Here is a 144179-nt window from a genome sequence, read left to right on the forward strand (position 1 = left end):
ACAAAATGGCGTCTTAAATGGCCCCCTTGACCAATTTTAAAAATCCGGCCAAAAGGTGCCCTGCGTATTGGAACTCGGCATGTCACTGCAAATTTTCAAGGAAAAAAATGGACGTTTAAGGGGCGAAAAGCAGTCTGAAAAAATGACGTCATAGCCGAAACGTGTTAGGTTCGGGCGGAAACTCGGCGGAATTCGTGTAGTGATCTTTGTTCAAATGCGATTTACTCACAATTTTCTGTGTGAACATATATAATACTTGGTATCATCCGAAAGGGCACTTCATTGCGGTCAGTTTGACACTATTGTTAACTGCGCGCAATGTATTGCGCGCATTGAACGCGCTATTACGTAATCCATAGTAAATTCATCATTTTTGGCGATAACTTTGCGCTGACATATTCGAATTTTACCAAACTTGGTAAACAGTTGTCACGTATATGAATACATATGTCTGCAAAGTTTCATTGATGTAGGTATAACGATCGCCATTTTAGAGCAAGTTGAAGTTATTTCTCAATTTTCTTGAAAATGGCGAATTTGGAGGGCAATTTTCTCAAATTTGGTCAGTGATAGGGTATATAATTTTGTATATGGCTGGAAAGGGCATATCTTCAAGTATCTAAATCCAAAAAAGGGTACGGGTTTGCCAAGCCATTATGGAGATACGGCCACAGACAGAAAGCCAATTCCCAGAACTTTAGAGGGCGCTATTTATGTTGTGCAAAGCCATTGGAGCGTGAAATTTGGCATGGCCATGTGCAATTATGAGATAAAGATACTGTGAGATTTAAATACAAAACGGAATTTATATGAGAAAGTTATGGCAGTTTTAGATTATTTAGGGGTCCATTTTTCAAGAACTTGAGAGATTTTTGACGGAGTCGGTTTTAGATTTGAATTTCGAGTATGAAGATGGCATTTTGAAGGTCAAGTCATGCGTCGCAGATGAAAGAACATCTCTCAGACTATCTAGAGGAATTTGTTAGAAGTTTGTAGGATCTAGGATATTTGAGATAGGAAGGAAGATATAAAGGCCTTAAAATGGACCAGAAACGGACAAAATGGCGCCTGGACGGTCATGCATGAGTGATTTCGAAAATCGAAAAAGTAGGTGACCTTGATGAGATGCTAGAGATGATGCCTACGAAATTTGAAAGGAAATGGATATGATGAAGGCACCTAACTGGGAATAACAAGCACTACGTGCAAAACGAATGTGATTTCCGGACGATAAGGAATATACTAAGGAGAATATTAATGGGGCAGAATGTGAACGAAAACAAGGCAATGACGAAGGTTCGTCATTGCAATGACGAACCTTCGTCATTGCCTTGTTTTCGTTCACATTCTGCCCCATTAATATTTTCCTCCTTATATTCCTCGTCAGAAAATCGCATTCGTTTTGCACATGATGCTTGTTATTCCTAGTTAGGTGCTTTCCTCATGTCCTTTCCCTTTCAAATTTCGTAGGCATCATCTCTAGCATCTCATCAAGGTCACCTACTTTTTCGATTTTCGAAATCACTCATGCATGACCGTCCAGGCGCAATTTTATCCGTTTCTGGTCCATTTTAAGGCCTTTCTTTCTTCCTTCCTATCTCCACTATCACAGATCCTACAAACTTCTAACAAATTCCTCTAGATAGTCTGAGAGATGTTCTTTCATCTGCGACACATGACTTGACCTTCAAAATGCCATCTTCATACTCGAAATTCAAATCTAAAACCGACTCCGTCAAAAATCTCTCAAGTTCTTGAAAAATGGACCCCTAAATAATCTAAAACTGCCATAACTTTCTCATATAAATTCCGTTTTGTATTTAAATCTCACAGTATCTTTATCTCATAATTGCACATAGCCATGCCAAATTTCACGCTCCAATGGCTTTGCACAACATAAATAGCGCCCTCTAAAGTTCTGGGAATTGGCTTTCTGTCTGTGGCCGTATCTCCATAATGGCTTGGCAAACCCGTACCCTTTTTTTGATTTAGATACTTGAAGATATGCCCTTTCCAGCCATATACAAAATTATATACCCTATCACTGACCAAATTTGAGAAAATTGCCCTCCAAATTCGCCATTTTCAAGAAAATTGAGAAATAACTTCAACTTGCTCTAAAATGGCGATCGTTATACCTACATCAATGAAACTTTGCAGACATATGTATCCATATACGTGACAACTGTTTACCAAGTTTGGTAAAATTCGAATATGTCAGCGCAAAGTTGTCGCCAAAAATGATGAATTTACTATGGATTACGTAATAGCGCGTTCAATGCGCGCAATACATTGCGCGCAGTTAACAATGGTGTCAAACTGACCGCAATGAAGAGTCCTTTCGGATGATACCAAGTATTATATATGTTCACACAGAAAATTGTGAGTAAATCGCATTTGAACAAAGATCACTACACGAATTCCGCCGAGTTTCCGCCCGAACCTAACACGTTTCGGCTATGACGTCATTTTTTCAGACTGCTTTTCGCCCCTTAAACGTCCCTTTTTTTCCTTGAAAATTTGCAGTGACATGCCGAGTTCCAATACGCAGGGCACCTCTTGGCCGGATTTTTGAAATTGGTCAAGGGGGCCATTTAAGACGCCATTTTGTCCTATACATCTATTTTACATCACGTGTTTCGATAGGATTATCATAGAAAAAAAGAGAGTAGTTTACAATAACAACCATGAAATTCTCTTTCTAATGATACCAAATACGGCCCATAAAGAGACGTAAAGAGAGAGAGAAAAAACAATTTAACTCCGACCATAATACAGATCCTGCACGTTTTCCGCCCATTCATTACACGCATTGTCTATGGGGCATATCGGGTTCACGCTTTTGGCCCCCACAACGAACTTGATTGCAATGTCAAACATGCACCAAATCCCATTGGTTTGTGCACGCAGTGCTTGCGAGCCCTTTCTAGGTTCTTTCCCCTATCCCAATTTCTTTCAAACTTCGTAGGCATAGTACCATCCCATCAAGGTCACTGTTGATGCCTTTCTTTCGCCCTACCTATCTCCAATATCACAGAAGCTACAGACTTCGTGCAAATTGCTCTGGATAGTCCGAGAGAAGCTCTTTCGTTTGACACGTAGAAACACGGCGTCATTGCACGCACATCGTTCTGACACGATTGCATTTCTAGTTACATTTTTTACTCTTAGTGGTTTCCCCCATCTTGTTTCTGTCAATCTGCATTTATACAGATACCTATAGCAAGTATCGATTCCCTATGTTTACCGGTGATTATGCCCCCTCATACACACACACACGTACTCACAGACACACATGCGCGGATCTACAATGGAGGCCGACGGGCCCGGTTCCCCCCCCCCCCCCCAGCCCCTAAAACAGGTAAACAATTTAAATGGAAATTTGAATTTAATCTTAAACAAAAAAAACTAAAGCGCCCCCCCCCCCCCTGGCAAAAATAATTATTACAAAAAAATGTATATATTTTTTACATTTGATTTTTTTTCTCGCCAATTTGTTTGTTTTGTGCACTCTCACCTCCCCCCCCCCCCCCCCCCCCGCATATTTGCTTGCTGGCTGAGTCGCCGGTAAATTTTTCCTCACATAATGCAAAAAAGTGCTCTTACCCCCCCCCCCCCCCCCTTATTCACCGGGAGGCCGATTCGCCGCTTAATATTTCCCACGAAGTGCCCCCCCCCCCCCCCTTGCCGCCGGCTGGATCCCGCATGACACACACGTACACGCTCACAAGCACGGACACATTTTCTTGTAATGGTTACCTACGCCTGCTGAATGCCAGACGGGCATTTACTCTATATTGAATGGAATAGTTTACCAATTTGTCAATCCCCGTCAGTCCCCATCCGTAAAGTAGTTAAAGGGAAGTTTGAAGTATTTTTGTTTAATAGTTTATAGGGCAGTTTTGTTTAAAGTAAGTTGCCAATTATATGTAATTGTTATTTTTAGAATTATGTACTATTATTGCTGTGTGCATACTTTGTGTTGTACCTTGTTTTTGTTCAGCGCTTAGAAACGCTGCATTAAGCGTTTTATAAATGTAATTCATTATCATTATCATTATTGATTGACTTAATTTATTCTCACCATCGTCAACTTTGTCATCTTCATCGATTCCCAGAGCGAAATTTTTCATTGCCTCCATCTCCTTGGCGAGCTTGGGTGAGCCATTCCTGTTTAGGGCCTTGATGAACGCTTCAAAACAGTCCTCTGTCTTATGATCCAGTCTTAGGAGAAGTGCTGAGGCGCCAGCAGAATTTCCCTCACGGTCAACCTGCTCATGATATATTATATGACAGAAAACGTTTTCTTGATAATATTACGTGCATGGAATTAAATCTGATGGGAAACATTTATGACAGCGAAAAGTAGCAAATCAAATCATGAATCCTATGCTTCAGACTTTAAATCTATCAAATATCTTACATTCAAAACGAACTCAGTGTTTGATTCCCATTGAATCAATTTAAATCACTATTAACCCATTGCCTACTGGAACCGTGTGGTCCATGTATTATACCTATGGGAAAGAGAGAATTCAGTAGCAAATAGGTTAATAAAGGCCTACCCCTTTAGTGAATTTGAGAAAAAACACTTGTAAATCTGCTATAAGTAAACATTGTGTAACAACAAAGTGAAGAGTGGGAAAGTAATGTTCTGTGGGTAGAAAGACATTGTAGAACAAAAGGAATAAATAAGGCTCAGTTTTTAGGAAGAGAAAGTATAGTATTAAAGCAAATTGAAACGATTTTCCCGTACCCTTTTCCGTATCATCTCTCGGTCTCGTGTAGAAAGATATTTTGATAAAGAGGGAAGAAGGCTTAGAGGCTCCATATCCTCCAATCGCTCGGCGTAGACCTTAAGAAACGAGCAATAATGTTCCCTTTTCTTGGTGTCGAATTTAGAGGTTCCTTCCAGATGTTCAGCTATTGCACCGTTATCTGTACGACGGGAGAAAAACGAAAGAGAAAAAAAATAAAGAACGTTCATCAGCAGGGCCAGACGTAACGTGCGACCAGCCCACTATATCATAAGATCATGCGTTCCTTTCTTCCTTTCTCTCTCTCTCTTTCCCTTTCTTAAAAAAATATCAACCAGCCATATCCATAATCGATTATATCCCTTTGCCAGTCCGCCTCGGTTTACCAGTTATGTATTTATATGACATCAAGAAAAAGGCAATGATCTAGAAATCTAGGATGAATAGGAATAGTAAAAAAGAAAAGAAGAAGAAAACGAAAGAAGGAGAAGGAGACGGTTGGAAGAAGAATAGGAAGATACACAAATACATGCGGGTGTGGGTTTTCATATAGGGGCTATCGGGATAGAAATAACGGAGATTGGAGGCCTGAAGGTGACGTAGAGAAAACGTTTTCATATTAGCAGTTCAAATTATATCCCGATCTTGGCAAGCGCTATTAAAATCTCTCTCTCTCTCTCTCTCTCTCTGTCACTCTCTGTCACTCTCTCTCTCTCTCTCTCTCTCTGTCTATCTCCCTTGCTTTCTTTCTTTCAATACTCATCTCGTCTGACCTTTGATTGTTTCTTACCTGATCGATACAAAGCATCGATTACAGCACGATAGAGACCCCTTTTGTCTTCCTTTAAGTCCAGTGCCTCCATAAATGTTTCTGCTATTTTCGTTCTGGTGGCACCTGTTTCAATCAACTCTAGCACTTCATTGAATTTCACTGAGCATAACTTCACTGAAAAAAATTAGGAAAAATGTAAATCGTCACAAAAAATAAAGTTGTTCAGCAAAATCATCACGGAATCTGAAATTCCAACCTTCTTAGAAAACTACTAGAAAAGAAATAAGACTAGTGAAAGTTAGGACAAAATGGAACAAAAAACAAGAAAGTTACGATTTTTTTGCGGCACCCCGGCTGCAACAAAAACGCTGTACTGGACCTGGGTGGGGGGGGGGGGGGTACTCACATATTACTCCCTGAATCTTTTCCCGTTTGTCTTCTATCATTTAATCCTATCTCAATTTTTCTACATCAAGGACGCAGATAATTATGATCACCATAATGTATTTTTGAATAGGTATTACTAGGGAGATGTGCGTTTCTCAGGAATTTCAGCTAACATCTACCTCTTACATCTATACTGATATATACCTTGTTAACAGCAGGCGCGGATCCAGGAATTTCTTGCCGGGGGGGGGGGGGCACACTGGGGGGGGGGGGCACCGTGTGTGAAAGAGAACATATATATATATATATTTCTTTTAATCTAAAAAAAATCGCAACGACTCAGCCAGCCGCTGAATAAGGGGGGGGGGGGTAAGGTCACCTTTTGGGGTCAGCCATTGGCATTTTCTTTTTTTTTTCTTTTTTTTTATAAAAAAAAAAAAAAATTATAATTATATTTTTGGCCGGGGGGGGGGGGGGCACGTCCCTGATTTTCAGTACATTTTGGGCGAATTTAGGGCTGATTTTAACATATTTTTTTTGGCCGGGGGGGGGGGGGGCACGTGCCCCCTGTGCCCCCCTGGATCCGCCACTGAACAGTTTATGTTAGGAGCAATTGGATAAACCCTATATTGTGCCTTGACTAAACTTAAGGAACTATTACATAAAACATGTCCTCATTGAAAAAGCTGGATTTTCACTTTATGTCAACTACATAATAATACCCTTTTGTTTGAAACTTTTTACACAAATGCCTATCCAGGAGTTGGGTCGAATAGAGCTCGACACCATTTCGTACATTATTGATTTAGAATGTGTCATACACTGTGAGAAAAAAAGTCTGTGAATTCAGCCTTGAAACGTTTGCTATCAACGCAATACCCCCCAACGCTTTTTTTCTCAGCTTCGAATCTACAGGCAAACCAAAAACGCAAAATCGGCAGAAATATTTGCTTAACAACCCACATTTTCGCCCCAGCTAAAAACCTACAGGAACTATGCCTATTTTTTGGTGCTGAATTTAAACATGAATGTTGCCAAGCATAAATTTAAACATTTAGACACACCACACACGCTCACATACTCAGACACAGGCGCGTACGCAGGATTTTTTCAAGGGGGGGGGGGGGGTTTAACATTTATAAATCGGGCCGAAAATTTCTCAACGACTCAGCCAGCCGCTGAATAAGCGGGGGGGGGGGGGGGGGGTAAGAGGTCACTTTTTTTTTTTTTTTGGTCCCCAAAAAATCGCAACGACTCAGCCGACAGCTGAATAAGCGGGGGGGGGGGGGGGGGGGTAAGAGGACACATTTTTTTTTTTTTTTTTGTCTCGAAATTTGAAAATTTGACATTTTGCTCCGTTGGGGGGGGGGGGGGGGGGTAAGGTCAGCTTTTTTAGGTCAACCATGGGAATTTTTTTTTTTTTTTTTTTTTTTTAAATTAAAAAAACAAAACAAAACAAAACAAATCCCAAAGGGGGGGGGGGGTTTAGAGGAATTTAGGGGGGGGGGGGGTTTACACACAAAAAAATTACCAAAGGGGGGGGGTTTAACCCCCCAAACACCCCCCCTGTGTACGCGCCTGCTCAGACACACATACAAACTGACATATCCCCCTCCCCCCTTCATTCCAAAGCTCAACAAATCCCCCCTCCCTTCCCGAGCATTCACATCTACATATTTGTTGGAAATCCTGTCTCTTCCTTTTCCTTAAGACCAAATTATATATTTTAAAAATTTTTTAAAAAATGTCTCAGTCTGAGAAAGAAGTATTTGCCTCGCCGTCCTTAACTATGGAAGTTGTCCCATTTTTTGAATTGAAGTGTTAAAGTGCCTCTCTCCCCGCTAATTCCTTTTCTTCTTGCTTATTTTCTATAATTCTTTTTTTAATTTCTTGAGGAATTGGGGGTCTATTTTTAGTTGAACTATATTTAAAAATCATATGTTTTGTTAAAAGAATAATGTGATTTAACAGTTGTTCTTCTCCCGCATTAGATCTTTTTATCCCGATATGAATTTCTTGCCAATGTAATGACCGGTCATTGGCGATCATGTTTTGCGATCGTAACCATTGAAATTTATCGGTTTACTTTTACTCGCGAAAATGGCTGCCGCGGAATTTAAAACGGCTGTGTTTGAAATGCTTTTGACTGAAGAAATGCAAGAGCTATTGGATGGGACTGATTCTGCTGCAAGAAGAGCATAGAGTTTGGCTTTGCGAAATTTGAAGCATTTTTTAGCCTGAAACAAATTGAATTAGGTGAAATCACAACCGACAGGCTTCGACGTAATGGATGACGTTTTGTGCATTTCTATTCAAGTCTCCGTCGAGAAGATGGATCCTGGTATAGCAAGAAATCCATGCATGTGATCAGGTATGGTGTACAGAGACACTTTTTGGACTTGCATAACTTTGACATCCGTGACAGGGCAACATTCTCACAAAGTGTGAGAATGTTTATAGCCCGCCCCCCCCCCCCAACTCAGTGTTATTTAGGGTACGCGTACATGCTTGTTCCCTCTTTTTGAAAGCACCCCCTATCTGAGGACTGCCAACATTTCCGAACACCCCTTTCGCGGGCTTTTCGCGGGCTTTTCCTGCCTTGGAGACCCCCCTAAATTCGGAAAAATGCTCAATGTACCCCCCTAAATTCGGAATAATTTCTCAGGAGTCCAAAGAGATGAGAGAAAAGAAAGAAAAAACACCCCTTTTTAAAGAAATCTCCGGTGAAAAGGCAAATACACCCCCTTTTTTTTACAATTCTCGGGCCGGACTTTGTCGCACGAAAAGTACACTGTAAAAAATAATTTGTTCATTGGTAATTTTTACGTATTTTTTCCATGTAGAATTTACTTGTAAACATTAGTTTTGCCACTTACGCACTAAATTTAAGTCTTGCTAACTCAAACTTTCAATTTAGTAGAACATACGTGGAATATTTAAGTAAAATCAAATACATAAGAACTTTAAGTAATTTCAGCTTGTATTAATTTAGTAATTTTAACTCAAAATCAGAAATTATACGTAATACTCAAACAATTTATGTTGATTATTCTTATCTTTTTAAAGTAAGGACCGATGCAGTGCGTAATAGAAATATTTACATAATTTATGAATATTCATTAAGACCAAATTAAACTCTTTTTTAAATAAAACAATTCTTTTTTGTGGTTGAATGAAAATTTAAGGACTTTAAAACATTTACTAATTCATTTAACATGGCTAAGCAAAGACAAGACAATTTTTAATTGTTACCCAGTTCAAAACAAATAAAAACTTGATATTTCAGGAAATTGTCAACCAATTTTCCTTTTAAGATGCTACGATCAAGTATATATAAAATTTGGAGCCTTTCAATATGTGTCGAATTGAAGCGTATGTAATAGTTTGTGATGGTGGTAGATACATATATACGGTTAAATCTTAAATAGAAGTAGTGTTAGTGATCAGTGATTAATCTTAAATAGAAGTAGTGAATGATTAGTGGATGTTACTTGTTAGATTAGATGGGTACCAAATCGTGCAATATGTAATCCTATCATAGCTTTTTTTTAATTATCTAAAATGATTACAATACTTAAATTATTTACGTTAATGTAACTTGATTTAACTGAGTAAAAATTTATTCAGCAAAATAAGTAAATTCTACTTAAGATGCCGTAGGTAATATTTACTTAATAAAAATAAGGCAATTCTTTTCCTCAATTTTATTGAGTTATTTCGACTATTATTTTTTTACAGTGTACCCCTTTACCGGACATTTTGGTAACACGCATGCGGTCATTCCGACCCCGGAGTGGGGGGGGGGGGGGGGGGGGGGGGGGTTAAAGCCGTCTTAGTGAAGCTCAAGAAGGATGGCAAAGGCTCCATCAAGCACAAACCGTACCCGCGATCTCAGCTAGCGCTAGTGACATGCAAATCATTCAAAACTCGTCGCAGCTCGATTGCGACACGCGCGCCAGCTGGATTTCAGAACAAAGCGTTCGTCGATTTCATGACTTACTTCTGTAACCGCGGACGCTAAAATCTTTGAGAACTTAAACAAGACGATTTTCGACTTAAGACAGATGAAGACGGGCTTCGGGAAATCAGTAAAAGACTGACAAAGAATAATCGTGAGGATGATGATGAGGTGTCGAACAGCGGAGTCATGATCTACGAAATACCTGGAAGTTCAAAGTGTCCAGTTGAGAGTTTCTTGCGGTACCTATCAAAATTTGAACAAAGATCGCCCTTTTCTAGGGCAGAAACCAAAAGCAAAGAAACCAGAAGATGGTGACAACTGGTACTGCAATGTTCCAGTTGGCAAAAACACTATGGGAAATAAGATGAAACGAATTTCCCAGAAAGCTGGATGCTCAAAGTTGTATACAAACCACTGATTATGAGCAACATACATCACGACTATGGATAGAGCCGGTTTCGAATCTCGAAACATTCATTCAGTGAGTGGTCACCACAGTAAGCAGTCACTCAAGAATGACTGTAACACTAGCCACGAGCGGAAGAAACAAATGTCCTCACATCTTGGAAGTCATCTCTAAGAGAAAAGAAACATCACTTTGCCTAGTGCAACTCAATCGGTTCCAGATCCTGGTCCTGGACCAGGTCCAAGCAGGCCTAATCGCGCCTATTCCATGCACACGACCAGACAGCCGCTTGAAATAGTAGTTCCGGATCGTGACTCAGATAATGTAGATGTTCCTGTGAATTCCCATCAACAACTTTCTTTGTCGCTTTCGCAGGAAAAGGTACACCACGACCTCAACGACTTCAATACTTTTCAAATCCACGATTGTGTTATGTGTGGTGAACATTAATAGACCCTAGTCCTAATGTTCAGGACAAGACTTTGTGTAGGCCTAGATCTACATGTTTGGCTTTGAGTTTGACTAGACTGTTTGGAAGTTGCACTTTGTTGGTTAGGACTGGTTCGGGTTCCTAGTACTTCAAGTTCTACGTAGACTAGATGTTCATTGTTCAAGTTGGAGTTTCAATTTCAAGTTTTTCTATGACCTGTTGGCGTGTTGCATAGCCATTGATTTACAAGTTTATGATGGATGATCCTGTTGTCATGATTAAAGGTAAGACTAAGAAAGTAAGATCAACACATTTATTAAAAAAAACTAGAAATAAATTAGATCTAATTTGCTCCGTTGGGGGGGGGGGGGGGGGGTAAGGTCAGCTTTTTTAGGTCAACCATGGGAATTTTTTTTTTTTTTTTTTTTTTTTAAATTAAAAAAACAAAACAAAACAAAACAAATCCCAAAGGGGGGGGGGGGGGGGTTTAGAGGAATTTAGGGGGGGGGGGTTTACACACAAAAAAATTACCAAAGGGGGGGGGGGTTTAACCCCCCAAACACCCCCCCTGTGTACGCGCCTGCTCAGACACACATACAAACTGACATATCCCCCTCCCCCCTTCATTCCAAAGCTCAACAAATCCCCCCTCCCTTCCCGAGCATTCACATCTACATATTTGTTGGAAATCCTGTCTCTTCCTTTTCCTTAAGACCAAATTATATATTTTAAAATTTTTTAAAAAAATGTCTCAGTCTGAGAAAGAAGTATTTGCCTCGCCGTCCTTAACTATGGAAGTTGTCCCATTTTTTGAATTGAAGTGTTAAAGTGCCTCTCTCCCCCGCTAATTCCTTTTCTTCTTGCTTATTTTCTATAATTCTTTTTTTAATTTCTTGAGGAATTGGGGGTCTATTTTTAGTTGAACTATATTTAAAAATCATATGTTTTGTTAAAAGAATAATGTGATTTAACAGTTGTTCTTCTCCCGCATTAGATCTTTTTATCCCGATATGAATTTCTTGCCAATGTAATGACCGGTCATTGGCGATCATGTTTTGCGATCGTAACCATTGAAATTTATCGGTTTACTTTTACTCGCGAAAATGGCTGCCGCGGAATTTAAAACGGCTGTGTTTGAAATGCTTTTGACTGAAGAAATGCAAGAGCTATTGGATGGGACTGATTCTGCTGCAAGAAGAGCATAGAGTTTGGCTTTGCGAAATTTGAAGCATTTTTTAGCCTGAAACAAATTGAATTAGGTGAAATCACAACCGACAGGCTTCGACGTAATGGATGACGTTTTGTGCATTTCTATTCAAGTCTCCGTCGAGAAGATGGATCCTGGTATAGCAAGAAATCCATGCATGTGATCAGGTATGGTGTACAGAGACACTTTTTGGACTTGCATAACTTTGACATCCGTGACAGGGCAACATTCTCACAAAGTGTGAGAATGTTTATAGCCCGCCCCCCCCCCCAACTCAGTGTTATTTAGGGTACGCGTACATGCTTGTTCCCTCTTTTTGAAAGCACCCCCTATCTGAGGACTGCCAACATTTCCGAACACCCCTTTCGCGGGCTTTTCGCGGGCTTTTCCTGCCTTGGAGACCCCCCTAAATTCGGAAAAAATGCTCAATGTACCCCCCTAAATTCGGAATAATTTCTCAGGAGTCCAAAGAGATGAGAGAAAAGAAAGAAAAAACACCCCCTTTTTAAAGAAATCTCCGGTGAAAAGGCAAATACACCCCCTTTTTTTTACAATTCTCGGGCCGGACTTTGTCGCACGAAAAGTACACTGTAAAAAATAATTTGTTCATTGGTAATTTTTACGTATTTTTTCCATGTAGAATTTACTTGTAAACATTAGTTTTGCCACTTACGCACTAAATTTAAGTCTTGCTAACTCAAACTTTCAATTTAGTAGAACATACGTGGAATATTTAAGTAAAATCAAATACATAAGAACTTTAAGTAATTTCAGCTTGTATTAATTTAGTAATTTTAACTCAAAATCAGAAATTATACGTAATACTCAAACAATTTATGTTGATTATTCTTATCTTTTTAAAGTAAGGACCGATGCAGTGCGTAATAGAAATATTTACATAATTTATGAATATTCATTAAGACCAAATTAAACTCTTTTTTAAATAAAACAATTCTTTTTTGTGGTTGAATGAAAATTTAAGGACTTTAAAACATTTACTAATTCATTTAACATGGCTAAGCAAAGACAAGACAATTTTTAATTGTTACCCAGTTCAAAACAAATAAAAACTTGATATTTCAGGAAATTGTCAACCAATTTTCCTTTTAAGATGCTACGATCAAGTATATATAAAATTTGGAGCCTTTCAATATGTGTCGAATTGAAGCGTATGTAATAGTTTGTGATGGTGGTAGATACATATATACGGTTAAATCTTAAATAGAAGTAGTGTTAGTGATCAGTGATTAATCTTAAATAGAAGTAGTGAATGATTAGTGGATGTTACTTGTTAGATTAGATGGGTACCAAATCGTGCAATATGTAATCCTATCATAGCTTTTTTTTAATTATCTAAAATGATTACAATACTTAAATTATTTACGTTAATGTAACTTGATTTAACTGAGTAAAAATTTATTCAGCAAAATAAGTAAATTCTACTTAAGATGCCGTAGGTAATATTTACTTAATAAAAATAAGGCAATTCTTTTCCTCAATTTTATTGAGTTATTTCGACTATTATTTTTTTACAGTGTACCCCTTTACCGGACATTTTGGTAACACGCATGCGGTCATTCCGACCCCGGAGTGGGGGGGGGGGGGGGGAGGGGGGGGGGGGGTTTAAAGCCGTCTTAGTGAAGCTCAAGAAGGATGGCAAAGGCTCCATCAAGCACAAACCGTACCCGCGATCTCAGCTAGCGCTAGTGACATGCAAATCATTCAAAACTCGTCGCAGCTCGATTGCGACACGCGCGCCAGCTGGATTTCAGAACAAAGCGTTCGTCGATTTCATGACTTACTTCTGTAACCGCGGACGCTAAAATCTTTGAGAACTTAAACAAGACGATTTTCGACTTAAGACAGATGAAGACGGGCTTCGGGAAATCAGTAAAAGACTGACAAAGAATAATCGTGAGGATGATGATGAGGTGTCGAACAGCGGAGTCATGATCTACGAAATACCTGGAAGTTCAAAGTGTCCAGTTGAGAGTTTCTTGCGGTACCTATCAAAATTTGAACAAAGATCGCCCTTTTCTAGGGCAGAAACCAAAAGCAAAGAAACCAGAAGATGGTGACAACTGGTACTGCAATGTTCCAGTTGGCAAAAAACACTATGGGAAATAAGATGAAACGAATTTCCCAGAAAGCTGGATGCTCAAAGTTGTATACAAACCACTGATTATGAGCAACATACATCACGACTATGGATAGAGCCGGTTTCGAATCTCGAAACATTCATTCAGTGAGTGGTCACCACAGTAAGCAGTCACTCAAGAATGACTGTAACACTAGCCACGAGCGGAAGAAACAAATGTCCTCACATCTTGGAAGTCATCTCTAAGAGAAAAGAAACATCACTTTGCCTAGTGCAACTCAATCGGTTCCAGATCCTGGTCCTGGACCAGGTCCAAGCAGGCCTAATCGCGCCTATTCCATGCACACGACCAGACAGCCGCTTGAAATAGTAGTTCCGGATCGTGACTCAGATAATGTAGATGTTCCTGTGAATTCCCATCAACAACTTTCTTTGTCGCTTTCGCAGGAAAAGGTACACCACGACCTCAACGACTTCAATACTTTTCAAATCCACGATTGTGTTATGTGTGGTGAACATTAATAGACCCTAGTCCTAATGTTCAGGACAAGACTTTGTGTAGGCCTAGATCTACATGTTTGGCTTTGAGTTTGACTAGACTGTTTGGAAGTTGCACTTTGTTGGTTAGGACTGGTTCGGGTTCCTAGTACTTCAAGTTCTACGTAGACTAGATGTTCATTGTTCAAGTTGGAGTTTCAATTTCAAGTTTTTCTATGACCTGTTGGCGTGTTGCATAGCCATTGATTTACAAGTTTATGATGGATGATCCTGTTGTCATGATTAAAGGTAAGACTAAGAAAGTAAGATCAACACATTTATTAAAAAAAAACTAGAAATAAATTAGATCTAGATCTAAATCAATCATAGATGTAGAGATATCTACATATGATCCTTGAGACAATGTGGTAATTTCATGGTTCTTTGTTTATTAACACTCAACTGAACTCCAATCATTTCCATACACCGGAATGTACAAAGTAGCAATAGTAGTAGTAGTTTAGTAGGTAAAACAAAGTTTTCCTTCCTTGAATCCGTGCCCACATCATATCATATCTGTAGTTTCCATGTGACAAGCCTAGCTACGTTTGTACAACAATTCCAGTCAATCTACGGTATCCTCAAAACAAAAACTAAATTTGGCTTCTTATAACTTGATCCTTACATTCCTCCCCCCAGTTGCAGCTAGAGGGTGCAACGATTAACATTAATTTAACCAAAACTTAATTGTCCATCACTGATGTAAATTAACAAAATACCAACTGTTATCTACATGTATTATCAAATGTTTACAACCATTTTCTGTATATTGTCTCATAACCTAGTTTCTACATTAAATTCAAACACTTTCTATTTATATATAATACCTAATTGTTTCCAAAACAGATCATAATCACAATGAGATGTAACACTTATATCTCTATACTCTGCCAATTTCTACTATCTGAATGCACAGAATACACTAAATTCTGCAAAATCGAGCTTTATCCCTGGATTACTATAAACATTCCTGTATCAACTCAACAAAAGCATCCAATACGAAATAATCATGAATCAATGATAACTTTAAATCAAAATATTTTCAATGTTTACTCATAGCTCTCAAACTTTTGTCAAAATGTAATACCTATGGTAATTAAATTATCAAAAACACCGTTTTCGTTATAATTGCCTTTCAAAATATAACTCTGGAAATAAACCAGTAATATGAAATCCAAACACAAGAATTGTTCTTCCAAAACAAGAATAATTAGTGGCTGTATTTACTACCTTTAACATTTTTCCTTTTGTTTTTACTTAAACATAAAACAATTTCTGAACACCTTCAATTGAACTGAACTGATGTACATGTACATCAACATAAAAGGAACATTGAAATAACGTAGATGCACATGTACTTTCAAACAATAGAGAAAAGGAAATATTTAGCATTGTGCATAATACCATCTTCATACATGTAATACTTGTACTTTCGCTTGAACATTAACCTTGTTCTTTCTATTTGCATATATCAATCTGTCCGAAGTTTACCTGCATGACTGAAGTCACATTGTGGATTGACTACTAAGCACATGCAAATATCCTTGCCATTTGCACATAAAACTAAATAACATTCCTTACTTCACTTAAACATGTTAATCCTCAATTTAAATATAACACAATCTGAACTTCCTTATAATGCTCTACACTGCAGAGTGCAGACACATATATTTAAATCTTTTCATTCATGTTAATGTTCTGAACATCTAATAAAATGAAATTTCTAACTTTCTATGTCAACAAATACACTGTTTTCAAAACACTTTCTCCCTTTAACCCTATTTGAGTTCTCTCTTTCTGGTATGTTTTATATTAACAAAATGTATCTGATTTTAACTCTGAGGCTAATTCAATCATTACCTTGAACAAATTTTTAACAAAATATTCTCTTTTAATTATTTGTGTACATGTATGTTCAATCATCCTCAATTTAAACATCCCAATTGTGACAACACAAAGAAATATTGAAACTCAACAAACTTACATATATACATGTACATGTATGAGTATAAAACATCAAATTTCAAAACAAACATTTCAGTCATGAATAGCACTTCACAGAGTTCAACTTAAACAGTTTGAAAGTTCACTAGTTCGTTCCAGTTCATGTTCATATCCTTTATCGTTCTTGCAAAGCATAAACAATATTCGGTGCTGACTTATCATAATTAAATGTCTTAAATTGACATCCTTTCATTGGAGCGTCCTCTCTTGAAATCGCGTAAAACTTTGCTCTCTTGCAATTCGCGTGTTGACAAAATCATCCTGTGTAAATTCGCGACTTGACATGTGTTGATCCAATCCAAATTCGCGATAAAACATGTGTTGATCCAATGCAAATTCGCGATTAAAGATGTGTTGATCAGATCCAAATTCGCTATTAAACATGATTTGATCCTGTATTGGCTCATTATCACAAATGATTACCAATTACTAGCCAAAGGGCTATTAATATTTTACTTCTCACTTTAACACAAACACAAAATTTCACTGGCGCTCTGAATTCCACTTGTTCGCTTGATCCAAACACAAATTGCTTCATTTGCTTGATATCCTCCTCCAATAATGATTCAAAGCACATCCACTTAAAGGCACTTTCACATATTATACATATAGATCCTTTCATAAATTTGAGACAAACTCCATTCAAATTTCCTGCTCCAGTAGAATACACAACTTGGTTACTGGTCTTACTAGCGATGTTGTTGCAGTTTTCACTTTCGCTCTGCGGACGAACCCCTTGTTGTCTGGCATAACCTCTTGCACTCGGGCCATGGACCAGGAACATCTGTGCGCTGTTTCGTCTATGACGAGTACAATGTCCCCCACCTGAAGGTTACGACTTGGCTGCAGCCACTTTTGTCGGCGTTGTAGAGAAGGCAGGTACTCTCGCACCCACCTCTTCCAGAATAGGTCTGCCAAGTACTGCATCTGTTTCCACCGCTTCTTTGCGTAGATGTCCTTGTCGTCGAAGATCCCTGGAGGTAGCGTCGTTGAACCCTTCATAGTCAGCAAGCTGTTTGGTGAGATTACATCCAGATCATTTGGGTTGTCTGAACATCGGGTAAGAGGCCTACTATTTATGACGGCCTCCACTTCACACATAAATGTATGGAGCTGCTCCTCGTTCTGGTAGGACTTTAGATACTGCTCTCTCATGACTGCACACAATATCTTTCTGACTGTTCTAATTTGGCGTTCCCATACTCCCCCCTGATGGGAAGCAGCAGGAGGATTGAAATGCCATTTCATGCCATGGTTTGCATGAAAGTTGATCAGCTGGTCTTGATTCAGCTCCTTTAATGCCTGCTTCAGTTCCCTTTCAGCTCCTACTAAATTTGTACCATTATCCGAGAACATCTCTTTCATAGGTCCTCGGCGGCTGATGAAGCGACGAATAGCCTCAATACAGGAGCTTGTGTCTAGACTCGATGCAACTTCAATGTGCACCCCTCTGCAGGACAGGCATGTGAAGATTACGCCATATCTTTTCCTTATGCTTCTTCCACACTTTATTTCAAAAGGACCAAAATAGTCCATGCCAACTCTGGTGAACGCCGGCTCGTCACTCTTAACTCGACTTCTTGGAAGTTCTGCCATTTTCTGATGACCAGCCTTTCCTTGGTTCTTTCTACAAATGATGCATTTCCTTGCTATGTTTCGTGCTAAAACTCCTGCTCCTACCACCCAGAATTTCTGTCGTAATTCAGCTACCATGTGATTTTGTCCCTGATGACCAACTCTCCTATGGATGTATTGCATTAAAAGAGTGGTTACATGATGCTTCTTTGGTAGGATGTATTGATGTTTAGCACTGCTTGGAATCTGGGCATTCTGCAACCTTCCACCTACTTGAAGTAACCCATTGCTCAATTCTGGATCAAGGTTACTAAGGGTAGAGCGTTTTGGTACTCCTTTCTCTTCTCCGTGACCAGCCAGTCGTTTCATTTCCTCTGGGAATGATTCAAGTTGCAATTGTTTAACAATTGCGACTTCGGCATCTTCAATGTCCTTATTTGTCAGGTTGAACATTTCACTGGAATTGCCATCTATTCCTTTCCCCTTTCCTTGTAGCATTTTCTTGAACTTCAATATCCAGGCAACTCCTCGTTTCAGCTTATCCCAATCAGAATAGTGCGACAGGAGTGCACTTATTGGATCCTCCTTGTTTATCATTGTGGCATGAATGTGAGTCTCATCCAAATCTCCTGACATAGTATCATCAGCTTTCTCCATTCTTGCTGGAGCTTTCACACCCTCAGATGGCCATATTTCTTCAGACCGCTTTAGGAATTCTGGGCCTTCAAACCATTCCTTCTTCTTGGTTAGTTCACTGGCATCCAATCCCCTGGATGCATGATCTGCCGGGTTTAACTTGGTAGGAATGTACTTCCACTGATTTGTCTCTGATCCATCTCGGATGATACTCAGTCTGTTTGTCACAAATACTGGATATCTGGCAGTTTCGTTGGCAATGTATTTCAGAACTGTTTGACTGTCCGTCCAAAATACTGTCTCATCCAACTCCATATTCATTTCCCTCTTGATCATACTGTCTTGCTTTACTGCGAGTGTTGCAGCAGTTAACTCCATCTTAACAATAGTGTGAGGCTTCAGTGGGGCAACCCTGGCTTTGGCTGTCAAAAATGCCACATGAACGTCTTCATTCTCATCTGTCTGTCTCAAGTAGGTCACAACACCATAGCCATCCATGCTAGCATCGGCAAAGTGGTGCAGCTGTCTGTTTGTTACTATACCAAAGTTCTTTGGTTTTAGACATCTTTCAGTCTTCACCTGGTCAAGATTTTGTAGCTCATTCATCCAATGTTCCCATTCCATTTTCTGCTTTTCAGGGATCGACTGGTCCCAGTCCAATTTAGCTTGGCACAATTCTTGCAGAATTATCTTAGCCTTCAGAACGAATGGTGCTGCTAGCCCGAAGGGATCATAGACTGAGCTCATTACTGATAGGATGTTTCGGCGAGTAGCCTTTCTTGACATTTCTTTCAATTTGAAGCCTAACTGGTCATTTTCTGGATCCCATCTCACACCAAGAGCTCGTTCAGTTGGAAGAACTTCCCTTTGTAAGTCCAAATCCTTCAATTCAACGGCATGTTCCTCCTTTGGAATGGAATCCAAGACCTCTCGTCTGTTGCTTGACCATTTGGTTAACTTGAAGCCTCCCTTGGACAACACTTGTCTTAATGATTCAGCTAGATCAATGCCTTCTTGGGGTGTTGATACTGACTTCAGAAAATCATCAACGTAAAAGTCTTTCTGTATGGCATCTAGGACTTCTTCCTTTGCACAACCTTCATTGTCCTTTGCTGTTCTTTTCAGGGCATAATTCGAACAACTGGGAGAAGATGTAGCCCCAAAAGGATGGACTAGCATTCTGTAGGCTACTGGCTCTTTGGTGATATCCCCCTCAGGCCACCACAAGTAACGCAGCATGTCGCATTGGTCTGGTGTAACTTTCACCTGATAGAACATAGACTGTATATCTGCCATTATAGCCACTTTCTCTTTCCTCCATCTGAGGAGAACACCAAGCAATCTGTTGGTTAGATCTGGTCCTTGTAGGAGTTCCTGATTAAGAGACTTTCCTTTGTAGCTGATAGGACAATTGAAGACTACTCTAATCTTTCCTGGCTTTTGGGGATGATGCACCCCATGGTGAGGGATATACCATACCTTCCCATCATGTCTGTCCAAGTCTGCTTCTGGAACCTTCTCTGCATAGCCTTGCTTTTCCAGATCATTCATGAATGTGGTGTACTGTTCATGGATTTCCTTGTTCTTTGATAACTTCTGTCCTTGTCTTTCAAGAAATCTTTCAGCTTGGTCCTTGTTGTTAGGCATAGCCACATCTCTCTGCTTTAAGGGCAGATCCATCTGATAATGATTGTCTTTCTTAGTGATAGATTTCTCCATTATGTCCAAGAAATTCTTGTCGTCAACTGACAGGCCCTCTCTGTGATCACTTAGTCTCTCTGTAAATTCCATATTGCAGAAGTCTTTGAATTTCCGTTCTAATTCCTCTTGTCTAGGAATGATGGAAACTTCTTCCTGTTTACAAAAACAGACTTTGTGAATATCTGCTTGCTCTTGAGCTTGTATACCATACACGAGCCAACCTAGCCTTGAGCGGATAGCATATGGTTCTTCGATGTCACCAGCTTTAATTTCTAGAGGCATCGATGCTGACGGAACGTTGGCTCCAATCATGAGAGTTACCCTTGAAATAGAGTTGCGGTTACTTATTTCGGGCAATTCTATGTCCTTCAGATGTTTCCATCGTTTCAGATCCTTTTGAGTTGGAGCATCTGAAACTGTCACTGGTATACCATCTTTGACATAGATGGGCGGAAGATTGATGAATTCCTTCTCCTTTACTCCTGCGATCTGCAGCTCATCTACAGTGACTTCTGTATCTATCACTTCTTCAAGATTCAATGTCTTGACTATTAGCTTGGTTTTCCTGGTTCTTGCATGCAGCCTTTGGGTAAGTTCTGTGTCACAGAAGACTGTTCCACATCCATTATCTATGAATGCATAAGTTGATATGCATCTGTCATTTCCTTTGTGCTTCACGATGACTGGAACTATCGTCATGCACGTCGATGTCTGGGGTTTTCCTCCAACACTTTTCTTCACATTGGTAGACCCTGAAGAGATCCTTCCAGCTTCACTTTGCACATCGGTAGATGTTGAAGCATCATTGGTGGTTTTCCTTGTATTTCCTTCTCCGTCTTTCATCCACCTGGGATCATGCATTAAAGTGTTGTGCATCCTGTCGCAGACATCACACTTGATCTTACTCTTGCATTCCTTTTTCAGATGTTTTGGTTTCAGGCATCGGAAGCAGAGGCCTTTCCTTTTACATTGCTCTGATCTTTCTTCAACTGTCAAGGCTTCAAATTTTCGGCACTCGTCAATAACATGCCTTGAGTTGGTGCCACAGAAAGTACAACTTGGATCCCTCTTGTCCTTCTGCTCCCTATCCTGTTGTGTAGCTGTACCAAATGCCTTTGTGCTTCTTGATTTTTGTAGTTTTTCTTTCTCATCTTTATTGTAGGAAGCATTTTTCTCAGTCCTCTGATATCCCAATCCCTGTACCATGGGATCGTTAATGTTTCTTTCAGTCTGTATGACGAACTGTGCAAGGTCGTCCAGGGTGGGATTCCTATTGGCAATATCACGAGTCAGGCCTACTCGTGAGATCCACTTCTGTTGGAGATACAAGGGTAGTTTGCTTGCCAGAACTCTCAGAAAACTTGCACTATCCATGCCTCCTAAGTCCCCTGCTGCTCTAACATGTGAGCAATTATTGAGGTATATTGCGAATTTTCGCAATCCTTGCCTATCTCCTGATCGTATCTGCTCCCAGGCAATTGCCCTTTCCTTGTATGCATTTATTATGTTACTCTGCTTTCCATAGTCTCTGTGTAGCATGGACTTGGCTGTCTCATATGCCCTCTTACTTGGTTGTATGTGGGGGCATTCTCGAATAAGCTCATGCGCTTCTCCTCGTGTGTATTTTAGTAGAAGCTCTAGTTTTCTGAAAGGTTCATCAGTTCTTTTTTCAACCACATATTCAAAATTCCTTATAAAGGTAAGGTAATCAAGTGGATCCCCATTGAACGGCTCGAGATCTGGCGATGGTAGACTGTTTTCTGCAGTGAATCTAATCATCTCCCTAAGCATCTGTTTGGTGGCTCCTTCTTCATTGCTCACAGGTTCCTTACGAAAGGCTTGTTGTTGTTCTTGTCCACGATCACGGAAAGAGTCACCTCTAACTTGATCTTGTTCTTGTCCACGATCACGGAAAGAATCACCTATTACTTGTTTTCGTTCTTGTCCACGATCACGGAAAGAGTCACCTCTAACTTGATCTCGTTCTTGTCCACGATCACAGAAAGAGTCACCTCTTACTTGTTCTCGTTCTTGTCTACGATCATGGAAAGAGTCTCCTCTAACTTGATCTCGTTCTTGTCCATGATCACCGACAAAATCACCTCTAACTCGTTCTCGTTCTTGTCCACAATCACGGAAAGAATCACCTTCCACTTTCCATTTCTGTAGCTCTTCCTCTGAGTCTTGTTGTAGAAGCTTCAATTCTGCTTGCAAGAGAATAGCAGTCTTTTGTCTTTCAATCTCCGCTTCTTCATCCTTCAAAAGCTGACTCTTTCTCAAATTCTCAGCCTTTTCTTTTGCAATTCGTATTTCTTGTTCGGCTTGTTCCATTTCATGTTGTTTTTGAAGTGTTCTCAGTTTCTTCTCAAGTTCACTCGTTTGATGTAAGGCTATCAACTTTGCTTTAAGTTGTCTTTCCTTCTTTCTCTCTCTTTCTCTCCTCTTTGCAGTACTGGCAGAAGAGGCCGATGATCCACATAATGACAATGTGGATTCTGAGTCATCTTGATCTTCTTTCCCATTCTCTAGATCTCTTTCTCTAGTAAAGCTCCTTGTTGCACCACTCTCCTTATCATCAACATGATCAATATCATTGCCACTGGCATTGCTCAGTTCCTTATCTTTCCCACCTGGGGATTTGGGAGTAGTATTCCCATCCAGCATAATTGCAATTTACTTGATAAACATTCCTTTCAAATCAGCAGTAACGTGTAGAGCTATAGAGTCTAGCCGATTTCACTTCAAAGTTTCATTTCATTCAATTACTCACTGTGTCACGTCACGTCAGACTTTAGTACTTGTGCGGTGTTCGCGAGTATCACGCCCGGGTGCTTTGCCGTGTCGAATTCCGTCATCCATGCAGTATCCGTTGAAGAATCGACTTTGTTTTACTAATGTAGAGATATCTACATATGATCCTTGAGACAATGTGGTAATTTCATGGTTCTTTGTTTATTAACACTCAACTGAACTCCAATCATTTCCATACACCGGAATGTACAAAGTAGCAATAGTAGTAGTAGTTTAGTAGGTAAAACAAAGTTTTCCTTCCTTGAATCCGTGCCCACATCATATCATATCTGTAGTTTCCATGTGACAAGCCTAGCTACGTTTGTACAACAATTCCAGTCAATCTACGGTATCCTCAAAACAAAAACTAAATTTGGCTTCTTATAACTTGATCCTTACAATAGATGTTGACCTAGAATTAGTAATAGTAATGGTAATGTATTGACTTTGAAATGAGGGTGATTTATCAAATAAGGATCCACGTCATAATTATAAAAAAAACAAATAATACACAGCATTTTGTTCGGGCATTAGTAAGCAAATAATCACCTTTTGGTTTCAGGCGATGGCTAACTATCACTTCCGAGGCGATCTGGATGTAGCTATCTTTCCGAAGCGAAGCTGAGGAAAGATAGCGTATACATTCTGATCGACGAGGAAGTGATAGTTAGCCATCGCCTGAAACCAAAAGGTGATTATTTGCTTTATATTCCACATCTAAAAACAATATAACTACAACAAGAAAAGGACGTGTATGCATCTACATGAAAGACACCAGGCCCAAATTCAAAGGTTAAAAGTTTAACCCAACCCATGAGGGTACGGTGCGCGCATGTGTTTGCTTTAATTGCGCTCATTGGTAATGCGCGCTTAATTACGCCTATTTTAGTGCGCTTTTGGATAATCTTCAGTGAAAGTGCGTTGCCCTTTGTAGATAGTACCTCTATCTTCAGTAAAAGTGCGTTGCCCTTTGTAGATAGTAGTACTATCTACAAAGGGCAACGAACTTTTTGCTTCTCCCATCAATGATGGGCGAACTATCTTTGATCACGTGATTTACTTATGACCAATCGTAGAGCAAGATTCTTAGTATGTGGAATATAATAAGAATTACCCACACTCGGTAGTACCTTTGAAACAGTCCAAACACCCTCGGCTATCGCATCAGGCGTGTTAGACTGTTCCAAGGTACCTTGTGTGGGTAATTCTTACTAATGCCCTCACTGAAGTGCATTATTGGTACAAAAAAACCCTTTCTAAATTTCTCAGAAATCCAAATACAGAAAGAGAAAAAACACCTCCCTTTTAAAAGATTTTTAAAAAACAATTCTCGGGCCGGACGTTGTCGCGCAAAAATTACTCCTTTACTGGAGATGTTAGGCCCACGAATGCGGTCCCTCCGACCCCGGGGGGGGGGGGGGGGGGGAGCGAAATTTGTATTCCCAAACAGGTTTGCCATTTCTTATATTTGGCTGATATGTTCTACGTCATTAGCAGCTTGGAAAGAGGTCACAAACAACTAGACTTTGATTTTTGTATTGCTGTGCCTCACTATTTATAAAGGCAAATAAACTGAATAAACTGAGACTTGAACTCACACCTCTGAGATTGTATTACGGTGACCTTACAGATTGAGCCAACGATGGGTTAATGAAAAGTGATTCTGCATGATTTCTATAACCCTATCACTCACCCTAACGGTTACGTCATTGCTAATGACGTAACACATCAGCCAATCAGATGACCGGAAATATTAGCATTGGCAAACCTGTTTGGGAAAAAAAAATTAGCCCCCGACGGGGGGGGGGGGGGGGGTATCAATCATGCCACTTTTGATGTGCAAACATACCGTGAACAAGGATGGTAGAGCATCAGACCTTGTACATAACACACACAGAACATACACCACACAGAGTCTCATAGCCAAACATAGCACATAGCACATAACACACATGTTGAGCGATTTTTTTTTTTTTTTTTTTTTTTAAATGTATTTATTATTATTATATTTTTTTAAATATATTATTATTATTATTGTTATTATTATTATTATTTTTTTTTTTTTTGGGGGGGGGGGGGAGGAGGCCAGACTCCTGCTAGTGCTTCCAAATAATCGTTTTAGAGGTTACGTACACACGTTGAAAATGGCAACGTGTGACATTCATGTTTTTGAATTTGTATTTACATTTACACGCTGTTAGTGGGCGAAGCGAAATTGCGGACGACGAAAAGTAGGAATTTCAGTGGTCATCCCATGGGCTACGTAACATAGGACTCTAGTATTTGCAAGCTAGCCCAAATTTGACTGTCAAATTATAGGCCTATGCTAATATTATTAACCCTAACCCTAAACCTAACCCTACGGGGGGGGGGGGGGGGTTGTGAGCACTAATTTTTTATTTTTTATTTTGGCCGGGGGGGGGGGGGGGCACGTGCCCCTGTGCATCCCCCCCCCCCCCTAGATCCGCCACTGGCTGTAGACAGGCTGCACTTCTAGACAGGTTCTATAACGCACGATGGAGACAAACTACATGATCATTACAGACCAGGGGCGTAGACAACGGGGGGGATGAGGGGGATGCATCCCCCACCTCACAAGGTGGGGGGGGGGGGATGGCATGTACAATCATCCCCCCCCCCAGGTTTTGGGGAATGATATTTGCTTACCTAATAAGTCATAATGATGATAATAATAGTAATAATAATAATGATAACAATTATAATATTAATAATAATAATAATTATGATGATGATAATAATAATCCTCATCATTATTGTAATTGTGTTTATTGTTATTAGCCGCATTCACACGGTGAAAGCCAATTCAGACGGTAAAAAAAAGAAAATCTTACAAGTATTTTGTGGTTATCTTTTGGTTTGGAAACCACAAGATAACCACAAGATTAAACAGGCGCGGATCTACGGGGGGGGGGGGTTTAGGGGGTTTAAACCCCCCCCCCCTTGGGCGGCCCAAAAAACAAAAAACAAAAAAAGGAAAAAAGAAAAAAAAAAAAAAAAAAAAGAAAGAAAAAAGAACGCACGCTGGAGAGAAACCCTTTCAAGTGCAAATATTGTGAGAAGATATTCAACTCATCTGGTAATTAACTTAACCAAACACATGATAACTCTGGATATAACTGTGTATTTAACTGTTACTTGATTTAAAAAGACGTTATCATGCACTGCTTTTTATGGTCTCCATTGTGTTAATAGATGCCAGGAAAACATCACTTACGGGGTTCAAATAAACACCCCCCAAAAAATCGGCTCGCCGCTTCGCGGCTCGTGGACGATGCTCTGCATCGTCATTATTTTGGTCAACCCCCCCCCCTTAGCAAAAAGCTAGATCCGCCCCTGAGTCATCCCCCCAGGTGTACGAACCTGTCTACGCCACTGTTACAGACAGACGAACTTTATAGAGAGATGGCCAGAAGACTTGTCTGACGGTATTTTGCATTACCTTTATTACAGGTGTGGCATATACTGTACGGGGTACATTTGCGTTAAATTTTTGGCTTACTTTTATTAAGTGCACACATAACAAGTTTTGCAAGCAAATTTAGACAATACATACGCCTCTCCCGTCTGTGTGTATTTGGTTTTTACAGACGTGTATTAATCAGATATGATTATTTACGTCTGGGGACCGACCTTTAAACGTCACCATCCGAAAGTAGTGAATCAGTTTCGAACCTGCGTCCTCACTGTTAGTTTGATTACAGGCGCACGCCACAACCCCTTTATCCAACATCCATGTATACTTAATAATAGGTAAATTGGAAAGCTATAAAAACAAAATCTTACCATCATCCCTGTCAAACTGTATTTTGAGACCTTCTGCAATATCTCTGACATCCAGGACCTCTATGAGAAGAGATCGATAGACCTCCGTGATGACCTTAATCTTATTCTCCTCCGCCTCCTCTAACATCGGGGCATCCACCGAGGCCGCGGCCATCACTTCTTGATCATACAGTTTCAATTTTCAAACAGAAGAAGAAAAAAATATATCACGACAGACTACTACTGGCTATTGTCTTTCTAGTTGCAATGCAGTGTGCTAAATTGTATCTCGTTGCTCTAAACTGGAGAACGTGACAGGTAAGTTTAGTCAGTCTTCTCAATATTGTTTTTATCTCAAGACTGAGATTTTGATAGACGAGTACTCCACATATATATAGCAGATCAAGAGTAGGTATAGGGCCTCCTGAAAAGCAAAGTCCTTCTAACATGCAAGTAACACATTGGCTCCAGTTCAGCTCTAAAGGCAATCTATAAACTCTATAAACTCTTGTTTGTGATTAGACAATATCAGTAATCCACCCCAATACGGACCAATAGACAAGCGTGATACATGGTTTAGTAATTCAGTTCATGGGAATCCCCACGATGTTGTGATATAGGCTTTATTTTTCTGACTCTATTAAAATATCAAGATCATGTTGATGGACATTTAAGGATCAAAGTTGTTTTAAATCACTTAGAGTTGTTTGTATTGTAAGGAAAATTGATTTTATGTGCATCTTTGACTTACATTAATTGCAGACGTCGTATTTATTAGACAAAAAAAAAGAAGATTTCTGTTAGAGTAGAGTATGAAAACAAAGACTAAAAGATATTTTGCAGTTGACGGCTGGGGAATCCCAGGTTTTTAAACACGGGAATCCCAATGGCGGGGAATATATGTGTTGAAGTTCAGCGCCACGTACCCCCTTTCTTGTTGCAGATTCATAACTGGTGAAAAAATTACCCCCCCCCCCCACCGCCCCACCCCAGCACTGCCTGTGTGTATTCATCAATTGTAGCAGGCGTATCGTGAGGCACATTGCTCAATCTCTTATTCTAGTTGAAAACTATCTACAAGAATTATACTATGTAAGCTGTCCTTCTTTTAATTAATTCTATCAATATCACTCTAGATTTTTCGTCTAAAAGTGTCATTTTTTCAAAAATTGTGTCGGTATAGGTGTAAGACCTAAACTAGTAGTAGTGACATTTAGTGTGTGTGTTCTTTTTTAAAAGTTCAAAGCCATAGTAGAATGTAATGATTTCATATAGGAAATGGTAACCTCTCCGTGAAATAGGTCTTTCGTGCTAAAGAAAAAAAGAAAAAAGAAGATTTTATCATCGAATTTATATTTAAAAAAGAACAAAGGATGATTAATAAATGAAACAGATTCAGAGGACATTGGTCTAATTTTAGATCGTAATCCGGAATTGTATTCAAGTAGTCACAACTCCGCTATGTCGAAAGAGAAGCTATATGAAAACTGTCAAGTGGATATGTTGCAAGAGAGCAACCCTGGGGTAGTAGCAAGATAGGTGAATTGCGCAAGGTACATAGGACGGTGTGGGTGCAGCGATGTGATTTCGCAATACTGTGCACGCGAAACTCACTCGGCCTCAGTCGAGAGTCGACTTGTGTGTCGAACAATTGTTTGTATTACGCACAAGAATGTACATGTCCCGATAATGTATAAAGTAGGGCCTGAGCAATTTAAAAAAAACACATTATCGTTAATAATTTTGTTTGGTTTAAAAAAACTTTCAATACGCAATTCTCCCGCTATCAAATTATCGTGCACAAAAATTTGTCTTGGTATATAGTACGCTAAATAAGGTTGTTAAATTTTGTTTAAATGTACGTTTATCTTTGATTTTGTAAGGCTTTCTCGCTACAATACTGTAGCCTGTAGCAGGCGCAGATCCAGGGGGGGTCCCCGGAGGGCCGCCCCCCCCCCCCCTGGAAAAAAAAGAAGGAAAAAAAAAAGGAGAAAAAAAAAGAGAGTTAGAGAGAGAAGGAAAAGAAGGGAAAGAGGAGAGAAAGGGAAAGAAAGAAGAGGAAGAAGAAAAGTAAGAGAGAAGGAAGGAAATAGAAAGAAGGGGGTATCAGTTGCAATTTTCCGCCAACAAGTTGTGGATCGGCGTAGGGGTGGGGCAAAATGCCCTTGCATCCCCCCGCCCCGCTTAAAAAAAGAGAGAAAGAAAAAAAAAAGAAGAAAAGGTGAAAAGAAGGGGAAATAGATCATTTGCAGTTAATCCCGCCAACAACGTGTGGAGAAGGGTGGGGGCCGAAATGACCTTGCCTCCCCCTCCCCCTCCCCCATCAAACCTAAAAGAGAGAGAAGGAAGGGAAGGGAAAGGAAAAGAGGAGAGAAAGGGAAAGAAAAAAAGAAGAAGAAAGGTAGGGGAGATCAGTTGCGATTTTTCCGCCAACAAAGTGTAGATCGGGGGGGGGGGGCTCGGGGGAAATAACATTTAAACGTGGTTTATTTCTTATTCCATAACGGTGGTTTACACATTATGCTGAAATGACATAATTTTTCGAGATTTTTCCTCATTCTTTAGTAAATTATACTTTTTTTAGACGTTTGTAAATTAACAGCCAGGCAAGAAATATGCTTCTTGAAGATGCCTACATGTCAGGGCCCGCGGAACGGCGGGGATCGGGAGCCTCCAGCTCCCCCCCCCCCCCCCAATTTTTTTTGGAAAAGCATTTTAAAGAGAAATAGAAAGAAAGAGAGCAAGAAAGAAAGCATAGTTAACTACCAGTGTCACAACAAAATAAGGTATCAAAACTTGCTCATCTGACCGTAATTAAACGCCTAAAACCCCTGAGCTTCCGGGGGATCTGCCCCCGGGTCCCAACCAAGGGCCCTTGGGCAGGCCCCTTGATACTCATCTGACCGCAATTTAGTGTCTAAAACCCTTAATATTCTGGGGGTTCCGCCCGCTGGACCTCACGCCAATCAGTGTCCTGCCAGTGTCACAAATAAAGTATAAAAATATGTTCATCTGACCGTAATCAAATGCCTTAACACCTGAGCTTCCGGGGGCTCTGCCCCCTAGACCCCACTGGATGCTAATCTGACGGTAATATAATGCTTAAAACCCCTGGGCTTCTGGGTGCTCCGCCCGCTGGACCTCACGACAATCAGTGTCCTGCCAGTGTCACAATTAAGGTATAAAAATATGTTCATCTGACCGTAATCAAATGCCTGAAACCCCTGAGATTCAGGGGTTTCCGCACCCTCGACTCCACCAGGAGCCATGAGGCGGGCCCCTGAAAGCTTATCTGACCGTAATTTGCCTTCAACCCATGAGTTTCCGGGGGCGGACAAGGTATCAAAAGATGTTCATCTGACCGCAGGCGCGTAGCCAGGGGGCAGTGGGGGCGCCCCCCAAAAAAAACCAAAAAAAACGCCGGCCCAAAAAAGAGAGGAGAGAAAAAAAAAAGGACGTATGAAGAAAAAGGAGCAGACAAAAAACATTTTTGAAATTCAGACAAGGATTAAGAGTCGAAAACGGTACAACGAATCGTCTTATTTCTCTAATGATTTAATGAAACGTAAAAGCTGTTCGGGGGTTGAACCCCCCCCCCCCCTTCGGTTTTTTTATGTGTGTATTTTGGAGCAAACCCCCCCCCCCCCTTTTTGTGATTTTTATTTTTTTTTAAAAAAAAAAAAAAAAAAAAAAAAAATTATGACAATGGCTGACCTAAAAAAGGTGACCTAACCCCCCCCCCCCAACGGAACAAAATTACAAATTTTCAAATTTCGAGACCATGAAACAAAAAAAAATGTCCTCGAACCCCCCCCCCCCCCCCCCCCCCCTTAATTTAGCGGCTAGCTGAGTCGTTGCGATTTTTTTTTGGGACCCCCCCGCTAAGAAATCCTGGATCCGCGCCTGGCTTGTAGATTTGATAATGGTTTAATTGCCTGGATGAGGATCCTTTGCCATTATACATGTTGTGTGATCAGATGTCATCAGACGATCGAGTTGTATCGTGCATGTGTGTGTGTAAGAATGTATGTGCGCGCGCGCCGTATCAGGACAATCCCCCTGGAAAATTGTCTTCGGGGGTTATTTTCCTGGGGGTAAGTGTCCCGCAGGTAATTGGCAGGGGGATGATTTCCCAGGGGGTTATTGTCCTAGAACCGTCACGCATATGTGAGTATGTGTGTTTGTTTGTCGTTTGTGTTGATTTTAATGGACGCTGAAATAGAATGTGCTGCATCCGATCTATATAAGATCATGCCGTTCAATTTGTCCCCTTAAATAATTGTCCCGCTGGTAATTGGCTGCCGATTGGTTTGTTGGAAGGCTCAAGCAAGCACAGGTAGATTATGGTTTCGATTCGTTCAAATTCGATGCAGGTGAGACACAGTACCTTAGCAGCTACCACACCAAGGAGCCGATGATCAATCCCTGTGACTATACAACAAAATGGGTCCAACTAGCTGGACAACTAGGAAACTTGATAGAAGTTAGATCTTCGTTTCAGATATAAACATTTTTTTTACAGCTGGTCACACCAGCAGTCCCTATAAGGAGAGTCCCAACTAGGCCAACCGAATTGATTCGTTGCACTTAAAGATAAACTTGAGTTCTGGTAATGCGATAGCATTGTGAAAGAAAAGGTGTGGAATGGATCAGAAAAGTTGATCATATAGCATGTAAGTAATGGTGTGTAATGCAAGGTTCTGGAGTCATCAAAATCATCAACTCTTTCTTCCACTCGGTATTCACCAACCAACAGGTTTGTCATGCTCGTATGGAAGGTTCCTCACACTTTCCTGATATCGGCCATCTACACATTCATCGTCCTGGTGTGGCAAAGCAGCTGTCAAATCTCAACCCATCCAAAGCTTGTGGGCCAGACGAACTTCCACCTAAACTCCTCAAGCTTGTAGCTGACGAGATTGCTCCTGCCTTAGGATCCCTTTTTCAGCAGAGCTACAACTCTGGCACTGTTCCAGCTGAATGGCAGCATGCATTGGTAACACCCATCCACAAGTCCGGTGATAAGTGTGATCCAGGAAATTACAGACCTATTTCCTTGACCTGCATCTGCAGCAAGCTAATGGAACACATAGTGCTCAGCCATATCTCGAAACATGTAGCTGCCAACAACATCCTGGTAGATGACCAACATGGATTTTGGCAGAAACTTTCCACCACCACACAACTCATCTCTGCTACCCAGGATTGGGCACACACCTTACAATGCAAACAGATGTCATTTTCCTGGACTTCCAGAAAGCTTTCGACCGAGTACCTCATCGCCACTTGCAGACCAAGCTCGAGCATTATGGCATAAGAGGAGACACATTACATTGGACTATGTCGCTACTTTCCAACAGGCAGCAAGCAGTTGTTGTCAAGGGCTCCCGGTCATCTTGGATGCCTGTTACCTCTGGGGTACCTCAAGGTTCAGTGATCGGACCAGCCCTCTTTTTGCTGTACATCAACGACATCACTGCAAATATCCAGTCCAAGATGCGCCTTTTTGCTGACGATAGTGTGATCTACAGAGAAATTCACACTAAGAATGACACCTCCATCCTTCAGCAAGACCTTCAAACCTTGTCTGACTGGTCAGCGAAATGGTTCATGGCTTTCAATGTCAAGAAGTGCGCCTCCCTTACCATCACGAGGAAAAGAACACCAATACAGCATGACTACCGGATTTCCAACGAGATAATACCCAGGATAGACAAGTACAAGTATCTCGGGGTAACTGTAACCAAGGACCTTCGATGGAATACACACTGCCAACTCCTACTGAACAAGGCCAACAAAACCCTTGGGTTGCTGCGGAGAACCCTGTCACCATGCACCAAGGATGTGAAGTCAAGAGCATACACAGCCCTGGTTCGACCGCAGCTAGAGTATGGCGCTGAAGCCTGGAACCCCCACACTTCTGGTGCTGCCGAAGGTCTGGAAAGGGTACAGAAAACAGCTGCTCGTTTTGTCTTCCGCGACTACCGAAGATCCACGTCAGCTACAGGGCTTGTTTCCCAGCTGGGATGGGATAAACTGCACACACGTCGTCCTCTAGCACAAAGCACCATGCTCTTTAAAATACACCACCAGCTAGTCAACATTTGTCTTCCCCATCTCATAACCAAAGCTACATACATCAGCAGAAGAGACCACACACTCAAGCTCTCTGTTCCTGAGGCAACAATAGACTCCTACAAGTACTCATTTTACCCCCGCACCATTCGCATCAACTGGAATCAACTACCATTCACTGCAGTTACTGCCCCAACAGTTGCTGCTTTCCAGATGACCGTCCTCCCTGTCATCAGAGGGTTGGAACCTCCTGTAGATTCCAGAATGCTGTAAACCATATAGCAGCATGATTTTTTTTACTTGCACGTCACTGTTTTACTGTATAAAGCAATTATACACCCTTTTGTTGTCTGCACCTTCACCTGCTGTCACAACACATCCCATCCCAGTATAGCTTGGAAAAGCTGCTTCAGGGATTACCTCATCAAGTATCAAGTATCATAAATTTGGCAGAGTCTTGGTAAAGTAGCAATCACTTACACAGAAAGATGTATATGGGACAACACACATGGTGTCGGGGCTAGTACTACCCTGATTTCCTTATCTTTCTATGCTCATTACTCAGCCAGTATACATTTTCTTCCAAAATTGTCGGCACATGACATTTATTTGTAATCTTGAACATTCAGTGTAAGTTTCGTTAGATTCTGTGAGAATTCATTTTCTTTTTTAACCAGAACTCAAGTTTATCTTTAATGGTAAGCTGACTTCTGCAGGGGTAATATTATTATACATCCACATTATTATCGTCAATAATAAAAATAAAATCGTTGTCACGTTTCATTTAGATGCCATTGGTTTAATTTGAGCTGTTTCTTCTCGCAAAGGGTATGGTGTAAACCTGGTGTTTTGAGTGCCTGTATACACAACTGGTAATTCGTGATAGACTGCATAAACCTTTGAAGATAAACAGAAGACGACGAATAATATTACGGACCTCTAGGTCACCTCCGGAACAGGGGTTAATTATGATGGTCCTCTTGAGTAGTTCTCCAGGGGTATATCATTAAGGGAATAGTTCCTTCTTTTCACTTAGCTACGGGTGTGCAACCTTATGTCTTTCCATTTTATTGGACCTCGCAACCCCCATCATGCCCATCAGTATGCCTAACATTTAGAACTTTCTCCCTCCAAGTTAGGCAGCAGCTTTCAATAGCACGTAGTTGTCGCGTAGCCAACAAGTACAAGTGTAGTTTCAATAAAAACGGAGTACATAGAGCTAAGTTTAAAAAGGGAATATACATATATATATATATATATGAAATAATAATACTCATGAAAATGAAATAAATTAATGATAACAATAATTAACATATCAATCGGTTTTAGTGGACGAGCTGTATAGGTTTATTTTATCCTCAAGTATAGTCTCTTCGTTCTTCTTTATGATAATGAAAGGAACATAGAAACAACACAATTTCTTTAGAACAACAACCACTAAAAAACAACTACGAAATGCATACCTGGAAACTAATGTATTTTATGATTATAATATTGTTTGCGATGGTTGCTTTAGAACCAGCCTAAAGCTGGTCATTATGTATCAAGCTACCTGAACAATAATGTCATTGGATTTCATATATTCATAGTTTCATTATATTTTCTTTATCTTTGGAAAAAGAAAAGCTTACATGTACAACTGTTTTTTCTATAAACCACATTACACTTAGCTATTTACACACTTGTATAATCAAGAACTACATATGTAAGGCATTATCATTTTTCTATTACACAAAGACGTGAATATTTCAAAGTTTACTAATCTTCATTCTTCGTTATATATAGAATGAATTTGTTAATTGTTTAATTTAGAAGCCGTGATAGAAAGGCCAAGCGGCCAAGCTTATATTAACGTCTATCGTCATAAGTATCATTACTTCATCATCAAACTAATAATAGCATTAGTAATAAAACACAGCTACAAAATTATCTGTCTATGAGACTTATAGCCCATTGTTAGTAACATATTCTGCTTTCGGCAAAGACATGTGACATGAGATTAACAACAAAATTGTCGTAGACATCATTTCTAGACAAATATGTCTGTTCGTAGGGAATGGGTGCTAAAAAGGTGTATCAATAAATTATATCATTATTCCTTTCAATGCTTGTAAGATTGAAAAGAGATTGCTATGGCAAAAATAATTGACAGACATGAAAATCACAGATTAATCTATTAAGAGGTGCATGCAATGTCTCAAAATCAAAATCTGCATCATAAGGTAGTGCAACATTACTCCGTTCACATCATTAGAAATGCCTACTCAAGTTTCCACAACATTTTATGTAACATGATTGACAGCAAATAGATTTTATTGAGTTGGATCCATTGTTGCGTGTAAATCGTGAACAATTGATAATATTTTGGGTACTTAGTGTTAAGTAGATCTAGACTCGGTGACTTTCTACAAAGACGAAACATTACCCATTCGTCCGTTTTACTGTACACGTAGAAGTAGAACCCATTGTGCAGATATTAGGGTAATATCAAGAGAATAATTGTTTGTATATACCGTGCATGACCAATTCTCATGGATTTAATGGCTATGTTTTCTACTAAATCGGGAACGAATCATAACCAATATTTGTTTAATGCTAGACATATCTGATCAGGGCTGTTCAATAAGCCCGGAAACATTGATATTTATTTTTGATGTTATGGCTAAACAGTTAATAATAATGCTAATAATATTCCTGGAATTCTACCTCAGTCACACCCATAAGACAGACACCATTTGAATAATAGCCAAACCGACACCAGACCGACAAGTTCCAGAACAAAAATATCTAATTGACAAAAATCGGTTTGTCTGGCATTTCTTGGAGTCAGTTTGATTTGGTCTGGCGATGTGACTAAAGGTATTTTCTTTCACATATCTGATGTCTCTTTACATAAATAAGTTTTAGATATTGAATAATATTGATATCAAACAATACAGGTAATTGAAATAAATTTCCTTTAGAACTCTAAATGAGTTTTATTTCATTTGTGTTTATTATTATTTGTACATTGATATGACGGTGGATTATCCAAATTGTAATATTTGCTTTATAAATAGATATGTTCAAAGGTTCATAGATTCTAGATAATAACAGAGAAGATCTGTATGGTATCACTAGTTACTAACTGTGATGCGTCCATCCATTATGATGGTGTATGATGAATATATCACAACGCAGATATTGTGTATTGAAACTAATTTAATGTACATTTAAAATTAAATGGTTTCATTAAATCACATCGTCTGTACTGTATATATTTGACACTATTGTGTCTAGCATGATTATCAGTTGCAAATCCGTGCGGTGTCACAATTATTGATTATCATTTTGGTTGCACCTGTCAGATATTTGTAAAAAAACAATTTCTTATTTATACCATTGTCATGCCAGTAAAACTTAATAACCTTTGTTTTCTTGAGAGGCTAAGAGTGGACACCTGCATGTGCAGTCCCTAAGTAAGATAGTTCTTGATGTTCAATGTCATAAACAAATTGTATATAATTGTCTACCATGCGAACTTCATATTGTGGCCTCTCTTTGAGTCACCCTTCACATCATCTATTCTTCAATCTGCATGATGTTTGGATACTCGATGAGGCCGTCGTCTTCCTCGATTTCTCCCTTCTCCTGCTGACTCCCTTCTGGATTCTCAGCTTCAGAGAAGTTGTTCTGCTTCCCCAGATCATCCATGTCAATCGAACTTATCACGAAAGGGACGTCCTTCCAGGCTTTGGGAAACCACTTCTTACCCTTGTCATCCTTGAGTGTAAAGTTCTTGATAGCAATCAACGGAAGCTCCTGCTGTTGATATACCACCATGGTGCCCCATTTATGTTGGCAATTGCCACAATGGATCTTCTGCTGGTGCGTGAATCCGTCGATTATTGGCTGCTTCTTGAGATCAATGAGCTTCATCTTGTCAAGGAAGAGGTCACTGGTGACGACGTGGTGCTGGTTTCTGATGGACCTGATATCATCTAGACAGCAGGATTCTTTGAAGCACTTAATGCAATGGAGGACTACGCCCGATTTCTCTACTTTGTTTGCTTTGGTGATTCGCGCACGATCTTTTTCCCGCTGTCGTTCTTTCTGATCGTTCTTCTGTTCCATCAGAATCTAAAGAAAGGGATTAAAATGCATAAAAGAGAAATATCAAATCACACATGTACTTTCGTTAAAGAATTAACCATTGCAAAAATTTTAATGTCGAGTCTTTCTTCATACATCGACCAAAAACAAATAAAAGCTACAATAAAATAAAACGTTTTGCTTGCTGACTTTTTACAATTTTCTTAATGTTCCTTGTACCCGATATATTTGCGGATTTATATGAATTATTTGGCAAAGAGGGAATATTTGGTAGTATTTCGTATTCTTGCATTCACTGTATTCAAACTATTAAGGCAGTGTACTTTTTAGTATGTGCCATACGTTTGAAAGTGTTCCTGTAGGCCAATAATGAATACATTTTTTGGAAATGGGATTATACACGAAACTGACAAATTTTTTCGCATTAATCTTGCAATGTTATTATTATGTCTTACCCGATCATCAAATGCTTTTTGATTGACTAGAGTGGAATCAGCAATGCTTTTAACAACCTTGTTCATCATCTCCACCCGTATGATGTTCTTGAGCTCACGGTCTTGAAGCTGGAGATCGGAATTCACGATGACGAAGATTTTCCCGTTAAATTTGGCCCGGCTACGACCTACAACACAAAATGAAGATGTGTAAAAGAACATGAATGGCTATATTCCATTGGCCAATCCAGAGTTTTATTGGTGGGGGGGGGGGGGTAGTGAGCCCACTCTATTTGGCCAACTCCAAGATCATGCAATACAGCAGTTTTGAGATGCCACCTCGATTTAAAAATGAGATATATTTATATATTTTGCCGGTTTTGCCCATTCCTAGAGCATGCTAGCGGACACCCATATCAAAATTGAGAGCTACGACTGTCAATGTCATTCTTCTTCCTTTTGAGTACAGACCTCTGTATAGAGTATTATCGTTTTATCAAGCCTATATACCTTTAGTTTGGACATGACCAATGTCGCTGGTCACGTAGTTGTATCTGAAGACCATGTTGCATTCCCTAATGTCCAGACCTTCTTCTGCGACCGATGTGGTAACTAAGATCCTGCACTTCTTATCCTTGAACAACTGTAGATTTCTATTTTGTTCTGTTGACGTCATACCTAGGATGCGTATTAAAGATAAAAATGTGTAAAATCTGCATAATTATTATTATTATTAGGTATTTAGCTAGGCTATTCATACTTAACTTTATCACAGCGCTTACAACAATATGCAAAGAACGATATAAAAACAAATCATAACATTGAACAAACAAATAATAGCGAACCAAGTAGGAAAAGGGTACGTTTTTTTCTAATGTTATATCTTTCCAATACTATGAACTTCGTACGGAATTGGGATTAATAATTATATCTTAAGAAGTTGTCCTAATATACAAGATAAATAGAATCACAACTCTACCTTGATTACCACTTCCTATCAACATGTCAGCTTTGATGCCATTCAGATCAGGGTCTTCATTGAGCCACTTCACCAGAGCCTTGGCAGACGCTCTGGTCTTTGTAAAGATGATGCTAAGGGACTCCTCATTCTCTGCATATGCCTTCTTCAGTTGCTTGCCAAGCTCATTCAAGACGGGGTTGATACTCATATGCAGATTAGCGATTCGGTTCAAAGTCTGAAGTTTATCTGGACATTCACGATTAAACAAATGCCTTAACAACTGACTAAGATGGACACCCTTACAAAAATGTACCATGGTAACTATGGTACTTTTGTCCAAATCACCATTCCCCATGGTAACCATGGTTATCATGGTACCAAAACAATGAAATAAATTGTTTAATGACCCAATGTATTTCATTGTTTTGGTACCATGATAACCATGGTTACCATGGTGGATGGGAATTTGGACAAAAGTACCATGGTTACCATGGTACATTTTTGTAAGGGCAAATTACGGACTTATCGAGAATATGAAGTATTAACATCTGAGTGGAAAATATAAATATAGATATTATTAACCAGCAAATAATTAACAACACTATGACCCAATATTTCAGTTTAATGTAGATCGGTTTGGAATCCATTGACCTACTAGTGACATGGTTTTACTGCCAAGTACAATTTGATATTTGCTATTTAGATCTGTACATAGAAATGCTATTTGGTCAATCACAACATAACTTTTAAATTCAAGTTTCATAAGTCTAGTACAGAGGCTGAAAACAGTGAAATTGCATTAAATTCCTGATTTTTGCGGGATGTTTGTTAGCCGTTTGATCTCATTGTCCTCAGATTGTAATTAATATATTTTTCCCTGTATGAATATATGCATTTTATCTTTAAGGATACCGTACACATGGCAAGCTATAATAAGATCTAAAGTCTAAAATCTTAATTACCAGTACGTACCGGTACGAGGTTGAGTTTCGACAACAGAGTAGTAAGTTGTACTTAAGTGAGTAAATAGTCGGACAACACATACATTTCTTTCAAGTATAATGTAAGTAAGAGAGACACAGTACCAGTGAAACTCGCAATCCGCAATACAACTTTATTCTCATGTGTTAAGTTTTATGTACATGTATCTATTTTTGCAAGGCCCTAAGGATTACAATGTAAAAATCACTGGCTATGCCACCCTGTATTTAAACAAAAAATACATTAAATAAATAAAAAAAAATGTAAATAAATTGACCCTGTGTATTTCAAGTAATTCAGTAAGTTCTAAAAATAGACTCTAAAATACAAACAATCCTAATCGATACATTGATCACCAACCTCTGAACATTTTCTTAAGGATCATATCAGCAGGGCCTGAAGGACTACTCCTCTCCTCTTCATTGATGTAGTCCTCCATGTAGGAGATGGCATCTGACGTACGTGCATCACGATTTATGAATAAACTGTTGTTGTATTCCTAAACAGAGAACAATTGCGATGGCTCCATAATAATGTTTTCTTGTAAATGTTACAATCGAGTGTAAAGCAAACTCATATGGCGAGGGACACACTAAGAATTTATTTTTTAAATGGCTTATCATTTTATATGCACGTTATCAGTTTGATACTGGATAAGTGCTTATAATAAGTTATGAATATCTGTGAATAGTGTATCCAACATGTTTGTAAAACTGCTACGATATCTACTTGTTATACTAATCAAATTGTTTAAGTGATATGTATTTATATGTTAAGATTATGTCTGTTTATATTAACATAAATGTCTGTATACATCACTTTGTATATTGCAATATTGTTGAAATACATTCTCCCATTTGCATGAAAAATAAATCAGACAAAAAAACATCTTCACGTTAGCTTACCCTCAGGTAGCTCACACATGCCATTAGTTCTCTCCTGTCGTCTTCATTTTCTATCGTTTCTTGAATCTTCTTCTTCAAATTGACCACACCCTGTTCATAGCTTTGCGCGCCACGACGAGATACCATTTTAGTGAATTCGTCATTCCCCTCCACAAGCGCTCTTCCGGCTGTGTAAAAATAAAAAGCACTCATATTGTATCTTTTGTACTCGTAATCAATTATCAACTGTAATTACCCTATTCGTTTAGGGGATTTAGCTACATCACTTTTTAACACTATTTTTGAGTATATTCCCCGTTACCTTTGTTAATTTTATAAACGTTTAAAACATTAAACTACAATTTATTTATTCACATTGTTAAAGCATCTAGATAAAGAATATACATTATTCATAATCAAATCACTTTCATCTTCACTTGAAAGATTTTTTTTTAAAGTATGTTACTGTTAGTACCTATAGTTGCTCCCTGAAAATTGGTTAAGTATTCTGTAAATTGTGATTGGGTGAAGAAAAAAAATGGCATCTGGTTTAAATCTAAGTGAGAGAGAGAGGTACCTTCTACGAGTTTGATTTTATCTTCGATGCGTTCCATGATGACACTGATCTCACGGAAGTAAGGATCTTCAAGAGGTCTTCCTTTCACTATTATCTGAGCTGTACGATAAAAAGAAACACAATGTATCAGTCTCTCTGTTCCTCTTAAAAAGAAATAAAATGTTTTGACTGTCAACTTGTAACACCTCTTTTGAGCAACTTTGTGTAGGCAACTGACTGGTCGACGATAAATGAAAACATTATACATTTATTATTGACAGAGTTTTTATAAAGTTATCAGTTCCTGTAAACTATTTTCACGAGGTAACATTGTACATAAATACATGTAAGTATAATTCCTCTAACATAATAAACTCTAACTTAATTACTCTCATTTTGCAGCATCTATAGAAAGAATATACATCATTAAACTGCATAAAATAACCACTTTTATCTTCACTTGAAAAGTTTTGTTTACATAATATATTAACTCTCGTATGTTATATATTAATATTTTATTATATCAACTCCCTAAAAGTCACACACACATATTTACTTATATAATTGCACAAAAGGAAAATTACTCAAGTAGAGTTCAGTGTCCTTATCATTTCATGAAAATATGCCTTTCCTTCTTTTTCCCTGATTCGAGTGATAAATATTTCTCGAATATCTTGACTTTTCACAGATTCGACAAAGTAAGAATTTCCTAATACATAGGATAGTTTGGGACCATGAGGGGTAAAGCGTTGAAACAGATGAGGATTTCTATAGGAAAAGTGATAACATCAACTTACTTTCCTTGGGTGAGTTACTCTTCGCTTTGAGTTTGTCAGCATAGATCTTAGGTCGTGAAATTATGCAGTCTAGGTTAGCACAGAGTTTTGTGATGTAGCATTCAGCCTGCACCATGTTCTTCGAATCCCCAACACCAGGTGATGCTGTCATTCCAAGTATCTTATTCATGTCAAATAGGAAAGAAGCGCGTTTCAAATATCAAGGATACATCTACATTATACGTACTGTCACCTAAATACTAGGACTGATAGCAATGTTTAGAGTAGATGTGTATGATGTATATATCATGCATTTTATTCAAACACTAATTTACTATAAACAAACAAAAAATTACAAAATGTAGAAAAAACCTACTGGATAGTTTTTAACCTACTAAGGAAACTACCAAATACGGGGGAATGATTTTTCTTTAAGTCACCTATAAACTCTTAAGTTCGAGGAATATCTACATAATTTATTATTATGTTGCTAATTTTGTAAAGGCTCAAATTTCAACGCACGAATCATTCTCAGGAAAAATAGATAAAGTCTAGGGGCCTGTAATCACGTTTGTAGAGTAGTTCTTTACCATCACTATCAATGTGTACATGATAAAGAATATGCCCCTGATATGTGTACCAAATTATGTACCATAAATGTATAAGAAATTATGCTTCCATGTCTATAATACGTAGACTGGCTTTCTTCAGAAAAATAGGATACATTTCATTTCATTTATTTCAACACGGAGTAACAACATGTACTTGCTTCGGCCAATGGCTATTCTTCTTCAAATTCGTGCATAAATAAAACACATACATAGTATATAAGAAAAAACAACATGTACATATTAAAAATAATGACTATACATGCAAATAATGATATCATTATTTGTATTTAAAAATATATGTATATATATATGCATAAAATAAAATGGATGCAGATAGTTATATTTTTTTATATTTTGTATTTATTAACATTTATTTCCTTCTCAACAGTACAATATGAAACACAGTATAACAATGATTTCAACAGAGTATACATTAAGTAACGACTACATAAAGTACATTAGGGTTTTCATTTTACAACCCATATGAAAATCGTAGTTATTCATTACCTGTGGTCTTGGAAGTTTCGGAGAGTTCAGCTTTAGGTCCCTGTACATCGCCATCAGAACATTGTATGGATTAGATTTCTGTTGTTTGAAAAGACATAAAGAGAGACATGATTGAAGTACAAGTCGTTTATAAGCCCCTTCTGACTTGCGAATTAATTTGTATCAAAAAAGGAGTAGAAGTGTTTATTAATACCAATTGCAACAATTAAGCTTATGCAGTCTTCAACGTTTTGCAATCAACATCAAAACATAATGACAGATATTAATCGTCCTGGCCATGTAAAAAAAATACTTTACAAATGCCGTTAATGTGAGGCAATCATTATTAAAACGAGCGTAACACCAAACACTTAATTTTGCTAATCAATTATAAAGACCTCTACTAAACAATGATGACAAAAAATAATGCTATAAAATATGTCAATTTTTCTTATGAACAATTCGTATCACATTGTTGAACAAACAATACTGGTTTAATCAAATGCACATGAATATTACAAAGCTACATAGGTCGTTTGGATACGTCGATACCTTCATCGATCTTAGTCTTATGGCAAGGCAAGAGGTGTAGACGTCCGAACTGTGCAGGTAAAAACATTTGGCATATGTCATAGAACTAGATCCTATTGACCACCCTGATGAATTTAATTAAAACAAGTGGGGGTCCATATTCGAATGAATTGGCAAATGCAACATCCAAGTAGATGACATTACCTGGCAGTGATGACATTCGTCTAGGACAAGGAGTGCGATGTCGGAGAGTTCAAGCTTAATGTTCTCATCTTTGAGGGCATTGACAAGCACCTGTGCCGTCAAGACGGTGATGTCGTTGGCATCGATGACAATGTCCAATGGCACATGGTTCAACTCTTCACCGCTAGCTCCAGCGACCTCACACATTCCCTTCAAGTATTTCAGACACCTGTCCTTCTGTTGTTTCACTAGGGGAACCTGTAGTAGAACGATGGATCTTTATATGATGATGGTTTGTTTTTCCGTGATTGCCATGAAAGCACGACATGCTCGTAATTGGTAAACGACCAGTGGAACGAAGCGACGGCTTAAATTCCTCTCCGAGAGACTTGGAAATGAAGATTAATGCCTTACTAAAAAGCACTAAAACATTGTCTTCGCTTCCAACCAAGACTGATCGAGCTTTCACACATCTCTACGATCTAGCCTTCTATTTGTTATTACAAGAGATGGAGCAAAGGACCTTTTCATCAATGTTAGTAGTTTGGACAAAGTGCGGAATATAAAGGATATTTTTCCACGTTATTTAGATGTTTTTCAGGAATGCATCGAGGAAGACATTTCCGTAATATCCAGTTGGTTCTCGAAGAGGATTTTGTAAGAGTACTAGTATTTTGTTCGCTACAAATACCCTTCTCTACCATACATGTAGATGACTGGCGGTTCATATCGGTTTTACCCTTAGAACATTCTTCGTGTTATCGAGACAGGGATGAAACATTTTAAGAGTTTTAAGATGTTCACTGCATTATATAATTACCCTTTTCAGGGGCTCTTTAAATATACACCCTCTGTTTTTATATAGACAAGTATGAAGGATTTCTCAATTTTGTAAAGGGATCTGTACATATGACAATAATTAAGGATATTTCTTGATTTACTAGAGATCCTTGCAAAAAAAGGAATTAAGATCGTTCTTGCGCACCTCTACAATTGATTCTTAAACAAAAGAGGAATTTTTGCCCAGTCAAATAAAGACTTGCGATGGATCAAAATTAATCGCAAGTCCTCTAATCAATCGCAAATTTGCAGTCTCTTATCTTTTATGTACATAGTTGCGATTGATAACAATTGCAAATAAGTTACGATTAATATAAACTCTTTATAAGATGGGGCCCTGGGGTCCTTACAAGATTGAAATGTGAATCAATGATCTTACCTTGTTCACTACGAACACACTCTTCTGCCTTCGATGATTAGAGGCTCCTACAGGGTTGCGGGCCAGGAACCGGCGACTTATAAGAGCGATGGCGACTTCTGTCTTTCCTGTCCCTGTTGGCAAGACCACCATAGCGTTCTGCCCCTTCAATGCTGGAGTTAGGACCTCCTCTTGGTAATCCCGTAGTTCTAATTCCTCTGCCTTATCGCTTGATGGACACACGTTGCCGACAATTGGAATGTCCTCGCCGTTACCTTTATAATAATTACCATGGATACCAGAAGCAAGACGTAATTCCACTTTACTAGTGAGGTTGCTCTGTCGATAGGCGTATTTAAAACGTTACTCTTAATGGTTTTCCCAATCTTGTTTCTTTTAATCTGCATTCATACAGCTACCTAGCAATTATCAATTCCCTATGTTTACCGGTGATTACCCCCCCCCCCCCCCCCCCCTCAAACACACGCATACGCACAGGCTGAAACTCACACACACATTTGTTTTTAATGGTTACCTTCGCCAGCCGGACATTTACTCTGTGTTAAATGACAGGAGAAAACCGCCTTTCTGATTCTCATGAATAAGTGTCTAGTGATTCACTATTTCAAAGATGATAGTCAATCAGATGGAGTGAAACGTAACATTATATAAGTGTTTCGCAAACAACACGAACTTTGATTTCATGTTTATTTGTCCAATGTACGTTTGATATGGTATTTTGTTTTGCTAGAATAACAAAGGTTCAGACAGTATAGAATACAAATGTTGAATACATTCTGTAATGACACAATAAATAATATACATGATATAATAGATGGATGACTAATTGTAAAACAAAAATTAAATCCAATCTCATTCTCACCATCGTCAACTTCGTCATCTGCACCGATTCCCAGAGCGAAATTTTTCATTTCCTCCATCTCCTTGGCGAGTTTGTGTGAGCCATTCCTGTCTAGGGCCTTGATGAACTCTCCAAAGCAGTCCTCTGACTTACGATCCAGTCTTAGGAGAAGTTCTGAGGCACCGGCACAATTTCCCTCACGTTCAACCTGCTCATAACGTTATTATATTTCAGATTACGTTTTCTTGACAACATTACGTGCATGAAGCCAAATCTGGTTGGAAATATTTATGAAAGCAAGAAATAGCGAATCAAATCATGAATTCCATGTTTAAGATTTGTAATCCATTTAATATCTTTAATTCCAGTTGTATTTTCCTTGAACGACCAGGTTGATTCCCATTGAATTCATTTTAAATCACTATTATTAAAAAGGCCTACCCCTTTAGTGAATTTGAGAAAATCACTTTTAAAAATACTAAAAATAAACATTGTAAAACAATAGAGTTAAGAGTTGGATAGTAACGTATTGGAGGGTCCGAAAGACATATAACGATGGGAATTAAAACAGCTTAGTATTTAGACAGGGAAAGATAGAATAAGCAAATATAAACCATTTTCCCGTACCGTTTTTCGTATTTTCTCGACGTCTCGTTTAGTAAGATGTTCTTCTAATGAGGTAAGAAGGCTTAGAGGCTCAATATCCTCCAATCGATTAGCGTAGACCCAAAGAAAGGAGCGATAATGTTCCCTTTTCTTGGTGTTGAATTCAGACGTTCCTTCCAGATGTTCAGCTATTGCGTCGTTCTCTGTAAGACGGGAGACAAACGAAAGAGAAGAACATAAAGAACTTGAATCAACAGGGGCAGAAGTGCAGCGCGACCAGCCCACTATATTTCAAGATTATGCGTTTCTTTCTTCCTTTCTCCCTTTGTCAATCTCTCTCTCTTTGAAACAAATATTTAAATATCAACCAGCCATATACAAATATATCCCTATGCCAGTCCGTCTCAGTTTACCAGTTATGTATTTATATGACATCAAGGATAAAGGCAATGATCTAGGATAAATAGGAAAAGAAAAACAAAAGGAGAAAGAGGAGAAGAAGAAAAAGTAGAGGAAAAACATTCGGGTGTTCATTTTTATGGGGGCTGTGAGGATGGGAATAACGGAGATTCGATGCCCGTTGGCCCATTGGCGTTGTAAAACGTTTCCATATTAGCAGTTCAAAATATATCTCGATTTTGGCAAGCATTATTAATCCCTCTCTCTATCTCTCTCTATCTCCCTTTCTTTCTCTCTCTCTCAATATCCATCTCGTCTGATCTTTGATTGTTTCTTACCTGAAGCAATCAAAGCATCGATCACAGCACGATAGAGACCCCTTTTGTCTTCTTTAACCTTAAGTGCCTCCATAAATCGTTCTGCTACAATTTTTCTTCTTTCGCCTGTTTCAATCAACTCTAGCACTTCGTTGAATTTCGCTAAGAATAACATAAGAATTAGAAAATGGAAATTGTCACAGTAATATGAAGTTGTTCAGCAAGATCAATACGGAATATGAAGGTATAAAAAAAACTAGTCAAAAGAAAGTAGCAAAATCAGAGAAGCAGCTTGGTAAAATTTGAACAAAATCGGACAAAATGTGAGAAAGTCGTGAATTTTAAAGGTTGTTAAAGGTTATATGTTCAGGTGTATGGGAACTTCACCTTGGATGAATCGTTAATGTAGCTGTGACGTCGTGCCGGACAACTTTCCACAGTTCCACCTAAAGTAAAATTTCTTTTTTTTTCCCCCAAAAAAATACACGATTCACAGGGATCTTTTCTTTTTAGACGACCTCTAATAATATTTTTTGAGCAGTGCCTCAAGGGAAAAAAAAGAAGAAATTAATGATATTTGAAACCGGGGGGGGGGGGGGGGGGGGGTGTCATATCACGATCTGAAAATAGTACGTATTTTCAGTTCAGTGGTCACAATCCACTGACCAAATTGTTAATTTAAGATTCGGATAGTTCTAGTGATCTCCAATTTCAAACATTTATAAATATCTTATTATTAATTACATTCATTAAAAACTTCGTCATTCTGCTTTTCTTTTTATTTGTGTCCTTTCATACAAATAAACATATTACAAAGGATTTTTTTGCCTTTTAAAGTAGCTGTGCGAAGATTTTAAAAACTAACTTTACTTTCATTATTACAAAGGTGAAACTTTAATTGGACAATTTTAGCAAAATTCAATGCTAGGAAACATTCGAAGTAATGGTTATTATCAGTTACAAAACGCTTAAATACAGCCCCGGCATAGCACCTGAAGAGCTCTCCGAACACTGTTGAGATGTGTGACATCACAGGTTGGGCATAATTTGTTTTAAAGGGATGGGTACCGGGTTGGAATGAATTTCGGCAGCGTGGTTATTTAGTTCATAACATGCTCTGATTCTGGAGCAAGTCGGGCATGCAATCATTGCCGGCTAAAAGAAAATTCCATCTTGACCTGTGTGTACAAGCGTCTTAAGTTAAGATGACCAGGTTTCCTGCGGTTTCCGGACGTGTCGGTGGTTGGTGACCACCAGTAGGCTTTTGACTTTGTGGTTTTTCATACATGTAAACTTAAATAAAGACTTAAGTAAAGATCTGGTGTCCCTGAGCTTTCATTGAGTTCCCTCTACTCCCTAACACGCTCCACCCCGGGTATCTCATCCCAAACCATCCCACGACATTACCACTTTTACTAGTACTACTATCATATTAACATCATCACTATCATTTTTGCTTAAACTTTCAAGTGAGAGCGTATTAAGCAAAGAGTTTGAAAATACTTTTATTTCTCAACTCTTGTTTGTTTAAAAAAAAAAATCCCTAAACAAAGGACCCGATATTTGTAACGGAGTGGTCTTTTACTACTTAAGTGAAAATATTAATTTCAATCATACAATAATCAATAACATTATAACAAGAGGAGTAAGGAAACTTAAGCGCTTTTCATCTTTTTGCCTATTATACTGGTCCTTATTAAGAATAATCTCGTTACCAAAGCTCCTTAGTGACATGCACACACCGCAAACTAAGGTCGCAAAACGCAATGCGTGTGTGTGTGTAGGTTTTGCCTCTTCTGAGGCTCCTGCTATACAAAGGAAACAAACTACATGCTCATTATAGACAAATGAACTTTATAGAGAGATGGCCAGTAAAACATGTTTGACTGTATTTTGCATTACCTTTATTAGGGGAGCGGTACATGAGATACTTTTCGGGAATTTTGTCTTACTTTCATTAAATACATGCATGACACGACGATATGTCCCCCCCCCCCCTTATCGAACATCCAGGATACGATACACAATGATGTCAAATATATTTGTCTTTTGTGTGAGTCTATAAACCTACAACCTGTACATCTACATTATGTAGGCCCTATTGTAATTTGTAAGAAACTGCACGGGCCTGCTGTTTGTTCAACACTATTTTTTAACATCTGTCATAAATGCAAGGCTGACCTATGACATCAACAAAGAAAATATGACGCAAAAAGAGAATCGGTGTAAAACTAGGTCACCGACCGAATGCCTGTCGGGAAGTGAATAGAGGTGTGCGGAGTTGCGCGAGTTATTACAGAATGTATACTGAACTGAAATACATTTTCTACAGATGTGAAATTGTGATTATGTACTTTGTAATTATTGAACCGGCTGAGGCTAAGTATGGAACTATATATCAATAGCTTTGTAGCAACAAGGAGTTTTAAGAGCTGGAGACCCAACTGGCAACAAATTATTCAAAGCAGCTGCCGTTTTCGATGGTTGCACAATAATCTACTGGTGTGCTGTTACCTTTGATGTCCGAGGTTCGAAGCCGCCAATATCATTTGTAAGCTTGAGTAGGCCCTAGTGATTTTGTTTAAACAAAGAAATATCCTTATAATATTTCACTTTTTATTTGTAATAACAAGGGGAAAATCGAACAGATGATAAAATATGAATACAAAAACCTTAATGTGTCAAGAAATTTGCTTAGATTGTATGAGAGCAGCTTTAATTTGTGAAAAATAGTACATGTTACAGTCCTAAAACCTGCAATTTGACACTTTTCCGATTACTTCCGGCTCACGAAAATAAATAAATAAAAAGTGAATTTGTTCATGTACAGTTCTTTATGATGTTATATGTCAGATTAGTGCCCAGCACACATGCCCAGTCGAGTAATTTTGATTAATATTTCAGGAAATTTTGCTCCATTTCCTTTCGCTTGCCTCCTGTAAAGGTAAGCACTGTGTACTGTTCGTATTATCAGACGTGTGGTAGCGAAAATTAATTATCATTACAAAAGCATATTTCCCTTTGAAAGTGACCCGTCAGTTTGCAGCTAGGCAGGAATCTTTTGTCTACGTATCTGCAAGGAACATCCAGCACATGCCTGACATATTTTCTTCTGGCGGCATCGAAGATGGTACAAAGGGAATGAGCTAGATAGGACTCTTATCTCTTTAAAATTCTTGGTAGCAATGATCGCTCAATGAACAATCTGACAATAGGTATTCCTGAATGATTGATTTTTCATTTTAAAAAAATAGGGTATGCCTATCTTGCAATGTTATCATTTTAGAGATCAATATTTTCATTACCACATGTTGATGCATGCGATGTGATGACCAATCTCACAATAGACGTACTTTTATGCACAGGAGCAGAACATACGTTTTCTAGGAGTCATATTAGGCAATTTTTTTTGGAGTTGAATACTTGAATTCATACCTAAAAAATCACTCCAAAGTTGTGGAAGATTTTTTTTGTTTAGAGTGGATCCCACCATTTTTGGCTTTGAAATGAACTCCCGCCCCCCCCCCCAAACAAACAAAAGAGATTCCCAATATGACTCCCAAATAAGTGATTTTCCACTGCTGTATAATTATGTACAGAGAACTGACTATGCTGAAAGTTCTCCGACTGATCATACACCGCACTTTTGATGGCTTCTTTAAAGGTACTATGTCCCATTTGCAGGCCAAAAAATGAAAAGGTTAAATTCCAATGGCATTTGAAAGATAATACTAATTTAGAACTTCCCTTAAAAAGGTGGGGCTTGAAAATGTCTTCAAGTGGGGGAAATAACGACTATTAGTTGTGAAAGCGACTTAGGAGCTATAGAGCCAATAAGAAATACATCTAGTCTTGAAATTTCAGACCATTGTACCGAATGGTCATACGTTTTATGCTGCGCAAAGATTCAATCAGTTTAATTTTGGCCATCACAAGAAGTGGGTTATTAATGTAGACAAATGCGCATGTACCCTTTACAGCTCATTTTATGTATGTTATTACCAAAGAAGGAAAAAAGCCAGTCAGTCACTCAATAGTGTCTGACAGTGAAGTCTAGCAAGTTAATGGGTTTCCTTGCAAAATTTGAATATTAGGACACTGCCTAACGTTTAAATTTCACAGATAGGACATACATGACATATTCATAATTCCTGCAAAGATCTACAGAATTCGAGGTTGGCTGCAAAAGGGACATAGTACCTTTAACTTGTTAATTCAAACGTATTTCAGAAAATATGCCAAAATGCTTAAGAATTGGTACATTGGAAAGATATAAAACATAATCTTACCATCACCCCCGCCAAACTGTATCTTGAGAGCTTCTACAATATCCTTGACATCCAGGACCTCTATGAGTAGAGGTCGATAGACCTCCGTGATGACCTTAAACTTATTCTCCTCCGCCTCCTCCAACGCTGGGGCATCCACCGAGGCCGCGGCCATCACTTCTTGATCCTAAAGTCTCAACTTCCTACCAAAAGCAGCAAAAATATATCACGACAGACTTCTGCTTGCTATAGCGTTCTAGTTGCAATGCAGTACCGAGTTGTTTCTCTTTGCTCTGAACGGGAGAGAGTGACATGTAAGTTTAGTCTGTCTACTGGTTAACAGCTCAAATGTATCAGTGCGCCTTTTCCTGTCTAGTTTCTAACTGTCTGTCCAACAACGAGTACTCCACACATAGATAAGAACGGCTAGATAAGATAAGTCCTGCTAACATTTCAGTTCAGTTCAGAATACAATATATGATGCTCTATAAACTCTTGTTTGTGATTAGACAATATCCATGGTCCACTCGAATACAAACCAATAGGCAAGCGTGATACAAGTGTGAAGAAACGTCATAGAGGGGAGTTTTGAGGTCTAGTAATTCAGTACGTGGGAATCCCCACACTGTGGTGGTATAGGCTATATTTTTCTGACTCTGTTAAGAGATCAAGATCATGTTGATGGACATTTAAGCAGCGATGTTGTTTAAATCATTACACATTATTTTTGTTATAAAGACAATTGATTTTGTGCACAAATTTGGCTTACATAAAATCTCAGACATCCTATTCAATAGACAAACAACGATTCCGGTTAGAATTGAGTATGCAAACAAAGACTACGAGATGTTTTGCAGTTGACGGCTGGGGAATCCCAGGTTTCTAAACACGGGAATTTCCAATGGCGGGGAATTTGTGTGTTGACATTCAGCCAGCTTCCCCCAGAACGTGCCCAGGTTGCAGATTCATAACAGGTGAACAGATTATACACTGCCTGTGTGTATTCGACAATAATTGTGGCAGACATATCGTGAGGCGCGTTGCTCAATCTCCGACTCGAGCTTGTACTAAAAATCGACGATATAATACTACACATTATTTAGACTATTTAAGATTAAGATTATGTAAGCTTTCCTTCTTGAACTAATTTGATCATTATCACCCTAGAATTTTCATCTAAAAAGTGACACTTCAGAAATATGACGGTATATGCAATAAAGTATGAGAACATAAATAGCATAATATGCGCTAGTTGGATCAGTATTATCTTGACCCCCCCCCCCCCCCCCCCCATTATACTTCTGCTTTCTCATATCGTTTTTTCCATAGAGTCCTCCTGGCTCAAAGCAGACGATATTTGAATATATATTGGTTATTATGTCCGTGCTCTGTAATTCTTCGTGTATTACAGTAGTAATGAAATTTAGTGTGTGTGTGGTTTTTTATACCTCAAAACCATGGTAGAATTGTATGACTTATGCTTTCATATTGTGAATGGCAATCTTCTCCTTGAAATTTATTTTCCGTGCTCAGTTAAATCTATTATAGAATTTTACAAAAATAAACTAAAAGAAGAATGATGACAAAATGATGACTAGTAAATGAAACAGATCAAAGGACATTGATCTAATTTAAGATAATCTGGAGTTATATTCAAGTAATCACAACTCCGCTATGTCGAAATAGAAGCTATATTAAAACTGTCAAGTCGATTTGTTGCAAGAAAATAACCTTAGGGTAGTAGCAAGGTACAAATGAGCGGTGTGGGTGCGACGATGTGATTTCGCAATACCATGCGCACGAAGGGGATTCCCCGAACTGACTCAGCATCAGTCGAAAAAGTCTTAGCATCAGTCATCAGCAATAGTCTTATACATGTATTAGCATGTGCGTGTCGAACCATTGTTTGTACGCACTTATCGTGTTATAGGCATATACGTAGGCCTATGTCCGTATAATGTATAAAGTAGGGTCATAACCATTATCCAGCCACTATTATATAGCTGATCCTGCCACTGCTTAAAACTAAAAGCAACGTTTTTTTTAAAATTTTTTTTTTTACTAAAATCGACCGATTTGCTTTCCCCGGCCGTTTGGAAATTGTATGTCAGAACTGCATATTACGAGATTTTTATGGTCGATCCTACCATTGTTTGGCCGTAGGCCTATTTGAAATTCTTCGAGAGCACCGATAAATTTGGTATTTTGTTTTCTCAATATCCTTAGCGTTGAGAGCCCAGTTTGTACAAAAAATCTTATTTCAACACTAGGTTTCACAATGGTAATGAGAATTTTAAATTTCATAATCAAATCCTGTTGAAATATAACCAAAACTTTGTATTACCTTTAAGCTTGACTCAAGAGGCAAATCAGTGTTAGATTAGAATCTGTGATTGCCACGTCATTCGAACAGAAGAGCGAGCAATACTCGATTCAAATGTAATTTAAATTGAATTTTGTCTTCATATTTAAGTGATAAATGTAACCATAATGACAGGAATAGCATTATTTGTGTTTGCTGAATTGTATCCTCTAGTCTGAATCGCTTTAGATTTCATTCACAGTATGTTAATTACCCTTTCAAACTCCCGTTAAAACTGTAATTTTGAATTTAGGAAAACAGCACAGAACTTATTACATACTCGTAAAAAGCGGTGATCTGTCCCTTGTATCCTCTTCCAGCAGTGATACCAGAGGCACATGCCTCACTACCGTATGTACGCGTACGCAGGGACGGGGGGGGGGGGGGGGGTCGAACGAACCCCCCTCAAATTTGTGTATGTGTGTGTTTTGGAGGAAACCCCCCTCAATTTTTTTTTAATACAAAAAAAATTGTGCTAAAGGGTGACCAAAACAAGGTGACCTTACCCCCTCCCCCTCCCCCACTCCCCCACCCCCGCTATCCTGCGTACGCCCCTGTGTACAAATATCACATTGTTTTTAAAAAGTGCGAAGGTGATAAGTACCCCGTTCACTTGGTATTGAAAAAATATATATCATTTATGTTAAGTACATTAAACATAAAGGCCCGAATTCACAAAGGAGGTTTGTCGATAAACCTTGGTTTTCGTACGTCATATGACGCGTTTTACGTGTTTTTTTACAAACCTGGTTTGTAAAGAACAAAAGGAGGTTCGAGCTCAAACCTTGGTCTGAGCTCAAACCTTGCTTTGTGAATTCGGGCCATTATGTATTTTATATCAGAGGATTAATGATTAACTGACAACATCCTATTATGTGGAGTAATCGTTTACATTTGCACTAAAACAAGCTAACACAAGCTTCAGTTCTTCTTTTAAAAAATATAGATGTGGTAAATGGTGGCATAGCTATTTTCAACCAACCAATGGATTTCAAAATAGCTTTTTTTTTATAGAATGGGGATTACACACTTGAGCTTTCTCATGAAAATGCCATAATTATGTTAACATGTTGCACAACAATAATCATTGTTAACTACGAATTAGCTACCCCTTGAGAACGACAGCCCTGAGGAATTAACATTTCCAATATTTTCTTATTTATTCCTTTGTTTTGTCGGCCTCGTGTGCTACGGTAAGAAGGAGGAGCCAGGGGAGGAGGAGAAGGACGAGGAGGAGAAGGAGGATTTTTTTTTAATGGAAAGAGATCAGCTTGAGAAGAAGAAGTAAAAACAGGATATAAGAAAGGCTCTTCAAATTATTCTGTTTATCAATTTGATGTCACAGTCGAAATTAGGCCAAGTACAATTGAATTCTAGTTGGAGGAGGGGGTTCTATGTTTTCTAATATTTGCTACTTAGTTCAGGGGTTTGTTTCAAAAAGCTGTTCGTAAAGTTACGCATGACTTAACGAACGACTTATATATGAAGTACCATATAGGATGCCCACAGTTTTTAGTTGATGAAACACCCCCTCCCCCCAGATGTTTTAACAAAGTATGACTATATTTCCAATAACCTCAATTAAATGATGGCAACAAATGGTTGTTTTAATAAGAATGTTAATCTACATCTGCACAGTTCAACTTTAGTTGATGCAGTTACTAATGATTGGCATTCCCATTTGGCTATTCATATTTAAGTCATTCGGAAAAACGTGCGTAACTTTACGAACAGCTTTGTGAAATACCCACATATAAATGATTGTTATTGGGTCAATTTCAACAGAAAATGTTTAAATTCAAATTTCATAAGTCTAGTACAGCTGCTGAAAACATAATGAAATTGCATTACATTCCTGATTTTTGAGGGGATGTTTGTTAACCCTTTTGTCTAATTGCCCTCATATTGTTATAAATATTTGTTTTCCCTGTATGAAATTAAGCTTTTCAAGGATTCCGTACACATGGTACGCTAAAACCTCTGCTTCGTACTCCCTTATATTTTTCTCTTCTACTTTTCATAATTGCATATGTCATATATGTGATCTCGTTTTTATTTACCTTATTAAATTCCGGCCCCTGCGTTGTACAAGTATTTACCCCTATCTCTCTCTGTCTGTCTGTCTCTCTCTCTCTCTCAATCCCAAATACTTCCCTTTATGCACTTCAAATGTTCATTTTTTTACAACCTCATACACATTGATGGACGTATTTCAGTAACACATCATTTGTATTAATATGCAAAAATATAATCAATATAAAATCGTATAAGAAACCATTACATCAACATCATGAACGCAAAGACTTATGAAAAAGAAAAAACTACGCAACTAATATAGCAAACTTGGTATAAATAGTCGGATGACTATGTCAGCACATTTCAATTCATTACTAATTTATGGGCTTATCTCCGTTCTTAAAGATAAAGTTGAGTTCTGGTCATGCGATTGCATTGTGAAAGAAATGGTGTGGAATCGACCAGAAAAGGTTGATCATCTAGCATGTAAGAATTTGTGTGTATTGCAAGGTTCTGGAATCATCAAAATAATAAGAAATTTGGCCAAGTCTTGGTAAAGTTGCAAACACTATACACAGAAAGATGTATATGGGACTACACGAACACATGGGGTTAAAATCCTACCCGGATTTTTAAGATGTTACATGACATATTTAGAATATGAAGGCATTTGAAGAGCCATGCTTTTCAGGGAACATGTCTTATCTGATGTTCTTCCACACTTGCATAATAAGAATGATAACGCTCCCAAATTATTTTTCACCTCTTCCCAGAACTCAACCTTCTCTTTAACAATTACATATGACATCAAATGAAGCATTTTTAATTTGACATTCATCATTAAATTGTGCAGAGCTATGCATGGCAATACCATAATTACATCGAATGCAAGTGAATTTACGAGGAGAAAAAAAATCAAGAGATCATTGACGACTCATGAACTGATATGTAATTCAAACAGTTGGATATGATACGGAGCATATATCACCTACGGTCAAGTTATTATTGTTATTATTATTATTACGGTGAAGGTAGGATGTACTCCGCATTGAACACACTGGCTCTTTAAAAGTTTGCATGCAGATGTCTACAAAATTACAAATACCATTTCTAGAGTTTTTACAGTTTTACTATAAGTAATGAAGTGTAGGCCCTGAATGAACTTCAATGAAATGGAATGTTTTACACTGTTGTTAAAAAGACTCTGAAATCAACAATTTGTTATGCTTCATGAATGCAATACACCCCCTTTACAGAAGCTTACTCATTGTGTCATTTTCTATAGCAAAGGTGTTGCATACAATACGTATCATGTGCACTTATCAGATAATAAGCCTATAAAAGGCTGTAAGATAACAAATGATATTAAAGAAACAAAGTGTAGGATATCCATCTTCAACTTTTTATCACAATACAAATATGTACCTCCGGAATATGTGGCTGTCATATCAAAACGCTGACGAAGTCTGTAGATGCCAGCCATAATTTGTGGGACTTAAATCATGAACACCAAACTCGATAGATACTACTAGATCAACAAAATATACTAAGCCTCTTTTACATGTAATCGCAGCCTTTCACTGTAAGCAATTTAGAATGGCATATTGAACATGTAAAAAAGGCTATGGAAAACGATAGATTTGTCGATAGATTAGATAGAATCATCATAATATCATAATTCATAAAGACTTTGTAAGACTTTGCAGTGTGCACAATGTCATGAGAAGTAATTTTACTAGTTTTGAAAATCAACAAGAGTACTGACTGATTGATTTCAATATTAACTCACACAATTTGAAGAAAAAATACAACATATCCACAGCTTGAGTTTCATTTCTTAACTGACCAATCATATGTATTAGCTGGATCTAGCCTCGTAAAATTCAAGTTGCCCGCACCCCTCAAACCAGCATCTCTATCATCTACAGGGAAACCGAACTCGTAAAATTGTTAACAAATATATATGAATATTTAGGAAGATCGCAACAACCCCTTTGTAATGATGCCAACATTATTAAGGTTACAATCATTTATAAACCTTCGCTCTGGTACTTTAACTTCATTGTAGGCTTATACAGATATGGCACCTTTTTGTACGTGAAATGAAGGGCAACTGCGTGCAACAAAGGACTTGCGCGTCTTCACTGAATTCTGTGTTATAAGATACATAAAAATCTGATGCGTATTACATTTTACGTCATATGAAACGAAACAAATAATGCACTCATGCGTTATTCTGAAAATTTGTGTCCCGATTATACGCACATTATTTTTCCGACATTCAAAAGCAATTTTACAGAATAATTGGCACACATCCAATTTAAAATAAGAAGCCTACATGATTTCGAATAATACATTTACAATAGAAAATCATCATAAAGTGTGCAGACTCTTGCACAAGAATGCAAATCCGGAGAGATCGGAATTTTACTACAGAAATACATCAAAGATATGGTGCGTACACTGAAATGATATGCATTTTAATAATAACGGGTATACAGTATAGAACCAAGCGTATTTACATTTAAAACTTATGCAGCCCCATATTCACTGTCACATTCAATTCACGATGAAAATCGAAAATCATAATTTTGCGCAGACTTTTATAATCTGTAAATTCTTTAGAGTCAATCAAATATAAAGTACATAATAAATACATTTTGGAATTGTGCAGTGCTCTGAATCAAAATGCGTTATACATGTAGTTGGATATGATATATTGGAAACAATACGAGCAAATGTGCAGATTTATGCACAGAAACCTAATCTCAGTATAATATTACATAACATATCTATACATTAGACATTCACCATTACAATGTTCAGAGTTATGAACAAATATCCAAGCTCAGTATGACATTATATGAAACAAGTATGCATTTGACATTTACTATTATAAAGTACAGACTTATGCACAAAACTCTATCCGTTTCGTTGACAATCAGCCGTAGACGAAAGACTTCATGCATGGCTGATTGTCCATTGGGTTTACTAACACTTCACGGACAGCTTTTGAAGTACTTTGATATCCTTTTCCAATTTCTTAAATATAGTAAAATAGTAAGCTTTCTTTGTGAACCATTTAGGTAAAAAGCTCTCGGCGAGGATTTCTTTTCATCAGATCTAGTTCATATGTTCCATCCATACACCACCTAATTCAACATCATTAAAAATCTTCTTCAGCTCGGTGAAGCTTCCGCCTGTCTTGTTTTTCCATATGGAAAGACACTCCCTCGTCGCTTTCTGATAGGTGCTACCGGGATTGTGCAGAATTGTTGATGCCTGATTGTACCCAATACCGAGTTTGCAGGAAAGGTCATTGTATTTCTCGTGAGGGACGTGGGCTGCAAGAGTATTCAGTTTCCCATCTGATACCGGGTCACTATAATGATGTAAACGATAATGATTATATTACGTGAAGAATGTCTAAACTCAATATGAATTTTCGCCTAGTAGTATTGTCACAATTTCCATGAGTAGATCTTCACTAATTTAGGCAGAAGTATTCTGATAACTTCACTTGTTAAAAGGATAGTTGAGTTCTGTTTTCAGACCGCAAATGCCTTCAAAGTGCATGGTTATTACTCTTATTCTTATCTATGACATTTCTGGTGCCCTTTTAGAACCTAAAATTGCCTTGAAGGTAATTTTAGACCCCAAAACGTGTGAAATTTAGCCAATACGAGCATACCAATTCAGCTCCACTTTAAACAAATCACGGTGACCCTCATGCCACCCTGATGCCTTTAAAAATTAATAACCTTTGTCCTCTCGAGAGGCTAAGATATTTTGGACACCTATTCGTCAACTAACCTGTACGGTGTTTGATAATCGATATAGACATCGTCTTCCTCGAATTCTCCTTTCTCCTGAACCCCTTCTGGATCCTGCTTTCCCAGATCATCCATATCAATCGAGCGTATCGCGAAAGGAACATCCGTCCACTTCTTGTAAAGAAACTTGTTACCCTTGTCATCCATGAGTCTAAAGTTCTTGACAGCAATCAACGGAAAATCTTGCTTTTGATACTTCATCATGGTGCCCCATTTATACGGGCAATTGCCACAGTGGATATCCTTCAGGGGCCTGAATTTGTCGTCGCTGAGTCGCTTCTTCGTAGGATTACAGAGATCAATCTTGTCCAGGAAGAGGTCGTTGGTGACGACGTGGTGCTGGTCTTCGATGCACCTGATATCATCTAGACTGCAGGCTTCTTCGGAGCAATTTTTGCAATGGAGGACTATGCCTGATTTCTCTACTTTGTTAGCCTTGATGTCTCGCGCAAGATCATTTTCCCGCTGTCGCTTCTTCTGATCATTCTCCTGTTCTTTCCGAATCTAAAAAAAGGAAGTAAAATGCGTCAAAGAGAAATATATAATCTCACATGTACTTTCCATAAAAAAGAACCATTGGCATTGCAATATTCTTAATGTTGAGTCTTTCCTCATACATTGACCCCCCAAAAATGAAATCTACACTCAGAAAACTTGTTTAAAGTCTGAAATAGAATAAAGCATTTACATGCAACTTTGCTCGCTGTCTTTTAATTTTTGTTTAATGTTATTGGTACGTGACATATGCAGATGTATTTAATTTATTCAGCAAAGAGGGCATCTTAGGTAGTGTTTCATATTTTTGCATTCACTGTAGACACACTATTAAGGCAGTATTTTTTTGACGTATGTGCCATAAGTTTGAAAATGTTCCTTTAGGCCAATAATGAATTAATTTTGGAAATGGGATTATACACTAAATTGATGATTTCTGATTTATACTGCAATGTTATCACACTGTCTTACCTGATCATCAAAGGCTTCTTGATCGTCTAGAGTGAAATCAGCAATGCTTTGCACAGCCTCGTTCATCATCTCCACCCGTATGATTGTCTTGAGCTCAAGATCCTGAAGCTGGAGATCGGAATTCACAATGACGAACATTTTCCCGTTACAGTCGGCCCGGATACGACCTACAAAACAAATAAAAAATTATGTAGAATAACATGAATGGCTATATTCTAGGCCTATTAGCAAGTTCAAAGTTTAGTGGGGGCTAGAATTATGAGCAAGCCCAGTATATTTTATCCAACTCCAAGAGCATGTACTTCAGCGGTTTTCCAGATGCCACCTCCATTTTAAAATGAGAGATCTCTATATATTTTTCCCATTCCTAGAGCATGCAATATAAATGCTAGCGGACACCCCAATCATATTAAAATTTGAGAACCGTGACTGTCAATGTCATTCATACCGTAACCAGGGGCGTCGCCAAAGGGGGGGGGTGGGGTGTGACACCCCCCCCCCCCCACTTGTCAGGATTTTGTCGGTAAAATTGCGCTGCAGTCGGGAAATAAGAGAAAAAGTAAATAAGAGTAAAAGGGAAACAAAAGAAACGAGGGATAAAAGAGAGGGGAGGTAAGGGCCTGAGAGAAGAGGAGTGGGAGTAAAAGAGAGAAGGGGGTTGTTGGGGGGAGTCGTTTCGTCGAGGGAGCAAGAAAGACACGGTCAAATATGTTGCTGTGTCGGGTCAGCTGTGTCGGTATTCTTGCTCGATCCTCGTGTACTAATATCAATGCAGAAGTTTCGGTGAGATGTATATTGTCGGTCGGCCGACAAGTTTTTTTCCCTACGAACTGTGACTTTTAATCCGCTGTAACGACTTCGAGAGTGACTACAACTACAAGACTTGTATTTTCTCGAAGTTTCACTTTCCTATAATATCAGCTAAAGATATCAGAGGTTTAAAATTTGCGGGGAAACTAAATTCAAACAAGGTTTAAGAGTCAACAACGGTACGACGAATCGTCTTCCTTTCTCTTTATTGTGATGAAATGAACAAAATTTGCGAAAATTTGCGAAAACAGAACGGAAAATAACGGACGTGGGTAGTATGTAGCGGGGATGTTAAACGAATGTTCATCGGAAGCCTAGCGGATGAAAGCGGATGGAAGTGGATGACAGCTTTGAATACTTTATATACGAGATGCATACGCTTACATCCTCTCTATTTCCGTGCTACTAACGATGTATAGACGTTCCGTGTACCTTTTCTTTCCTCCCTCTTTCCGTTTTCAGCTGCAGCGGATGTGAGTTGCGAGGATGCCCAGAGGATGCACAAAGGATACAGCGGACGTTTAACGAATGATAACGGACATAGAACGTTTGTTGCTCGTATTTGTCGCGGATTTACATCGTACACGGCGGAAGTTCATCCGTTCTAAAAGTTTTGTGCAGCTCAAAACTTTTTGCGCGGATGAAATCACAGTGGACGGATGCTCAATGGATCAAGCGTATGAAACACGTATGCAATGAGTACACAACGGATGCATAGCGTTTTCCAACGGATGGCAAGATTTTTTACGCTTTACATCCTCTTTGCATCCGTAAGTGCCTTAAGAGTCGAAAACGGTACAACGAATCGTCTTCTTTCTCTAATAATTTAAGGAAACGTCAAAGCTTCCGGGCTTCGCGCGAGAGGGGAAAACTAAATTCAGACAAATATGGCTTATAAGAGTCGAAAACGGTACGAAAAATCGTCTTCCTTTCTCTATATTGTGATGAAACGCCAAAAATTCCGCGCTTCGCGCAGAAGGGAAAATTCATTTTGTCGAGTGGACAACGGTACAACCAATCGTCTATTTCTCTAATAATTTAATGAAACGCCAATACTTCCGTGCTTTGCGCGGGAGGGGGAAGCTTCATTCAGACAAGGATTAAGAGTCGAGCACGGTTCAACGAATCGTCTACTTTCTCTTATAATTTAATGAAACTCCAAAACTTTCGCGCTTTGCGCGGGAAGGGGAGAACTGAATTCAGATAAGGTTTTAAGAGTCGAGAATAGTACACCGAATCGTCTACTTTTTTCTCATAATTTAATGAAACGTCAAAGCTTCCGCGCTTCGCGCGGGTGGGGGAAAAACTGAATTCAGATAAGGATTAAGAGTCGAGAACAGTACAATAAATCGTCTTCTTTTCCTAATAATTTAAGGTAACGTTTAAGCTTCCGCGCTTCGCGCGGGAGGCCTATCACCCACCCCCCCCCCTAATGAGCGCGTTTCGCGTGCTCTTTAAGTGATTCGCCTGCTCTCTACCGCGCCTGCATTAAAATATAGATGCTGACTAAGTTGACGAAATAATTCATATATTTATGTCGTCGAGGAAAATTTGCGCATACGCAAGTACTATAGATAGGCCATAGGAAAAATAATTTAGCCTTCGGCCCCGGGTTAATAGGGTTAAATTTGTAGATATTGGACTTTTAATTTTGTCGGTAATTGGTGGCTAGTTTTGTCGGTAATCGTTGGCCTCTACACCCCCCCCCCCCCCTCCGCTGAAAGAGGTCTAGCGACGCCCCTGACCGTAACCACTGCTTCATATCACCTATTACCAACATATCATTTTGATTCAAAGGAAATAAACTATAAACAGTAGGTTTATAATCCTTTTGAAAATATTTTTCTTCATTATTTTGTTACAAAGGATTTGGTTATTTTATTATAGAATCCTAGGACACTGTATAGGTAACAGCTGTAGCGAACTTGAAAAATGAAGCCTATACCTTTAGTTTGGACATAACCAATATCGCTGGTCACGTAGTTGTAGCTGAAGACCATGTTGCAGTTTGTAATGTCCAGGCCTTCTTCTGCGACCGATGTGGCAACTAAGATCCTGCACTTCTTATCTCTGAACAACTGCAGGATCCTATTCTGTTCTGTTGACGTCATACCTAGGATGTGTATTAAAGAAAAACATGTGTACAATCTGCATAATCCTGTTGATGAGTGGACTTAATTAAAGGAAGACACATCTTAGCTTTAAATAACTCTTCTCGCTTATCCCCAAAACTTCAGACGAATTTATTGTTGTTCAATTTCATTTTCTATTTGCTATTGTTATTGGATATGTTTTTTTTTTCCTGTATTGCTATGCATTTATAAAAGTGTTAATTATTGAATGAACTGAACTAAACTGATAACAAATTGAAACCTTGAAACCTAGAAATTGTAATTCCTTTCAACAAATACTAGAAGGAAGCCATGATGATGATATGCTGTGCGTCAATGTTAGGTGTCTTGGTGAAGTGACTGACAGTGTACATTATATATCATTCATTTTTTTGTTTTCATTTGTTTGTATACTCTTTGAAGCTGTCCAATACCATGAACTTCATACGGAATCGGGATTAATAATAATTTCTTAAGACGTTGTCCAAATAAATAAGATGAACAGAATCACAACTCTACCTTGATTACCACTTCCTATAAATATTTCAGCCTTGGTGTGATTCAGATCAGGGTCTTTATTGAGCCACTTCACCAGAGCCTTGGCTAACGCTCTGGTCTTTGTAAAGATGATGCTAGAGGAATCCTCATTTTCTGCATACTCCTTCTTTAGTTGCTTATCAAGCTCATTCAAAACGGGGTTGATACTGGCAGGCAGATTGGCGTTTCGGTTCAAAGTTTCAAGTTTATCTGGACATTCAAGATTAAACGTATGCCTCAATAACTGACTTGAATGGACAAATTACGGACTTATGAAGAGTATGAAGTGTAAATATCAAAGTGGAAGCTATAAATCTAGACATTATTAATCAACAAATATTTAAAAGCACTTTATGAGCCAGTATTTCAGTTCAATGCAGATCGGTTTGGAATACATTGAACAAAGAACAATATTCGTTGACCTACCAGGGAAAGGGTTTGATGTGTCTATACTTTTTGCAAAATAAAATATGATTTAATCTGAGACAGTAGAGGCATCTCCCCGCGGTAAAGATGTATCCCTCCTATTTAGGTTTGACACGACTACATGTAGATCGTTCATTATCTTGGGACGGAATCCCGGTATTCCCCGTTGAATGTCTATATGATGTTAAAAACAAATTATGCTATACCTCTGTTAAAGGTTAACTATTGTAAGTGTTCTGGATCAAATATTGACTGGCAAAACTAAGGTGACACTTTTTGTAAGCAAGTCATGGGGCCAATAGTGTTGACAATAAGACAAACAATTTATGTGTGCAGGGCCTTAAAGGCTAACAATGTAAAAATAACTGGCTAAGCCACTCTGGATTAAAAATTAATCAATTACAAATAAAAAAAATCGATCAATAAATAAATTATACAACTTTACAAAATGATCGTGTGTATTTTAAAGTATTGATATTGTTCTAAATATAGATTCTAGAATACAAACAATCACCAACCTCGGAACATATTCCTAAGGATCATATCAGCAGATCCTGAAGGATTTCTCTCCTCCTTTTCATTGATGTAGTCCTCCATGTAGGAGATGGCATCTGACGTACGTGCATCACGATATAAGATTAAGCTGTTGTTGTATTTCTGAAAAGAGAACCATTGCGATGACTCTATAATAATGTTTTGTTTGTAAATTTTACGACCTAGTGTAAAGCAAACTCATATGACATGATACACACTGATAATTTATTGAAATTAAAACAGATGAGAAAAGTATTATGTTTGGAACTATATATTGACCACCTAATACATGCTTTCCATCATTCTATAGAGTCTTTGAATTTAGCCAGTACTAAATATAGTAGATAAAGAAAATAAACTAAAATATTTTGCTGGAGAGTAAAATATCAACCTATGAAATCAAAGTTCTTGCCAACAAATAAATTATTTCTTGGATGTCGTTAAGGTAAATTCTATGTTCCTTGTGATTCACTACCCTACTCGGGTCAATTCTGCAAGATATTGAAAATATATGTAGCGGGATTCTGTCTGTTGATATAAGTGATCATTTTCCTATATTCTGTGTTCATAATGATTCAATTGAAAATATTTGTAAATCTGTATTTACTAAACGCGACGTGTGTGAAAATAATATTTGACAATTTATTTAAATTATGATTATTTTTTATTTAAATTTAAATCTTTATATGATGAATGCTTTAATATTGTACGCAGATCCTGTAAAAAGAAATAAGAAAAATCTTGGTTTAATGAACAATTACGTAAAATGTGTATTAAAAATGTCGCCTTCAAATGATGAAGGTTTATTCATAAGCCAACTCTTAAAAATGAAATCTCCTATGAAACTTTGAGAAATGAATGTAAGGGTGAAGTAAACAAAAAAGTCTCAACTGGTCATGCGATGATTAGACTTTTATATTGACAACAAAAGCTATGATATTAGTCTTACATGCCGATTGTTTTGCTCATATTAAACCTTTATTTCTACTAATTAAGACTTTTGAATGTCTTGGATCTTTGTAATTATAGATTTGCAATATCTTTGTATTTATGTTTCAAAAAATTTATAGCTATCAGTCTTTCTAGCAATTTTTGTCCTAATTCTGTATTGCATTCATTTAATACTCGAAGTTCTTCTAATTTTCATTTATTGAAGACTACATATAACAAAACAATTTTTATATTTTAAAGGGCCACAATTGTGAAATTATATGAAATTTAGTCCATCAATTAATGTTTTTAAATGGAGATATAAATCATGATTACTCAAACAATATAAAAATAGATTGATTTTGTAAACGGTCAGGTTTTAAATTTTTTAATTTTTAGTTTTAAATTAACTTTTTAAACAACAATAAAATGTATTATAAAGACTCTGGCTTTCCTAGCTGTCTCTGCGTTCATTTGACATTTTTGTTGTTTTGAATTATATTGTAAATGTTTTTATTTAACTTGTACAGTATATTTTGTATTGTAAATGTTTTTTATGATGTTTATATGAAGAGCTTAATTCCAAAAGGAGCTAAATCCACTTTCGGTGAAAATTTAGTAATTGATATCAGTCTGTCAACAAAATCATTTACCTAAATTTTGGGAGAAATTATGAAAAAATGCACCTTCTAATATCAATTTCCCATAGACGCTTGTAAAATATCTGGTAAACAATTTCTTTTTCTCCGAAGTTAAACAAATGGATCTAGCTCCTTTTGGAATTAAACTCTGAATATGATGAATGACATAAAGATAAATTATAATTTATTTGTTAATACGATATGCACGTTAACAGTCGTATAAAGGGCATACAAAGGTATACGTGCTTACAATAAATTTGTTAATATCATTGACTCATGTCTCCAACATGTTCGTAAAACTACTACAATATCAACTTGTTATACTAATCAAATTATTTATTAAGTGATATATACATTTATATATTATGACTGTCTCATCATATTTAACAGAAATCTACGTATATATCACCACGTATATTGCAATATTGTTAAAATACATCCTCTCATTTGCATGAAAAATGAATCAGATAAAAAAGATCTTCACGTTAGCTTACCCTCAGGTAGTTCACACAAGTCATTAGTTCCCATATGCCGTTTCCATTCTCTATCGTTTGTTGAATTTTCTCCTCCAATTTGACCACACCCTGTTCATAGATTTGCGTACCACGGCGAGATACCATTTTAGCGAATTCGTCATTTTCCTCCACCAGCGCTCTTCCGCCTGTGTTCAAAAATAAGCACTCGTGATTTATCTTTTGTACTTGTAATCAATAAGCAATTGTAACCACCCTGTTTATTTAGGGGATTTTGCTTCATCTCTTGTTAACACTATTTCTTTTCATATTTTCATGTTGAGCGGTTTGTATCTGTTTCAAAATGTGAAGCAAAAGAACACTACCGTTGCCATTTTTTATTTGTATTACCTTTTAAAACATTAAACTAAAATAAATTTAGTCGTATTATAAAGCTTTTAGAGAAATGATTTGCATTATTCAACAACATTTCAAAAGCTCTTTGGAAGCGCATAGAGACGTTATTTCATAATGTATTATGCGCTATACAGGAACTTGATATTAATGTTGGTATTACATAATCAAACCACTTTCATTTTCACCTGAAAGATTTTTACACAGACATCAGAAATCATAGTAACTCACTAAAAGTCAGTTAAGTATCCTGTAAATTGTGATTGGGTGACAAAAAAAGGGTATATGGTTTAAATCTAAGTGAGATAGAGAGGGTACCTTCCACGATTTTATCTTCGATGCGTCCCATAATGACACTGATCTCATGGAAGAAAGGATCTTCGATAGGCCTTCCTTTCGTTATTATCGGAACTGTACGATAAAAAGAGACACAATGCATCATTCTCTCCGTTCCTCTCAAAAAGAAATTAAATTTTAAATTAAACGCATACCCAACAAGATTGCAACGACTGCTTATATTACAAAAGCAGTACGAATATGTCCTATGTTTGATTTCAATGCCTATTACAAACCGACATTTTCAACAATTACAGTTTTTAAATATTTATCAGTTGAATCAATATTGAATATCACTCATGTGTTTTTAAACTTAAAATCGATAAACTGCCGATTTATCTTGCCACTATTATATAATATAAACAATCTGTTCATATAATAATAATAATAATAATACAGAGTATTTGTACTGCGCCAACTCCACATGAATAATGTGTTCGAGGCGCATGGAGAAGAAAAGATATAAGTACACAAGAAAATACACACATATATATATATATATATATAATACTAGAAATCCTGATTATTATTTGATTGATAAATGTCAATCAATAAGTTCTTCTTTTACTTTTAAACACACTGGCCCCAAAATTTGGAATTTCTCTCCCAAGATATATTTGTTATTCTACTCTCTTTAACTATTTTAAATTAAAAATTGAACAATACTTCATCTGTTTTGTAATCAATAGTAATCTATGCATGTTAATACGTCTACTATGTTTTGTACACTATTTTGTCAATGATATATCTTTTATAGGCTATTGTTGGAACTTGTTATTTGTTATTTGTTATTCTACTCTCTTTAACTATTTTAAATTAAAAATTGAACAATACTTCATCTGTTTTGTAATCAATAGTAATCTATGCATGTTAATACGTCTACTATGTTTTGTACACTATTTTGTCAATGATATATCTTTTATAGGCTATTGTTGGAACTTGTATGTATCTTTTAATAATAAATACTGTTTTATTTGCAGTTCCCCAATTCATTTCTATCGATTAACTTTTGTTTATATACCTCACTTAAGAAATACAGCCATCTGATTGGTCGAAATTGTAGTTGTGGTTTTAGCCATTCCCGTAAATAAACGAAAAATGCCAAACCTATGTAATAGTTCTAGAGTAAATCAGTAAAATCCCGGCAAAAATTCCACTTATCGGTAAAATAGTTCAATCTTGCTGAAATACCGATTGGTTCAAGTGTTAAAATCTGGCATATTGCTCCGGTTGTCTCATTTTCGCTCGCTGGACGTATATAGCAGACGACAATCAGCGGATAAGACGACACTTGGTAGTGAATTTGTATGTGAGATTGCTTTGCTAAATATAAAATACAAGAACATTTCCATATCTTTAAGCTATCATTGATATCTGATGATTTAACAATTATTAAAATAAACCTACCAAACTACATAATACAATGAAATACTTGACTTAAAGATTGCACCCCTCTGTAAATAATCGAATAGTCCATGGCGATCATGAATATTCATGTTTTTGCTTACCTCGGCAAAATGTTTGCTTATCTTCAATGGAAAAATTACGGTGGGGGTTGGTTGAAATGGACATAATGAACCGATCAGAACTGATCTATTATAATTCATGCTTTTTATCCTTCGTGTGCTTGACCTAAAACCTTACAATCGCTTGGCAAACTAAATCCAAAGTTCGACTTGTTTCACATGTGTATTATAGACAATGGCGAGCTTGCAACCTATTTTGATCAAATTATGGTGGGTGAACTTTCAAAAGTCAATGGGACATGAGGGTTCCGATGAGAGAGCTAGTGATAACGTACGTCGGGGTGGATGTGCTTTTCGTTTCGACAAAAAATGAAATTTTAACGATTTGGGGGGGGGGGGTAAAATTCCATAGGCTAACATGTTAGGCTGCTGACTCTGACGATAGGGGGCGTTGTCAAATGAGACGTACTAAACGGAGCTATATGTTTGAGCGAGCGCGGATACCATACATTGTGTGTGTGTGAATTGGTCGCTAGCTTAATTTTTTTTTAAATGTCGATCGTGCTACTAAAATCCGGCCTAGATTCTACTTTAGTTTCCAAACAAGGCAAAAATGGCTGAAGAAACTCTTCCTAGATTTCAACTTCTCGATGAAGATCAATAATGAAAACTGTTTGTTTTGTTCTTGGAAATTGTGTGCGCATACGTGTAGGCCTAAGTCGCTACAGCTACAACACGTAAACTACTACTACGAATTATGACATTGTTGCATCAATTCGACCATATCTTAAGTTACCATTAACTTTATAAAATGGGGCGAAACGCATTTGAAAGCAAAGAATATCTGCTATTTTGTGGACTAAAAATCTGGGGAACGTGTAACCCCGCTGCCTTTTGTTCTTGAATGTTGTTACGCATTCACTTTCTGAGACAAAACTAAGTCTATGGCAGATGCCATAATTTTGTGTTGATACATGTGCAGATAACTAGAAAAAAGCCAAGATGGTGTCATAAGTTGACTCTTTTTTGTCCGGTTTATAAAAGTAGTAATGACATAGTTGTTTTTATACGCTCAATGGGAGGTTACAATGGTGCCATTGCCCTCGGCACGGCTCGGGCAATAGCACAATTGTAACCTCCCATTGAGCGTTTAAAAACAACTATGTCAGTCATTATTACTATAATAGTTTTGGTATATTTGAGACATGTTTACATTTTGTGTATGTTCTCTGTTTTCTATATTGTATATAATTTGTATTTCATACTTTCATAAAATGTGTTTTTATGGATTTTAATTGAAATAAAACTTAAACTTGAACTTGACTGTCAACTTGTAACACTCGACAAAAGTAAGTAATTTCCAAGATTTCCCTAATCCGTAGGATAGCTTGGAAACATGAGGGGCAAAGCGTTAAAACAGATAAGGATTTATATAGGTATATTGATACAAAACAACTTACTTTCCTGGGGTGAGCTACTCCTCGCATTAAGCTGGTCAGCATAGATCTTAGGTCGTGATATTCTGCAGTCTAGGTTTGCACAGAGCTTTGTGATGTAGCGTTCAGCCTGCACCGTGTTCTTCGAATTCCCAACACCAGGTGATGCTGTCAGTCCAAGTATCTTATTCGTGTCAAGTAGGAGAGAAGCGCGTTTCAAATATCAAGGATATATCTACATTACACGTATTGCCACCTAAAGAAATAACTGTTAGCAAAGTTCAAATCAAATGTGTATACAATGCACATAACATGAATTTTATCTACACACTAATTTACTACAAAAAAAAAATCATTAATGAAATGTAGAAATAACCTACTGGACAGTAAACATATTTGTAGAATAGATCTTAACCTACCAAGGAAACTACCAAATGTCGGGGGAAATGAGTTTTCTCGTAACGTCACCTATGATCTTTGAGGAAAATCTACATTATTTATAACTATCGTGCTAATCTCGTAAAGACTCTTACTGTAAAATACCAATCATTCTTAAGAAACAAAGATATGGCTTAAGGCACTGTTTTTTTAAACATTTACCAAATGTGTCGATAACAGGGTAAAAAATGAAATTATGTTTACTTACTTCAAACGTGTATTTTTAGGATCAGGACTATTCATATTTATGAGAAATGCACATTTTGGAGCTTAATCTATCTCCTTATTTATTCACCAGATAGGAATACTAAAGTTCTTAAAATTTTATTGTGAACTATAGCATATCTAATAACTGTGATATAAAACTCGTTTGCTATTAACTACACCTTTAAATATGTTGGGTCTTTAGGAATATGTTTCAGAGATTATTCATGCAAATTTTTGTGTTTCTATCTTGAAAATTACAGATTTTGTATCCCTTGAAAGTGAAAAATAGCTCTAAATTTGGGTTTTGACAATAACAAGTTTTAATTTCAATAGGTAAAATGTTGTTTTCTTAGGTCAAACTTATTTTATTATAACAACTGATGATATAAGGTAAATACATGCTAAAAAATTGGGAACCAGTGCATTGCCTAATAATTTTCATTTGTCACACCACTGATGTTTCGGACGTTACACATTGTTAACATCGTAACTTATTCAAGTTAATTGCTTTTCTTTAGGTATTATTGGTCACATTTACATTAATTATTTGCAGAAAAATACTTTTGTAACATTTATGGAATTTTGGGGGCAGTTGTAATAGCAAATACATGTATACCAAGTTTGTCTTCATCGACCACTCATCTTATGTAAGGTATATTATTCATTTCAAGAACGTGTACCGGTAGTTAAAAATGCTTATGTGATCTAACAGAGTGAAATATGAAGCTAATAGCAATTGTAGTCATCAAAACTCCTTAGAAAATTAACTTAGAAACATACTCTTTATTGCATGTTAAGAACAACAGTGTGAAGTGTATGCTATGGTTTGTTTCGGATGTTACATAATGTTAACATTTCAATGGGATTATCAATTTCTACAAACTCTACAATATAGATGTTTAATCAGCTGGCTAATGTTCCTTCAACTATATAGTGTGTCATTCAATAATATCACTAACACATACCTGTATGTAAGCAAAACATTGAACAATCTTTTTAAAAATAAAACTATACAAAAATACCCCCAGTCATGTAAGTAATAAGAAATAAGTGAATCCTAATTCATGTCCATCTCGAGAACGAGACATTTTAGATGTATTTTAAAATTGTGTATGTTTTAGGTTATAATACTACTGTAGGGTTGCGGTTCTAACAGATAATTCCTAGCACTCTCAACACAGAGGCAGCCTAGCAGACATGTTGTAGGATTGATAACTACTGGCTAACTGACCAGATTTTAATGTGTAAATGCATTACAGCATTCTATGTAGCATTCCACATACATTCCATGCAAAGTAGAATAAACCAATAAGTATTTATATAGTCCCATACAAGTATAAATCAACACGAATATTCAAACATAAACAAAGGGTATATATTGAATATTCATAGTATATGTAAATTATATCTTAAGCTTGACTGCATCAGGTGAACATGGAAACCAATGAGAGAGAGAGAGATAGATAGAAGAAAGGATGGTGGATGAAAAGGGTGAATGTGAATGAGGGATGACCTATTAATATGAAAGGGATGAATCATGAATATGAAGGGGAGTTTCAGAAGTTCAAAATAAATCCCTACATTACTGTAGTAACAATCATCCTTTACCACTATTTGTATTAGGAGGCTGTTTCAAACGACATTTTTTTAATGCTCTTAAATAAGTATTTATTTATTTATTTACTCGCTGACCGATTGATGGATGGATGGATTGATTGGTTGGTTGGTTGGTTGATAGAACTTAACTCTTGCTGTGCTGATATCACAGGTGACAAACAATATACAGTGTACGTTAAACATGTACCGTATTTGCCGGCGATAAGGCCGCAGCGCCCCAACTTTGACATTTCGTAGAGGGGAAAAAACAAAAACAAGCAAACGGACAGCCCATTTATATTTCACACTAGCTTATACATTTTGTATGTATGCATACATTATTTTGAGGAAGATACTACATGTATATGTTTAGGATCATTAAATAAGGTATTAATGGTGACGTCTTTTTCTTTTATACATGTATGTACTTTCTACACAGATAAGTTACGTGTACTGAGTGCCCTTTTTAAAAGGTATTTTCAAATGAAAATCCATATTTCCCAGATAAATTACAATTAAGGGTATACTAAAGCAGCCAGACATGCCTTGCATCACAATGTGTGGTGTAAATATTTTATGTTTTATAAGTCAATTTTGCAGAAAATTCAGATATTTTACGGAAAATTGATTTTTTTTTTTTGCATCATATTTCTTCATATTTTTTATATTTAGATCTAAAAGAATTATCAAAATAGTGTTTTTAACAGTAGTGTGCATTGTGAAATCGTAACTTGCACATATGATCGAAAATTTGTTGAAATTTGCAAACTATGTGTTAATAATCAAATAGTGTAACGTCCGAAACACCCTTCTTGAACTTACACAAATTTATTAGATTTGAAAGACCTGATTTGTGTTTTGACTTGTGTTAAGACTTATAATAACTTATTTCATCATGATTTATTCACTCAAGATACCCTAAAATATGGATTATCATCATTTATTTGGTATTTTTTGTTTCGGATGTTACATTTGTTTCGGATGTTACAACTGTTAACGGAAAATTGGTTTTAACTATAAAATAGTATTGCAATGATGTATTGCAAATTTCTTTTTTTGGTGGGTAGCCGCCATGAAATGTTTAAAAAAATTTACGAAAGATAGGTCCTGCAGTTCATATATTTTCTGCTACTTCAAATTGAAAGTTGTTTCGGACGTTACAAAATTGTTTACGGAAAATAAGACAACTTTTTCATATTTTGAGTATATTTCTAATGTAAGCGCTACTACAATTAAATTATGTTTTCTTTTAAATTAATGACTTGGTGTAACTAATAAGCTTATTCAAACCATCAACCATCTCATTAATTTATTGTTCTAGTGGGTTAAATGAGGGTCTACATTGTTTACGGAAAATGTAACGTCCGAAACACCATTTTCAATTGCACTGTTCCATCAAAATACAGGAGTTCATTCAGATTACTGTTAACTTTCTTTAAGATCCACCCATGCTCATTAATCGTCAATAGAAAAAAAAACATATTGTTTGTGGGTATATATTTTTTTCGGCTCCAACCAAAGAGGTATGTCAATTTTGTTACAAAATTCCGTAAACAATTGGCTGTTTAGGGATACCTCATGCACATAAAGCAATGTTGAAAATTTTTCATTAAGCTATGGGAGGTCAATCTAGGTCCATGCTACAAGAAAAAGTTGTAATTGATTTCTAATTCTTTATCTTTGAAAAGTTTCACGCTCTCAAAGGGCCATTTAGCTATTTGGTCATAGTTTTAAAAAAAGTGCCTTAAGGGCCTGTCATCTTATTTAAAGGAAGTTCTTAAAGGTAATACAAAGTTTCGGTATGGGGTCATGAATTTGGTTCAAATGAACATATTGGAAGCATATGCGATCCTACAATATTCAGTAATCGTTGTTGCGGTTGAAATCGAGTCTAAACTTATGAAATTGTAAATAATAAACTCTGTATGTTGTATAGCTCCCTCTGAAGGTCAAGATATTAATTAAGTTATAAAACAATGTTTCTTGACTAAAATCGACAATTGGCTATTTCCGTTTGGAGATTACATATCACAACTACATATTCTGAGATGGTCATGATCGCAGCTACCATTGTACGGCCGTAGGCGTCATTTGAAATCTATCAAAATTTACCGGGAGCACCGGAAAATCTTTATATTCATTTTTTCTCGAAAGCAGAAGTGTTTCAGGGGCTAAATTTACTAGTGCTAATAATACATCCACAGGGGCATCCAAAGATATCAAAGTTTTAAAGAAACACTGTCCACCCAATTTTCAAAATTTCCCAAAACTTTGTATTACCTTTAATATACCGACACTATCAATGTAGCGCTTAGAGACTTCGGTGGTAAGCGCTTTATAAGTAACGTTTTTATTATTATTATTATTATTAATGTATACGCCTACATTATAAGAATACATGTATATGCCTGATATGTACCAATTTATTATATAAATTATGCTTCCATGTCCATTAGGTAGACTGGTTTTCTTCACAGAAATAGGGTTCATTTCATTTTATTTTATTTCAACCTGGAGACATTTGCTTCAGCCAATGGTTGCTTCTGCTAATTCGTGCATCAATTAAAATACATAGTATAATATAAGAAAATACACTTCAGGAACATACAAAATAATGACTATTAATTAAAATAATGATATAATTATAGAGAAAATAAACAGACAGATAATGAAAAGAAGATAACATTTTATGAATAAAAATAGAAAACAATATGGGCCTATGCATGAAATAAAATCAAAAATGGACGCAGATATTTATATTTAACTAAATGAAAGGTTTATTAGTGTATTCCATTGTATAATATAACGACTACATAAAGTACATTAGGGTTTTCATTTTACAACCCATTATTCATTACCTGTGGTCTCGGAAGTTCCGGAGAGTTTAGCTTTAGGTCTCTATACATAGCCATCAGAACATTGTATGGATTAGATTTCTGTGGTTTGAAAAGACATAAAGAGAGACATGATTGAGGTACATGACGATTTTAAGCTCCTTTTGACTTGCGAATTAATTGTTTCAAAAGAAAACTTAAACTATTTTTTAATACCAATTGCAACAATTAAGCTTCTGTAGTCTTTAACATTTTGAAATCAACATCAAAACATAATGATAGATTTAAAGATATTGATCGTCCTGGCCGTGTACAAAAAGAATACCTTACAAATGCTGTTACTATTAGGCAATCATTAAACGAGCGTAACACCAAAAACTTACATGCAATTTAGCTAATCATTTATGACCTTCAACAAACAATGATGACACAAAATACTGCAGTAAAATACATGTATGTCCATTTTTCTTGTTAACAATTCGTATCATAGTGCTGAACAAACGATACTGATTTAATCAAACACATAAATATTACAAAGCTACATAGGTATCAAGAAAATGTCAAGTCTGAATGAGGAATATTAATGTAGACCTATTCAACTAATCAAGATGTACCAGAATTCGACAAAAATGTATCGTCAGAGAAGAAATGGAATACAATAGAAACAATTGCCAAGTTGGTACACATTGCAGGCATTTAACATTGTGGCTTTAACAATGTCCGTCGTTTAGATACCTTCCTCGATCTTGAGTCTTATGGCAAAGCATGAACCGTAGACGCCCGAACTGTGCAGGTAAAAACATTTCGTATATGTCATAGAACTAATACATATTGACTCCAACCACCCTGATACATTTATTTGAAACAAGTGGGGGTCCATATTCGAATAAACTGTAAAATGAAACATCCAATTAGATTACATTACCTGGCAGTGATGACATTCGTCTATGACAAGGAGTGCGATGTCAGAGAGTTTAAGCTTAATGTTATCATCTTTGAGGGCGTCGACGAGCACCTGTGCCGTCAAGACGGTGATGTCGTTGGAATCGATGACGGAGTTCAATGGCACACGGTTCGACTCCACACCGCTAACTCCAGCGACCTTACACTTTCCCCTCAAGTATTTCAGACACCTGTCTTTCTGTTGTTTCACTAGGGGAACCTATAACAGAACGAGTGATTTTTTATGGTGATGATTTGTTTTCCCTGAATGCTATAGAAGCATGTCATGCTCGTTATTGGTGAACACCCAGGGCACCGATGCGACAGCTTAAAATCCTCTCCGAGAGACTTGGAAATGATGATTAATACCTAACAAGAAGGCACTAAAACATTGTCTTGGCTTCATACCCGTGACCAGGGGCGGCGATTTCTGTTCATGACCGGGGACGAGGGAGCAGTGACGTAATAACCAAAAACGTTGAGGGGGCAGAAAAAACTCCGCATCACCACCATTCTTACATGTTACATGCAGGCACCGCGGAACATTTTTCAAAGTAGGGGGGGGGCTAAAGTATTTACGATCAGGTAGAGCAAAGCAAGTGGGGCGTAAGTTGGCGTGGGGTACAGGGGAAAACCCCCGGCGGGGGTCAAGCTCAGTGGTTTTAGGCATTCCGATTGGGTCAGATGAGCACCCAGGGGCCTGCCTATGGGCCGCTGGTGGCTTCCAGGGGCGGAGCCCCGGAAGCTCTGGGGTTTTAGGCATTTAATTACGGTCAAATGAGCATTATGTTCATACCTTAATTGTGACACTGGCATGCAGGTCACTAAGTGGACTGGGGTCCGGGCGCGGAACCCCCAGAAGCTCAGGAATTTTAAGCATTAAATTACGATCAGATGAGCATCCAGGGGCTTTAGGGCCCTTGGTCCTCACCAGGGGGCAGAGCCTCTGGAAGCTCAGGGGAAAATCATGTCATTTCAGCAACATTTGTAAATCACTGGTATCAAATTAGAAATAAACCCCGCATTAATTTTATTGGGGGGGGGGGCAATTGCCCCTAGCCCCCCATCAGTACGCCAGTGCGAGCATAGTGAACGTGAGGGGTAAGGGTGACGGAAGTGACTAGCCCCTCATAGGATTCCTGAAATTGTGGTATATTAAAAGAACTATAGTATAAAAAACAAGCAATATACTTTCTTCACACTTCACTTTTCTACAATATCTACTTGTAAATTTTGAAGGATATTATAATAATATAATATATAATAATAATAGCTTAATAGTCCACTCCAACTTTTATTAAACCGAAACGGAAATTCTTTTGCCCATTGATCGTGAGCCCGGCAGCCACTGAGCAGCGCAAGATCGACGTTGTGAATGGTGCAAAGGACCTCTTCATCTATGTAGTAGTTTGGATTTAGTGACAACAATCTCATTTGGGGAAAAATATTGGATTCTTAATTTTGAAAAACGAACAAGAAGTAGTGATGATGCCCTATTGCAAATGAGTAAACTATAGTAATGGATAATTCAGTGGATGTCCGGTTAAATATGCAAGCATACATAATGTGGGAAAAAGTACATAGCTAATGAAGGGAAAGGTAGGCTATGAAAAGATACAGAATATTCTTCAGGTTCGATATAAAGAAAGACACAAGTTACGATTAATATCAACACTTTATAAGATGGGGCCCTGTGGTCCTTACAAGATTGAAATATGAATCAATGGTCCTACCTTGTTCACTACGAACACACTCTTCTGCCTTCGATGATTAGTGGCTCCTACAGGGTTGCGGGCCAGGAACCGGCGACTTATAAGAGCGATGGCGACTTCTGTCTTTCCTGTCCCTGTCGGCAAGACCACCATGGCGTTCTGTCCCTTCAATGCTGGAGTTAGGACCTCCTCTTGGTAATCCCGTAGTTTTAATTCCACCGCCTCATCGCTTGGTGGACACACATTCTCGACTACTGGAATGTCCTCGACGTTACCTAAATGATAATTACCGTGGATACCAGAAGCAAGACGTAATTGTACTCTACAAGGGAGGTAACTCTGTCAATTTTAAGTTTTACTCTAATCGGTTTCCCCCATCTTTTTTCTGTCATTCTGCATTTATACAGATACCTATCAAGTATAAATTACCTATGCTTACCAGAGATCATGCCCTACCCTCAGAATACACACACAAACACACACACATTTTTTGTGTGTAATGGTTACCTACGTCTGCTGAATGCCAGACGGACATTTACACTGTGTTAAATGACAGGAGAAAAACGCCCTTCTGATTCTCACGAATAAGTGTCTATCTGAGTGATTCACATAATATGTTTGTGTTTAATTATATGGACTTCCAATTTCGCATATGACATATTATAATCTGCCTTCCCCTTTTTTTAAATACGTATTGAGATCTGAATACACGACATCTAAAAAATTGGCAAGAATTAAAGGCTACCCCAAAATTATATCAATACAGTTTGCATTTAAAGCTGCTATCATTTTACCTTTTTCTGTCTATCTCTTCTCAGTTTAGACTTTTGAAAAAGCGCAAGGCTCCATTCCCAAGGGGGTCTTCTCAACTACAATACAAGCCTCAACAGGAAGACGACTCCAGCTTTTGTTCTGAAGAGTTTTCGAGTTAGGAGCCAGGATATCGTGTCGATGGACCAGAATACATATCATATTGAAATAAAACAAACATTGTTTTCCTCATTCGATATTTAGTTTTTATGAGAGAAGATAGATTCCTCACCCTCATTTTTGGAACGGCTCTCTGTTGGTCTTTCAGTGGTCTCTGCAGTTTCGACAAATGTTATCACAAAAAAGGAAGAAATGTTCAACAAGTACTTTATAGATTTCCTTGACGATTTTGAATTTCGTGAAAAAGTTCATCTATCATGTACTTGATGTAATAATTTTTTTTTTGTATCTCTGCTTCACGAACAAGATTCATTTTAAATTTCACCTGAATCTTCTAACAGAGTTTAATATCGTAAATAGTAATTACAATTTGATATTTTCATGTTGATGACTACAACAAAAATAAAGAAGATAAATTCTCACCCTCATTTTTGGAACGGTTCTCTGTTGGTCCTTCAGTGATTTTTGCAGATTCTACAAATGTTATTACAAAAAAGGGAAAAAAATGTTCAATAAGTAATTTATAGAATTTCTTGACGATTCCGAATTTCGTGAAAAAGTTCATCTATCTTATTATCATGTACTTGATGTAACAATTTTTGTTTAATCTCTGCTACACGAACAAGATTCATTTAAACTTTCACCTGAATCTTCTAACAGAATTTAATATCGTCAACAGTAATGACAATTTGATATTTTCATGTTGTTAATTACAACAACAACAAGAATTACGGCCCGCCCTGACAAAAATGCACTCGATTACTTTTCATTCGGTATGAATAACAACAAACATTATTATGAGTAAATATGATTATTGTTTTACAATTTTTTGTCTTGTTTTTAGGCGGATTCATTTTCTTAAGCCAGTAATGGAGCTCTTCTGTGTTCTGCTTTGAATAAGCACAGTATGTTTAAACAAATGTACTGCTCGTCTTTGGACATCGCTAAAAGTGGGGTGGCGTATAGTGATTCAATTGTGCATTTTATGATTTAAGCACCAAATTTTGCACAAAGTCGATAATATAACAGATCTATTTTATCATTTATCTTTCTTGATGTAGGAATTCGAGTTTAGGTTTTCAAACAGGTTTTTTCTTCATAAAGAGAATGGCGGCAATAAGCGTGGAGGAACGTTCTTGGTTGGAAATTGAAAATAATGATTTTGACAAACATGTATTTCTCTACCTCAGATTTGCTGAAAAATATTAATGTTGGACAAAGCATACATGAAAAAGGTACCCTGAAAAGGCTGAAGGAGTTTTGTAAAAGGTGCACAGCGGGCCCCAACTAATGACCAAATTTTAGGTGTCTCGACATCGATTTTTCTGTGCCAAAGTTGGTACTTATATCACAAATTGCAATATTCGGCTGAAATCTGATGTTATGCCGCCCCATTATCAAGTCCGTGATCTGCTACGAAACTTATGAGTACTGCAAAAATTCTATATTTAATTCAATTCGAATTCATTTTTTATTAGTATAGCTTACCGGCTACGGGAGTGCTTAAATATCGATGTGCCAGGTTTACAAATCCAGCTGTTAATAGTACCGACCTCAATTCTTCCTTTTCCTTCAAAGGTATTCGTCCTTTTCGCCACGTCCTGAGCATATTCAATGTTCCCATATAATTTCCTCCTTGTTGAGCGTTTTGTGTAATTGTGCGACCAATATCTGGGGCCTCAAATCCCAAGGCTTTTCCAAGATCATCTATTTCTGAATTTGTGTATATGGCCTTGGCTATTTTTTTCAAGATGTCGTCAAAATCATTGTTGACCACGGAGTTCATTCTGTATTGAGTTATTTAAATAGTCAGGATGAAAATTTACAATAAACGTGTATCCGTAGAAGGTCAAAATGCAACAATTTTCGCCAACAGGGCGTTCTCAATGACAACTTGATTATTGGTGATAATAAATAACGACAGCAGCAGCAGCACCAACAACATTTCGTCAATATCAACTAACGTCAAAAGTTGAGAGAGGCAATTGACAACTTCAACTACACAGAGCTAACGACACCAAGGTGGTGATAATTACAAAACAAACGTAAGTCAACAATAGTAACAAACATACTAACGGTAATAACAAAACAAATACGGTTCAATTTACAAGAAGAAATCACAAATGATGAGAAGCAGAAACATATTTCGATGAATTTATATTCAGTATTCTGGGGCTTTAGAAATATAACATTCCACAAGTTGCATAAGTGGAACTTTACACTAAATACTTAAGAGATTAATATTGTCTGTTTATAGATACTCGCAAAACAATTCATATCCATATGCTTTCTGGCTCAATTAGGAATAGTACAGTATTTTTCTACATTGTTTTTTTTAAATTAAAATGTATCTTTTTTGCAGCAAGGAGTGTTTTCGATTGACAGAGAAAAGGATAACCAGCGCATACTTGTACTATTATAGTTGTCGACATATCAAGACTCTGTAATCGATCCGGAAAACTATTTAGGAGTACATGTATGTAATACTAATTAGGCTATGCTAACGAAGTTAACAATTTTCCACGAGCTAGCAGTATAGCACGAAACTACAGTATCGCTTCTACGTTCGATTATATATGCACATATTATACTCGCGCGTCTATTAACCACACGGCATCATTATGTACAATAATATTGTGCAAATACTTAGGCGTGACGATCGGAAGATTCGGTACCAAAAGAACTGCATGTACTATATAGTTTGTGCGGTTGTCGATCAGGTGTTTATGTGTGTTAAATATGTTTATATGTGGCATGCAAAGCAGGTCTTTTCTTAATATCTCTGTAGGACGTCTTCTACTGCTTACTTTAGGAACCGAAATTATAGAACATTATGTATAAACAAACTTACCTGACTCATTCCTTGTCCTTGTGAATTTAAAAGCGAAATAGATGTGCTAACATAAATAGCAGTAGGCTTTTGCAGTTAACCTTGCACATGCATACACGTCTGTTATTGACACAGAACGTTGTTTGTTTGTTCATACCGCAGTCTCACATACATATAATATAACTGTGTGCGTCAGTATACCACCGTAACTCCGTAAGCCATTTCACAATACCGTGCACACGAAGGGTTTACCCGAACTCATTCAGTACTACCGTGTCGAATCATTGTTTGTACGCACTTATCATTTTAATCTAAGAATTTACTTGTATCCTGATAATATAAAAAGTAGGGTCTGAGTTATTATCCAGCCACTATAGTAGCTGCCCCTGCCACTGTGAATCAAGCGGCGACCCAGTGTTACATTATAATCCGTGATTGCAAAGTCATCCAGATATGCCATATTGACTGTTTACTTTGTTTTTTAATAGTGCGAATGTGATACCCTGTTTATTATTGAAAGAATATATTTCATTTCAGTAAAGTCATCTTTAGTAAACTAACAACTCATAATTTCCATCAGAGAATTGGTGATTAACTGATTTAATCCTAGTAGGTAGAGTAATCATTTTAATTTCCACTAAAACAAGCTAACACAAACACATCAGTCCTTCCTTGAAAAATATAGATGTGGTAAATGGCAGCATAACTATTTTTAACCCACCTAAGAGTGAAAAATTCAATTTTTTTAAATTTTAAATAGAATGGGAATTACACTCTTGAGCTATCTCATGAAAATGCCATAATTATTATAACATGTAGTACAACATTAATCATTGTTACCTTCGATTTAGCGACGACCCTTGAGAGCGACAGCCCACGATACTGATAATTTCCAATCTTTCCTTATTTATTTATTTGTTTTGTCGGCCTTGTGGGCCGCGGGAAGGAGGAGGCACGTAGCCACGGGGGGGGGGGGGGGGGGGGGGGGGGGGGGGGGGGGGGGGGGTAGGCGGGGGAGGGGCACGTACCCCCACATTTTTTCCAAGATCGGTTGAACTTTTTTAGACCCCTCCCCAGGACGTCGATCAATTACATGTATGTGCCTCACCCCCCAAACATCAAACTCTGGATACGGCCCTGAGAAGGAGGATTTGTTTTCTTCGTGGAAGGAGATCAGCTCAAGAAGAAGAAGTGATAACAGGAGCAAGATGTAAAAAGGCTCTTCAATTATTCTGCTTATCGATCAAGCTGATGTCAGAATCCAAATTAGGCCAAGTACAATTGGTTTCTTGTTGGAGGAGGGGGTTCCATAATATTTGATATTTGCTACTTAGTTCTGTACATAGAAATGATTATTCTCGGGTCAAGTTCAACAGAAAATGTTTTAATTCAAATTTCATTAGTCCTGTACAGAGGCTGAAAACAGAGTGAAATTGCATTAAATTCCTGATTTTTACAGGGATGTTGTTTAACCATGTTGTCGTATTGTCCTCTGATTGTCATTATTTATATTTATATAGACCGGTAGTGGTAAAATTGCGGTTAAAGAGTTTTGGGTACAAAATATCCATTCAATATTGTTTAAATATTGCCTTCAGAGGTTTAGAGGGCAATACTCCAGCCTAAATTCGCAAAACCAAATATTCAATGTTCAATAAGGGATAGAGCAACGTCGATCTGGCGCTGCTCAGTGGCTGCCGGGCTCACGATCAATTGGGCAAAAAGAATTTCCGTTTCGGTTTAATAAAATTTGGAGTGGACTATTAGATTATTATTATTATTATTATTATTATTATTATTAAGTGCATTCGCGGTATCTATCCAGGCCGGATCGATATGATAATTTACCAAATATATCGATTAGTAGGCGGTTTCCCGGCAAAATTTGTATCATCATGTATTAGTCAAAACATATTCTTTCACATGATTGGTAATAGGAGCTTCCATTTCATTTTTGAGAAGGGGGCGTTTCCAAAACCGGTCTATACCTTTAAGGATACCGTACACATGGCACGCTAAAATGTCGGCAATGGTAATAAGCCAACCCAATATCAAAGCGGAGAGCCAAAGTCAGAAGAGAGGGGTTTGGCTGCTCCGTCCACACAAACTAAGCACACCTTGTTTATTCAAATTCAAATGATTTTATCATGATACACAATATTTCAGAGGTGCCACGAGGGGGCGCCCTAAACAGCGGCCCTTTTGATGAAAAATAGTATTTTGTAATATTTCAAGAAAACCTTGAACCACCATGAGTTTTTGTCTCGTATGAAAGAATATCATCTACATTTTATTTCTTTTTTCTAACATATATACAAACAAATGAATAGCATTTGTATCGGTTTTAATCGTATTGTCTGGTAATTTTGTTTTCTATCCCTCATCATTTTCAGATCCAATCCAAATTCTATTCAGTACTGCGCTACACACATTGTTCCACACGTTACAAAAACACAATATCATTTCAAAGACTTCCAATATTCGAAATGGACTTTGAACATAATTGTTGTGGTGTTCGTGTCTGCATAATAGAACATGATAGACAAAATCAAATACCGTATAATATAATTAGGAAGACTAACCCCTAGACATTCGTGAAGAGTAGGGTGTAAACCTGGTGTTTAGTGTGCCTATATACACAACTGGTAATTCGTGATAGACTGCGGTTGCCCCCCCCCCCAAAAAAAAAAAAAATAAAATAAAAATAAAAAAATAAATAAATAAATAAATAAAATAAATAAATCAAATAAAATAAATTAATTAATTAATTAATTTTTTTTTTAAATAATAAAAAATTAAAATTAAAAAATAAAATAAAATAAATAAATAAAAAATTAATAAATTAATAAATAAATAAATAAATAAATAAATAAAAATAAAAATCACTTACATGTGAGCAACCAGACGTCTTTACATTTTATGGGACTTTGCAACTTCCATCAAGCCCATCAATATGCCTTACATTTAGAACTTTCTCACTCCAAGTTTGGCAGCAGCTTGCAATTAGTAGGTAATTTTTTCGTAGCCAATTAATAAAAGTTTAATTTCAATACAAACACAGTAGCCTAAATGGAGGTACATGTAAGTATGAAGCTATATAGACGTATAAAGCAATAATAATAATAATAATAATAAATAATAATAATAATAAAAATGAAATAAAATAACGATAAGAGTAACTAACACATCGATCGGTTTTAGTTGGTGGGCTGTAAAGGTTTATTGTATATATCCCTCAAGTAGAGGCTCCTAATTCTTCTTGGTGATAATGACAGTAATGTAGAAACAACACAATTTCTTTAGAACAAAAACCAATGAAAAACAACCACGATATGCATACTTAGAAACGAGTGTATGTTATGATAAAAATATTGTTCGTGATGGTTGCTTTCGAACCAGCCTTAAGTTAATCATTATGTATCAAGCCACCTGAACAATAATTTCAGTGGATGTAATATATGTATAGTTTCATTATATTTTCTTTATCTTTGAACAAAGAAAAGGATTACCTGTACAACTGGGTTTTTTTAAGGCCACATTACACTTATTCATTTACACACTCGTTTAATCAGGAACCGCTTGTACAACGCATTGTCACTATTATATTTACACAAAGACAAGAATATGTCAAAGTTTACTACTCTTCATTCTACGTTATGGAATGAGTTTTTTAATTGTTTAATTTAGGAGCCGTGATAGAAAGGCCAGCGGCCAGGTTTATATTCACGTCTATCTTAATAATCATCAATACTATACTAATATGTAATAAAAACACAGCTCATCTGTCTATGAGATTTATAGCACATTGTTAGTAATATATTTTGCTTTTAGTGTTGGAAAAGATATGTGGCATAAGATTAACAATAAAAATGTCTTTGACATCATCTCTGTATGAACAAGGCTATTCGTAGTAAATTGGTTCCAAAACAGTGTAGCAATAAATTATATCATTCCTTTCAAAGCTGTTAAGCAAAAGTGGGATTGCTATAGCGAAAAGGGTTGACGGACATGAACATCAAAGATTTTGATTTTTTTTTCCTCAGATTTAGAAAAAAAAGTGAAACCGGTTATAGTGAAGAAGTGAACTCTCAAGGATATTTCTTCCAATTGTTGTAATACATATTTGTATATTGCCGTAACGGTGGATTATCCAAATTGAAATGTTTGCTTTGTATATGTATACATATTGTGTTAAAGTAGATATTCATTGATTTTAAAAACTAACTTTATTTTCATTATTGCAAAGTTGAAACTTTGATTCGACAAGGTTATCAAAATTCAATGCTTGGAAACACGGGCGTAAATCTGCAATTGATACCTATTGTTCAGGGGGATGATCTATTCATTCATCCCCCCTGAACAATAGGTATTACGTAAGGATTTACGCCCATGCTTGGAAACATTCGAAGTAATGATTATTATAAATTAAAAAACGCTAAAATACAGCCCTGGCATAGCACGTGAAGAGCTCTGCGTACGCTGCTGAGATGTGTGAGATCACAGTATGGACATGGTTTGCACAAGCAGACGATGTCCCATGACATCTCACACATTTTCAGTGCCTGTGTTTTCATCTTCTCTTGAGTCCTTTCACTACCGTCAGGATAAATGTATAATCTATTGCCTCACTGTAAACCCCGCGCATGGTTTTATTTTGATGACAAATGCAGCGATACAAAAATAAAGGAATCTGTCGCTTGTAAACAAAATCAGACGCCATTGTATATTCAGCTGCACACACCGCGGTATGTTCGGCGTTTCAAGAGGGAACAAATGCCGTCCTTAATATCATTCCGTGGGGTTTTCAATTTGAAAGTCTGGTTTCTATGATTGTTAATTAACCCCTATCCTGTGTTTTTACAAGCAAATTATTTTAGTTACCAGAATCGGGTCATTCCCCTTATGCAAGACTCGCTGACAGCAAGAACAACAAAAAGGGTACGTGAAATTATCCATTAACATGTTCGTTTAGTTGCTGAAAATGCTTTTGACGAGTACCAGCATAGACGTAGACGAAAATAGATCTAGTAGTCTAGGGTGTCTGATCGCGCACCCGATGTTGTGTGCTAAAATTCTTCACATAGAGATTGTACGCAATGCAGTCTCTATGCAGTCTACGTGCATTGCGCGACCATGCAAAAAAAGTCAAGTTTTTTTTTTCAATTTGAGATTCAAACCTTTATCTGTTGTGATCATGAAGGTGATACTCAATAAGTGAGGTGTCCTATGAAAGCGCAGGTTTTTCTCCATATTCCCCACAGGACCGGCCCACCCCCAAAATTGTAAAAATATCTTGCGTAGTCAGCGTAGACTAGAATCTAGATCTAGTCTATACTCTCAAAGATACACTCATAAAAACAACCGTGCAGATAAACTAGAGAAAGGCCAAGGTGGTGTCATAAGTTGACTTTTTTTCGGCATATAAAAGTATTAATGACTGCTTTAATATTCGAGAAATAGTTGTTTTTATAAGCTCTCGGGAAGGTTACAATTGGGCTATTGCCCTCGGCACGCCTCAAGCAATAGCACAATTGTAACCTTCCCTCGAGCGTATAAAAACAACTATTTCTCTCAAAGCAGGCATTAATACTATAATATCCTTTGTCCTCTGGAGAGGCTAAGAGATTTTGGACACCTGCATGTGCAGCCCCTAGGTAAAATAGTTCTTGATTTTCAATGACATTAACAAAACATATATGATTGTCTATTCTGTGGACTTCATATTGTGGCCTCTCTTTGAATCACACTTCACGGCATCTATTTGTCAATCTGCATGATGTTTGAATATTCGACGAGGGCTTCGTCTTCCTCGATTTCTCCCTTCTCCTGACTCCCTTCTGGATCCTCAGCTGTAGACAAGTTGTTTTGCTTTGCCAGATCATCTGTATCAATCGAACGTATCACGAAAGGGACGTCCTTCCAGGCTTTGGGAAACCACTTTTTACCCTGGTCATCCATGAGCTCAAAGTTCTTGACGTCAATCAACGGAAGATCTCGCCTACGGTAAACCATCATTTTGCCCCATTTATACTGGCAATTGCCACAGTGGATCTTCTGCCGGTGCTTGAATTCGTCAACGAGCCTCGTCTTGTCCAGGAAGAGGTCGCTGATGACGACGTGGTGCATGTTTTTGATGCACCTGATATCATCTAGACTGCAGGCCTCTTTGAAGCACTTGATGCAATAGAAGACTATGCCAGATTTCTCTATTTTGTTTGCCTTGGTGATTCGCGCATGATCTTTTTCCCGCTGTCGCTCTATCTGATCATTCTTCTGTTCCCTCAGAATCTAAAGAGAGAGAGTAAAAATGCATTAAAGAGAAATATCAGATCACACATGTAAACTTTCTTTAAAAAACGAACAATTGTAATATTGGTAATGTTTAGTCTACCCTCGTACATCGACCAAAAAATGCAAAGCTATACTAAAAAAAACGTTTGCACACAAAAATAGGATTTCTGCATTTACATGCAGTTTTGCTCGTTGACTTTTTTTTATTTTGTTAATGTTTTTTGTACCCGACATATCTGCAAATTTATTTTATTTATTCAGCAAAGAGGGCATTTTATGTCGTGTTTCGTATTCTTGCATTCACTGTAGTCAGACTTTGAAGGCAGTGTACTTTTTCGTATGTGCCATTAATGTTCCCTTTAGACCAATAATATATTAATTTTTGAAACGGGATTATACAAGAAACAGGGGATTTCTTATTTATCCTGCAATGTTATCATTTTGTCTTACCCGATCATCAAAGGCTTTCGGGTTGTCTAGAGTGGAATCAGCCATGCTTTTAACCACCTCGTTCATCATCTTCACCCGTATGATGTTCTTGAGCTCATGTTCTTGAAGCTGGAGGTCGGAATTCACAATGACGAGAATTTTCCCATAAAAGGCCCGGCTTCGACCTAAAAATCAAAATGAAGATGTGTAAAATAACATGAATGGGATATTCCATTGGTCAATCCAGATTTTTAGTGGGGTGGAGGTAGTGTAATGTGCGAGCCAAATCTATTTTGGTCAACTCTAAGAGCATGCACTTCAGCAGTTTGTATCTGCCACCTCGATCTGACTGACATGAGCGCTATACAAGAACCCATTATTATTATTATTTAAAAATGAGAGATATTTATATATTTTGCCGGTTTTGCCCATCCCTAAAGCATGCACTTTAAGTACTAGCGGATACCCTTTCAAATCAAAATTGAGAGCTACAAATGTCAATGTCATTCATGCCGTAACCACTGCTTCATAATACTTATTACCAACAGATCATTTTGATTCAAAAGATTTAAATATTAAACATTAGGTTTACAATCATTTTGAAAATGGTTTTCTTCATTATTTTGTTTAAAGGATTTAGTTATATTATTATAGATTCAGATTTTCATCGTGCCTGTGTAGGAACTGTATATGTAAGAGCTATAGCAAACTTGAAGAGTGAGGCCTACCTTTAGTTTGGAGATGACCAATATCGCTGGTCACGTAGTTGTATCTGAAGACCATGTTGCAGTTCGTAATGTCCAGACCTTCTTCTGCGATCGATGTGGCAACTAAGATCCTGCACTTCTTATCATTGAACGACTGCAGATTCCTATTCTGTTGTGTTGACGTCATACCTAGGATGCGTATTAAAGATAAAGATGTGTAAAATCTGCATAGTATTGTTGATGAGTGGAATTCAAGGAAGACCGGTCTTAGCTTTCAATAAGACTTCTGGCTTCTCGCTTATTCCCAACTCTTCATAAGGAGATGTTGTTGTTCATGTATATTTTCTATTTGCTATTTTAATTGGATATGTTTTGTGTCTTTAGATGGCTATGCTTTTTATGAATAACATTGAAACCAAGAAATTGTTATCTCTTACAACAGCTACTAGAAGCTATCCACGACGATGATATGATGTGCGTCAATGTGAGGTGTCTTGGTTAAGCTACAATGTACATTCATGATTGCTTTATTGTCCATGATTATCATCAGTAGTGATCTGTCAGTTTATGTGCAGGTTCAGTGACCCAATCAAAATTCTATTTCAATTGTCTCTCCAAGTTCCTCCGTCTTGAGCCATCCGTTTCAGCGTGTCATACCCTGTTGCTCCACATTCTGTGATTACATTGTCTAGAAAGCCTTTACGAGGTCTTCCCCTCTTCTTCTTTCCATGAATACGACCTTCTATGACTTTGAGCATCAAGCCTTCATCATGCCGCATTATGTGTCAAAACCATTTCCTTTGTCTCTCTAATCTCATGATTATATTGAGATTATCAATTTAATGATATGTTGCTTGTCTGTTTGTTATAAATGAAAAAGTGAAAAAGTTTGAATCATCGATAGACTTTTTTTTTGCATTTGCTTGTATAATGTTATATGTCTCCAATACACTTAATCATGAATTGGGATTAATGATTATATCTTAAAACGTTATCCTAATATAAAAGATGAACAGAATCGCAAGTTCTCAACTCTACCTTGAATACCACTTCCTATCAATATGCCGGCGTTGATGTGATTCAGATCAGGGTCTTCATTGAGCCACTTCACCAGAGCCTTGGCAGACTCTTTTGTCTTTGTAAGGATGATGCTAAGGGATTCCTCGTTCTCTGCATACGCCTTCTTCAGTTGTCTGCCAAGCTCATTCAAGAGGGGGTTGACACTGACATGCAGATTTGCGATTCGGTTCAAAGTCTGAAGTTTGTCTGGACATTCAAGTTACATAAATGCCTTAATAACTACCTTAAACTGAAAAAATTACTGAAAGTATATGAAGTGTAAATATTAGGGTGGAAAAGATATATTTAGATATTATTAATCAACAAATAATTGACAGCACTATATGACCCAATAATTCAGTTTAATGCCGATCGGTTTGGAATACATGAACAAACGTACACTACTCATTGACCCACCAGGGAAAGGGTTCTGCGCCGGATCCATACTATTCCTAAGAGAACATATGATTTATTCTGAGACAGTAGGGGCGTATCGCTACAGTAAAGATGTATCCCTCCTATACTTGGTTCGCAGACACTACTACCTATCGTATCTTGGTCGGTCATTGCATTATTCCACGTTGAATTTCTATTTTTTAACAGACGGAGTGAAAACCTCTGTCAAAGGTAAACTGATAAATAAGAGAAAAACATAGCACGGTAAGTGAGAAGTACAAATTATTTAATTACCGGTGAAATTGCAATTCGCAAAACAATTTTATTCTCGTGATCATTCATGTATTGTGTTAAATTTCATGTACAAGTATTTTGTGTGTGCAAGGCCCTAAGGAATACAATGTCGTGATGTTAGAACCACTGACTAAGCAACACTGGGTTTTTAAAAAATGAAATAAATCGACCGTGTGTACTTTAGATTATTGATACAGGTATTGTTCTTTAAAAAAAGACTTTTATTTATTTACAATCCTAGTCGATACATTGATCACCAACCTCTGAACATTTTCCTAAGGATCATATCAGCAGGGCCCGAAGGGTTGCTCCTCTCCTCTTTATTGATGTAGTCTTCCATGTAGGAGATGGCATCTGACGTACGTGCATCACGATTTATGAATAAGCTGTTGTTGTATTCCTAAACAGAGAACAATTGCGATCACTCCATAATAATGTTTTCTTGTTAATGGTACGACCGAGTGTAAAGCAAACTTATATGGCAAGGGACACACTGAGAATTAATGTGTAAAATAGATTACACTTTACTATACGATATGCACGTTATCAGTTATATACTGCATACTTATGCTTACAATTAGTTTTGAATATCATTGAATAGTGTCTCCAACATGTTTTAAAACTGCTAGGATATCAACTTGTTACACTAATCAAATTGTTTATTAATTGATATATAATATGTTACGATTATGTCTCTTTATATAACATAAATCTCCGTGTGTGTATATATATATATCACTATTTATAAAGCAATATTGTTAAAATACATCCTCCCATTTGGATTAAAAATAAATCACTATTTTTTTTTTAAAGATCTTGTTAGCTTACCCTTAGGTAGTTCACACAGGTCATTAGTTCCCTCCTGTCGTCTCCATTCTCTATCGTTTGTTGAATCTTCTTCTTCAAATTGACCACACCCTGTTCATAGCTTTGCGTACCACGGCGAGATACCATTTTAGTGAATTCGTCATTTTCTTTCATCAGCGCTCTTCCGGCTGTGTAAAATAATAAACACTCGTGATTTATCTTTTGTACCTTTTTTGTATACTTTTATTACCTTTAATATATCTAATTGCATGTTAAAGCATTTAGAGAAATAATATGCACTATTCAACTACATAATCAAACCACTGTCATCTCCACTTGAAAGTTTTTTTTTTAATATATCAGTACCTATAGTAACTCCCTAAAAGTCAGTGAAGTATTCTGTCAAGTGTGATTGTGTATTAAAACAAACAACAAAAAAAAGGTTTATGGTTTAAATCTAAGTGTGAGAGAGAGAGAGAGAGTACCTTCCACGACTTTGATTTTATCTTCGATGCATTCCATGATGACACCGATCTCACGGAAGTAAGGATCTTCAAGAGGTCTTCCTTTCACCATTATTTGAACTGTTCGATAAAAAGAAACACAATATACAATACAATGTAATACAATAATACAAACTTACTATTGCTTCACAGCGCTTTACTTAAACATTATCACAGAATTTGTTGTTGATCATGTTCAAAGAGGAGAGTTTTGAGACATTTTCGAAAGACATACAGCGAAGGTGATAATCGAATCAAACGTGGAAGCTCATTCCAGAGTCGAGAAGCACATGCCTGAAAAGCATTGTCGCCAGCTTTGGTGTATGTTCGAGGAACTTGTAGCATGTGCTGTCAGTACAATAGTGAAGGCCAGGACGAGCAGATTGGTAGGGTACGATGAGAGAGTTGAGGTACTGGAGCTTTGTTTTGGATGCACTTGTAGACAACCGTCAGGTTCTTGAATACAATGCGGTGCTTGATTGGAAGCCAATTTTTTTAGCAACGGGATGACATGATCGTGCTTACGGGCAAAGTAGATCAAATGTATCAGTCCCTCCGTTCCTCTCAAAAAGAGGTTAAATGTTGGACTGTCAACTTATGACACTTTCGAGCATTTTGTTGATGGCAACTGCTAATCGGTGATGGATGAAAACATTATTAATTTGTTATTGACAAGTTTTTATAAAGTTATCAGCTCCTAGAAAGAAAAAAATTCACTAGGTAACACCACAGATAAATATACGTATATACAAGTATTATTCCTTTAAAACATTCCACTCAAATTTATTTATTCGCATTTCAAAGCATCTATAGAAAGAATATGCATGATTAAACTTTATATTGTATAGTTCAATCATGCATTATTAAATTAATCACTTTCATCTTCATATCAACATTTCTTTTTTACATATATTAGTACTTATATTAACCAATATTAAAGGGTGTATGTCCCATTTGCAGCCAATATCAAATCATGTAGAACTTTGCAGGATTATGAATATTTCACGTTTGTCCTATCTGTGAAATGTAAACATTAGCAGTGTCCTAATATTCAAATTATGCAAGGAAACCTGTTTTCTTTCTAGACTTTACTGTCAGACACTATTGAGTGAGTGACTAACTTCTTTTTTTTTCTTCTTTGGTAATAACATACATAAAATGAGCTGTAAAGGATACATGAGCATTTGTCTACATCAATATTAAACCCAATTACTATTACTAAATGGATTGCAATCACTAAAGATAGTTCGACAACGATTGGTTGCTACTTTCCCACTCACAGATATTTTCCAGCTCGTTTGTGTTGAGGGGAGTTCTAAATTAGTATTATCTTTCAAATGCCTTGGAATTAAACTTTTTCATTTTTGGGCCGGCAAATGGGACATAGTACTTTTAACTCCTTAACAGTCATATATTAATATTATATTATATCAACTCCCTAAAAGTCATATGACTTTTTTTTTTCTTTTTTGTTCAATTATGTAAGTATATATATACTTACATAATTGAACAAAATGAGATTGACCAATTAGACTTCAGTATCCCTATCATCTCATGAAAATATGCCCTCTCTTCTTTTAAGTTCCCTGATTCGAGTGAAATAATCGTATTCCTGGAATATCTATTCGACAAAAGTAAGTAATTTCTAAGATTTTCATAATCCCTTGAATAGCTTGGAGGGGATCTGCCTCACTCCCTGTCTTACATGTTATATGCAGGCCCCGCAGAACGTTTTTCAAAGTGGAGGGGGGGCTAAAATATTTACGATCAGGTAGACAAGCGAGCGAAGCAAGTGAAGCGTAAATTGGCGTGGGGGTTAGGGTTTAGGTATGGCTCAGGGGGCGGAGTCCCCGGAAGCTCAGGGATTTTAGGCATTTAATAACGGTCAGATGAGCATCCAGGGGACAGGGTCGCCCGCAAGCTCAGGGGTCTTTAATATGCATTTAATTAAGGTCGGATGAGCATAATTATGTTGATACCTTATTGTGACACTGGCATGTAGATCACTAATTGGAGTGGGGTAAAAGGGGTGTAACCCCCAGTTTCAGATGAGCATCCAGATGCCGCCCTTGGTGGGGTTCAGGGGGCAAAGCCCCCGGAAGCTCAGGGAAAAACCATGCCATTTCAGCAACATTTTTAAATCACTGATATCGATTATTATTACGCCAGTGCGAGGGAGCATAGTTAACGAGAGGGGTAAAGGTGACGGAAGCGACTACCCCCTCACAGGTTTTTGAAGGTTTGCTGTATTAAAAAATTACATTCCTTTATAGATAAAACTCTAGTATAAAAAAGACTTTTTCACTTTTCTATAATAGTTACTTGTATACTTTGAAGGATATTATGCGAGGGAGCATAGCTCCTGAGCGAGAAGATTTTTGCATTATGATTTGTCTAAACGCTGCACTCTTGGGTCCTCCAGAGCCTAAATGTTTGTTGCAGTCTTCAGTCAGTATTTTCTATACACCTTTTTTTGCACTTTTTCAAATTTTCCGCGGGGGACGTGTCCCCCGTCCCCCGGGATCGCCGCCTCTGCCCTGAGGGATAAAGCGTTGAAACAGATGAGGATTTCTATAGGAATAATGATAAAACTGTTAACTTACTTTCCTTGGGTGACCTACTCCTCGCATTAAGCTCGTGAGCATAGATCTTAGGTCGTGATATTCTGCAGTCTAGGTTTGCACAGAGCTTTGTGATGTAGCATTTAGCCTGCACCATGTCCTTTGAATTCCCAACACCAGGTGATGCTGTCAGTCCAAGTATCTTATTCATGGTAAGTAGGAGAGAAGCGCGTTTCAAATATCAAGGATACATCGACATTACACTGTCACCTATTCGACTCTGACTGTTAGCAATGTTTAGAGTAAATGTGTATGATGTATATATCATGAATTGTATCTTAACACTAAGTTACTATAAAAAAAAAATCATGAAAAACCATATTTGAAGAATAGTTCTTAACTTACCAAGGAAACTACCAAATGTCGGGGAAAATGAGTTTTCTCGTAAAGTCACCTATGATCTCTAAAGTATGAGAACTGTAATATACCAATCATTCTTAGGAAACATAGATATGGCCTTGGGACCTGCCATCACATTATAGAGTACTTCTTAATGTACCGAAACCACCAATGAATATATTATAATAATATGCGCCTGATATGTACCAATATAAATTATGCTTCCATGTCCATTAGGTTTTCTTCACAGAAATAGGGTTCATTTTATTTTATTTTATTTCAACATGAAGACACTTGCTCTTTTGCAAAATCGTGCATGAATAAAAACACATACACAATATATATACGAAAATACATTACATACGGAAGAATGACTAAAGATACAAATAATCGTAAATCCATACAAAATAAACAGATAGATAATGAAAAGAAGATAAATGTTATAAATAAAAATACAAACAAAATATATGCATAAAATATAATCAGAAATGGACGCAGATAATATTTAAATTAAAGGGTTATTGGTCTATTCCATTATAACGACTTATGCCTAGGTCACATTTGCCGCAGCGGCCGTGTGGTCTTACCTAACTACAGCCAGTTAGCAATTTACAGGGACACCGCAGCACTCCCACGGTCACATACAGTAGCTGTCACATATGTAATGCCTGGATTACATTTGCCTCGGGCGCCGTACGATAAATTAGTCTACGATTTTTCGTGCGATTCTCGAGGCATCGTAGGAGACTACGGGTTACGATGATTATGTTTACATTATCTGGGCATTATCTACGAGCATCGTGCCCTCGGGGGGGGGGGGCAGGCCGGGGCATATTCGTACAGAGGCTCCACGGAGATTGTAGGGAAACCGTGCAATTTCAATGCAGTAGTCGTGCAGTCTCCGCATGGAAATCGCACGAAGCCTGTGCAGCTTCCGTGCAAAGGTTGCACGGAGAAGGCGCGGTGACCGTGCAGCCGCCGTGACGTTTTTAATACGTTTTTTGGCTCCATGTTCACCGAAAAATCGTCCGTTTGCTGCACGGTCAGCGCAAGTCCTCCGTGCGATGCCCGTGCGAGGATTGTGCAATGACACCTACGACATGTCTACGGGCTACGGGCCTATGATTTTTCAAATTTGTATAACTAATGCCTGGATTACATTTGCCCGTGGCGCCGTACGATAAATTAGTCTACGATTTGTCGTAGACATCGTAGGAGGCTACGGGCTACGACGTTTGTGTTTACATTATCTACGAGCATCGTGCCATTTATTGTATTGACCCTCGGAGGCAGGCGGCCGGGGCACATCCGTACAGAGGCTGCTCGGAGATTGTACGGAAATCGGGCAATTTGAATGCAGTAGCCGTGCAGTCTCCACAGCCTTCGCACGGAAATCGTACAGAGCCCGTGAAGCTTCCCTACAAAGGTTGCTGTACAATGGCCGTGCGAATGCCCCACGAGTCTACAATCTCTGTACGATTTTTTTTGCCCCCATGTTCACCGAAAAATCGTACGTTTGCTGCACAATCAGTGCGGGGCCTCCGGGCGATGCCCGTGCGGGGATTGTGCAATGCCATTTACGACATGTATACGGGCTACGGGCTTACGATTTTTTCAAATTTGTTTAACTTCTCGCGAAACAAAATCGTAAAGGCCGCGGAGCCCGTGAATCCGTACGAAAACCTCACAACCGCCTCCTGACTCCGTACGGAGTCCGCACGGAAAAGGAGATACGGGCAAGATACGGGATCCGTAGACTAATCACAGGCCAAATGTAACCCAGGCATCAGGGTAGCCACACGGTGCCATTTTGTGGAATTTTGTTGAATTTGTGGAGACAGACAAACCTGCGGCTGCCGTACGGCCTTTGAGGTGATGACGCCCGACGGCGACCGTGGAATTCCTGCGGCCGCCGCAATCGCAAGGCCATCTCTACGGCATGGCTACGGCGAACCTAGAAATGAAAAAAAATATAACTCCGCGTGATAATCTCGAGGCGACCCATACGCCCTGTAAAGATAGGGAAACGCCCTAGGGTGACCCTGAGGCCACCTTAGATTATTTGCGGCCGCCGCAAGTATCTCTCGATTTCGGGGGCGTACGGCCGCCGTATCCTAGCCACGAGCAAATGTGACCTTGGCATAAATGAAGTACCTAAGGTTATTCATTTTACATATGAAAATCGTAATTATTCATTACCTGTGGTCTCGGAAGTTTCGGAGAGTTTAGCTTTAGATCTCTATACATCGCCATCAGAACATTGTATGGATCAGCTTTCTATTGTTTGAAACGACATAAAGAGAGACATGATTGAAGTACATGTCGATTATAAGCTCCTTCTGACTTGCGAATTAATTGTATCAAAAGAAAACTATTGTTTATTAATATCGATTGCAATAATTAAGATTCTGCAGTCTTCAACATTTTGAAATTAATATCAAAACATGGTGACAGATTAAAGGTATTGAACGTCCTTGCCATGCCCCCCCCCCCCCCCACTCAGGTTTGGAAATGACCGCATGCGTGTTGCCAAAATGTCCGGTAAAGGGGTACTTTTCGTGCGACAAAGTCCGGCCCGAGAAATGTAAAAAAAGGGGGTGTATTTGACTTTCACCCGGAGATTTCTTTAAAAAAGGGGTGTTTTTCTCTCATCTCTTTGTAATTAAAAAAGGGGGTTATAAAAAATCTTGAAGTTGAACATAGAAAAATTGATGAAATCCCGCGATCAGATTTCAGAAATCCCTGCTAGTTTTGAAAGCTCATTCAGGATTATTTCATTATGAAAAGTAAAAACATCGAGTCCCATGCACTCCCGTCCCAGTACAGGGGCAGTACGGACTTCTCAAAATCTGTGAGAGAGAGAGAGAGAGAGAGAGATAACAACAGAACGTATAGTCTGTACGGCGCGCTCATCATGCATATCGGGCTAGGCTCGGCATCAAGCCGGGGCATCAAGATGGGCTATGAGGCGTGGGCCCTGCCAAAATTGTCATGATTGGGACGTCTTTGAGCAGGACCCACAGTCTCCTCGTTGTGGATATTGTGGCTGTCTACCTGTGGCTCACAGGGTGGCACATTCAGGTGAGTAGTTTGCCCTATAGTTTGATCGCAATAGTAACACTTTCAAACTCATTTTCCTACACCCATGAAAATGAATATGTGGGACTTGAATCTAGACCTATTATGTAGTTTTGTACTGTAGTGTAGGCTACCCTAATTCACACACAGCTGCATTAGTATTCCTGGCTGTGTATTAAAGGGATCGTTTAACAATGTTAAATCTGAGATGCTAGGCCCTTCATGTTATCAGTGTCTGTGATATGGTGTAATATTGAAGCCCTAAACAAAATTGTGCTTCAAAATGATCAAGAAGAAGAACTTGAACTTGAAGAAGTGCCAACCAGTAATGACAGCTTATCTGAGATGAGAGGGGGGGGGGGTGTCTGCATGTCCGGAGATAGGGGGGTACATTGAGCAGCGTTCCGGATTTAGGGGGGTCTGGAAAAGCCCGTGAAAAGCCCGCGAAAGGGGGTTCGGAAATGTTGGCAGTGCTCAGATAGGGGGTCTTTTCAAAAAGAGGGTACAAGCATACGCGTACCCTAAATAACACTGAGTGGGGGCCGGGTTGCCATGTACAAAAAGAAAACTTTACAAATGCCGTTTATGTAAGGCAATCATTAAACAAGCGAAACGCCGAACATTAAATTTAGCTAATCACTTATGACCTTCAACCAAACAATGATGACAAACGAATTGCAGTAAAATTTATCAATTTTTTTATAAATAACTCGTATCACAGTGCTGAACAAACGATACTGTTTTAATAAAATACACGTGGATATTACAAAGCTACACCGGTATCCAGAATATTTCAAGACTGAATGAGTAATATTGATGTAGGCCTATTTAACAAATCAAGATGTAGGAAAATTCAACATAATTTAATTATTATAGAAGAAATCTAATAAAATAGACACAATTGCCAAGTGGATACACATTGAATATATTTAACATGTGATACAAACGTCTGGCGAGGCATAAACCATAGACGTCCGAACTATGCAGTTAAAAACATTTAGCATATAATAAATCTAATTCCTATTGACTCTAACCTCCCTTCAATTTATTTGAAAAAAATGGGTCAATATTTGAATGAATTGGAAAGGAAACAACCAAGTAGATGACATTACCTGGCAGTGATGACATTCGTCTAGGACAAGGAGTGCGATGTCAGAGAGTTTAAGCTTAATGTTCTCATCTTTGAGAGCGTTGACGAGCACCTGTGCCGTCAAGACGGTGATGTCGTTGGTATCGATGACTATGTCCAATGGCAAATGGTTTAACACATCACCGCTTGCTCCAGCAACCTCACACATTCCCCTCAAGTATTTCAGACACCTGTTCTTCTGTTGTTTCACTAGTGGAACCTGTAACAAAAGGAGGGATCTTTTTATGATGATGGTTTGTTTTTCACTGACTGATATGAATGACATGCTCGTTATTGGCAAACGACCAGGGGGTCGACGCGACGACTTAAAGTCATGTCATAGCAGGCGCGTAGCCGGGGGCGGTCACCCCCCCCCCCCCCCAAAAAAAAAAAAAAACGCCTGCCAAAAAAGAGAGAGAGAGAAGAGAAAAGGGAGAGGACGTAGGAAGAAAAAGGAGCAGACAAAGACAAGAGTGGAGAATGGTACAACGAATCGTCTTCTTTCTCTAATAATTTAATGAAACGTCGAAGCTTCCGCGCGGGAGGGGGGGGGGGGAACTGAATTCAGACAGGGATTAAGAGTCGAGAACGGTACAACGAATCGTCATCTTTCTCTAATAATTTAAAGAAACTCCCCCTCCGAACACCCCCCCCCCCCCCCCCCAGGGAGCGCGCACACACTACCACCCCCTAAAATTAAATCCTAGCTACGCGCTTGTGCCATAGTCATAGTCTTATATTATATTATATTATTATATGCTCTTTCACCAAGACTGATCGATCCATCGCACATCTGTACGTTCTAGCCTTTTATTTTTTTTACAAGAGAATGTTGCAAAGGACCTTTTCATTAATGTTAGAAGTTTGGACGAAGTGCGGAATATGAAGGATTTTTTTTCACGTTATTTAGATTTTCTCAGGAATGGATCGAGGGAGCCATTTCTACCCCTTTTTCAGGGTAATTTTTAATGACACGATAATGACTTGTGACGGCTTGTTCTACCTTGTTTAGATTATGACTACTTGGAAGGACCTTCTTACCTTTTCAACATGTCCAGTGGGTTCTCCTAGAAAGAGGTGTTTGTAGGAGATTTCTAGTACTTTGTTCGGGTTTTCAAGACAGGGATGTAAACATTTAAAGAGTTTTTAGTTGTTCACTGCATTATATATTTATCCTTTTCAGGGGCTCTTTAAAGATGCACCCTCTGTTTTATTTAGACAAGTATGAAGGATTTCACAATTGTGTACTGGGATCCTTATACAGTGCGTCCCAGAAAAAACGAAACCGAGAAGTATCGATGTTTTATCACAACTTAATCACAACCATAATTAATGAATGATACATATTCGGAAAGCTTAAAGTCTCCTCTTTCAGTTGATGCTACTCCCGTGATGCATATTTCACGCATGAGTGATAAAAAGCAATTTGAAGGAAGGAAACCAAAAAGTAATTTGGCGGGCGGTATCTGAATTTCAAATATGCATTATCTGAGTAGCATCACATGAATGAGGAGACTCTAAGCTTTCCAAATATGTATCATTCATTAATTATAGTTGTGATTACGTTATGATAGAACATCGATACTTCTCGGTTTCGTTTTTTCTGGGACGCACTGTATATGAGAATAGTTAAGGATATTTCTTGATTTGATAGAGATCCTTGCCAAAAATAAAGTGAACCAGATCATTCTTGATAAATTTGTACTATTGTAAGACATGGCTTCGGAAGGACCTTCCTATCTTTACTATGGGTCATTATACAAACGAGAAGTTTGAAGAGTAATGTGAAGGCACCTTCACATTATACCTTTTTACCTTGTTCTGGGCCTAGTCATATATAGAGTTGCGATAGATCAACAGCAATAGCAAGTCCTCTAATCAATCGCAAGTTTGCAGTCTCCTATCTCTTATGTACATAGTTGCGATTTATATCAACTCTTTATAAGATGGGGTCCTGGGGTCCTCACAAGATTGAAATATGAAACAATGGTCCTACCTTGTTCACTACGAACACACTCTTCTGCCTTCGATGATTAGTGGCTCCTACAGGATTGCGGGCCAGGAACAGGCGACTTATAAGAGCGATGGCGATCTCTGTCTTTCCTGTCCCTGTTGGCAAGACCACCATAACGTTCTGTCCCTTCAATGCTGGAGTTAGGACCTCCTCTTGGAAATTCCGTAGCTCTAATTCCTCTGCTTTGTCGCTTGGAGGACACACGATGCCGACTACTGGAATGTCCTCGTCGTTACCTTTATGATATGCATGGATACCAGAAGCAAGATGTATTTCTACTATGTCAATGGGGTATGCATATGGGATAGGCATATTTAAAATTATTCTCTTAGTGGTTTCCACCATCTTGTTTCTGTCAATCTGCATTTATACAGATACCTAGCAGGTATCAATTCCCTATGTTTACCGGAGATTATGCCCCCCCCCCCTCATACACACATGCGCGCACACACACATTGTGTTTAATGGTTACCTTCGTCTGCTGAATGCCAGACGGATATTAACTCTGTGTTGAATGACAGGAGAAAAACGCCCTTCTAAATCTCACGAATAAATGTCTTAGTGATTCACTATTTGAAAGATGATAGTCAATCAGATGGAGTGAAACATTACGACGTTAGATAAGCGTTTCAGAAACACGACGAAATTTAATTTCATGTTTATTTGTGCAATGTAGGTTGGACATGGATATTTTGTTTCGCTCAAATATACATAGTTACAATCAGAATGAACATAAATAGAATACAATTCTGTAATTACAAAATAAATTTTATATATACATGATATAATATTCAAGTGATTGATTGACTACATTTCATAACAACCCTCAAAGTGGAAATTCAAAGAAATTACAAATTTTTCAACTAATGTATCACTAGAAACTGGTAAGCTAACAGATGGCCATCGTACAACTTTTAGGTCAACTGCATATCGGGTGATTTATACAAATACAACCGCCTCCATAGCATCTGGGATAAACGAGAGATTCGCCAGAAAAAATAACGATGTTATAATGACGTCACATAATAGACCAACACTGCCCAAGCAGACGACATCCCATAAAGAATGAACATAATTGCAAAGCTATTATTTCTCAAATTATAATGAGTTTAGTGTATATAAATTTGAATGTATTTCAAACCATTCAAAAGGGGATATGAAACCAATTCTGATAACTGAAATATTTTGTTTGTAAATACATAGGATAGGGGTTAATTAACAATTAAAGAAGCCAGAATTTCAAATCGAAAACCCCCCGGAATGATATTAAGGACGGCATTTGTTCCCTCTTGAAACGCCGAACATACCGCAGTGTGTGCAGTTTAATATACAATGGCGTCTTATTTTGTTTACAAGCGACAGATTCCTTTATTTTTGTATCGCTGCATTTGTCATCAAAATAAAAACATGCGCGGGGTTTAGAGTGAGGCAACAGATTATACATTTAGCCTGACGGTAGTGAAGTAAGAGAAAGAACTCAAGAGAAGATGAAAAACAGGTACTGAAAATGTGTTAGATTTCATGGGACATCGTCTGCTTGTGCAAATCATGTCCATCCTGTGATCTCACACATCTCATCAGCGTTCTGAGAGCTCTTCAGGTGCTATGCCGGGCTGTATTTAAGCGTTTTGTAATTTATAATAATCATTACTTCGAACGTTTCCAAGCATTAAATTTTGATAACCTTGTCGAATCAAAGTTTCAGCTTTGCAATAATCAGAATAAAGTTAGTTTTTGAAATCAATGAATATCCACTTTAAAGCCAATCTTATTCTCACCATCGTCAACTTCGTCATCTTCATCGATTCCCAGAGCGAAATTTTTCATTCCCTCCATCTCCTTGGCGAGTTTGGGTGAGCCATTCCTGTCTAGGGCCTTGATGAACTCTCCAAAACAGTCCTCTGACTTATGATCCAGTCTTAGGAGAAGTTCTGAGGCACCGACACAATTTCCCTCATGATCCACCTGCTCATAACGAAATTATATTTTTAAAATATGTTTTCTTGACAAGATTACGGCGTGCATGGAGTTAAATATTGTGGGGAAACCTTATGACAGCAACAAATAGCAAATCTCATTATAAAATCCATGTTTAAGATGTTAAATCCTTTACAAATTATAATTCCATTTATGCTTTCCTTGGACGAACTGGTTGATTCCCATTGAATCAATTTTAAATCACTAAGGCCTCCCCCTTTTGTGAATTTGAAGAAAAAAATCACTAATAAAAATGCTAAAAGTAAACATTGTGTAACAAAAAATTAAAGAGTGAAACAGTAATGTTGTGTACAGTAGGAAGACATAATTATAGAACAAAAGGAATTAAAACGACTCAGTTTTAAGGAATGGAAAGATATATAAAGCACATCGAAACGAATTTCCCGTACCCTTTTTCGTATTTTCGCTACGTCTCGTTTAGTAAGATGTTCTTTTAATGAGGTAAGAAGGCTTAGAGGCTCAATATCCATCAATCGATTAACGTAGGACCTAAGAAAGGAGCGATAATGTTCCCTTTTCTTGGTGTTGAATTCAGAGGTGCCTTCCAAATGATCAGCTATTGCGCCGTTATCTGTACGACGGGGGAAGAAACGAAAGAGAAGAAGAAAAAAAAAACGTTCATCAGCAGTAGCGGACGTGACGAGCGACCGGCCCACTATTTTTAAGATTATGCATTTCTCTCTTTCTTTCTCTTTTCTCTCTCTCTCTCTTTTGGTCTCTTTTCCCCTTAAAAAAATATCAACCAGTCATTCTATATAACAATTATATCCCTTTGCCAGTCCGCCTCTGTTTACCAGTTATGTATCTATAAGATATGAAGAATAAAAGCAGTGATCTAGAGATGTACGATGAATAGCAAAAGTAAAACAAACGTTTTTTTGTTAAGAAGACAGAAGGAGAAGAAGAGGAGAAGAAGAAGAACAAGAAGAAAAAAATAAAGAAGAAGAAAAAGAAAAAGAGGAAGATACCCAAAAACATGCTGGTGTTGATTTTTATGGGGATTGTCGGCCTGTCGGGATGGGAATAACGGAAATTGGATGGCCGTCGCGAAAACGTTTCCGTATTTGCAGTTCAAATTATATCTCGATCTTGGCAAGCGTTATTAATCTCTCTCTCTCTCTGTGTCTATCTCCCTTTCTTTCTCTCTTTCAATACCCATCTAGTCTGACCTTTGATTGTTTCTTACCTGATCGATACAAAGCATCGATCACAGCACGATAGAGACCCCTTTTGTCTTCCTTAAAGTCCAGTGCCTCCATGAAACGTTCTGCAATTATTTTTCGTGTGGCATCTGTTTCAATCAATTCTAGCACTTCGTCGAATATCACTAAGAATAACAAAAGATAACAAAGCGGTAAACGTCATATTTAATAAAAAATTTCAGCATATCAATACGGAATCTGTAGGTATTGAAAAAATTGTAACCTTCATAAACAAATACTCAAAAAGATAGCAAAAAAAATCAGTGAAGCAGACTGATGAAAGTTTGAACAAAATCGGACAAAATAAGAAAGTTATAAATACAGGCGTATTAGGGATCTTCAACTTGGACAACTTTCCACATTTGTTACAAGTTAAAAAAATGACTAAAATTCTTTCTTTTTCCTCTCAAATTATTTGATTCAGGGGATATTTACACTTTAGAGGACCTCTGATGATATGTTACAGGCGCGGATCTACGGGGGGGGGGGGTTAGGGGGTTTAAACAGGCGCGTACGCAGGGGGGTTGTTTTTTTTTTTTGTTAAATTATTTTTAAAAAAAATTTAAAAAAAATCGCCCCCATGTCTGACCTAAGAAAGGTGACCTTACCCCCCCCCCCCAACGTAGCAAATGTTTTGAGACAAAAAAAAGTGTCCTCTTACCCCCCCCCCCCCCCCCCCCCCCGCTTATTCAGCGGTCGGTTGAGTCGTTGCGATTTTTTTGAGACCAAAAAAAAAAAGTGTCCGCTTACCCCCCCCCCCCCCCCCCCCCCCCCCCCCCCCCCCCACTGAGCGACTTTTCGGCTGGCTGAGTCGTTGCGATTTTTTGTTGGGCTCCCCCCCCCCCCCAAAAAAAAAAAAAGTGATTCTTAATATGAATCCCAAATAAGTTATTTTCCACTGCTCTATAATTATGTAAAGCATGGGTGTCGATCCTTACGTAATACCTATTCATCAGGGGGGATGAATGAATAGATCATCCCCCCTGAACAATAGGTATCAATGACAGATCGACACCCATGATGTATAGAGAATTGACTATGCTGAAAGTTCTCCCACTGATCATACACCGCACTGTTGATGGCTTCTTCTACATGTTTATTAAAAATGTCACCATCCAAAACCAATCCACGTATATCAGACAATATGCAAACGTACTTAATCAATGGTAAATTGGAAAGCTTTACACACAAAATCTCACCATCATCCCTGTCAAACTGTATTTTGAGACCTTCTACAATTTCTCTGACATCCAGGACCTCTATGAGTAGAGGTCGATAGACCTCCGTAATGACCTTAAACTTATTCTCCTCCGCCTCCTCCCACGCTGGGGCATCCACCGGGGCCGCGGTCATCACTTATCGATCCTACAGTCTCAACTTCAACCTAAAAAAGAGAGAAAATATATCACGAAAGACTACTACTGGCTGTTGTCTTTCTAACTGCAACGCAGTGTACTAAATTGTACTAAACTGTCACAGGTCCAATATAAATATGTTGCAGGAGTACAACCCTGGGCAAGCAAGACAATATGAATTGCGCAATGTACAGTGGAGCGATGTCGGCGCAACGATGTGATTTCGAAATACCGTGCACACGAAGGGGATTCCCCGAACTCACTCAGCCTCAGCGGTGTCGACTGTAGTATGTGTCGACCATTGTTTGAACGCACTTGTCATTTTAATAGAAGTGTACAATGCACAGGGGCGTACAACGGGGGGGGGGGGGGGGATGAGGGGGATGGCATGTACAATCATCCCCCCCCCCCAGGTTTTGGGAAATGATATTTGCTTACTTAATAAGTCATAATGATGATAATAATAGTAATAATGATAATGATAACAATTATAATATTAATAATAATAATAATTATGATGATGATAATAATAATCCTCATCATTATTGTAATTGTGTTTATTGTTATTAGCCGCATTCACACGGTGAAAGCCAATTCAGACGGTAAAAAAAAGATTAAACAGGCGCGGATCTACGGGGGGGGGGGTTAGGAGGTTTAAACCCCCCCCCCCCCCTTGGGCGGCCAAAAAAAAAAAAAAAAAAAAAAAAAAAAAAAAAAGAAAGAAAAAAGAACGCACGCTGGAGAGAAACCCTTTCAAGTGCAAATATTGTGAGAAGATATTCAACTCATCTGGTAACTTAACCAAACATATGATAACTTTGGATATAACTGTGTATTTAACTGTAACTTGATTTAAAAAGACGTTATCATGCACTGCTTTTTATGGTCTCCATTGTGTTAATAGATGCCAGGAAAACATCACTTACGGGGTTCAAATAAACACCCCAAAAAAATCGGCTCGGCGCTTCGCGGCTCGTGGACGATGCTCCGCATCGTCATTATTGTTCACCCCCCCCCCTTAGCAAAAAGCTAGATCCGTCCCTGAGTCATCCCCCCCCCCCCCCCCAGGTGTACGAACCTGTCTACGCCACTGACAATGCACATGTATTCCGCTAATGTATAAAGTAGGGTCTGAATTATCATCTATCCACTATTATACATTCCGTCCCAGGAAAAATATTAAACCGAGAATTATCGATGTTTTATCATAACTTGATCACAATTATGATTAATAAGAAAGACTTGATGCATGGCTGATTGGTGATTAACTGATTACATTTTATTATGTAAAGTAATCGTTTTAATTTGCACTAAAAAAAACACATCAGTCCTTCTTTGAAAAATATAGATGTGATAAATGACGGCATAGCTATTTTCAACCAACCAAAGTGTGAATTTCAAAATAGCTTTTTTTGTTGTTGTTATAGAATGGGGATTTCACACTTGAGCTTTCTCATGAAAATGTCATAATTATGTTGTACAGCAATAGTCATGATTGTAAACTTTGATCTAGCGACGACCTAGTCTGCAAGCACAGACCCTAATTTGACACTTTATCAATAAATCATTGTGCCTTGGGAGAAGCCTAGCCCAGCTACCTATTGGTTGTGTGTGTGTCAGGAGCAGCTATAGTACATGGCCTATGGTAGTCTTATAGTGCAGACTCACTTTTACGACTGACCAGGGTGTGTGCTTGCAGACTAGCGACGACCCTTGAGAACGACAGCACACGAGACTGAACGTTTCCAATCTTTCCTTATTTATTTCTTCGTCTTGTCGGCCTTGTGGGCTGTATGAAGGAGGAGAAGACGAGGGGAGGAAGAGAAGGAGGAGGAGAAATTTAGTTTATAATGGAAGGAGATCAGCTCGAGAAGAAGAAGTGCAAACGGGAGCAAGGTGTAAAAGGCTCTTTAATTATTCGGCTTTATTGATCAAGCTGATGTCAGAATCGAAATTAGGCCAAGTACAATTGGTTTCTTGTTGGAGGAGGGGGTTCCATAAAATGTGATATTTGCTAGCTAGTTCTGTACATAGAAATGCTAATGCCTTCGTATTTGGACGATTTCAACAGAATTGTCTTTAAATTCAAATTTCATAAGTCTAGTACAGAGGCTGAAAACAGAGTGAAATTGCATTAAATTCCTGATTTATATTTGTTAACCATTTTTTCTAATTGTCCTCATATTATAAGACATTTTTTCCCTGTATGAATATAAGCCTTTCAAGGATACCGTACACATCGCACGCTATATTAAGATCTAAAGTCTAGAACTTAATTGCCAGTACGTGTACGTACCGGTACGAGGTTGAGTTCGACTACAAAGTAGTAAGTTATTCTTTAGTGAGTATATTGTCGAACAACAAATATATGTCTCTAAAGTAGAATGTTTAGTAAATGAATATGACACTTAGAGTACTGTTTTCAATTGCATTGAGAGGATATTGTGTGTGTGTTGTGTTCTCTTGCTGCCGCCGTCGAATAGAACAGTCATGAATTATCATATGTTTACGTCGATATACCGCTACTGTGGATCTGTCGGTAGGCGCTAATGTGTGACCAAAGTTCACTTTACTTACATTACTTTATGTTAGTTTAATCCACCGATACTATAGGACTATGCCTGTTCATCGATCGTAGAGGTCTTCTTCAGTGGTTAGGCATATACGTTATCCTTGTCATTTCAAATTAAATAAGTGGGGAAAGGACATTAAAGAAAACAATAGGAATGTGAACAATTAGGAAAAACTGATATTCGATTCATGATTATTTGAATTCTACACAAATTGCTACCAATTTATTTTCCTTCTAGAAAATTAGTCATTAAAAGTATTCCAGTGACATCGCTTTCAAGACAAATTCAATGTCAAATTGGCGTATTTGCCTTAACTGCAGAAATCGCCACATAAAGTTTTAACAATTATAAACGAGTCTTTAATTTACGTAAGAGAGTTACATCTGGTCTATTCAAAAGAGTGATCCATCAAAGGTAAGATAATTTCATGAATCGGAACGCGATATATCATTCAAATAGTTATCACCTTCTACTTACACAACTGCAATATGATGACATTTTTTTACAAAATGAAAATTTCCCGACCCTTGTCGGTATAAGTTTATTAATTTCTTTGGTGATCTTGTGTTACTATTTTCATAAGTACTCAATTTCACTACTCAATTTCGAAGAACATTTGTCTTCAAATAATTGTTTGATACCCTTTCCATTGGGCTACCAGGTTTTCGAAACTTTCCAAATTTTGTTGTTGTTGCACACAATGAAAACGAAGAGGCTCCTCGCCAAGATTGGTGATAGATTTCTGATTTTAATATTCAAATAATTTTTTATAATTTATCAGTTGAATTTATTTTATTTTACTTCTATTTAGGTGTTGATGAGTTGTCACCTAAATGCTGACGTTGAGTGAATTCTGATGAGTCTTGTACAGTGGTGTTTAATTGTCCTTTCAAGAATAAATGGAAGGAGTCTTCATTTTGTTGTATTACACACAAAGTATTGTAATGCTGCTATGAGTGACTGAACATGTTGAAGTTGCTGTGGAAACCCTTGTAATAAGTTGATTTGTATGAAAACAGGAAAACAACAGAAATAAGCTTAAAACGAATCGGACCAATAGTATGGAAGTTACGAATGTTTGAATATGAGATCACTATTAAATTAGATTCTATGCAAATCTCAAATTGGTAGTTTGGTCAGTGGATTGTGACGCAGGACGCGGATAATTCTCCTATTTGCCGTGTACAAAAATATCATTAAATTATGTTTTTCTGTTAGTTTCTTCTCCCTTGGGCCACTGCTCAAAATATATTATAGATAGCATATTATTTATGGGTCCTCCAAAGAGAAACGACCCTCGATCCTGAGATACATTTTTGAAAAATTTAAATTTTAGTCATTTTATATATGCTGGTACTTTTTTTATAATATTTAGTCAGATTTAATTGAATAGTTGGGTTGGATTTCCTTTTAAAGGTAAAGACCAGTTATGGTCATGCGATTACATTGTGAAAGAAACGTTGTGGAATCGATCAGAAAAGGTTGATCATCTAGCATATAAGTATTGGTGTGTACAGCAAGGTTCTGGAATCATCAAAATGATAAGAAATATGGCCAGTCTTCGTAAAGTTACAAGCACTGTATACAGAAAGATGTATATGGGACTATACGCACACATGCTCGACACGTGCGTTTATCTCTCACAGACCATGTAGATAAACTTATTTACCAAATATATCAATAGGCGGTTTCCCGGCAAAATTGTTATCATCATGTATTAGTCAAAGCATATTCTTTCACATGATTGGTAATAAGAGCTTCCATTTCATTTTATGAAATTGGGGCGTTTCCAATACTGGTCTTTACCTTTAACATTCTCTTTCTGTCTCTTAGTCTTAGATCTTCTTTGGGAGTTAGTAGCCAAGAGTTCTGTTAATGCATCACCGTCCATCAAAGTGGAATGGCTTCAATATGGAGAGCATATCTAGGACTGCTTAATAAGTATCCCTTTCGTACACAAGCAGTAACAGCAGGTAAATCAGTTCGTCATTTTGTGTAGATTTAAATATTTGCTTAAATTGTCTCTCGGGTATTGCTATTGTACTCCTTTTTTTGGGGGGGGGGGTGCGTTTCATAATTCCAAGGCACTGCTGAATGGACTTTGTCACCTATATACGCTACCGTGACCCATGCCCATGAAATGACACTTAAAGAGCAGTCTTATTTACTTTCTGTCGTAGAACAAGTATCATTTTTTTTACCACCTGCTCGGGGTCTTTTTTTTTGTGAGGCAAGTGAGAAATGTTTCTGAAAATGCGGTGCTGGTCTATGAAAAGCCATAGGGGGAGGGGACTAAAGACATTCGATGCATGCAAAGTATATGGGTCATTATCAAAATATATTCAATACTTATACAGAAATATACATGCATAATCAAAGCATATTCGATGTTTAAAATAAAATAAATCCGTTATCAAAATATATTCAATGGTGAAGAAAAAATATATGCGTTATTAAAATATTCTGTTTATAGATACAAATATGCACGTTTTTAAACATATGCGAGGTTTAGAAAATAATATTTGTTTGCTATTAAGAGATATTGGATGTTTACGGAGATATTTGCGTTATCAAAATATATTTGATGTTTTTAAAAATACATGCTTTATTAATTTATGTGAAATTATAGTTGAAACAATTATATGACAACAAAAGGACGAGAGCTAGAAAAAAAATTATGTTCAACACAAAAATTATATCGGACAATTTGTACGTACCATGGATGGACGTGAGACAACGCGGGGGGACGGAATGGGCAAACGTGACAGGCTTGATTGCCGTGGATACCGGAGCAGATTTTTAAACTGTCAACTAAATTGTCACGGCAGTCATGGTGCGGATGAGGAACCTAGTAGGCCGTAGTAAAACGGGGTAAACGCAACAAAACGTGACAGTACGTAATAGTTCTAGTACGGTCTGGCACGACACGCTGTTCTCAGGATACAATGATTGCATTTGCTTGGGAGACCTTTGTTATACCGTGGGCACAAACGTGCTTCAAAGCTGCCCGGTGTCCACGTTTTATCCGTAGAAAGCCTTGACAGAACGTGAAAAATGTGTCAGACCTTGATCAGAACGTGAAAAACGTGACGGGCCGGAAGGGAACGTACTGGCATCAGTGGGAGACCGCAGGTTGAACCGTACTGCCTTGGAGCCCTCGGGCCAGCATACCCTTTCCATCCCACTGGCCGTCACGGAAATCGTGATAAACCGTGAGAAAACTTGGCAAAACCTAACGAAACTTGAATACAGAGATAAAATTTGCCAAAATCTCACGCTGCACTACGTTTCGGGCAAACGGGGCTGCCGGGGCCGCAGGGAACATAGTGAAAAGATAGAATAATCGAGCGCAATGTCTAGGTGTACAGCTAGAGCCTACTGTGCTAATGCTACATTTACACTATGTTCCCGGCGGCCACGACAACCACGTTTCAGGCCACCTTGGACGAAACGGGATTGACGTGACACAACGCGGGGGACCGTATGGGCAAACGTGACAGGCCGTGATTGCCGTGGATACCGCGCAGATTTTTAAACTGTCAATAACTTTGCCACGGCAGTCACGGTGCGGATGAGAAACCTAGTAGGCCGTAGTAAAACGGGGTGAACGTAACAACACCTGACAGTCTGTAATAGGCCGTAACAAAACTTGGAGGTGGTCCGTAGTGGGACGGGAGGCCCGCATATTCCCCGGCATCTTACGGTCTTTTCAAGTTTTGTCACGTTCTGTCACGTTTAGTGCACGTTTTGTCACGGTTGCTTCACGGTTGCTGCGCATTTTGTCCCATTTTGCCACGTTTTGCCACGGTTTGCCAAGGTTCTCAAGGCAGACCAGGATGTATGGTAGACGTTTTGTCGCGTTTAATCACGGTGCATCCCGGCGTCTGACGGTTTACGGGCGCGGCGCGTTGCGTTCTGACACGGCGCACGCGGTCGGGAGGTAGTATATAAAAGACAGGCGCGGCAGGAGCTTCATTCGAGTCTGAGCAATCGACAACACATTACTGCATCTGCAATACGAAGAAAGAAGGTCAAGCTATGCCACTGAACTTAAGCCAAGACGTTCGAAGGCCCTCTGTCCTGCACCACCACAACAACCAGTAGTAGAGGATACAATGATTGCTATTGCTTGGGAGGCCTTTTTTTATACCGTGGGCACAATCGTGCTCCAAAGCTGCCCGTCGTCCACGTTTGATCTGTCGAAAGCCTTGACAGAACGTGAAAAACGTGTCAAAACTTGATCAGAACGTGAGAAACGTGAGGGACCCCATCAGAACGTGACGGGCCGGGAGGGAACATACGTTCTGGCATCCGTGGTAGAACGCGGGCCGAACCGTAGTGCGCCTTGGAGCCTCCGGGACTCAGCATCCCCTTCCCCCACGACCCGGGTCGTCACGGAAACCGTGGTAGACCGTGAGAAAACCTGGTAAGACCTAACAAAATTTGAATCCAGAGGTTAAATTGGCCTAAATCCCACGGCGCTCTACGTTTCGGGCAAACGGGGTTGCCGTGGCCGCCGGGAACATAGTGTAAACGTAGCATAAGCAGCCTTGTGACGTGATCTTCATAGCAAAATTTGAACACCAGCATTAAAACAAAGGTAAATTTGTTGTTTTATTTGTGGACCTACATAATTGATAATTAGTTTTTTGAGTGCGTAATCTTGATTTTCATATATGATTAATGTGTTAAGGTACTGGATTTTGTTACATTTTCTATGTACGATCACACACTGACAATTCCATGAAAGGGGAAGTCAACCATAACAGGTCTAAATGATAGATAAAGTACTAGATCGGCCAGACTTATAAATGTAATACAAAAGATAGGGGAGCAATTAATGTATAAAGATATGATTGAACTAACCTTAATGGGCATATGTATGATGTAAGCTGCTCTATTTATTTACTAGTTCAAGGTATCTCTTTCCTTTCTATTCACAAGAGGGGGGTTTTCATGTTTTCTGTGTACAACAGTATTTGGATCAAGAGCAGGATATCCGAGATCAGGATTAGACTCCATAGTCCATCGACGAATTTCTAACATCTTCAATATGTGGGACCAAATAAATTTAAATTACAATTAGAATCACTGATGAAAATGTACTTATGTTCTATTGAAGACATGAGATACAGTAACAATTATTTTTGTGAGAAATTTATTTGCTCTCTGCATGGCATATCTCTGTTTTAAATCTGAGGTTGCTAAATAAAGAGATGCGGATATATATGTACTTCTAATTTATGGCATCTGGACTTTGTCTATCTCTTCAAGTTGATAAGTTAAGTATTATCGGTTAACATAATTGATCTTATCATTATAATGTGCCTATCATTACCGGACCATGCCCCTACAGCAATCATTAACAAAGGAAAAACATAGGTAAGTACAGTCTTATCAATAAATTATGCCGTATAAAACATGCACAAATGATTATGGAAGGATTTCTTTCTCCAAAGCAAACAAATGAATAATTTGTTATCTTTTATAATTTCTATTTTTTTTTGTAATACATTTTATTCTTCTACTTTATTCATTTTGCAATCAAAGTAATTGACATAAAAATACTAAAGTGGTTGACAGATCGAAAAATTACACCAGTATTTATTAATTGATTTTTTTTTCTTCTCATAACTTTAAATTCAAATTCTAGACCGCAGAGCCAGAATTACCTGCAAAATTTTGCTTCATATTATGGAACATCAGTCAGCCTACAAATACAAGCTCCCTTGTACAGCTCCATTTTGGAACTCTTTCTAGAGGTGCTCCTGGCATGATCACGCGTCGATAATTACATGTTGATGCATAATGTGCTTTTGTAGCAATTACAAAATACCAAATACAAAAGAAACAACAGAACATTGTCATTGCAGTGACAACAGAATAACAACCATATGAGTACAGCAATCCTTAATACCTCAAATATTGCTCTTTTAATCTCCACAAAGGTACCTCGACGAGACAGTGGCTGCAATCGGGGGTGGATCCAGCTGGCGGCGAGAGGGGGGGGGGGGGGGTAGCCCAATTCGTGAGAAAATATTTAGCGGCGCGGGGTAGTAAGCACTAATTTTGTTTTTTACTCAACATCCCCATCCCCCCCCCCCCGCCTTGAGCAACAACAAAAAACAAATTGTGGTCACCATCTTTTATTTGCGAGGAATTTATTCATTTTTCATGGGGGGGCATATAAAGGAATGAACAATCACTTTGAAAGCGACAGACAGCTAAGACTCGTGATGTGAGTGTGGTTGTATGTTAATGACAGAGAGACAGAGTCGTAGTGACTTGACCTTGACTTGACCTTAGAAGAACTTTTCGTAAATATTATTGTCTTGACTTTTTTCTGTGGCTTGAAGTCTGGCCTTTTATGAAATTGTCACCCATTTCTATGGTGACACCTGTAACATTATTAGAGTGCCACACATGCTTTTTTGAAATCGGGTGAAGCATACTTTAATAACCTACTAGTTTCTACAGTATTACCATATTTTCGTATTTTAAAGTCAACATATATATTTCCTCATGGATTTGTTGCTACTTTTCATTCCACAACATATCTAGAGGGGAGTTAATTTACTGTAGTGACTTGACCTTTATAGAAGAACTTTACATTTGTAGATATCATTGTATGGCTTGAAGTCTGGCCTATTATTGAATTGTCACCCATTTCTATAGTGACACCTGTAACATTATTGGGGTACCGCACATACTTCTTCTTTATAAACCCTATTGTATTGGGATTTGCAATTATTTTGGGAAGTACATTCCACATCCAATGGCCCGAATTCACAAAGGAGGTTTGTATACAAATGTTTTGACGCGTTTCAAACCAATGTTTGTCTGAACCTTGGTCTGAAACGCATCGAAACGTAGGTTTGTCAACAAACCTCTTTTTGTGAATTCGGGCGAATGTCGGCCCGAATTCACAAATGTGTTGGGATGTGCAACCAACCAATGTACTGGTAAAGCATATACAGCTGTACATGAATATTTATATAATATTGGATGGCTTTGAATGGGAAACAAGAATATATTGCTCGAGCTATGACAATATTGGACGAGTCAAAGACGAGTCTAATAATTATTGTCTTAGCGAGAGCAATGTATTCCTGTATCACACGAAAACAAAGCCATACAATATTATTATTATTATTATCTATAATATTCTGACAAGTTAAAAAACAAACTTCGACTTACCTCGGTAAATATGGCTTTGTTTTCGTATGATATCGATATCAATAGTTGAAGATCCCGGATGACTGAGAAATACAATTCAAGATATTGAATACGCTGATTTATTGTACCACTTGAAATCCTTATATATATATATATATACGTATATATATATATATAAAATAATACACTTGTTTTTGCCACACCTATTTTGGTATGGTATGGTATGGTATTTATTGAATCATTCATTCCAGTTCAGAATTAAACATATGTATAATTTGCATTTTAAAAACAAGAGTACAATTTAAAACAGCATCATTTACATAATTATAAGTATACGTATACGTGTTTATCCTTAATTTTGTACCAAATGTAAAATAATCAACAATACGAACATGGGGAACAGGGGAATATGTACCTAAATAAAATACGAAAGTGAGGAAGAGAAAAGGGAAAGATAGAGAGATGGAGAAAGAGAAAAAATAGAGAGAGGAGAAAAGGAGAGAGAGAGAGAGAGAGGGACAAGAGGTAAAGAAGGTGGAAGAGAGAAAGGGGGATCTTGCCAACAATTATTAAAAAGTATGCATTGCAACACTACGAATAGTATTAATTAGATGAACAAAAAGTACATTGTAAACATTGTATGGCGCACCTAAAAATCTTTGGTAAGGTTATATGAAAATGTATCTATGATAACACTTTTTTAACGCAGATGATAGTAGAAACATTAAGAAAGTATAATAACAACCTCTTATAAAAAAAAAATTAAAATACATGCGGATATAGCAGAGAAGTTCAAAAGGAGTAATTACAGACCTGAGTAAACCAATAGTGTTAAGATAGAATATCGGGCAACCATGGGCAATTTAACATAATAATTATACAATAGACAGTACACATTACCAATTGAGATAAAGCGTATTGGAAATGTTTACATTAAGTTTCTACATTTAGCAATAATATATTTGTTCAATCCAAGATAGTTGATTTAACCTAAAATATAATGCATTAAGATTTGGCGAATTGAAGATGTGTTCAGGAAAGATTGCAAATAATTAATATAAAAAAAAAAAACCTAATTTGATCTTGATACAGAAATAAAATTTTGGAAAAAATAAATGTAGTTCACAAATTTTGGCAATATTATGCTATCATCAAAGTTGAACAAAAGCGAGGATGCCACATCATGACTGGTTCAAAAGCCTTACTAGATAGGGTAAAGAACTTTGTAGCGTTCTGTCCTACACTTGATTTCACGTAGCCTGTTTTTATGTCTCAATTGTCTTCGAGAACACTGGCTTTCAGGTAACCACTCACGAAAGTTACAGTAGACGGACCTAGCAGAGCTCTTCTCTTCTGTCTCTCAGAGAGGACAGGTTACACATTGCGAGAGCCTGACGGTAGGATTCATATCTTAATCCTATAATGGTCCGCAGGGCACGTTTTTGGATTGACTCTATTCCTGGTTTTGAGTTTATAGTGACGAATGCCATACTACACAACAGTATTCTAGAACCGGTCTTATGTAGGAAGTAAAAGCTGCATGTGATCAAATCATGAAGTGGCATGGAGAAACGTTTGAGCGTCCGTAGCAGATAGAGTTTCTTGGCTGCTGTTGATGTAATGTAGTTGACGTTTTCGATTCACCGAAGATCACTGCTAAGGACGACGCCAAGCAATTTCACGTGTTGCTTGTCCGGGATTTGATTATCGCCGATCATAACTTCCACTGGTGGGAGCTGTCGACGAGCAAATGATACCCTCATGAGTGGATGGGTTTAGACGCATATTCAAGTCCTTACACCATTCTTCAAATACAGACAATGTAGCATTAAGACAACTTGGTAAATTTGATGCGAATACCCGAATCAAACGTGGTGAGATTCCGTCCGGTCCACCACTTTTCCAAGGGTTGTATGGTTGGCAAAGTGTCCAGCTGAATCGGTTTGAACGCAGGAATCTCGTTCAAATCAAGGGATAGGGTGTCCTTTCCGATGCTTACGAAGTACGAGTTTATGGCATTGGCTATTGCCAACGTGTTCGAACAATTTATATTTGGCAACGAAATAGACGTTTCTTGTTGCCTATTCGAGGTGATCAGTTTGATAAACAGTGTGTCCCGAAAAAAACTATACACTTTTGAAATGGCTGCCGAATAAAAAATATATGATTCTAGGGGGGAAAGTTGTATATGTATGGAAAGCCCATAAACTCAACTTTCATATGACACCAACAAGTTTGAAAATAATTCATGCTTGGGTGAGCACTGCTCACTTTTGTAAAGGGTATGAAAATTAGGTTGCGCAGGAATTAGCCTTCCAATGTGTGAGAGGTAAATCCTTTGGAGCTTACAACATTGAGGGTGATATGATAAATTCATGATTTGCTGAGTGAATTCCATGGTTTATTAAACCAAACTTTTATGCACGGAACAGGAATTTCATTTTTCTATTGTAGCATTGTAACTTTCCCTGGTATACTCAGTGGTGTGTTCATGAGAGTCAGGATGGGGTGATGGTACATGTTGTAATTTCCATGTTACAAACTGTTATTTTTTACATTTGTGACTTTGAATAAAAACCTTCACCCCACATTTCAGTTACCATTTACCTGAAGAATAAGTAGCCGACATCTTGGACATTCCTTTTTTCAACAAACCGTATTTGAATATTCGATTTACATTATCCCTACCTGGGTATTGAATAAATCAATGAGATGTTCAACTAATCTTACAATAATTGAAATGTGGGGTGAAGGTTTTTATTCAAAGTCACAGATGTAAGAGAATAACAGTTTGTAACATGGAAATTACAACATGTACCATCACCCCATCCTGACTCCCATGAACACACCACTGAGTCTAACAGGGAAGTTACAGTGCTACAATAAAAAATGCCATTCCTGTTCACTCATGCATAAAATGTTAATCCCATAAACCAAACATTTCACTCAGCAAACCCAAAATCATCACAATTGATCATAAATTGGTCATATCATCCTTAATTCCGTAAGCTCCAAAGGATTTACCTCTCACACATTGGAAGGCTAATTCCTGCGCAACCTAATTTTTTTCATACCCTTTACAAAAGTGAGCAGTGCTCACTAGAGCATGAATTATTTTCGCAACTTTTGGTGTCATATGAACGTTGAGTATATGAGCTTTCCATACATATATAACTTTTCCCCTAGAATCATATATTTGTTATTCGGCAGCCATTTCAAAAGTGTATAGTTTTTTTCGGGACACACTGTATATGTACCACGAAGAATATGATCAACAACCCGTGTAAGGTACTGAACAAAGTAATTTACATGAGCATTAGTTGGGGTTAGTAAACTGATGCCACAAATATTGAAGAGACGTTCCTAGGTAATCGTGTTGGTCGGATGGGTATCCAAACAACCTCATGTTCTTCCGGAACGTCCATGTGGGGTTTAAGTGGGGTTCATAGTAGATTTCACATAGATAGCGACTCCTCCACCACGTTGAGAAACTCGGCTGTTAATTGTTGAGAAAGTTGTAGTTTGAAATGCTGAACGCGGTCTCCAAAACACGTACTATCTTGGAACCATGCAGGTCTCACTCACGTAAACAATGTCCATGTCATAATTTTGAACGAGAAACGTGAATTCGTCGAACTTATTATTCAATGATCTTGCGTTAAGCATATACATAGAAGGTAATGATGGTGATTGAGTAGGGAGGGCCTTAATGTTTCTCAATGTTCTTGTCCTAGTCATGGCTGGCTCTTTGACTTGACAACTTTTATTTGTCGTCGGATCTTTTTCCCTGCCCGGCAACCTCTTTTACGAGCAATTCCAAGTTCATGTAAAGTTTCAAACGCATCCCGAGGTATACGACTTTTCGGTTGAGGGCGTAACCTGACAAGTTCATTACTGCTATAACGAATCACTCTGTCTTGTCCGTCGACCGAATGATGGCTATTTAAAAGCGCATATATTAACTAATAAATATTTGATAACGCATACTTTGTTCAACTCGAATATGCTTTGATAACGCCTATATCTTTTATAAACATCGAATAACTTTTAATTGCGCATATTTATTTTCTTATAAACATTGATACTGCCCCATATATTTTGCGGGGATCAATATATATTTAGTTTTTTCCCATAATGGCTTTCCATACTGGCCACTGAGTAAAGTATGCATGCATACAAGTGGCCAATCTAGGGAGTATGGAGCATTTCAAAGTACCCCTTCCCTCATTGTTCATACATTGTCTTGAATATTTGTTTTATTTTCCTGTTGCTCATTTGTTGTCATAGCTAATATAACTGTTTTCTTTTTAATACACTTGATTTGCAGGTGTGCTATTCTTCACGTCAGACTGCATCTCTCAGCAGGCGGTAGAGGGGATAGGATGGAAGAATCATGATAAAATAAGGACTGTCAGACAAACTGCATTTGGGTTGTGCTTTGCAGTAAGTAATACTAGGTGATATTTTGTCAATGTCTTTCATTACTCCCACTCCCCCCTCATGAGTTTAACACTTTGAACTAACTTATCAACATTTTAGATATAATGATAATAATAGTTGGTTCTTGTATAGCGTTCATGCATATCAGACTTGATATTCCTGGCGCTCCAGCTTGATGTACGCTAATTTGTAAGAGAGACTTGTAATATATATTCTGCTAGATTTGTGACCTTTTTAAATACGCGTACCTTTTTTTTTTACCATTATCAGGGTCCAACTTTATTTGCATGGTACAAGCTCCTCAATAGAATCTACCCTGGCTCTGGGAAGCTGACCCCTCTATGGAAGATGCTTACAGATCAAGTAAGTCGATCATATACCTCTTATTTGTTTGTTATTTTCGACTCAATCAAGACTCTTCAATATTTTGGTTGTTTGTGGGATGTGATAGATAGATATTTTGAGAAGTTTATTGAAAGAGAAAGTTAAACAGAAGGTGTGTATCTATCTTTACTATTTTACACATATATTACTTTGCAGACTACTTTTCTCTGTCTTGAGTCTAATATTAGCTACGTGGTTATCAACATGCATTTTTATTTTACTTTTAGGCATGAAGAGCATTAATGATGTGCGCCGCTTGAAAACCGTTGATGCCTTTATTTTGCACATTGTTGTTAATAAAAACATAACTCTTCAGCGATTCAACCTTTTAAAAGGGCTACTTATCTATCCTTGTAACATCCAGCATCTGTATTAATGTATGGAAAACTTATAACTTGTACAGAGCCCAAAGGACATGAGTTTCATTTGAGAGAGAGAGAGAGTATACACCTTTTTAGCTATCAGCAGATTAAAAAAATAATCTGTCAATACATTGCTTAGATGACATTTTTGGTATATTAAAAGTGAGTTGATATTATATACAGTAGTCTGTCCCTTCTGCTTTAATAGAAGAAGGGAAATTTCAGACAAACTTGTCTTGTCCATTTCGTTCATAAACTATTTGTATTGTTTGTTTTACAGAGTGTGTGTGCGCCAACCTTTCTCGTTGCGTATTTCTCAATCGTTGCCTTGACAACAGGGAAGAAAGTGGATGAAGTCCCTGCCATTGTGAGAAGGGTGAGTATTTCTTCCTCGAAAGCATTGATGCAATCAGTAATTTCATGATTAGTATCTTCATTAGTAGTTCATCAGGATGTTTAAATGCATGGGTGTCATTGATATTATCTAATTGATTATATTTGTCTAAAAGAAGCATGAATCATGATATTTATGTGAATTGATATGTGGGATAGAATATGATACGCAGTTAATCAAATAGCATTTACCTTTTGTACAGGTGTCTATTTTTTTAAACTGATCTTTCTTTGAGGATTGCCCGGGGGGGGGGGGGGGGCTCTCCTGTAAGAATCAATTTATCATTGTAGCAGCATTTTAACTATAATTGTACAATTACAATATACATGGATACTGTAGAAAATCATAGAGATTTACATTTTGTTCAAAAGAAGAAGAATCATTTTTATATGTGATTAGAGTTCGATGAGTTTGTCCCATTCATAACGTTTCTTTCTTCCAGGATGTACCTAGTACCTATGCTAAAGGGCTGATGGTAAGTATCGATCAAATTCAGTTCAATTCTAATTTATTTAAGATCAGCTACAAAAGCGTTGAATGGTGTCAAAAGCATAAAACAGTGATAAAAGGTATAAAACTCAATGCCATGGCAAATATCATAACATTGGCTTATTCGTAATCGTGATCTATTCTATATCTACATCTAAGGTGTTACTGGACAGGACCAATTGGTATACACGTCCATACTTCCATGGCAACACAAACTGTCATAAAACATCACAACTGAGGGTGCAGAGTTCATAAATCAGATAAAAAGATGCTCATAAAATTACAGTGGGTTGCAAATAGACATCATCTAATTTTAGATGAGGTTGAGCTACTTTGACCCTCTAGCCCGCCTGTGTACAGCTGCGCTGAGTGGTCATTTTGCATGACCAATTTGAGACTTGGACGATTGAAATTCCATTTGAGAACATATATCCTGTTTTATATCATTTGTACTTTTCAAAAAACTTGCTAAGTTTTTCTTGACTATTTGTTATGTTCTGAATATAACTAGTTTGCTATGAAGGGTACATGGCCATTTGTTTTACATAATGATTTATTGATGTCTCTCTCTCTTTTCTCCTTTACAGATCTGGCCGGCAGTACAACTTGTCAATTTCTACTATGTGCCTCTTCTACACAGGTATTTAAAGGATCTTAGTATTACAACTTCCTGAATCTCTTTTAATAAAAATGAAAACCTTGCATTTAGCCTAGCTCAGTCTGGCACCCAAACTATGTGTATTAAATTACTAATCTTATTAAAATGAAAGAAAAAATAAATATGCCCTGTGTTCCGCAATTTTGAAGCATTGCACAGTTGCCAACAATAGACACATTATTGCAAAGAAAATACTAGATAATATGCTTTGGCAGAAGAGGTAAAAAAAAAAAAATGGTCAAAGATATATTAAGGTTTGGGTCTGGGAAAGAAGAGGTGTTTTTTTTTTAAAGGGCAAAAAAGGGCTGTGGAGGAGTGGTTGCTATGCAATATTGGACAAAAAACGTCATTTATCTCTTGCAAATCCTCTTTCTTTTACTCCATCTTTCTTTTTTCTCTTCCTCAATCAACTCGTTCCCTCTAATCTCTTTCACAGAGTGATGGTTGTCAATGTAGTTAATATTGTGTGGACCACCTATTTAAGCTGGAAAGCAAACGCTGCCGAGAATAGAATATAACATCCACCTCTAGACCTACCTGCACTGATCTCAATACATATTCAAATATAATGATGCACGGTGATGAAAAGATGTACTACCAGTTTGTGCCCATGTACGTTGTGATTCCAAAATTTATTGAGATGGTGTGTTTTTTTGGATGGCCATAGCTCAAAGGAAAACTCCGCCTTGATCATGATCCAACATGATATTCACAAGCCCAAATTGCCAGTTCTTCCTCAATCAACTCGTTCCCTCTAATCTCTTTTGTATTGTAGAATGCCGTAACTAATTATCTTCATAAGTGTTAACAATGGTTCATAATTTCATCATATTTGTTTGAATTTCAACATTTTATTCTTTTATATCTATTTACCGAGGTGAGATTTTCATTTATGTTTTGCAAGCCATCTGTACTCTCGAATTATATGAATGATTCAGAGTGATACAGAATTGTATTTACCCCCTGTTTTAGAAAATTGTTGTTGTATTTCATACATTTTCATACTTTTCTTTTTAGATACATGTTAGATGAGATTTCCTTTTGCGGTTTGGAAGCCATTTATGCTCTCCATATAGTAATTAGGAATGATACCAAATTACGGTTTATGTTACACATGGTTCTAGCAATCCTGGGAATCAGAAAAAATGGTCAGGGAAACTTAAGAAATATAACTCAGATCATGGACCAATCTGGGAATTTTATTGACCGAAGAAGAAAGTAGTGAGTCTCTTTATGTTGTCTTGCATTCAAACAGCTAGTGTATCCACTAGGTGACTGGTTTTCAGTAAGGAAATATCATGAAATAAATATCATGAAATTTAACATTTTGTTTTCATGAAATGCTGGGACCTCTTACAGGCAGGTCAAGTTTTTAGTACCATTTTTCTATTTTTTTTTTAAACTCAGTACAATAGATGAATAATTCATTCAATTATTAATTTTAAATTGAATCATCTGATGTATGTTCATATTGTCAACCAATCTTCATTAGTCCAAACTAAATTCATACGACTTATCTAAAATGAATAGCTTTAAGATTTTACAAATACACATTCCTTGAAAGGGTAAAAAATAAATACAACTTTGCTAATGATATGTAAATTGTGCTTTGTGTGTGAATGACTGAAAGTTCTTGTACTACTTTTGTCTGGTATTTTACAAATGTATGTTGGGTTTTAAACAATTATTTTACATCATTTGCACCTAGATGGTTAATATTTGGGGGAGTTCTTATGATGTTTTCAGGGTGCTTTTATGCTTTTATATTGTCTCGCATACTTTGGGAGGCCCTTCAATCAAAGTAGGATATAATTTATGTCAATAAGGAGTACAGTGTGAAATAGTATTTTGGTTGAAAATGTACAATGTAAAGGAGATATTTATGAAATCAAGTCACAAATAATGTTGATATGTAACTACATGCATTGCCATGGCAACCTAGTTTTTAGGTAATCTTGTAATGCCATGGTAAGATTTGTGACATGTGTTTTGACTTGATGATCAGGGTGTTGCCTGGCCAATTTTAAGGAGGGGGGGGGGGGTTGTTCAGGGGCAGATCCAGGGGGCCCGGGCCCCTACCCCATATGGAAACGTTGTATCATCCGCTCAATCTGACTTGCGTGCATAGAACCATGAAAAAGTGAAGTTTTCTAAAAATGTGCGTTTCTTTCCAGCATTGGGGCGCCCGGAAGTCACTCGGGTAACATTTCATAAAGTATAATATAAAAAGACCATATGCAAATTTTCTGTACTTTTGTCGGAAAAACATATTTATCCAGCGCAATGTCGTCTCTTTTTTGCGTTGGAGAAGAGCAAATAGCGAGTTTCAATCACACTTTGGCTGCTCTCGCAAGCTCTCACTCGTTTCACTGTAGTCAAGCGACTTTGGGGCAAGCGGTTAATGAAAATACTAATCGTTAGCTTTCTTCTGGTATTAAACTTTTTTTGATTGATTGTATAATTTTGTTGGAATAAAGGAAACAAAAAGGCTTGACCGATAACTTATCAGCGTCTGAATTGACCTTTGACCTTGAATTCCCTGATGCAAGCGCACTAATGACGTCATCTTCGCTAAATCGGTGTCTTTTATCGTAAAATGCTACACTTTCACAATGTTTTTACATCTTTTTTAATTATTAGTAAGATATAACATATTTTGTCTGATATCACTGACGTTTTGGGTTTTATTCAATGAGTAATTTTAAAATAATTAAGAGCCATTTTACTGTTTTAATTTACTGGATCGTACCATTAAAGTTGCAGGGTAGAAAGATGCATTTTCCAACCGCGCCAAATTTAATTTACGTTCCGACATTCCGTTAAATGGTTTCGTGTTGTTAAGAATCCACTGCTTTCTGCTCCACCAAACGTCCACATGCGGAGTCGTTTATCAACTAAATTATTCAAATTTATGGATGCTTCCTTCCCAGGTGTTTGTGTTGTTGAAGCATTTCATTCACCCGCTATCATTCCTTGTACTCCAATTGCCAGAACGCAAACTACATTTTGATTTTATAGTTTCATCGGAGTCGTTTATCAACGTTATTCAAATTTATGAATGCTTCCTCCCCAGGTGTTTGTGGTGTTTATGCATTTCATTCACCTGTTATTATTCTTTGTACTTCAATTGTTCGAATACAAAATGCATTTTGGTTTTATAGTTTCATGCAATAAGTAAGTCAATAAAAGAGTATGTTCTGCACAATAAAAACAATGTGTGTCCCTATTGTACAATGTAATGTGTCCCCTTTATTTTGTAATAGTTAATTTACCGATTCACAAAATGGAACTACCTGCCCGATGAAGCCAGTGGCCCGTGACCCCTGAGCACTCAACAACAAAAAGTGCTCATTACAACCCCCCCCCCCCTCCCCCGCTTATCCGCCCCTGGATTCGTTAGACCGTACTTGATTATTATCCAAAAAGTTCGCTGAAAATTAACGTCAAGCAAAAATAATAGGGTCTATGAAATTTGCCGCACGTCTGGTCTCCCTGCAAAAGAAATGTCAACACATAACACCCATCCTCAAAGATTGACATTGGCAGCCGGTTACATTGCGTTTTCAGTTTAAAATTATTTTGCTAACATTCAAATCGCTCCATGGTCTGTCTCCTGAATATCTCTCTGAATTTGTATATGTTCCACCAATTTCCTTGCGTTCTGCATCACAAAACCTCCTCGTAGCTATAGATAGGCAGAACAAAGGCATGTGCAGGGGCGTCGCTAGAAGGGGATGTGGGGGTGCGACCCCCCCCCCCCCCCCACCTATCAGGATATTGTCAGGAAAAATGAGAAAAGGGGGAGGGAAAAAGAGATTGAAAGAAAATGAAAAGAACAAAGGAAAGGAAAGAGAAGAGAAGAAGAAGGAAAAAGAGAAAAGGAGAGGAAAAAAGGAAAAGAAGAGAAAGGACAAAAGGACTGAAGAAGAATAAAATGAAACAAAAGAAACGGAGGGATGAAAGAGGGGAGAGAGAGAGTGGGGGTAAGAGCATGAGAGAGGAAGGGTGTAAGTAAAAGAGAGGGAATGGGGGTTGTTGGGTGGAGTCATCTCGTCGAGGAAGCAAAAAAGATACGCATAGATATGTTGCTGTGTCGGGTCAGCTGTGTCGGTATTCTTGCTCGATCCTTGTGTACTATGTTAATGAACTTGTTGAGATGTAATGTTGGCTTGCCGGCGAAGCGTGACTTTTTATCAGCTGTGACGACTCCGAGCTAGACTTCAACTTACTATAGTGCATGGGCGTAAATCTGCAATTGATACCAGTTCAGGGGGATGATCTATTCATTCATCCCCCCGAACAATAGGTATTACGTAAGGATTGACGCCCATGCTATAGTGTATAATAATTTTATTTTCTTGAAGTTTCACCAGCAATCATTAAAAATCACTGTCAATTGTCATTGTCAACCTTGCTATAATATCAACAACAACAAAAAAGAAATCGCAGCAGTGAGCTTCGAACCCGGGACGTCGGTGTTCAAGCGCAGCACTCTTGCCGATCACGCCACACCAAATAGTTGCGGCGTTTGAAACCATATTATTTATATCGATACGATGCTGACTAGTCCTGACGAAATTAACCATAATATTGCATGCGCAGGTATAGATAGTTCTTAGGAAAAGTAGCCACAGCCCTCTGGCCCCGGATTTACAGGGCTAAATTGGTAGACATTGGCATTAATGTATTTGTCGGTAATTGGTGGCTAATTTCGTTAGCCATCGGTGGCCTCTACACCCCTCCCCCCCCCCCCCGCCACTGAAAAAGGTCTAGCGACGCCCCTGGATAGGGCTGTCGCTCATATTGCACCATTTTAATGGAATTCTCTCCCTAACTCCCTACGTTGTATATCCAATACTGAAACATTCATTTCTGTAAACTCAAAACTCATCTTTTCAAATTATGCCCATAACGGTACTAAAAGAAAAATAATGTTGTAATTTTTCTCTTTCTAAGAACTTCATTGTTTTATGTTCTGTTTACTCATCTTCATTTTATGATCTTGTTATATTGTATATATGTATATATATTGCAAGCGCAATGAAATGTCAACAGACATGAAATGTGCTATAAAAGAACAAAGTATTATTATTATTATTATAATATTCGATTTTAAGAGAATTCGATATATCTTTGAAACTTGGGCTAATGTGAGGGCTATTTGAAAGAATGGTCAACATTTATCATTAACTTCTATTATAGCTACATGCAGGCGCGTACGCAGGATTTTTTCAAGGGGGGGGTTTTAACATTTTTAAATCGGGCCGAAAATTTCGCATCGACTCAGCCAGCCGCCGAATAAGCGGGGGGGGGGGAGGAGGGGGAGTAAGGTCACCTTTTTTAGGTCAGCCATGGGAATATTTTTTTTTTTTTTTTTTATTATTAAAAAAAAAAAAAAAACCAAAGGGGGGGGGGGGTTCGGTTTTTTTAAGGAGGGTTTATACACATACAAATACCAAGGGGGGGATAACCCCCCAAACAACCCCCCCCCCCCCCCCCCTGCGTACGCGCCTGGCTACATGTATGCAGAAGCCACCGACAGGACATACTTTTTTCAGAAACATTATTCAAACGGTAGCCTTTGTGGAACTCACTTATTGTTTGTTTTCCATTACGATCTGCAAATCTCACACCATTCTAAGCAAACAAATACGAATTCGGTGTATATATTTGTACATTTAGTGTATTTAGATGTATTTGCCAGCAATGGTAACTGCACACTCGCGTTGAAGAAGTAACCATGAACTTGTTTTGGTTGAGCTGTAGTAGCCTGTGGTACGTCAACCGGGGCGTATAGTTTCGGGGATCTGCTCATTTGAGAAACTTCCGAGGTTATGTCAACATATATAATGGTCCTTCCACACATATCTCTGCCCTGGGAAAAATAAAATGGAAATCACACAGATTATATCAATATCTGAATCAACACATAGATATAGATTATTTTCACATAGTTATACAGTCAGTGCAAAGTCAGCTTGAGCGCCTGTACCGACACAATGCCCTCCACTCCCGGCCCCCTCCCCCCCCCCCCCCCCCCACACTCCGTGAACGGAGGGATACCATGCGTGTTCCTAAACTCTCCGGCTCGAATCAAAAGAAAAAGGTCTACCCGTATTGACTTTGCACACCGGACTTTTGCTAAAAAGGGGGGGGGGGGTCGCTGGGAACACGCATATGCGTACCCTAGATAACAGTCACTGAGTGGGGGGGGGGGGGGGGAGGGCGAGCCTCCACTACTCCCTCGCAACACCCAACACTGGTTCGCAAAAATGCCAGTGCCGACTCCGTTATGTTTGCTGTGGCCGTACCAATTTTGTCATCGCAAACTTTTGTGAGAGCGCAGCGAGCGAGCTCTATAGGGGAAATTGATGAAAAAGCGGGGGCTCTAAATCGCCTTGAATCAGAGGGGCTTGTTATGGAGAAAGGCAAAATCGGCACTTGTTAAAAGGGTAAAGGACAGTTATTAGAAGAAATAAAACGTGCTCGTGGCAAAGTAAAAAGGGCAATTATTAGAGGTAAAAATGGCACTTTTTGCATCTGAAAAGGGACACTTAACAGAAATGAAAAAGGGCACGTGTAAGAATGGAAACGGGGAATCTGTTGAAGTATTAGCTAAGGGCACCTATCAGATTTTAATAAGGGCATTAATCAGAATTTAAATGTATAGACAAGTTTTGGAAACACCCCCCTCTCAAAAAAAGAAATGGAAGCTCTTATTAAACCAATCATGTAAAAGAATGTGTTTTGACTATTAAATACGTGATGATACAAATTTTGCTGGATGCACTTCAACATTGAATATTTGGGCATATATTTCTCTTTTTTGCGAATTGAGGTTGAATTATTACCATCTTAACCTATGAAGGCAATATTTAAACATTATTGAATTGATATTTTGCACCCAGAATTCTTGAACCGCAATTTTACCATTACCGGTCTTTACCTTTAAGGGGTATTTTGAAAAGGGGGAGGGGCTCATACATCATGGGCTCATATATAAAAGGAAAAAGGGCACTAATTATCCGAAGGAAATATATAACTTATTAGAAAGGGAAAGGGGCATGTGTCAAAATAAAAGAGGCACCCAGAAAATCATGTCATCTCAGCAACATTTGAAAATCACTAGTATCGAATTGAAAATAAACCACGCTTGAATTTTAGTTGGAGTTCAACTTCACTCTTAGGCGATTCCCCCCCCCCCCCCCCCCCACCTCCCCCCTCTCGGATTTCTTCTTGGGATGATGCAGATATAATTATGTAGGTGCAATTAAGCACATACATTATGGCTTGCCTAAAGGCGGTGCTCCCGGAGGGGGGGGGGGGCACGATGCCCCTTCTTTTTCAAGTACTCAAAAAGTGTCCCCTTTTACATAAGAAAAAAAATCTTCTTTTAATATAGGTTAAACCCTCTTGCTCTAAAAGGATTGCCGCTATTCATTTCTGATAAGTGCCTCTTTTATTTTGACACGTAGTACGTGCCCCCACTTCCTGCGAATCCTGCGACGAGTTCCCCTTTTCCTTTGCAATAATTAAGTGTCCATTTTCCATTAACATAAGTGCCCATTTCCATCTTTAGTAAGTGCCCCTTTTCAGATACGAGAAGTCCTTTTGATAAGTGCCCCGGCCCTTCACCTCGATCTGGTATTACCCCTATTCAAATCTAGGAGATGCCCATTCTACTTTGACAAAGCCCTTTTGTTTTTAAATCTTATGCTCAGCTTGACCGAAAGTTTCCCCCTATTTTAAGACACCTCTCTAAATCTATGAATTACAGCAGACCCTCTTAATTTTCTTACACCCCCCCCCCCCCCCCCCCCCCCCTCACTGAAGTCATAGCTAGACCTCTCTACGTACGTAACCGGATCGTGAGCTGTCTAAAAAGTAACAACCAGCCAACATAATACTTACGTACTTCAGGTTTCCCATGGTTAGTCTCATCAAGTAAAAAGTGGTTTGATGGTAAGCTGATTGATGCTCAATATTTTGTAGTGTTATTTTCTTCAGTCTTCAATGTTTCCGTGTGAAAACTGGAGATATCGAAACATCGTTTATTAATAGTGTGGTCCCATATACTGAACTTTGTGTAGTGTCTGAGCGGGGCCGGAGGCGTATTTTTTATTTACACGGCAGCGAGGGGAATTTCTCGATTAATCCCAATAATAATAAATAATAAACAATATTTATAAGGCGCTTAGAGTCTAATACTGGTGTCTCTAAGCGCACCATATTCTGACTTTAATAACAATTAGGTCTATTTACCAAAACTTATAATAAACACACAACTTATACATCTGTTCTTTATTCAATAAATCATGCAAACCAATGAAACCGCTCGCGTAGAGTCTAGACTGGACCGAATCGGAGTACGACTCCGAGTACCTATCAGTGCAGTGCAGTGTATTATAAAGGGAATTGTACTTAATATGTAGATCTAGAGAAGTGTAGTGACTTGAACTTTAAGGTCACAACTGTTTATCAACATTGTAAATAGTCAGCATTTTAAACATTCCTTTTGTTAGTACTTTCCGTTCAGCCAGCTTCAATAACAATAACAATTTACAGCTGCACATTCTACACTTTACTTTTACTTTACTTTAATAGACCCTATGTTAAATACGATGTTGTAGGTCTAAGCCTGTTCATCGATCCAGGATTCTTCCAGGGAACTGCGATTTGTGGAGGAGGTTGTGTAAAACATGAAACAACAGACAACACCTAGACCGGCTCATACAGAAGGCTTGTGTTCTTTGACCAGTGACTATCCAGTCTATTCTTGAATGAGTTGACTGACCCAGCTGCCACAACATTTTCTGGGAGACTGTTCCACAGCTCCACGACTCTATTGCTAAAAAAGTATTTTCTGATATCTAGTCTTGAATGTTTCTTTTCTAGTTTTCTAGAGTGACCTCGAGTTCTATCTTCTGTACTCAACTTAAAGGGAATCTCTTGCACATTGTACAAGCCATTCAAGTACTTGTACACATTGATCATGTCCCCCCCTTCTACGCCTGTGAACAAGAGTTGGTAATTGGAGTTTGGTCAAGCGCTCCTGGTAAGATAAATTTTTAAGGCCAGGAATAATCTTTGTTGCACGTCTTTGTATGCTTTCCAACATCCTCTGTTCTCCTAGTCTGAACGGGGACCATGCGGCCTGTCCGTATTCTAATATGGGCCTAACGAGGCCTTTAAACAAAAACGGCATAGTGTCAGTATTGAGATACATAAATGTCCTACGGATAACTCCAAGTACTCGATTTGCTTTGAGAACTGTTTGGGAGACGTGATCTTTAAATGATAGTTGTGAATCTACAAGGACACCTAGGTCCTTTTCTACTTTGTTAACAGATAGTGTTACAGAGTCTGTCCCCTTTTTCATACGATAGCCTGTAGAGGCATCTGCTGGTAACTTCCCAAGCCTTAAAACAGTACACTTATCAGGATGAAAGCGAAGCTGCCATTTCTCAGCCCATTCTTCCATCCGTGACAGATCCTCTTGAAGCTGCTTTCTTAAATTTGCAGTATCAGCACGGACATACAACTTTGTATCATCTGCAAACATTGAAATATTTGAGTTCACAACTTTTGGAAGGTCATTGACAAATAGCAAAAATAAACACGGACCCAACACACTGCCCTGTGACACTCCACTCAGTACTTTGCCCCACTTAGACTGCTTGCCTCTGACCACTACTCTTTGCTGCCGTCCACTCTTGTATAACGTTATCGCGATCGCGGTACCCCTCACGACTCGCACAACATGGGACGGTGGGAGACTACTAGCGATTTTGGTACAATTACAAATGTGCCATTATGTGGTACAACTACTTTCTCCCCTATTTAGATCTAATAAGGTTAACAGCCGTTTTTCTATATTTAGATCTAATTTTCTGATTCATGAATCAGACATAAGAAATTATATAGATCTAGCCTAGACTGTCTACATTTCTTTCTTAATCTTATACAATTCATAAAATTGTCATTCTTAATTCCAATGGCAAAATTTACGGGCTTACTTTACAGTTACACAAATCTATCCAATTTCATTTCTGAACCAGTGAGCTGTACCATTCAATGTATTTGAACTGTAATCTATGACATGACCCAGCCAATATCAGAGACCCTTTAAATGCGTGACGTCAAGCCTAATGCGTGACACTTGGTAGCTCTGAATATTTCCGGTTCAACGTACCAGAAGGCCAAACGATCATTCGTTTGATATTGGGTTTATGAACATTAAAATATCAATGGTTCAGCTGGGCTGGACTCTAACATATCTATTGGACGCTCAAAAAAAAATTAATTAATATTCATTACCGGTATACTCAAATCAAGATAGCTGACAACGAATCATGTTAACTACAAATCTTTCTTGAAAATAACATTGTGTTTAGGAGCTAAATAGTAAATGAGCAAGCTATCGTAAGTCAAAGTACATATTGCAGCTTTTGCTATTTTTTACATTAAAATTGAGTGTAATATCTAGTGATATTGCAGCCAAAGTGGATATATTAAGACGTAAGGAGTGAAAACACTTGTAGCAGCACATTCATCTCGGTCCAGCCAAATCGACCCATTCCTTTCACTCACTACCCCATACGATGTTAGTGGAGCCAGATATAGTCTCATCAGAACAAGTTCTGTCAATATCAGAGACTGAAGCTTTCGGTCTATATGTTTAAGAGTACTTTTGAGAATCAATGGAAGGTGTCTTCAATTGTTGTATTCCACACAATGCTGCCTGCTTTGAGTGATGATTGAACATGTTGAAGTTGCTGTGGATTAGTTAACATTCTCTTTCTGTCTCTAGATCTTCTTTGAGGCTTGGTATCCTGCCAAGAGTTCTGTTAATGCATCACCGTCCATCAAAGTGGAATGGCTTCAATATGGAGAGCATATCTAGGACTGCTTCATCAGTATCCCTTTCGTACACAAGCAGTAACATCAGGTAAATCAGCTGGTCATTGTGGTTAGATTTAAATTTTTGTTTAAATTGTCTCTCTGGCGAGGTGAAGCAATGCTCAGTTACATGTATAACTGTTGTGCTACTTTTATGGGGGGGGGGGGGGGGAGGGTGTATCATAAATCCACTACAGTGGTCAATGACCATAGCATTACACTTGAACTTAAATGTAAAGACCAGTATTGGAAATGCCCCCAATTTAAAAAAATGAAATGGAAGCTCTTAAAACCAATACATGATGATAAAAATTTTGCCGGGAAACCGCCTACTAATTGATATATGTGGTAAACTAGTTTATCTATTGGTGTGTGAGAGATAAACGCATGTGTCAAGCACGTGTGCGTATAGTCCCATATACATCTTTCTGTGTACAGTGCTTGTAACTTTACGAAGACTGGGCCAAATTTCTTATAATTTTGATGATTACAGAACATTGCAGTACACACCAATACTTTTATGCTAGATGATCAACTTTTTCTGATCGATTCCATAATGTTTCTTTCACAATACAATCGCATGACTATACCTGGTCTTTATCTTTAAAGAGCAGTCTTATTTACTTTTATGCATGAATAAATGTGGCCCATCTAGGGATGGTGGAGCATTTCAAAAATACCACTTCCCTCATATTCCATGCATTGTCTTGAATAATTTTAATATTTTTCTGTTGCTCATATTTTGTTGTCATAGCTAATATAATTATTTACGTTTTAATACACTTGATATACAGGTGTGCTATTCTTCGCTTCAGACTGCATCTCTCAGCAAGCGGTAGAGAGGAAAGGATGGAAGAATCATGATAAATTAAGGACTCTCAGACAAAGTGCATTTGGGTTTTGCTTTGCTGTAAGTAATACTGGGCGATATCTTGTAAATGTCGTTCATTGCTTTTTTTTCTCCTGGATAACACTTTGAAATATCTTTGTAACATTTAAGATGCTGCTTATAAGTATCGGCTTGCATGGTGATGTAGATATACTAAGGCTTACGGTTGACCATGTGAGAGAGGGGATGATCGGGGAGTCCTGAAAAGGACTGTCAGTAATCTTTCTTTCTTGAGTGTGTGTGTAGTCCTGAAAAGGAATGTTGGTAATCTTTCTTGAGCTTATAGTTCTAAAGAGATCTATAGCGCCGGTTGGAGAGGATGGGTAGTAGGAGGGGCTCAACTTTTCAAACAGTTAATATGACTATCCATCGTCAGGATTCGCACACTCAAGAAATAAAGATTACCGACAGTCCTTTTCAGAAATCCCCAATCCTCTCCCTCTCTCACATGGTGCAACCATACGCCTACTGTATGTAAGAGAGACACGTTATAGATTTTGCTAGATTTGTGACCATTTAAAATCCATGTACCGTCACCTTTCTTTTTATCGTTATCAGGGTCCATCTTTATTTGCATGGTACAAGCTCCTCAATAGAATCTACCCTGGCTCTGGTAAGCTGACCCCTCTATGGAAGATGCTTACAGATCAAGTAAGTTGATCACATACCTATTTTTTTGTTATTTTCCACTCAATCAAAACTTTTCAACATTTTGGTTGTTTCTGGGATGTGATGGAGATATATTTCGAGTAATTTATTGAAAGTTAAAGTTAAAAAGGAATGTCAGTATCCATCTTCCTTATTGTTCGCATATATTACTATGCAGTATACTTTTCTCTGTCTTTAGTTTCATATTAGCTACATGGTTATCAACATACATTTTGTTTTATTTTTTACGCATGAAGAATGTAGATGATGTATGTTGCTTGGAAATCACGGATGCATTGTTAATAAAACATAACTTTTCAGTGATTCAACCTTTTAAAAAGGCTACTATCTATCCTTATAGCAGCTTGCATCTGTATCTGTATCTGTATTAATGTGTGGAAAACTTAGACCTTGTAGAGATCGAGCCCTAAGGGCATGAGTTTCATTTTAGACAGAGTTACATCCTTTGGGTTATCAGCAGAATTTTTTTTACACAATTCTGTCAATACATTGCCTTGATGATATTTTTGGTTCTTTTAAAGTGTCTTGATATAAAACAGTCTAATGTTTATATAAGAACAGGCATTTCAGATATACTTTATTTTATCTATTTTGTTCATGAACTATCTTGATTGTTTTTTGTACAGACTGTGTTTCCGCCTGTCTTTCTCACTGTGTATTTCTCAACTGTTGCCTTGACAACAGGGAAGAAAGTGGATGAGGTCCCAGCCATTTTGATAAGGGTGAGTATTTCTTCTTAGATAGTTTTGATTTAATCAGTACTCTCATGATAAGTATCATCATCATCAGGATGTTTAAAATGCATCGGTGTCATTGATATTATCTAATATATTATATTTGTCTATACAGAAGCATGAATCATAATATTTATGTTAATTGATATGTGGGATAGAATATGATACGCAGTTAATCAAATAGCATTTTACCTTTTTGTACAGTTGTCTTAATTTTGTTTAAACTGGTCTTCCTTTGAGCCTCTCCATTGTGGCAGCATTTTTACTAAAATTGTATATTACTGCCAATGCTACTAGTATATCAATATATAAATGAATACAAATAACATTTTATTGTAATAATAATAATAATAATAACAACATTTATCATGTGCACATATCCACCCCAAGAGATGCTCAACAATAAACAGTAGAAAATCATGAAGATTTACATTTTGTTTAAAAGACATTTCATGAGTTCCATAACAATTTATTTGAATATGTGAAGAGAGTTCTATGAGTTTTTCCAATTCATAACGTTTCTTTCTTCCAGGATATACCTAGTACCTATGCCAGAGGGCTAATGGTAAGTATCAATCAAATTCAGTTCTATTTGATTTATTTAAGAACAGCTACAAAACTGTAGAATGGTGTCAAAAGCATACAACAGTGACTAGGCCTACTCAATGCCACATTTATCAACAAATTGATCAAAACATTGGCTCATAGTAATAGTAATAGTGATCTATTGTATGATGAAATCATGAGGATTGTTTATCTGCTTGTCTCAAAATATTAACTTTCTTGTTTGAAAATTTTGATTGAATGTGTCTTCCAATGAAAGACATAACAAGCCTAGATGAAAAGTGAATTTGGAGATCAGCAGAAATAAATGATGTTTCAAGTTTTTAAACACATATGTAAAAAAGAGTTGTCACATGTTACATTACAGTCACGTGAGACTTGGACAAATGAACTTGCATTTGCAAACATTCATTTTCTTTTATTATTTGTACTTTTTCAGAAACCATGCTATAAAGTTTTTCTTGTCTAATTTTCATGTTTTAACTAAAATCAATTTGCTATGAAGGTTACATAGCCATTTGCTTTACATACCGGTAATGACTTATCAATGTCTCTCTTTTCTCCTTTACAGATCTGGCCGGCTGTACAACTCGTCAATTTCTACTATGTGCCTCTTTTACACAGGTATTTAAAGGCATCGTTTAAAAATGTTAAATCTGAGATGCATGGGCCTATGTGTTATCAATGTCTGTGATACATGTATGGTGTAATATTGAAGCCTAAATAAATTGCGCTTCAAAATGATCAAAAAGTGCCTCAAAAAAGTAAATATCTTTGAGTGACTGGTTCTACCATACCGGTACTCATTTTCCCCAATAGACTGTAGTGTTATCAAAACCGTTAGGAAAACGAAAAAGGAAATTTAGACTTCCAATCATAAATATCTTGATAATCAGATAGGCGATCGACTTATAAAAGTCATGGGGTTCCTGACTGACCTAAAGGTTTATAATTATCATCCAGGATTTTGTTTCAGAACCTGAGATAGGATCATAGTATTATGACTTTCTGAATCTCTTGTGTAAACAAAAAATTAAACATGACATTTAGCCTCAGTCTTGCACCCAAACAATGTGTATGAAATTATTAGCTTCATAATTGTATTAATGAAAGAAAAAATAAATGTACCGTGTGTTCTACAATCTTGAAGCATTGCACAATTGCCAACCATGGACACATTATTGCAAAGAAAATACTAGATATATGCTTTGGCAAAGACAGGTGATTTTTGTTGGTCAAAGACATACATGTATTCTATTAGGGCTTGGGTCTGGGATAGGAAATGTGTTGGTTTAGGATTACAGTCTAGAAATTTGAGAAGTGGTTGCTGTGGTATATGACATACAGTCCTCTGAGTGAATTTTGCATGAACTGCGTAATATTGGACAAATATCGTCATTTTTCTCTCACAAACCCTCTTTCTTTGCTTTATCGTTCTCTTTTTCTCTGCCTCTCTCATTCTCTCTCTTCTCCTTCACAGAGTACTGGTTGTCAATATAGTTTCTATGATGTGGAACACCTATTTAAGCTGGAAAGCAAACGCTGCACCGAGTAGTATAATGACATCCACCTCCAACTAGATAGACCTATGTACCTGCACAAATTTCACTTATATTCAAATGAACAGATGTACTACCAGTATGTGCCCATGTGATTCCAATATTTATTGAGGTAGTTTTTTGGATGGCCATAGCTCAAAGGAAAACTCCACCTTGATCATGATCCAACATGTTATTCACAAGCCCAAATTGCCAGTTGGTCTATTGTTTTTATGCCTCCGTTACGAAGTAGCCGGAGGCATTATGTTTTCGGGTTGTCCGTCCGTCCGTACGTACGTCTGTACGTACGTACGTCCCGTTCTTGTGATCGCGTTATCTGAAGAACCGATCGATGGATTCCTGCCAAACTTTGGTCATGTATGTATCTTGCAGAGCCGATGAACTGATTAGATTTTGGGGTCACGAGGTCAAAGGTCAAAGGTCACAGGGCTCATTAGGTATGCAAAAACAGCTCGTGATCGTGTTATCTGAAGAACCGATTGATGGATTCCTGCCAAACTTTGGTCATGTATGTATCTTGCAGAGCCAATGAACTGATTAGATTTTGGGGTCATGAGGTTAAGGGTCAAAGGTCTTCCTTAAATCTTAACAATAGCTCATAATTTCATCACATTTGTTTCATTTTTTAACATTTTTATTTTTAAAAATCCATTTAACAAGGTGAGATTTTCCTTTATGTTTTGCAAGCCATCTGTACTCTCAAATTATATGAATGATTAAGAATACAGTATTGTATTTACACCCTGTTTTACACCCTGTTTTACACCCTGTTTTAGTTCTTGGCTTGAGTAGAAAGTATTTAGTCCCTTTTATGTTGTCTTGCATTCAAACAGTGTATCCACTAGGTGACTTGTTTTCAATATGGAAATATGTTGAAATAATTACTGGTATCCTAAAATTCAGAAATTCCATCAGGGAAGTTTCAATTTTTTTTTCATGAAAAGCTGGGAACTCTTACAGGGAGGTGTTGAACTCAGTACAATAAATGAATGATTATTCGTCAATTGTGTTTTTTGTATTGATTCATCTGATGTATGTTCATATTGTCAACCAATCTTCATTGGTATTGTCTTCATCAGACCAAACTAAATTCATAAGACTAATCTAAAATGAACAGCTTTAAGATTTTACAATTACACATTCCTTGAAAAAGGATAAGATTTAAATACGGTACAGATTTGCAAATGTTATACCTACTTTTCTATGTAAACTGTGCTTTGTGTGTGAAAGACTGAAAGTTCTTGTACTACTTTTGCCTGGTATTTTACACATGTATTTTGAGTTTGAGTTTTAAACAATTATTTTACATCATTTGCACATAGATGGTTTATACATGTAGCTGATAGAGTTCTTATGCTGTTGTTATCATGCTTTTATGTCTTTATATTGTTTCACATACTTTGGGAGGTCCTTTAATAAAAGTAGAATATAATTGATGTCAATAAGGAGTACAGTGTGAAATTATGTTTTATTTGAAAATGTGCAATGTAATTGAGATGTTTATGAAATGAAGACACAATTCATGTTGAGAATGTAACTACAGTGTTGTAAATGACTTGCCAAGGCAACCTTGTTTTTACTTGATGCTCAGGGGTGTTGCCTGACCAATTTTAAGGAGGGGGGGGGGGTCACAACTACCCTGCTATGAATGCCCTTGTTTATAACATTTAATTTTAAGAGAATTCAATATATATTAGACGTAATAGTGAGGGCTGTTTGAAAGAATGGTCAAAATATATCAGTAATTCTATTGTAGCTGTGTAAAAGCCATAGACAGTACAATCATATTGGGTTTTTTTCTCCAACTGAGGATGCAAATGTGGATTGGAATCATAGCTTTTAGAGTTTCGTTTATGTCTCTTTCTTCTTTTTTTAATTTCTGAATGAAAGGACAATTTCTTCATTGATTGACAGTAATTTTTTTAACAGAAAGGCCTTGTGAATTGGCTTTGTTTGGGGTTTTGTAACTTCATTGAATATATCTTGTGGTTGTTGAAAAAAAATCTATAGATGTATTTGAAAGTTGTTAAAAATATATATAGATATTAGGTATTTTGTATAGATGCTCTAAGAAGTATACATGTATAATCAAATGATATGTTGAGACACTTTCAAACATTATAGTACTTCTGCCCGATGCAGAGCTAGTAAAGTATTTATTACCCATATAGGAAAATGAATAATTTATTATTTTATGAACTGCCAGAATTGCAAGCTAGAGAAATGTAGGCAAATATATTAAGGTTGGTTTGCGTGTCAGGTTTATCAAAATGTAACAAGAATTAAAAAATCTGATGTGGGGTTTTCTGTAATTGCAAGATCAATGCAAATTGTTTGATAAAAAAGTGGGGAAAAAATAGATCAGTTGCACAGGCATGTAAACCAGTGTGTTGAACTTGTGTCTCTTAAGTATAGATATCACTCAAGGTGCTAGCAATCCTGTTTTATGAAACTTTGTTCCATGAAGCTAGTAGTAAAACAATGAAATACATTGTACTTTTTTTTTCACAATCTGCTTACCACAATTACCTTGTCCATGTATATTGTGTGCTGTAGTACAACATACTTGCCAACCCTTTCAAATAATCAGGAATATTCTGGATTTTTAGGACCTGAAAATTCAGAATATTCTGATTTTTCAAAGTTTCTTTTTTGTTCTTTTGGTGTGCTTTAGCCAAATTACGCTTGTTTTTTTCATGTGCTGCGATTTGAGAGTTCATGTATTGTGTGCATTGAATGGCTGCATAATCAAGCAGCGAATTTGTATTCGCTTATGGTACAGATTTACCACGTATTTCTAATTCTTATTTTCAAATGTTGGCAGGTATGGACTACAGTGGAATCTAGTGGTATCTTATTATCTCAGGGCTCTGTGTGACTAGCAGAATTAACTTGTTATATTTAAGAGTTTGTTTAATATTACACTAGTCTTTATAACAAAGTTTAACTGTACAAAGTTACTTTTATGTGAAGAACCAATCATTTAGAATGCCATTTACTGCACTATGTATGAAGTATATGGAAGTACATGTATGTTAAAGGTAATACAAAGTTTTGGGAAATTTTGAAAATTGGGTGGATAGTGATTCTTTACAATGTTGATATATTTGGATGCCCCTGTGGATGTATTGTAAGCGCTAGAAAATTTAGCCCCTAAAACACTTCCGCTTTCGAGAAAAATTGAATATACAAATTTAACGGTGCTCCCGGTAAATTATGATAAATTTCAAATAGTGCCTACGGCGTACAATGGTAGCTGCGACCATGAAAATCTCAGTATATGTAGTTGTGACATATAATTTCCAAACAAGAATGTTTAGACTCGATTTTAACCACCAATATTGAATATTGTAGGATCGCATATGCTTCCAATATGTTCATTTGAACCAAATTCATGACCCCATACCAAAACTTTGCATTACCTTTAAAGATACTATGTCCCTTTTGCAGCCAACATCAAATTCTGTAGAACTTTGGCAAGAATTACGAATGTCTTGTATGTCCTATCTGTAAACATTTAAACATTAGCAGTGTCCAAGTATTCAAATTATGCAAGGAAACCTGTTTACCTTCACTGTCAGACACTATTGAGTGAGTGACCGACATCTTTTTTTCTTTGGTAATAACATACATAAAATGTGCTGGAACAGGTACATGAGCATTTTCCTACATCAATAACCCACTACTTGTAATGCCCAAAATTAAACTGATAGAATCATTGTGCAGCATAAAACGTACAACCATTTGGTAAAAGGGTGTGAAAATCAGACTTTTACTTAGGTGATTGCAATCGCTCAAGCTGATTTGACAACTAATGTTCGTTATTTTCCCACTAAAGGCCATTTTCAAGCCTTTTGTTTTGAGGGAAGTTCTAAATTAGTTCTTTCAAATGCCGTTGGAATTTAACCTTTTCATTTTTTGCAATGGGACATAGTACCTTTAAGTCTATGTAGAATCAGCTTGAGCTAGGAATGATCCTGTGTCTTTGTATAGGACCATATAGGTTTCAAGAAAGGTATGAATGTATGCATATTTTTACACTATATATTTATATTGTGAATGTTTTCAATCATAACAAAATAAATGTACAATGTATTTTCATAACATCAAAATACAATGTTTTAAGATTGTAATTTTTTCAACAAAATTGGGCATTTGGGAGAATAAACAAAAACAAAGTCTACGTAGAATCAGCTTGAGCTAGGAATGATCCTGTGTCTTTGTATAGGACCATATAGGTTTCAAGAAAGGTATGAATGTATGCATATTTTTACACTATATATTTATATTGTGAATGTTTTCAATCATAACAAAATAAATGTACAATGTATTTTCATAACATCAAAATACAATGTTTTAAGATTGTAATTTTTTTCAACAAAATTGGGCATTTGGGAGAATAAACAAAATCTTGATAATTTACAAGTTTGATAAATTTTCCAATATTTTATCCATTTTGGTAACTCACATTTCCTAGAAAGGTAATTGATTCACCCCCCCCCCCCCCACGCCCACTCTACTTATTGATAAGAGCCCATTAACACACGAGGCAGTATACCGTTCAACAAAATGAAAAGCTGTGGGGAAATGAGCAGAGATGAGCACAAGTGTCAGCTTTCAGTATATTACACACTATGAACCTTATGAATGAAACGTTCAATTAAGAAACATTTAAATAAGTAAACACATTATACATGTAAACTACCTGATTTGAAAGCTAATAAAATAGAAAGACGGGTGAGTAATGTGATTGGGAGTTTATGCTCTTTATTATACATTATTGTCAGTAATTGTACAAACTTATTGTACAATTCATAACTTCATGAACATATACAATGTATAACGCATGGTCTTCGATACACAAGTACAGTTTTTGTTTTGTTCAGAATTAAATAAAGTTTTCCAGTAAATTGTGGAAGAAGGGAAGAAAAGAAAAGAAAAGAAAGGGGAAATAAAGTGTCAAATGGATTATGGGGGATCAGAAACAATGAAAAGGAAAGATCTAATCATCTGTATACTAAATGATAAACATACACAACTTAATTTGACTCTATTGTTTTAAACTTTGAGAGTGTGAGGGGGTAAAATAGCTTCTTTACAAAGATCCTTCTGGCACCAAGGTAAAAATGATTTTTTTTTTTTCTTCTTCAGATTCCATGTATTAACGGAAGATGAAAAACAACTGCAATCGTATCTTATTATGTATAAGGTGAAATGAAGGTGTAAACTTTCTCTGTTTTCCTGTTATTAACCCAATAGCTACTAAATTCTCTCATCCCCATAGGTTTTATAAAGGGACTACCCGGTTCCCACAGCTAATGAGTTAAACAAAGCCAATATCTCTAAAGAACCTCATATCTCATGTCCTTTCTCTACCACAGGTAACATTGCTCTTCTTTCATAAGTTGGTCTTCAAATGCCTCGTCTTTGAACATAAGGCAGCAAATATCAAAACAAGAATTGGTCTCAAATTCCTCTCTTCTCATGTCAGTTCACTGCACATCGTCCACTTCCAATAGGTTGTCTACCACGTAGATCTTTGGGCGCCTGACATGTTTCCTATATCAGCGATGGATCTCCATACGATACGACTGAGTCTCCATCTCTTGAGAACAGATCTTGGTCTTGAAGTGATGGCACATCGATCACGTATCCTAACATGGCAGCTGTCTCGAGGGAAAGTTGCTATCTCTTGATCTGCAACCTCCTGCAAGAAGAGATATGAGAAATGGTCAGAACCAAACAAAAAATATTTCAAAGCATGGCTGTGTTACAATATTAGCAATCTTAATAAGATCTATATGCATTGTATGGGCAGCAAAGACCAGCCCTGGTTGTAATACTAAGTTTTCACTAAAAATATCACTTTCTCCTTTCTTCTTGCATTATCAAAATTTGTATTCTTGGCAAGATTGACTGCTTATGGCACTGGAAGTTTAACCATACATTTAGACAATACCTCACACATTCAATCACATCCCATCATCCCAAACTAGAAGTATGGTATATTGTAGAGTGACCTACTCGTATCTCATCTGGGAGGATGGTGTTCTTGCGGATACAGTTGAAGCGTAGTCTGTCCCTGTGATGTTCTTTGACAAGTCGTCTTCTCTTCACATCTCTAATCATCTTCCAATCAGCATA

The 144179-nt window shown here is 37.6% G+C and overlaps 8 protein-coding genes across 8 annotated transcripts in view; 3 read left to right on the plus strand and 5 right to left on the minus strand.

Moving 5' to 3' along the window:
* Nucleotides 1–17201: 17201 nt before the first annotated feature.
* On the minus strand, nt 17202–23135 carry LOC585687. Its single transcript, XM_030976625.1, has one exon. It carries the CDS (start codon nt 23133–23135, stop codon nt 17202–17204), a length of 5934 nt encoding a protein of 1977 aa, XP_030832485.1.
* Nucleotides 23136–31815: 8680 nt separating this feature from the next.
* LOC115920428 lies at nt 31816–32361 on the plus strand. Its single transcript, XM_030976250.1, has one exon. The coding sequence runs from the start codon at nt 31816–31818 to the stop codon at nt 32359–32361; it is 546 nt and encodes a 181-aa protein (XP_030832110.1).
* Nucleotides 32362–34825: 2464 nt separating this feature from the next.
* LOC115920496 (interferon-induced helicase C domain-containing protein 1-like) lies at nt 34826–38290 on the minus strand. Its single transcript, XM_030976288.1, has 3 exons — nt 38156–38290; nt 37667–37833; nt 34826–37238 (listed from the first exon to the last, which is right to left on the minus strand). The coding sequence occupies exons 1-3, from the start codon at nt 38208–38210 to the stop codon at nt 36681–36683; spliced, it is 780 nt and encodes a 259-aa protein (XP_030832148.1). The 5' UTR covers nt 38211–38290; the 3' UTR covers nt 34826–36680.
* On the minus strand, nt 38221–51439 carry LOC589320 (probable ATP-dependent RNA helicase DDX58). Its single transcript, XM_030976257.1, has 14 exons — nt 51286–51439; nt 47018–47158; nt 46302–46483; nt 45696–45882; nt 44834–45087; nt 43636–43872; nt 42922–42999; nt 41825–41984; nt 41049–41147; nt 40493–40659; nt 39948–40086; nt 38625–38852; nt 38272–38323; nt 38221–38239 (listed from the first exon to the last, which is right to left on the minus strand). Exons 1-14 carry the CDS (start codon nt 51437–51439, stop codon nt 38221–38223), a joined length of 2097 nt encoding a protein of 698 aa, XP_030832117.1.
* Nucleotides 51440–58765: 7326 nt separating this feature from the next.
* LOC575036 (probable ATP-dependent RNA helicase DHX58) lies at nt 58766–78712 on the minus strand. Its single transcript, XM_011667472.1, has 14 exons — nt 78703–78712; nt 78285–78538; nt 76535–76771; nt 75634–75711; nt 70559–70718; nt 67615–67707; nt 66925–67091; nt 65570–65576; nt 64844–64936; nt 63882–64109; nt 63197–63364; nt 60442–60608; nt 59456–59979; nt 58766–59024 (listed from the first exon to the last, which is right to left on the minus strand). Exons 1-14 carry the CDS (start codon nt 78710–78712, stop codon nt 58766–58768), a joined length of 2445 nt encoding a protein of 814 aa, XP_011665774.1.
* Nucleotides 78713–108510: 29798 nt separating this feature from the next.
* Nucleotides 108511–123670, plus strand: LOC115918393 (protein Mpv17-like). The gene is made up of 8 exons (XM_030976303.1): nt 108511–108571; nt 110652–110791; nt 120322–120437; nt 120705–120797; nt 121461–121556; nt 122017–122049; nt 122651–122703; nt 123158–123670. Exons 2-8 carry the CDS (start codon nt 110719–110721, stop codon nt 123237–123239), a joined length of 546 nt encoding a protein of 181 aa, XP_030832163.1. The 5' UTR covers nt 108511–108571; nt 110652–110718; the 3' UTR covers nt 123240–123670.
* Nucleotides 123671–130560: 6890 nt separating this feature from the next.
* On the plus strand, nt 130561–138296 carry LOC115918392 (protein Mpv17-like). The gene is made up of 8 exons (XM_030976294.1): nt 130561–130683; nt 133532–133669; nt 134415–134530; nt 135068–135160; nt 135805–135900; nt 136445–136477; nt 137048–137100; nt 137957–138296. The coding sequence occupies exons 2-8, from the start codon at nt 133597–133599 to the stop codon at nt 138054–138056; spliced, it is 564 nt and encodes a 187-aa protein (XP_030832154.1). The 5' UTR covers nt 130561–130683; nt 133532–133596; the 3' UTR covers nt 138057–138296.
* A 4484-nt stretch (nt 138297–142780) lies between these two features.
* Nucleotides 142781–144179, minus strand: part of LOC588867 (28S ribosomal protein S14, mitochondrial) — a 3104-nt gene continuing 1705 nt past the window's right edge. Inside the window, exons 2-3 of the mRNA XM_011678126.2 lie at nt 144060–144179; nt 142781–143742 (exon numbers count right to left, since the gene is read on the minus strand). The exon at nt 144060–144179 is cut by the window's right edge and continues 48 nt beyond it. Coding sequence (XP_011676428.2) covers nt 143560–143742; nt 144060–144179 — 303 coding nt within the window. The 3' untranslated portion in view covers nt 142781–143559. The remainder of the gene's footprint in view (nt 143743–144059) is intronic.

Source organism: Strongylocentrotus purpuratus, unplaced genomic scaffold (assembly GCF_000002235.5).
Source record: "Strongylocentrotus purpuratus isolate Spur 01 unplaced genomic scaffold, Spur_5.0 spur5_contig_870, whole genome shotgun sequence".
NCBI classification, from domain to species: domain Eukaryota; kingdom Metazoa; phylum Echinodermata; class Echinoidea; order Camarodonta; family Strongylocentrotidae; genus Strongylocentrotus; species Strongylocentrotus purpuratus.

Coding starts and splice junctions, on each gene's coding strand:
- LOC585687 (XM_030976625.1), bottom strand. CDS start 23,135: ATGCTGGATGGGAATACTACTCCCAAATCCCCAGGTGGGAAAGATAAG.
- LOC115920428 (XM_030976250.1), top strand. CDS start 31,816: ATGGAAGGTTCCTCACACTTTCCTGATATCGGCCATCTACACATTCAT.
- LOC115920496 (XM_030976288.1), bottom strand. CDS start 38,210: ATGGTCTTCAGATACAACTACGTGACCAGCGACATTGGTCATGTCCAA. Junction 37,834..38,155: donor TGGTCATGTCCAAACTAAAG/GTATATAGGCTT, acceptor TTTGTGTTGTAG/GTCGTAGCCGGGCCAAATTT. Junction 37,239..37,666: donor AAAAAGCATTTGATGATCGG/GTAAGACATAAT, acceptor CCCTTTCTTTAG/ATTCTGATGGAACAGAAGAA.
- LOC589320 (XM_030976257.1), bottom strand. CDS start 51,439: ATGGCCGCGGCCTCGGTGGATGCCCCAGCGTTGGAGGAGGCGGAGGAG. Junction 45,088..45,695: donor AGATGACGAAGTTGACGATG/GTGAGAATGAGA, acceptor ATTATTATAAAG/GTAACGGCGAGGACATTCCA. Junction 43,873..44,833: donor GTGTGTTCGTAGTGAACAAG/GTAAGATCATTG, acceptor GTTCTACTACAG/GTTCCCCTAGTGAAACAACA.
- LOC575036 (XM_011667472.1), bottom strand. Junction 64,110..64,843: donor CCTTAGGAATATGTTCCGAG/GTTGGTGATTGT, acceptor TTGAATGTCCAG/ATAAACTTGAAACTTTGAAC. Junction 63,365..63,881: donor TATAGGAAGTGGTAATCAAG/GTAGAGTTGTGA, acceptor TACACATCCTAG/GTATGACGTCAACAGAACAG.
- LOC115918393 (XM_030976303.1), top strand. CDS start 110,719: ATGGCTTCAATATGGAGAGCATATCTAGGACTGCTTAATAAGTATCCC. Junction 110,792..120,321: donor TACACAAGCAGTAACAGCAG/GTAAATCAGTTC, acceptor CTTGATTTGCAG/GTGTGCTATTCTTCACGTCA. Junction 120,798..121,460: donor GGAAGATGCTTACAGATCAA/GTAAGTCGATCA, acceptor TTTGTTTTACAG/AGTGTGTGTGCGCCAACCTT.
- LOC115918392 (XM_030976294.1), top strand. CDS start 133,597: ATGGCTTCAATATGGAGAGCATATCTAGGACTGCTTCATCAGTATCCC. Junction 135,901..136,444: donor TCCCAGCCATTTTGATAAGG/GTGAGTATTTCT, acceptor TCTTTCTTCCAG/GATATACCTAGTACCTATGC. Junction 136,478..137,047: donor CCTATGCCAGAGGGCTAATG/GTAAGTATCAAT, acceptor TCTCCTTTACAG/ATCTGGCCGGCTGTACAACT.